General features: G+C 37.8%; 6 protein-coding genes, 1 long non-coding RNA gene and 4 pseudogenes across 16 annotated transcripts; all 11 read right to left on the bottom strand.

The window, feature by feature from the left end:
* Positions 1-2783: 2783 nt before the first annotated feature.
* Positions 2784-3722, bottom strand: LOC138420153 (olfactory receptor 52A1-like). Its single transcript, XM_069553305.1, has one exon. It carries the CDS (start codon positions 3720-3722, stop codon positions 2784-2786), a length of 939 nt encoding a protein of 312 aa, XP_069409406.1.
* A 15863-nt stretch (positions 3723-19585) lies between these two features.
* LOC138420478 (olfactory receptor 52A1) lies at positions 19586-20536 on the bottom strand. The gene has a single exon (XM_069553709.1). It carries the CDS (start codon positions 20534-20536, stop codon positions 19586-19588), a length of 951 nt encoding a protein of 316 aa, XP_069409810.1.
* A 23569-nt stretch (positions 20537-44105) lies between these two features.
* Positions 44106-45056, bottom strand: LOC138420472 (olfactory receptor 52A1-like). The gene has a single exon (XM_069553704.1). It carries the CDS (start codon positions 45054-45056, stop codon positions 44106-44108), a length of 951 nt encoding a protein of 316 aa, XP_069409805.1.
* A 2894-nt stretch (positions 45057-47950) lies between these two features.
* On the bottom strand, positions 47951-58441 carry LOC138420152 (olfactory receptor 52A1-like; annotated as a pseudogene).
* A 5141-nt stretch (positions 58442-63582) lies between these two features.
* On the bottom strand, positions 63583-109547 carry LOC138420309 (olfactory receptor 52A5-like). Of its 10 annotated transcripts, none has more exons than XM_069553435.1 (8): positions 102601-102687; positions 92506-92747; positions 91735-91780; positions 73869-73949; positions 73147-73290; positions 70164-70280; positions 69267-69369; positions 63583-66765 (listed from the first exon to the last, which is right to left on the bottom strand). In XM_069553435.1, the coding sequence occupies exon 8, from the start codon at positions 66700-66702 to the stop codon at positions 65746-65748; it is 957 nt and encodes a 318-aa protein (XP_069409536.1). In that variant the 5' UTR covers positions 66703-66765; positions 69267-69369; positions 70164-70280; positions 73147-73290; positions 73869-73949; positions 91735-91780; positions 92506-92747; positions 102601-102687; the 3' UTR covers positions 63583-65745. The 10 variants fall into 10 exon arrangements, 7 of the variants coding, with proteins under 7 accessions (XP_069409536.1, XP_069409537.1, XP_069409538.1 ...); XM_069553436.1 differs by having other exon boundaries at positions 63583-66756; XM_069553437.1 differs by lacking the exon at positions 102601-102687 and adding an exon at positions 93931-95567.
* On the bottom strand, positions 74203-92627 carry LOC138421013 (olfactory receptor 52A1-like; annotated as a pseudogene).
* LOC138420310 (olfactory receptor 52A1-like) lies at positions 97802-102686 on the bottom strand (annotated as a pseudogene).
* LOC138421012 (olfactory receptor 51I2-like) lies at positions 105949-108541 on the bottom strand (annotated as a pseudogene).
* Positions 109548-109906: 359 nt separating the features above from the next.
* On the bottom strand, positions 109907-113730 carry LOC138420308 (olfactory receptor 52Z1P-like). The gene has a single exon (XM_069553432.1). It carries the CDS (start codon positions 112762-112764, stop codon positions 111805-111807), a length of 960 nt encoding a protein of 319 aa, XP_069409533.1. The 5' UTR covers positions 112765-113730; the 3' UTR covers positions 109907-111804.
* Positions 113731-124355: 10625 nt separating this feature from the next.
* On the bottom strand, positions 124356-126441 carry LOC138420305 (olfactory receptor 51V1). The gene has a single exon (XM_069553429.1). The coding sequence runs from the start codon at positions 125324-125326 to the stop codon at positions 124382-124384; it is 945 nt and encodes a 314-aa protein (XP_069409530.1). The 5' UTR covers positions 125327-126441; the 3' UTR covers positions 124356-124381.
* Positions 126442-128070: 1629 nt separating this feature from the next.
* On the bottom strand, positions 128071-131061 carry LOC138420307 (uncharacterized). The gene is made up of 2 exons (XR_011249215.1): positions 130981-131061; positions 128071-129320 (listed from the first exon to the last, which is right to left on the bottom strand). It is a non-coding gene; the product is annotated as an uncharacterized lncRNA (long non-coding RNA).
* Between the last annotated feature and the right edge of the window lie 2097 nt (positions 131062-133158).

Here is a 133158-nt window from a genome sequence, read left to right as displayed (position 1 = left end):
ATTTATGTACAACCCAAAGAAACCTTGAGAACATTATTCCAAGTGTTCTCTTAGTTCATTATTCTTTCTTTCTTATCTTTAACTATCTTACTAAGAACTGTACATTAATTGATAGGTAGACATCTTTCTTATCTTCATTTCTTATCTTATCTCATTCATTATTCTTTCTTTCTAAGAAGAAAGCCAGACGTACAAAGCCAAATATTGTTTCATTCCACTTATATGAGATGTCCAAGTTAGTGAAAGCACAGACACAGAAAGTCAGTGAATGGTTGCCCTGTAATGGGGCAGGAGAATGAGAAGTACCTGCTAAGGGGAGTGAAATATATTTATTAGGATGGTGAAAATGTTCTGGAATTTGATAGTAGTGTTGATTGTGCAATTTCTTTTAACATATCAAAAACCAGAGACTTGTACTCTTTAAAGGGTGAGTTACATGGTATGTGAATTGCATCTCAATGAATTAAAAAAAATTTTGAGTCAGTATGTTATAGAAAGAACATACTAGAAAAATTACTAGATGCATATTTTTAAATTTAGGATATACCAAATAAATGTGATGACATGAATTGATCATCAAAAAGGCAGCTAAGCTCAAATGTAATTGTTAAATATTCATTCAGGGGAGAAAGGTTATATGGGAATTCTGACTTTTTACCTATTTTTTTGGTAAAACTTAAACTGTTCTAAAAATAAAGTGTAGAATCAAAGATAATTTAAGAGTAGGAATAATTATTCTACAACTATGAAAATATTATCTTATTAAATTATTTGTGTTTGATACACCTCTTCCACATGTTTTTTAGTGCATGCCTGCTTAGTCATTCAGTCACGTCCAACTCTTTGCAACCCCTTGGACTATAGACTGCCTAGCTCATCTGTCTATGGAATTTTCCAGGAAATAATACCGGAGTGGGTCGATATTTCCTACTCCAGGGAATCTCCCTGACTTGAGATTGAACCTGCATCTCTTGTGTCTCCTGCACTGGCGGGGGAATTCTTTACCATTGTGCCACCTGAAAAGACTTTGTCTTCTTTAGGAAATCATGTAGATTATCCTATTGTGAAAGTAAATTCTCATTATGAAAGTTGCAGTGAATTTTTGTGCATTCATTTTCTAAATCCTCAGCAATATGTATTTGTTCATATTTAAAATGTTTCATATGTGTGTAGGTCAGGAGTATACATATAAATTACACATGAGATCTATATGAAAAAAGAAGTTACATACAGAGCAAATGTTGTGATACATGCTATGAGAGCTATTGGAAAGGAGAGAGACAGAAAGGAAAATGGTCTAAATTCCTTAAAGGAAATGTCTAAGTTCTAAAAGCAGGAGAGTACTCAGCACATAGAAAAACTACACATATTGATATACATAATCAGGAATAAGACACAGATTCATCAAGTAATTTCTGTTGAAAAATCCACAGCATTTGTATGAAAAATGCCAGCAAATAAACAATGAAAAAGATATTATTTTCTTCTTCATAGGCTCTTATGTAAGGTTGAAAAAAAGGAATAAGATGATCCCTTGGAGGAGGAAATGGCTACCCAATCCTACATGCTTGCCTGGAGAATTCCATGGACAGAGGGAGCTAGTAGACCACAATTTAGGGGGTTGCAGAGTCAGACACAACTGAACACGCTCACACACACAATAGAGAGAAGGTAATTTATTTGAGAATTTATTTTAGAAATAATCACTGAGATCTGTACATTTTATAGAACTGAGGACAACAGCAAAAGCACATGATGTTTCTGCCTTGGTTGAGTGAGTAAGTAATGGTAACCATTTCTAAATTGAGAATATTTTTCAAAAGTACTTGATAAAAATACAATTTATCCTGATGTGCAATATTTTTCAAGAATAGTACAATAAACTCCCTTATAAAATTTACCCAAGGTCACAAATGATTTTTCACTTTGCCCCATTTTGCTTCATCACTCAACAAATGACTAGATAGATGGATTGATAGGTAGATAATTAGATAGATTGTTTTTCTGAAGTGTTTTTTTTTAGAGACATATTATTCCTTTACACCTAACTATTTTGTTATATATTTCCCTAGGAAAAAGGTTATCTATTGCATAGCTATAGTAGTATTGCTAATATCGGGACATTTAGTACTAAAGACATATTACAGCCTAAGTAGTAGTCCATATTCCAAATTTGAAAATGGTTCAAAGACTTCTATATCTTTATTTTCTTGCCCTAAATCCAATTCAGATACATAGTGCATTTAATATTCATGTCCTTTTAGACTTCTTTAACCTATAGCAATTTCTCTGACTTGATACATTTTCTCTTTTGTTTTGTTTCATTTTTGAGAATTCATTAACTTAATATTTTAAAACTTTGTGTTGAAGTCTAATGTATGCATAGAAATATGTTGCACAGCTTAAATAATTTTTCACAAAGTAGGCACAAATATGTAACAACCCAGTTGAAGAAGAGAATACATTACTTGCACCTAGAAGCCCCTTTCTGAATTGTTCATTATATCACCATTTCTGCAAGTAAAGAGAAAGATGTATGCTCACAATTTCCCTCTTTTATGATTCTTACTCTCATTACAGAGGTAGAGTCCATAATCCTATTAACAGAGAATTGACATGGGCTATAGGATCCTAAAACCAGCTAACATGCTGGCAGATTAAAAACAACAAATATAGCAAACAGAAAACCCAAGAAAGTCAACTAGCATGTTGTTTTATTATATTGTGAAATACCGTTACCATTCACTAAAAGTAAAACAGCAAAGTACTATTTATGGCAAATTTTACAAACAGAACATTTTTACCATTTGGATACGGATCTGCTTTGTCTTTGCACCATAGACAAGTGGATTGAGAAATGGAGGGACCAGCAAGTAAATGCTAGAAATGAGAATATGGATAAAAGTGGGGATGTGAGAACCAAACCTATGTGCAAAGAAAGAGAAGAAGGCAAGGATGTAGAACTGGAGGAAGACACAGATGTGAGCGATACAAGTGTTGAATGCTTTCAACCTAGCCTCCTTCTGGGGCAAACGAAAAACTGTGATAAATATCTGTATATAGGACAATGTAATGAAAGAGAGATCAAACACAGCAATGTTGAAAGCCACAAATAAACCATAGATTTTGTTGACCCGGATATTTCCTGTAGCCAGTTTCACAATGGCCATATGCTCACAGTAGGAGTGGGAGATGACTGTTTTGTAGTAAAATTGCAATCGGAATTTTATCAGTACTAGGCAAGGGGCTACAAGAAGGGCAGCCCTGAGTGTTACTGCACTTGCTATTTGAGAAATGAGGTGGGGAGTGAAGATGGCAGCATGTCTGAGTGGATAACAGATGGCTACATAGCGGTCCAGGGCCATGGCCAGCAAGATGCCTGACTCTATGCCCTGAAATGTGTGAATGAGCCACATTTGAAGCAAGCAGGAGTCAAAATATATCTCTGGTATGTGAAACCAGAAGATTCCAAGCATCTTGGGCACAACACTGGTAAGAAGTGCCATATCAGTTACTGCTAGCATGCCTAGGAAAATGTACATGGGCTCATGGAGGCTGGGTTCTGATTTGATGATGATCAGAAGCAAAGAATTTCCGATTATAGCAATGAGATACATAATACAGAATGGAATCCCAATCCAACACTGCACAGACTCTAGGCCTGGGATCCCTATTAGTGTCAACACAGAAGGCATGAAGACTGTGATGTTGGAAATGTACATAGTGTCCTAGGGTCTCCTGATGCAAACAAAAGAATATCTCAGTCAGTGCTGCTTCCTCTTTTAATTCCTATTTTCATCCAAAGTCACAATATTGAATGCATGATTTTTGCTAGAACACTAAGATCATGTCATCCGCCTCATTCAAATATAGGAGGTAAAAGAAAGATCCATAATGATACATAATTTTTTAAAGACAGACATCAGCAAGCCCTAAAAATGTGATTTGCCACTGCATTAGATAGAACCAGTCAAATTCCCAAGTAAGGGGATCAACTACTGACTCGTCCGTTATTTCACTTCAGACCTGTGGACAAAAATAATACACTGTTTATTTTGCTGGCAGTTACATTTTAGGCAGAGGGTGATAATTCGCTCCATATTCCACATTCCAATGTCTGCTTTAGTACTCTGTTATTCTCAGTTGTTTCTCAGTCTAAAACAGTCAGTTTGGACTGGCAAAAACTCAGACTTGACCATTATTAGTGCAGAATGCTATCCACAAAAGAGGATAGACCTAGATAAGCTTGTCACCTGAAACAAAAATATATTTGTTTATGTAGTGATCTATATTATATATCTCTATTGAAGACTAGATATCTTTCAGAAGAATGTGAAGGAAGAGTTTTAGAAAAGATCACTCAAATCCAAAGTTTCTTGCCCCCTTTTTACATTTCTAGTAAAACTGCATTAGATTTGCCTATATTTCCAACAGCTGAAATAGCTAAGTTTTTGTGTTTAAAAACGAATAAAATACATTACTGAATACACATACAAAATAAGTAGAGTGGAAGGACCTTTAGGAAACAAGAAACTCAGAGTAGCAACTGAATAGAGAGAAAAGAGGACTCATTCTTAATGGTCTAAGGATACAAGAACCTGGGTAAATGTAATAGAGTCTTCTCTTTTGAGTTTAAACCTTTCAGAGCTGTCATTAGCATGAGATTTGACTAATTTAAGCTCATTGATTTTTCATTAAAAATAGATAGTCTGAAACACTTGAGCCATTTTTTCTGAGCTCAGGTATACCTGTGGCGGATTCATGTTGATGTATGGCAAAACCAATACAATATTGTAAAGTAATTAGCCTCCAATTAAAATAAATAAATTTATATTTTAAAAATTCAATAGAAAATGAAGGGATGGAAGGAAATGCTCCTTAAAAGATGTCAAATATAGAACTACACACAGGAGACAGAAAGCTCACCTCAGGATTTCAGAAATGTTTAAGAAGAGAAATTTAGAACAAGTGAAAAAATGTAATCATTACTCAATTCACTGATAAATGATTTTTTTTAAAACTTTTTACCCGTTATATCAAATTTGCTAACCTGATCAAAGAATCAGACATGACTGAGTGACTGAACTGAACTGAACCGAACCTGATCAAAATCATTCCCTGTTAATCCCTGCATATTTTAAATCAAGAAATTATCAAACTGAACATTATAGAAATGTTTGTAAGTTTGTGAAAATAGGGTTAGGTTTGTTTCATTTTTTCATAGACTCTCCAATAAAGTTGCTTCATGTAAGTAAACTCATGATCAGTTAACCCTACACTGAATGTCAACAAATGGGGCAGTAATGCAGGAAGCAGCTGTGGTTCCTACTGCCAAACCACAAATGGAAGACTCAAGAGGTCATTCTAATGCTATAGCTTGTATCAGTTGACATATATTTATGATAGACTAGTCATTAAAATAAACAGTTGGATATCCATAGGTCTGCTCCCCAGTGACTAATCATATATCAATCCATGCATACTTGACTCTAACAATAGTCAAGTTGTTCTTTCTAAAACATTTTCAGAATGAGAATGGAAATCCACAGTATTTAACTTTCTGAAGTAGGAGCAATATTTAAGCATGATCTGATAATTACAGATAGTGGAATGGCAGGTGGGAAGTACCTAATTGAGTTCAGAGTTGACTGGATGAAGTGATTACTATTGAAAAAGCTGACAATGAAACATTACAGATGTAAACTTGGGAACAGTGAGACTTACTTGCTAATTGTTCAGTGCCCATTCTGCTTTTAGCAGATATCTGAAAAGTATTTTCAGTTCTTCATATTGACACCTCTCAACATTTATAGCACACTGACTCTGCTTATTCCTGTGTGATATGTGTTCTCAGTCCCTCTTCATTCTATTTGGACTCCCTGTAACAGCACAGTCAATGCCAGGAACGCGAATCCATTTGGTGCTGGGGCCGTCTGCGATGAGTAGCTATCTCTGGGACAGCCTTTCATGTTTTTTCTCTTGTCTCGGTAATAGTCATATTCCACCTTTTGTAAGTTTGTCTGAGATCATGTTTTTTGCATTCATTCTCTAATAAAACAAAAGGTAATATCTGTAATACTTGGAGGCATAGCATCAATTTATTCAGATTGAATTGAAGAAGAAAGCTGCTAAACATTAGTTTAACATTCTCTAATAAATGTGTTGAGAAAGAGGATTTATAAACATAAAATGAGGGGTTTATTAACCACCAGTTAAACCACAAGGGACCCACCAAATTACAGTTATGTCCTCTTGGGTTCATCCACACTTAATATCCCTGAAATTATTACTACAATTTACAGATATCTCCTTGCTCTTTTTTTCTCTTGCATAAAATTCTAAATAAGAGATATTTATATACACCAGTGTTCATTTAATAAGCTGAGTTATTTCTCTGCCTTCCTTATTTCTCAAAGGAAAAAGCAAACATAAAGTCTAGTACTATTATAGACATGTTTCTTTGCCAATAAATTCTACCTAAGTAAATTACCTGGAATACTTCCTTTCAATCAGACAATTTGGGAAGAAAAATCTGTATCCATAATGTTCCTTTATTATGCACTTATTTCCTGCAGTCTCACTCCTTTGATTTGTATTTTACTGAGACTATTTTTGTACATTCAGTAATTTTTTTTTTTTGGTGAATTTCTCAAAGTGACCAGTTTTAGTGGACATTTCTAAATCCTACCAGTTGGAGTTCTGAGTAACTGGTTCACACATGACTATATTTTTTCCACCCCTCCATTTATACCTTCCCTTCTGTTGTTCATCTCTTCCTTCAAAAGAAGTTGTTATGTGTGTCAGATATATGAAGGAATCATTTCATGTTCTGTTAATGAAGAAAAGTATTTCTTCAAATTTTTGGAAATGCAGAGAGATGAATTAGTATAACTTTTATCATGTGTGCAAGTAATAAATTCTTAGAAAGTCTTATACATATGATACCTTTCTCTTTGACGTATTTTACCCAGTTTCTAGACTTTATTATATGTAACTAACCTTTAGACATACTTGATGTAATTTGGATATGTTGGCAAATTTAGGACAAATCTTTTCTGTGGGCTGGAGGCAAGTACTGACAATGGATTTCAGGGTGAATGAGAGATAATGATGAAAAGTGAAAGATCTAATTCTCTTTGCAGAAATTCTTCTGTGAAGGAGAATGAAAACATTATACTGACTCATGTTGAATGGAACTGATTCAGAGATTTTACTGACATCTATACTTCTCTTCCTGATGGCTTCCCTGGTGGCTCAGAGGGTAAAGCATCTGCCTGCAAGGCGGAAAACCTCGGTTCAATCCCTGGGTCGGGAAGATCCCTTGGAGAAGGAAATGGCAACCCACTCCAGTACTATCACCTGAAGAATCCCGTGGACAGAGGAATCTGGTAGGCTACAGCCCACGGGGTTGCAAAGAGTCGGAAACAACTGAGCAATTTCACTTTCATACTTCTCTTCAGCCTATTTTTTATTTCCTAATTTACCATTTTGTGTCCCATATATTCTCTTTAATAACTATGCTTAAATTTTGGTAACTCCAAAAGTTCTTTCCTGGGTCCTGACATTCAAGCTATACAAATACAAGAGTTATTTTATCTACTCAAAAGAATTCTGTTATCTCCAATATGTCTTCTACTAGAACAATATTGCACACAATTTTTTTTTCATTTTCTTCACTCTGTTCCCATTAGAGAAGGCTAGCATATCTTACCCAGATTTCAGTTCATGCTGAATATTCTTTGAAAAACTGTTCCCAGTTAATTTTACTCCCAGAAGGATAACTGGTTTTTTTCTTTATTTTAATATTTGAAAATACATTCATGCCTGTCAATCCTTATGTTTGTTGGCTTTCACTTTCTTTCTTTGTTTCTTCTTTTTTCTTGTTTACTTTTTAAAAGAAATTCAATATTCTTTAATATAGAGTGCCATAAATTTTAACTTTTTTACAAAAATTGTAGGTATGTATTCATTATGAAGCATACATCAATCTTGCAAACTAGGCCCTCAGCAGAGTAAGACTTAAGACCTACTTTCTGTCTATTTCTTATTTTAAAAAAGGTAGTCATTGAGTGACTTGTATCTCCAAAATCTGCTAAAGTGCCAAAATCCATAAAATATGAAGTCATTATTAATCCCTATATTAAAAAATCAATTGAGTCTCAAAAACGATGCTGAGATAATTCAATGGAACATAGTCTTTTATATAAATAATGTTTAAACAACAGGGTAGTCATTTTAAAAAATTAATTTCTTTTTAACAAATAATAATAACTTGAAATTGATTATAAATCTAAATGTAAGATCTAAAATTATACAATTGCTAGGAGAAAATAGCATTTTTGTGATCACATTAGGCAAAGATTTCTTAGAAAGGACCAAAAAACATAAAACAAGAGTATAAACTGATTAATATTAGACTTCATGAAAATAAAAAATATTGGTTAACTTTCTATGAACAGTGAAAGTGAAAGTGAAGTCACTCGTCATGTCCAGTTCTTTGCAATGCTATGGACTGTAGCCTACCATGCTTCTCTGTCCATGAGATTTTCCAGGCAAGAGTACTGGAGAGGGTTGACATGCCCTTCACCAGGGGATCTTCCCAATCCAGGAATCAGACTCAGGTCTCCTGCATTGTGGGCAGATGTTTTACCCTCTGAGCCATCAGGGAAGCCCTAGCATGCTATAGAAAGAGTAAAATAAAACCAGAGACAGGGAGGCAATATTTGCAAAATACATGAATGTGAGTATATTAGTCACTCAGTTGTGTCTGACTCTTTGTGACCCCGTGGACTATAGCCCATCAGGCTCCTCTGTCCATGGAATTCTCCAGGCAAGAATACTGGAGCAGGGTGCCATTCCCTTCTCCAGGGGATATTCCCAACCCAGGGATTGAACCTGCATCTCCTGCATTACAGGCAGATTCTCTACCATATGAGCTACCAGGGAAGCAAAATACATAGATAGTCATTAAAAAAAAAAAAAATCCAGGATATGCTCAAACATTCGCAACAATTAAAAAGATAAATTTATTGAAAATGGCTTTATTTAATAACTCTTCAAATTTTTTCCCCTCATGAGATGGTATTGTAATACAGAAGAGAGCATAGTGTACAGTTACAATTATTATCACAATTGAAGAAGCTAGAGATAGAAAACTAACTAAAATTCACATAAACCCATAAACGCATCCTTACTATGTTGGTTACTACGAGTGAAATGACACAGAACATACAAGACATACAAGATGCACACAAGAGACATACACTCTGGCCAGAGGGACAAGAACTGGGCAAACTAATTGCCGTTTATTATTATAAAGCCCTCCTTAGGCAGAATTCCAGACTGTAAGAATAAGCCTTTTCAGCACAGTGCAGGTGCATACATGTTATCGTACAGCAAAGGGGAGTGAAATCTCTGTCTACTACAGAGTCTGCACAAAGCCCTCATCTTCTTATCTCAAGAAGGGAGTGCTCCCTTGTTTGCAAGGGACCATTAAACTCAAGGCTGTGTCCAGACTCTTTGGCAGAATGCCTTGTATGCAAGGACACTAAGCCTGAGAAGAGAGACCCGTTTGCAGGCACATCTCTGCTACCCTATTAACCCTTCATACTAGATGGCTGTGCTGTGCTCAGTCATGCCCAAACCTTTGTGACTCCATGGACTATGGCTCACCAAGCTCCTCTGTCCATGGTATTTCCCAAACAAGAATACTGGGGTGGATTGCCATTTCCTTCTCCAGGGGATCTTTACCACCCAGGGATCAAATCAGTTCTCCTGCATTGGCAGGTGGATTCTTTATCACTGGGCCACCAGGGAAGCCCAGATATATTAAAATATTAAGAAATATTTAGGAATATTCTAAAAGTATATCACAGAGATTTTTTAAATTACTTAACATAGGCACACAAAAATACACATATGGCATTTCAGCACATGAAAAGAACCACAGCATCTTTATCTTTTAGAGGATGCAAATTAAAATTATGATCAGATGTAGTTATCAACCATAATAGATGAAGATTTAAAGATTGATATTGCCAATCATTGGTGATAATTGGGAACATCCAGAACTCTGATACACAGCTGATGAGAACTTAAAATTGTATAGCCATTAGTGAGAGCAGTTTGAAATGTGTTTTAAAAGCTAATCTTGCACATAACAAATGCCCTAGCATTTCCATGCTCAGTATTTATACAAAAGAATGAAAATGTTAATGTATGTGAGAGATTTACTCAAATAATCATATCAGTATTGTTCTTAATGGTCTAAAATTTTAAATATGTAGTTTTGTTTGAAAATACATTAACATAAGACTTTTATTCCTTTTTTTTTTCCTAATTTTATTTATTTATTTTTTTACTTTACAATACTTTGTTGGTTTTGCCATACATCAACATGAATCCGCCACGGGTGTACACTAAGAATCGGCTGGAACTGCATAGCTTCTGCCTTTTTTGTTCAGGGAAAAGTCTTTTCCATTGCTTAGTCTTCACTAAGCCCAGGTGGCGGTGGTTGGTCACTGCACTAAGCGGGGCCGAGAGCTACCCCACGTCTGAAGTCAGGGACAGCGGCCCAGAGTGCCAGACTGCGACGCCACAGGAACGGCCAGGAGGAGCCACCCCATGTCCGAGGTCAGGGGCGGCCGGGAGAAGCCACCTCGAGCCCGAGACCAGGGGTGGTGACCCCAAGGAGCCACCCCGAGCCTGAGGCCAGGGGCAGCAGCTGGGAGGAGCCATCCATGCCCGAGGCCAAGGCCGGCGGCCGGGAGGAGCAACCCTAGGAGGGGTGGCTGAGCAGGCACAGGAGGGCCTAGAGGAGCTATCCCACATTGAAGGTCAGGAATGGCAGCGATAAGGAGATACCCTTCGTCCAAGGTAAGGAGCAGCAGTTGTGCTTTGCTGGAGCAGACATGAAGAGATATCCCAAGGCCAAGGTAAGAGAAACCCAAGTAAGATGGTAGGTGTTGCAAGAGGGCATCAGAGGGCAGACACGCTAAAACCATACTCACAAAAACCTAGTCAATCTAATCACACTAGGACCACAGCCTTGTCTAACTTAATGAAAGCAAGCCATGCCTGTGGGGCAACCCAAGACTGGTGGGTCATGGTGGAGAGGTCTGACAGAATGTGGTCCACTGGAGAAGGGAATGGCAAACCACTTCAGTATTCTTGCCTTGAGAACCCCATGAACAGTATGAAAAGACAGAATGATACGATACTGAAAGAGGAACTCCCCAGGTCAGTAGGTGCCCAATATGCTACTAGAGATCAGTGGAGAAATAACTCCAGAAAGAATGAAGGGATGGAGCCAAAGCAAAAACAATACCCATTTGTGGATGTGACTGGTGATAGAAGCAAGGTCCGACGCTGCAAAGAGCAATATTGCATAGGAACCTGGAATGTCAGGTCCATGAATCAAGGCAAATTCGAAGTGGTCAAACAAGAGATGGCAAGGGTGAACGTCGACATTATAGGAATCAGTGAACTAAAATGGACTGGAATGGGTGAATTTAACTCAGATGACCATTATATCTACTACTGCGGGCAGGAATCCCTCAGAAATGGAGTAGCCATCATGGTCAACAAAAGAGTCCAAAATTCAGTACTTGGATGCAATCTCAAAAATGACAGAATGATCTCTGTTTGTTTCCAAGGCAAACCATTCAATATCAGAGTTATCCAAGTTTATGCCCCAAGAAGTAACACAGAAGAAACTGAAGTTGAACGGTTCTATGAAGACCTACAAGACCTTTTAGAACTAACACCCAATAAAGATGTCCTTTTCATTATAGAGGACTGGAATGCAAAAGTAGGAAGTCAAGAAACACCTGGAGTAACAGGCAAATTTGGCCTTGGAATGAAGCAGGGCAAAGTCTAATAGAGTTTTGACACGAAAATGCACTGGTCGTAGCAAACACTCTCTTCCAGCAACACAAGAGAAGACTCTACACATGGACATCACCAGATGGTCAACACCAAAATCAGATGGATTATATTCTATGCAGCCAAAATGGAGAAGCTATATACAGTCAACAGAAACAAGACCAGGAGCTGACTGTGGCTCAATCATGAACTCCTTATTACCAAATTCAGACTCAAATTGAAGAAAAAAGGGAAAACCACTAGACCATTCAGGTATGGACTAAATCAAATCCCTTATAATTATACAGTGGAGGTGAGAAATAGATTTAAGGGTCTTGATCTGATAGATAGAGTGCCTGATGAGCTATGGAATGGGGTTTGTAACATTGTACAGGAGACAGGGATCAAGACCATCCCCATGGAAAAGAAATGCAAAAAAGCAAAATGGCTGTCTGGGGAGGCCTTACAAATAGCTGTGAAAAGAAGAGAAGCGAAAAGCAAAGGAGAAAAGGAAAGATATAAGCATCTGAATGCAGAGGTCACAAAGAATAGCAAGAAGAGATAAGAAAGCCTTCTTCAGTGATCAGTGCAAAGAAATAGAGGAAAACAACATAATGGGAAAGATGAGAGACCTCTTCAAGAAAATTAGAGATACCAAGGGAACATTTCATGCAAAGATGGGCTCGATAAAGGACAGAAATGGTATGGACCTAACAGAAGCAGAAGATATTAAGAAGAGGTGGGAAGAATACACTAAAGAACTGTACAAAAAAGATCTTCACGACCAGATAATCATGATGATGTGATCACTAATCTAGAGCCAGACATCTTGGAATGTGAAGTCAAGTGGGCCTTAGAAAGCATCACTATGAACAAAGCTAGTGGAGGTGATGGAATTCCAGTTGAGCTGTTTCAAATCCTGAAAGATGATGCTGTGAAAGTGCTGCACTCAATATGCCAGCAAGTTTGGAAAACTCAGCAGTGGCGACAGGACTGGAAAAGGTCAGTTTTCATTCCAATTCCAAAGAAAGGCAATGCCAAAGAATGCTCAAACTACCGCACAATTGCACTCATCTCAACTCACATGCTAGTAAAGTAATGCTCAAAATTCTCCAAGGCAAACTTCAGCAATACATGAACCGTGAACTCCCTGATGTTCAAGCTGGTTTTAGAAAAGGCAGAGGAACCAGAGATCAAATTGCCAACATCCGCCGGATCATGGAAAAAGTAAGAGAGTTCCAGAAAAACATCTATTTCTGCTTTGTTGACTATGCCAAAGCCTTTGACTGTGTGGATCCCAATAAACTGTGGAAAATTCTGAAAGAGATGGGAATACCAGACCACCTGACCTGCCTCTTGAGAAATCTGTATGCAGGTCAGGAAGCAATAGTTAGAACTGGACATGGAACAACAGACTGGTTCCAAATAGGAAAAGGAGTATGTCAAGGCTGTATATTGTCACCCTGCTTATTTAACTTCTATGCAGAGTACATCATGAGAAACGCTGGACTGGAAGAAACACAAGCTGGAATCAAGATTGCCGGGAGAAATATCAATCACCTCAGATATGCAGATGACACCACCCTTATGGCAGAAAGTGAAGAGGAACTAAAAAGCCTCTTGATGAAAGTGAAAGAGGAATGAACATTGGGGTACATGTGTCTCTTTCAATTCTGGTTTCCTCGGTGTGTATGAGTGAAAAAGTTGGCTTAAAGCTTAACTTTCAGAAAATGAAGATCATGGCATCCAGTCCCATCACTTCATGGGAAATAGATGGGGAAACAGTGGAAACAGTGTCAGACTTTATTTTGAGGTGCTCCAAAATCACTGCAGATGGTGACTGCAGCCATGAAATTAGAAGACGCTTACTCCTTGGAAGAAAAGTTATGACCAACCTAGATAGTATATTCAAAAGCAGAGACATTACTTTGCCGACTAAGGTCCATCTAGTCAAGGCTATGGTTTTTCCAGTAGTCAGGTATGGATGTGAGAGTTGGAGTGTGAAGAAGGCTGAGCACCGAAGAATTGAGGCTTTTGAACTGTGGTATTGGAGAAGACTCCTGAGAGTCCCTTGGACTGCAGGGAGATCCAACCAGTCCATTCTGAAGGAGATCAACCCTGGGATTTCTTTGGAAGGAATGATGCTAAAGCTGAAGCTCCAGTACTTTGGACACCTCATGCGAAGAGTTGACTCATTGGAAAAGACTCTGATGCTGGGAGAGATTGAGGGCAGGAGGAGAAGGGAACGACCGAGAATGAGATGGCTGGATGGCATCACGGACTCGATGGACATGAGTCTGAGTGAACTCCGGGAGATGGTGATGGACAGGGAGGCCTGGCGTGCTGCGATTCATGGGGTCGCAAAGAGTCGGACATGACTGAGCAACTGAACAGAACTGAAGTGAACAGAACAGTCTTCACTATTCTCTACTGTTTCATATTTAGTCTCTTTTGTTTCTGTAATATTTCTGCCCCAATAAGTATTTTAATTATTTCAGATTTGTATGAAAGCATAATTTTGACATAATGTTCTCTCTGTGCCAGGAGACTATTTCAAGAATATGTCTCTTTTCTCTGATGGCAGGGTTAGCAAAGTGCTGGCAGAGAGTATCAGACTTTCAACAGAGCTCTGCTCTTGAACTAACCTCCTTCTTGCCTTCTTTCTTTCTTCCCCTCACACCCCACCCTTTTTTCCCTCTTCTCCTCATTCTTATTCTCTTCTTTGCTTCTTTCTAAGAGTTAAAAGTAAACATAAATGTGGAGGGCATAGTATCACGTTTGACTTAAAGAATAAATTTGGACTTTTTCTAACAATGTCAATCTGATTTAAACAATGAGAAATTATTTTTTTAAAGTGGTACACATTTATCATTTTTACACAGAAAAGATATATTGCAGATCCAAAGATTTAGCAGAAATATGTTTAAATCACATTGCAATAAAATATTGTAAAATAATATATTTTAACTCTATTTAGAGTTAAGGTGAAATATATTAGATGCTAACATTTAAATATAATAATTGATACATAATTTCTTTTTAAAATTTAAGGAGTATTAGAGTGAAAATAGTTGAAGACTAGTTGAAGACTGCTCTAGAATCCCCACTCTTTTTTTTTAGTTAATTTATTTATTTTAATTGAAGAATAATTACTTTACAATATTGTGATGATTTTTGCCATACATCAACATGAATAGGCCACAGAATATTATTTTTAATAAGGAAGAGGTATCAATGTGTACTTGTTCAAATAAAAGTTGTTTTGTTGTTCAATGACCAAGTTGTGTCTGACTCTTTGCAAGCCCATGGACTGCAGCACGCCAGGCCTCCCTGTCCTTCACCATCTCCCAGAGTTTGCCCAAGTTCATATCCATTGAATTGGTGAGGCCATCCCACCATCTCATTCTCTGTTGCCCTTTTCTCCTTCTGCCTTCAGTCTTTCCCACCATCAGGGTCTTTTCCAATGAGTCAGCTGTTCGCATAAGGTGGCCCATGTATTGGAATTTCAGCTTCAGTTTCAGTCCTTCCAAAGAGTATTCAGTGTTGATTTACTTTAAAATTGACTGGTTTGATCTTCTTGCTTTCCAGGGAACTCTCAAGAGTCTTCTCCAGCACTACAGTTTAAAAGCACCAATTCTTTGACACTCTGCCTTTGTTGTCAGGCTCTCACATCCATACATGACTACTGGAAAACCATAGCCTTGACTATATGGACCTTTGTTGGCAAAGTGATGTCTTTGGTTTTTAATACACTGTCTAGTTTTGTCATAGCTTTCCTGCCAAGAAGCAATGGTCTTCTAATTTCATGACTGTAGTCACCATTTACAGTGATTGTAGAGCTAAAGGAAAGGAAATCTGTCATTGCTTCTACTTTTTCCCCTTCTATTTGCCACGAACTGATGGGACTGGATGCCACAATCTTAGCATTTTTTAAAATTAATTTATTTATTTTAATTGGAGGCTAATTCTTTACAATATTGTAGTGGTTTTTGCCATACATTGACATGAATAAGCCATGAGTGTACATGTGTCCCCCATCTTGAAACCCCTCCCACGTCCCTCCCCATCCCATCCCTCAGGGTCGTCCCAGTGCCCCAGTCCTGAGTACCCTGTCTCATGCATCAAATCTGGACTTGTGATCTATTTCACATATGGTCATAAACATGTTTCAGTGCTATTCTCTCAAACCATCCCACCCTCGCCTTCTCCCACAGAGTGCAAAAGTCTATTCTTTATATCTGTGTCTCTTTTGCTCTCTCGCATATAGGGCCATAGTTACTGTCTTTCTAAATTCCATATATATGCATTAATATACTGTACTGGTATTTTTCTCTCTGACTTACTTCACTCTGTATCATAGGCTCCAGTTTCATCCACCTCATTAGAACTGATTCAAATGTGTTCTTTTTAATAGCTGAGTAATATTCCATCATGTATATGTACCACAGCTTTTTTATCCATTCATCTGCTGATAGACATCTAGGTTGCTTCCATGTCCTAGCTATTGTAAACAGTGCTGTGATGAACATTGAGGTACATGGGACTCTTTCAATTCTGGTTTCCTTGGTGTGTATTCCCAGCAGTCGGATTGCTGGGTAGTATGGCCATTCAAAAGATCAGTCCTGGGTGCTTTTTGGAACGAATGATGCTAAAGCTGAAATTCCAATAATTTGGCCACCACATGCGAAGAGTTGACTCATTGGAAAAGATCATGATACTGGGAGGGATTGGGGGCAGGAGGAGAAGGGGATGACAGAGGATGAGATGGCTTGATGGCATCACCGACTTGATGGACGTGAGACTGAGTGAACTCCGGGAGTTGGTGATGGACAGGGAGGCCTGGCGTGCTGCAATTCATGGAGTCGCAGAGTCGGACACGACTCAGTGACTGAACTGAACTGAACTGATGGCACTTCTATTTCCAGTTTTTTAAGGAATCTCCACACTGTTCTCCATAGTGGCTGCACTAGTTTGCATTCCCACCAACAGTGTAAGAGGGTTCCCTTTTCTCCACACCCTCTCCAGCATTTACTGTTTGTAGATTTTTTGATGGCAGCCATTCTGATTGGCGTGAGATGGTACCACATTGTGGCTTTGATTTGCATTTCTCTAATAATGAGTGATGTTTAGCATCTTTTCATGTGTTTGTTAGCCATCCATATATCTTTTTTGGAGAAATGTCTGTTTAGTTATTTGGCCCATTTTTTGATTGCATTGTTTATTTTTCTGATATTGAGCTGCATAAGCTGCTTGTATATTTTTGAGATTAATTCTTTGTCAGTTGCTTCATTTGCTATTATTTTCTCCCATTCTGAAGGCTGTCTTTTCACCTTGCTTATAATTTCCTTCATTGTGCAAAAGCTTTTAAGTTTAATTAGTTCCCATTTGTTTATCTTTGCTTTTATTTCCATTGCTCAGGAAGTGGGTCATAGAGAAACCTGCTGTGATTTATATCAGAGTGTTTTGTCTATGTTTTCCTCTAGGAGTTTTATAGGTTCTGGTCTTACATTTAGATCTTTAATCCATTTTGAGTTTATTTTTGTGTATGGTGTTAGAAAGTGTTCTAGTTTTATTCTTTTACAAGTGGTTGACCAGTTTTCCCAGCAGCACTTGTTAAAGAAATCGCCTTTTCTCCATTGTATATTCTTGCCTCCTTTGTCAAACATAAGGTGTACATTGGTTCATGGTACAACCCCCACTCTTAATTGCCCCCCATTATACTGCCCATTCAGTAAACAGCAAAACATGCCCAAACTTATTAATAGAATAAAAAATTAATCAACAATGAAATTTCATCTTTTCATCCCTCAGATTTTAAAGATTTAACATCTGATAAAGTCCAGCAGTTGTGAAATCATGAGTAAATACTTTATACGAATGTATATTTTTGTAGGCAAATTTATTATTGGGAACTGTATATTCAAAAGGTTTATAATTACTTGTTTTAGATGGTATAAAGGAAATTATGAATGCTAAAGGAGTATATTGTAAGACATCTAAGAATCATTTTTTAATTCTCAAAGTTGTAAAATTTAGGGTTGAAAACAATATCACATGCCATTTTTTCTAATCATTTTTTGCTTAAATTTCCTCTTACTATCCAGAAAAACTCACCTCATTTTGTATTTAGCCATCATGATACTTACCTTCAGTATGCAACATTTTATTCTTGTACCTTATTTTAAAAACTTCACAGATTATAGAAATAGTAACTTAAAAACAATAATTTTTTCCAAATCTCACCAATTTAGTTGTAACAATTTTCAACATTTGATTTATAGTCTTCCAGGTTGCCTGGCACTAAAGGTTCTACCCATTTTAAATTGTAATTGATATTATCAAATTATCTACCCAAATGTACAATTTGCCTTATTGTTAACTGAAAACTGTTCTGGAATAGTCCCCCAAATTGCTAAAACCTCCTTTGCTATCATAAGGTAAAAACTTTAGGCCATAAATTTAAGGTTGATTTTAGTATCTATTTCATAGAGCAGAGAATATAAACTTAGATTTTTTTTTTCCTGTTGTCCCAGAGTTGTATTAAAACCTAAAGTTGAAGAAAAAAAGTCACTAAGTATTCCTAAGTTATGAATAGTTGACGTGGTTTATAAACTGTATTTGTCTCTATTGCTGCTACTGATTACCATCTCTACTGCCTACCATTTTCCCATTTCCTGCTCAAACAGCACTTGAGAGAGTGAGGGTATTCATGATTTGTCCTGGAGCTTCCTTATTCCCTGCTCTTGGGAGAGCAGACAGTTGCAATTTTCCACACCTGGACCCAAGGGAGTCAGATTCAAAAAATTACCATGAAGATTGTACATTTCTCAAAAAAAGTGAAAGACTGACACTCTTGTCCTTTAAATGTTTAATTTCCTACAAAATCTGGAGATTAATTTGTGCATGCTATTACCACTTCTCTCTCATTACCATGTCTCTGTTTCCCTCTTGTTCACTAGGAAATAAAAAGGATAAAAAGTTTACAAACTCATGAAAATTGATCACTGTGTCAAATTTACCTCTATGCTACTATTCTGTAGCATAGTATTTATAATGGCTTACGAATTTGATAACACTTGATGAGTTAATTAAAATGAATAATTTTACTGCTTATGAGTTTACTGCTTATGAGTTTTGTGCCTATAACTTTATGGATGACCCTGCAAATGTACTGAAATTTTTAGACTTTATTTTCTCATTAAAAACATAGAGATATAATTTCTGTTTGTTTTGTTTTTGATAAGAACAGTTAACATATACTTCCTCCATTTTTTAAAAGAAGACCCAGAGGACCAAGAAACAAAATCAAGAACTAGATATATTGAGTACTTGGATACTGCAGAACATTAAGCCTTAGGCATATCTAAATTCACTGAGAGATGCACAATTTGTGAATCTTTCCAGAGCTAGATGTTTACAAGTGTACACTCAAGCAGGTACTAAAAAAATTAAAGAGAAATGTAAAGGAGAAACAATCAGTATTTTCCTCCTTTATGCTTATCATTCTCATTACCCATCTAGGATCCACAATCCTATTGACTGCTGTCATGGGCTAATAGGCAATAGCCAACATGCTTGCAAATTGAAAAAAAAAAAATTAAATAGAAAACTTGAGCAAAACTTGTTATTGGAAAAAACATTTCCAATAACAATGAATCTGCTGTTTTATCATGTTGGGGGAAAAGTGTTACTACTCACAAAAAGGTAAACATAAAAGTTTTTCTCACAGCAAATTTTTCGAACAAAATATTTTTACCATATGGACACGGATCTGCTTGGTCTTTGCACCATAAACAAGTGGATTGAGAAGTGGAGGGACCAGCAGATAAGTGCTAGAAAAGAGGATGTGAATATAAGGAGGGATGTGGGAACCAAATCTATGTGCAAAGAAGGAGAAGAAACCAAGGGAGTAGAACTGGAGGAAGACACAGATGTGAGCGACACAAGTGTTGAATGCTTTCAACCTAGCCTCCTTCTGAGGCAAACGAAAAACTGTGATGAATATCTGTATGTAGGACAACGTGATTAACACAATGTCAAGCCCCGCAACAGTGAAGGCCACAAACAAACCATAAATTTTGTTGACCCTGATATTTTCTGCAGCCAGTTTCACGACAGCCATATGTTCACAGTAGGAATGAGAGATGACTGTTGTATGGTAAAATTGTAATCGAATCTTTATCAATATTAGGCATGGTGCTACAAGAATGGCAGCCCTGAGTGTTACCATAGCTGCTATTTGAGTGACTAACTGATGGGAGAAGATGGCAGCATGTCTGAGTGGATAACAGATGGCTACATAGCGGTCCAGGGCCATGGCCAGCAAGATGCCTGACTCTATGCCCTGAAATGTGTGGATGAGCCACATTTGAAGCAGGCAACAATCAAAATGTATTTCTGGTACATGAAACCAGAAGATTCCAAGCATCTTGGGCACAATGCTTGTGCTGAGAGCAATATCTGTGACTCCTAGCATGCCTAGAAAAATGTACATGGGCTGATGGAGACTGTGTTCTGATTTGATGATGATGAGAAGCAAGGAGTTTCCAATCATAGCCATGAGATACATGGCACAAAATGGAATCCCAATCCAGCACTGCACAGACTCTAGGCCTGGGATCCCTATTAGTGTGAACTCAGAAGGCATGAAGACTGTGGTGTTGTAAATGGACATAGTGTCCTTGGGTCTCATGATGCAAACAAAAGACATATCTCAGTCCATGCTGCTTCCTCTTCTACTTCTTATTTTCATCCAAAGTCATCATACTGAGTGTGTATGATTTCAGTAGATCTCTCAGATCATATCATCCACCTCATATAATATCATATAAAATATCATATCATCCATATCATATAAAAGGTAAAAGATCCACAGTGACACATCATGTTTTTAACAATGGCATGCATAAGTCCTGTACCATCATAAAAATTGTATTGGCACGGCAGTGCGACTGCATTAGAACCAACCAAATACCTGAGTTCCCAGACGGCACTAGTGGTAAAGAACCCACCTGCCAATGCAGGAGTCATAAGAGACACAGGTTCAATCCCTGGGTTGGGACAGTACCCTGGAGGAGGACAGGGCAACTCACTCCAGTATTCTTGCTTGGAAAATCCCACAGACAGAGGAGCCTGGCGGACTACAGTCCATGGGGTTGCAAAAAGTCAGACACGACTGAAGCGGCTTAGTACATACGCACAAGAACACACAAGGACTGCTTACGAAACTGCTGATATGTCTCTCATTTCACTTCAAAGCTGTGAAAACAAAAAAGTTGTTTATTTTGGTTGGCAATTATATTTTAATCAGAAGTTAATGGTTCTCTTCGCATTCCACATTTCATTTACTGCTTCAGCATTCTTATTATTCTCAGTGGTCTCTCAGTCAAAGCATTCGGTTTGGACATTGAGAGTCTGACAATATATTAGTGCAGGTTGCTCTCTAAGAAAGAGAATAAACATAGGAACACTTGTCACCTAAAAGCAAAATATATTTGTCTATGTATTGATGATATATATTATCTATCTCTGTGTAAAACTAGATCACCAAAACTTTCATCACCAAGTTCAGAAGAACTTGAAGGAAGAGTTTTAGAAAAGGTCATTCAAAGCTGTGTACATTTGGTAAGTCTGGACCAAAGTTTCTGGATACTGTTTTATGTTTCTAGTAAAACTGAACTGTTTGGCCTATATTTCTAATAGTTGAAATGCTTCATTTTCCTGCTTAAAATAAAATATATTCTGTAATACACATTACAAAATGTTTAGAGTCAAGAGAACTCAGGAAAGCAATGTTGGCAACAGTAGCAAAATATGTAGGTATGAGGACTCATTCTTAATGACTGATGGATATAGGAACATGGGTAATTGAAATAGAGGCTTCACTCTTGGGTTTTTGCCTTCTGTTTTTCTTTTCACAACTACTTGTAAGGCCTCCTCAGACAACCATTTTGCCTTTTTGAATTTCTTTTTCTTGGGGATGGGCTTGATCACTGCCTCCTGTACAATGTCACAAACCTCTGTCCATAGTTCTTCAGGAGCTCTGTCTATTAGATCTAATTCCTTGAATTGATTTGTCACTTCCACTGTATAATCGTAAGGGATTTGATTCAAATCATACCTGAATGGTCTAGTGTTTTTCCCTACCTTCTTCAATTTAAGTCTGAATTTGGCAATAAGGAGTTCATGATCTGAGCCACAGCCAGCTCCCAGTCTTGTTTTTTTCTAACTATATAAAACTTCTCCATCTTTGGCTGCAAAGAATATAATCAATCTGATTTCGGTATTGACCATCTGGTGATATCTATATGTAAAGTCTTCTCTTGTGTTGTTGGAAGCAGGTGTTTGCCATGACGAGTAGGTTCTCCTGGCAAAACTCTATTAGCCTATGCCCTGTTTCATTCAGTATTCCAAGGCCAAATCTGCCTGTTACTCCAGGTGTTTCTTGACTTCCTACTTTTGCATTACAGTCCCCTATAATGAAAAGGACACCTTTTTTGGGTGTTAGTTCTAGAAGGTCTTAAAAGTCTTCATAGAATTGGTCAACTTCAGCTTGTTCAGCATTACTGGTCTGAGCAAAACTTGGATTCTGTGATATTGAATGGTTTGCCTTTGAAAGGAACAGAGATCATTCTGTCATTTTTGAGGTGCATCCAAGTACTGCATTTCGGGTCTTTTGTTGACTATGATGGCTACTCCATTTCTTCTAAGGGATTCTTTCCCACAGTAGTAGATACAATTGTCATCTGAGTTAAATTCACCCATTCCAGTCCATCTTAGTTTGCTGATTCCTAAAATGTCAATGTTCACTCTTGCCATTTCCTCTTTGACAATTTCTAATTTGCCTTGATTCATGAACATAACATTCCAGGTTCCTTCACAATATTGCTCTAACAGCATCAGACTTTACTATCATCACCAGTCACATCCACAATTGGGTGTTGTTTTTGGTTTGGCTCCATCTCTTCATTCTTTCTGGAGTTATTTCTCCACGGATCTCCAGTAGAAGAGAGTTCATCTTTCAGTGTCCTATCTTTTTGCCTTTTTATACTGTTCATGGGGTTCTCAAGGCAAGAATACTAAAGTGGTTTGCTCTTCCCTTCTCCAGTGGACCACAGCTTGTCAGAACTCTCCACCATGACCCATCCATCTTGGTAGCTGTGAAAAGAAGAGAAGCGAAAAGCAAAGGAGAAAAGGAAAGATATACCCGTTTGAATGCATAGTTCCAAAGAATAGCAAGGATAGATTTAAAAAAGGCTTCCTAAGTGAACAATGCAAAGAAATAGAGGAAAACAATAGAATGGGAAAGACTAGAGATCTCTTCAAGAAAATTAGAGATACCAAGGGAACAATTCATGCGAAGATGGGCACAATAAAGGACAGAAATAGTATGGACCTAACAGAAGCAGAATATATTAAGAGGAGGTGAGAAGAATACACAATATAACTATACAAAAAAGATCTTCATGACCCAGATAATCACGATGGTTTGACCACTCACCTACAGCCAGACATCTGGAATGTGAAGTCAAGTGGGCCTTAGGAAGCATCACCATGAATAAAACTAGTGGAGATGATGGAATCCCAGTTGAGCTGTTTCGGATCCTGAAAGATGATTCTGTGAAAGTGCTGTACTCAATATGCCAGCAAATTTGGAAAACTCAGCAGTGGTCACAGGACTGGAAAAGGTCAGTTTTCATTCCAATCCCAAAAAAAGGCAATGCCAAAGAATGCTCAAACTACCGCACAATTGCACTCATCTCACATGCTAGTAAAGTAACACTCAAAATTCTCCAAGCCAGGCTTCAGCAATATGTGAACCATGAACTTCCTGATGTTCAAGCTGGTTTTTGGAAAGAGAGAGGAACCATAGATTAAATTGCCAACATTTGCTGGATCATCAAAAAAGCAAGAGAGTTCCAGAAAAACATCTATTTCTGCTATATTTACTATGCCAAAGCCTCTGACTGTGTGGATCACCAAACTGGAAAATTCTGGAAGAGGTGGGAATACCAGACCACCTGACCTGCCTCTTGAGAAATCTGTATGCAGGTCAGGAAGCAACAGTTAGAACTGGACATGGAACAACAGACTGGTTCCAAATTGGGAAAGGAGTATGTCAAGGCTGTATATTGTCACCCTGCTTATTTTAACTTATATGCAGGGTACCTCATGAGAAACCCTGGAATGATGAAGCACAAGCTGGAATCAAGATTTCTGGTAGAAATATAATAACCTCAGATATGTAGATGACTCCATCCTTACGGCAGAAAGTGAAGAAGAACTAAACAGCCTCATGTAGAAAGTGAAAAAGGAGAGTGAAAAAGTTGGCTTAAAACTCAACATTCTGAAAACTAAGATCATGGCATCCATCACTTCAAGGCAAATAGATGGGGAAACAGTGACAGACTTTATTTTGGGGGTCTCCAAATTTACTGCAGATGGTGACTGAAGCTATGAAATTAAAACACACTTGGCCCTTGGAAGAAAAGCTATGACCAACTTAGACAGCATATTAAAATGCAAAAACATTACTTTGCCAACAAATGTCCACCTAGTCAAGGGTATAGTTTTTCAAGGGTCATGTATGGATGTGAGAGCTGGACTGTGAAGATAGCTGAGTGCCAAAGAATTGATGCTTTTGAACTGTGGTGTTGGAGAAGACTCTTGAGAGTCCCTTGGACTGCAAGGAGATCCCACCAGTCCATCCTAAAGGAAATCAGTCCTGAATACTCACTGGAAGGACTGATGTTGAAGCTGAAACTCCAATACTTTGGCCACCTGATGTCAAGAACTGACTCATTTGAAAAGACCCTGATGCTGGGAAAGATTGAAGGTGGGAGAATAAGGGGACGACAGAAGATGAGATGGTTGGATGGCATCACCAACTCAATGGACGTGCGTTTGAGTAAACTGCAGGAGTTGGTGATGGACAGGGAAGCCTGGGCTGCTGCTATCCATGGGTTCGCAAACAGTTGGGCATGAATGACTGATTCTAGGGTTTAAACTTTTCAGAACTATCATTAGCTATCATTAGCATAAGATTTGACTAATTTAGTCTCATTAATTTTTCATAAAAAACAGAAAGTCTATGACACTTTAGTCATTTTTTCTGAGCTGAGGCATAAGAAATTATTTGAAAATGAAGTGGTGGAAGGATGTGTTCCCTAAAAGAATTCAAATATAGAACTAAACAGAGACCTGACCTTAGAATTTCAGAAATATTAAGATGAGAAATTTAGAGCAACTCAAAAAAAAGTAATCATTACTCAATTCATTGACTTTTTGTGAAAACTTTGGAGCTTATCCATTATATGGAGGCTGTTACCTGATCAAAAGCATTTCCTATTGCATATTTTGCATTTTGTACATTGCATATTTTGAAGCAAAAAAAATGCTCAAACCATAAATTAGAGAGATATTTGTAATTCTGTGAAAATAGGGATAGGTTTTTGTTTTTCTTTTTTTCATAGATTCTTTGATAAAGTTGCTTCATATGAGTAAACTGATGATCAGCTAACCCTACAATGAATGTCAACAAATAGGGCAGTAACACAGGAAGCAGCTGTGGTTCCTGTTGATAAACCACAAATGAAGGAATCAGTAAGTCATTTTAATTCTGTAGCTGTATCAGTTGACAATTATCTATGATAGGCTAGTCACTAAAAGAAACAGTTGGATATCCATAGGTTTGCTCCTCAATGACTAATTTTATGATCAATCCATACCTCACTGACAAGTAATAATCATTTTTCCTTTCTAAAACATAATAAGAATTAAGATAGAAATCCTTTAAAAACAACCACAGTTTCTGAACTTTTTAAGATGTAGGAACAATATTTGAGTTTGATCTGGTAAGTACAGACAGTGGAATGTGAGGTGGAAAATACATAATTGAGCACAGGGTTGATGGAATAGAGTGATTATTATTGAAAAATCTGGCAATGAAACATTATGGAGGTAAACTTGGGAATAGTGAAACTTACTTGCTAATTGTTGGGTGCTGGTTCTGCTCTCACTAGATTATCAGAAAAGTATTGTTGGTTCTTCATATTAACATCACTCAGCTCTTATAACACAGTGCCCCTTCTTGTTTGTGTTATGTGTTCTCAGTTCCTCTTCATTCTATTTGGACCCCGCTCTGTAACAACACTCATTCAACATCAGGAACACGAATCCATTTTGCACGGAGTCATCTGCAATGGGGAAACATCTCTGGGACAGCCTTTCATGCTTTCCTCTGGTCTCTATAACAGACATTCTCCATATTTTGTAAGTCTGCTTTAGATCATATATTTGTGTTCATTTTCTAATAAAAGCTAGGGCAAGATCTGTATTACTTGGGGGCATAACATCAATTTATTTAGTTTGAATTGAATAAGAAAGCTGCTACCCATCAGTTTATGTTCTATACTGAATGTGTAGAGAAGGAGGATTTATAAACATAAAATGAGGTGTTCATTAGCCATCAGTTAAACCACAAGGGACCCAGCAAATTATAGTTATGTCCTCTTGGGTTCATCCATACCTAATATCCCTGAAATTATTATTACACTTACAGACACATCCCTTCTCTTCTATTTTTCTCTTGCATAAAATGAATAAGAGATATTTATGTATACCAGTGTTCTTTTTGTATCTCAATTGTTTTTCTGGATCTCCTAATTTGCCAAAAAAATCTAAGCTGTACCTAAATATAGACATTTCTTTGCCAATGATTTCTACTTGAATAAATAACCTGTGACACTTTCTTTCAATGAAGCATTTTGAGAAGAAAAATCTGTATCCATATGCTATTTTACTATGCATTTCTCATTTCCTGCAGTCTCACTCCTTTGATTTGTATTTTACTGAGACCATTTTTGTATATTCAGTACTTTTTTTGTCTATATCTTAGAGTGATCAATAGTGGTTGACGTTTATAAATCCTACTAGAGAGAGTTCTGACTAAATTGTACACATAAATAAATTTTTTCCATCCCTCACTTTACAATTTTCCCTCTTTTCCTCCTTTCTTCCTTCATAAAGAAGGTATTACGTGTGTCAGATATATGAAGGTATCATTCCATGTGCTTTTAATTAAGAAAATATATCTTGAAATTTTGGGAAATAGAGACAAAATAGGATATTTTTTTTATCATGAGTGCAAATAAATTCTAAGAAAGTTTTAGACACATGATACCTTTCTCTTTGACATTTTACTCAGTTTTTAGACTTTCTTAAATGTAACTAAATTTTAGATATACTTGATGTAGCATAGACATCTTGGCAAATTTAGGAGAAATCTTTCCTGTGGGCTGGAGGAGGTTATTTCCAATGGATTTCAGGGTAATTAAGAGATATGATGAAAAGGAAAAGATCCTAAATTTTCTTTCCAGAAATTCTTCTGTGGAGGAGAATGAAAACATTATACTGATTCCTGTTGAATGGCATTGATTCAGAGGTCCTACTGATATCTGTACTTCTCTTCAGCCTATCTTTTATTTTCTGATATACCATTTCATTTATCACCTGTTCTCTCTCAGTTCAGTTCAGTTCAGTTCAGTTCGGTCACTCAATCATGTCTGACTCTTTGCGACTCCATGAATTGCAGCACGCCAGGCCTCCCTGTCCATCACCAACTCCCGGAGTTCACTCAGACTCATGTCCGTTGAGTCAGTGATGCCATCCAGCCATCTCATCCTCTGGCGTCCCCTTCTCCTCCTGCCCCCAATCCCTCCCAGCATCAGTCTTTTCCAATGAGTCAACTCTTCACATGAGGTGGCCAAAGTATTGGAGTTTCAGTTTTAGCATCAGTCCTTCCAAAGAACACCCAGGACTGATCTCCTTTAGAATGGACTGATTGGATCTCCTTGGAGTCAACTGAGTATAAATTTTGATGTTTCCCCAAGTGTTTACCTGAGTCCTTTTGCTCAAATTATACAAATATGATGGCAATTTTATCTACTTAAATCAGTTACCTTCAACATGTCATCTACTAGAAAAATACTCCAACATATTTTTTTTTTCATTTTCTTCACTCTGTTCCCATTTTAGAAGGCTGCTGCTGCTGCTGCTGCAACTGCTGCTAAATCGCTTGAGTTGTGTCCAACCCTGTGCAACCCCATAGATGGCAGCCCACCAAGCTCCCCCATCCCTGGGATTCTCCAGGCAAGAACACTGGAGTGGGTTGCCATTTCCTACTCTAATGTATGAAAGTGAAAAGTGAAAGTGAAGTTGCTCAGTCGTGTCCAACTCTTCGTGACCCTATGGACTGCAGCCTACCAGGCTCCTCCGTCCATGGGATTTTCCATGCAAGAGTACTGGAGTGGGGTGCCATCGCCTTCTCTGTTATAGAAGGCTAGAATATCCTATTCAGATTTCAGTTCATGTGAATATATTTGAAAAACTGTCCCCAGTTAATTTTGCTCCCAGAAGCATAAATTTACTTTTTCTTTATTTTAACATTTATAAACACCTTCATACCTAAATCAATCCTTATGCTTGTTGGGTTTTTCCTTCTTTCCTTTTCCCTTCTATTTTTCTTGTTCATTTTTTAAGAAAAGTTATTATTGTTTAACATAGAATGTCATCAATTTTAATTTGTTTACCATGATTACAGATATGTATTCATTATGAAGCAAACGTCAGTTTTGCAATCTAGGTCATTAGCAGAGTAAGACCTAAGAACTGTTTTCTGTCCATCTTTTATTTTAATAATATGAGTCACTGAATAACTTCTATCTCCAAAATCTGCTAAACTGCCAAAAAACATACAGAATATGAGGTCAGTATTAATTGCTACATAAAAAAAATCAATTGATTCTCAAAAACAATGTTGAGATAATTCAATGGAGAATAGGTCTTTTATACAAACAATATTTAAACAACAGGATACCCATTAAAAAAAATTAGCTTTGTTTTTAACAAATGATAATAAAATAACTTGAAATGGATTATAAAGCTAAACATAGGAACACTTTTGTTATGATATTAGGCAAAGATTTCCTAGAAAGGACGAAAAAGCATAATCCAAGAGCATAAAGAGATAAATTAGGGTCACTAAGAGTCGGACATGACTGAGCAACTTCACTTTCACTTTTCACTTCCATGCATTGGAGAAGGAAATGGCAACCCACTCCAGTGTTCTTGCCTGCAGAATCCGAGGGGAGGGGGAGCCTGGTAGGCTGCCGTCTATGGGGTCGAACAGAGTAAGACACGACTGACGTGACTAAGCAGCAGCAGACTTCATAAAAATCAAAAATATCTGTTAACATGCTATTCAGTTCAGTTCAGTTCAATTGCTCAGTCGTGTCTGACTCTCTGCGACCCCATGAATCGCAGCACGCCAGGCCTCCCTGTCCATCACCAACTCCCGGAGTTCACTAGAACTCACGTCCATCGAGTCCGTGATGCCATCCAGCCATCTCATCCTCAGTCGTCCCCTTCTCCTCCTGCCCCCAATCCCTCCCAGCATCAGAGTCTTTTCCAATGAGTCAACTCTTCGCATGAGGTGGCCAAAGTACTGGAGTTTCAGCTTAACCATCATTCCTTCCAAAGAAATCCCAGGGCTGATCTCCTTCAGAATGGACAGGTTGGATCTCCTGGCAGTCCAAGGGACTCTCAAGAGTCTTCTCCAACACCACAGTTCAAAAGCAAAAATTCTTCAGCGCTCAGCCTTCTTCACAGTCCAACTCTCGCATCCATACATGACCACAGGAGAAACCATAGCCTTGACTAGATGGACCTTAGTCGGCAAAGTAATGTCTCTGCTTTTGAATATGCCATCTAGGTTGGTCATAACTTTTCTTCCAAGGAGTAAGTGTCTTTTAATTTCATGGCTGCAGTCACCATCTGCAGTGATTTTGGAGCCCCACAAAATAAAGTCCGACACTGTTTCCACTCTTTCCCCATGAAGTGATGGGACCAGATGCCATGATCTTCGTTTTCTGAATGTTGAGCTCTAAGCAAAGTTTTTCACTCTCCTCTTTCACTTTCATCAAGAGGCTCCTTAGCTCCTCTTCACTTTCTGCCATAAGGGTGGTGTATCTGCATATTTGAGGTTATTGATATTAGATTAAGTTAAAACCAGCTACTGGGAGGAAATATTTGCAAAATACATAGCCAGAATTTTTTTTATTTAGGAAATGCACAAACATTCACAACACTAAAAAACTCATTAAAAATAATTCTTTTTAGTAACTCTTAAAGGTTTTGCCCTTCATGAGATGATAGCAGCAGCACAGAAGACAGTGGAGTGTAAAGTTATAATCATTATCAGATAGAAAACTAACTAAAATACATATAGACTCAGAAATATTAGTACATTAAGAAATATTGGGGAATATTTCTAAAAATATGTTACAGAGATTTTTAAGTTACTTCACATAAACACACAAAAAGTTATATATAGCACATGCTGCTGCTGCTGCTGCTGCTAAGTCACTTCAGTCATGTCCGACTCTGTGCAACCCCATAGACGGCAGCCCACCAGGCTCCCCCGTTCCTGGGATTCTTCAGGCAAGAACACTGGAGTGGGTTGCCATTTGCTTCTCCAGTGCATGAAGGTGAAAAGTGAAAGTGAAGTCGCTCTGTTGTATCCGACCCTTCATGACCCCATGGACTGCAGCCTACCAGGCTCCTCCATCCATGGGATTTTCCAGGCAAGAGTATTGGAGTGGGGTGCCATTGCTTTCTCCGGACATATGCACTACCATGAGTAAATTAGATAGCTAGAGGGAAGCTGCTATATAACCCAGGGAGCTCAGATCCACCTTTTCTTAGTTTTCCTGTAGCTTATTTTTGTTTCATATAATTATGGTGAGAAAAGATGCTTGATATGGTTGGTTTAAATCTTCATGAAATTATGGAGCCTTATTTTGCATCTCAAAGTATGTTCTATGCTTGAGAAAATTGCTCATGCACTTGAGGAGAGTGTGTTCTGTTACTTTTGGAGAGCATAATTTGCTCAAACTTAATAAATCCATCTGGTCTAAACTTTTATTTAAGGCCATTATTTCCTGTCTTTTTGATTCTCTGTCAGTGTGACATATCCATTGCTCTAAGTGATAAAGACCTCTACTATTATGTGGTGATATTGTTTTTTCTCTTTTGGTCTTTTAATAATTCCTTTATATATTTTGGTGCTCCCACATTAGGTATTATTAACCCATGTTATTATGATGAATTTTACCCTGTATATAATATCTATCTTTTGCTCTTGTTATCTTTTTTGGTTTGAAGTCTATTTTGTCTGATGTCAGCGTAATAAAAGCTGTTTTCTTTAGACTGCCATTTCTTTGGAATATCATCTTCCAACCCTTCACTTTAACCAACTTCTGTCTTTAGAGCTAAGTTTCCTGTCAAAAATATATAATTCTGTGCTATTTTTAGTCCATCCAACCAGGCTGCATCTCTTGATTGAATTCAATCCACTTTTATTTATCGTGAAAATTGACAAATGAGGACTTACTACTGCCGATTTATCATTTTTGTTTCCTGGTTGCTATAGATCTACATTTTTTTTCCTTGTTTTTCTCTCTGCCACTACAGATTCATGGTTTTCTTTAATGTTTCTCTGTTTCTTTTCTTTCTTTCTTTCTTTTCAATTTTGTGTCTCTTTTCTAGATTTGTAATTTGTTTAAACCATGAGATTTGTATAAAATGTCTCTTTGGTAAAATAGTATTATTTTCTGCAAAAGCATCTTATCTTCATTAGCCTGCATGATTTCCATCCTTTTCCTCTTCCAATTTTGTTTTTTTTTTTTTTGTTTCTGATCATGTATTCTACTGTGAATTTTTTATTAAAATGTAGTAGCAATTTTTAAATTTTTACTTTAACCTTTCTGGTTTCTCTTCTCATGATGTCACTAATTCTGTCATGCAGACCTCACCTTTATGACATCAACTAAACCTAATTAATTATCAAAGGTCCCGTCTCCAATGACCATCATATTGCGAGGTAAGGCTTCTATATATGACTTATGAGGAGACACAGTTTGGTCACAGAATGTGTCACTCGTAGTTTGAGAAGAGTTTTATTATGGTTGTATACTGTGGTGATTTTTTTTCAATGTGTCAGTTGTGAAAAATTTGTGTATATTGCTTCATCCCTGTCAGTATGTCTGAGTCTGGTGTTACTGCCCTTTACTGTAACTAGAGTCATTGGCTTCAGTATGATTGCTCTGGGAATTGAAAAATAAAATGGGTTAAATCATATTTAGCAGAAAACAGCAAGGCCTGGAAAACTCCAGTGTTTATTTGGTGTTTGATCACAGACTATCACATGTTAGACTAGGAATGGACTTTCCAATTAGCAAGGCTAGTCTATGCTTAAAATTGAGATAACTGGGCCTTTTTGTTTGAATCTAGAAGAGGTTTATAAAGCAGGAAGAATATGGAAGGAGGGGATCAGGCAACAGAGAGACATGACAGACTGTCGGCCATTATGAAAGGAGCAGCCGTAGTGTTGGAAGGATGGGGCCTCAGAAATTAGAAAGAAATTAGTCTCCTCCACCCCTTCATTCAAAGGATCAGGTGGACCTGTATGGAGAACATACAGATTCTTAATGGCCTTTTCATTATGCATGGCACATACCTAATTTTTTCACATTTATTCATAATTATTGTCCTCTTTACAAGTGATTAAATTCGAATTAAAGTCATTTGGGCTATTTGGGCCAAAAAAAAAAAAAAAGCTATTTGAAAAAAAAGCTATTTGAAAAAAAGCTATTTGAAAGCCATTTGGGCTTCCCAGGTGGCTTAGTGGTAAAGAACCCATCTGCAATACAAGAGGCACAAAAGACAAGGGTTTAATTCCTGGGTTACGAAGATCCCCTGGAGAAGGAAATGGTGGCACCTCCAGTATTCTTGCCTGGAGAAATTTCATGGACAGAGGAACCCGGCAGGTTACCATCCATGGAGTCACAAGGAATTGGACATGGCTGAGCACAGCACAGCATGGATCCTAATGCTATTAATAGTAGAATGTAATGTAAATATCAATGGTAATCTTTTAAAAAAGGCAAGAAGTGCATTTGTACTGTAATATATTACCCTCATAATTATCAGGAGACACTGTTTAAGGAATGATTTCACAAATTCTCTGAAAGTCCTGCTACTTCCTTAAATTCACAGAGTTGATATGGGATTGAGATGGACTATTAACTCGGACTTTGACTCTGAACAAAATAAATTCTCTCAGTATATAAGATTTTATTTATTCAGATAAAATATTTATTATTCAGGGGCAGCACTCAGATAATCAGGTAGAATGTGACTTACTTTGAGCTCTGTTCCTGTGTGTATTGACTACTCTCATTCTTCAGCATTGACTGATTCCATCTCATAGAGCCTGATCAAAAAAGTTTCTCTCAATATAACCAGGCATAAATTGATTGTAGTGTTTCTTATGCAGATAAGTCAGACTTGCTCCCCTCTGTGATTGTTGACAAGTAGCAAATTCGAAACCATAAAACATCACATGCATGAGTATCTGTGCTTTGTGACCCTATAGACTATAATCTACCAGGCTCCTCTGTCCATGGGATTCTCCAGGCAAGAATAATGGAGTGGGTTGCCATTTCTTTCCCCAAGGGATCTACCTTCCCAAGGGATCCCTGTGTCTCTTATGTTTCCTGAATTGGCAAGTGACTTCTTTGCCACTAGCACCACCTAGGAAGCCCCAAAATAATATATATATATAAAGGCAAAACTTTAACATATTTTTAGACATGTTATAAATTTTTATTATGTGCCAGACACAACGTATTTTTATGTTCAGTCCCTACAAATATCCAATGTGGTAGGGTGATATTGTCATCCATATGTTACAACCATTTTTGCTTACTCTCTACACAATATCCCAATATCCTTCTTCTTCTTAACAATATCATGGCACATTGTCCCAGGTTGTGAAAATCTCTAGGATGCTTAACAAAGGCACAATTCATGAACATGGGTCTCTTCTCTGATGGCAAGATTAGGAAAAAGATGGTAGAAAGTGTTGGGCTTTCAGCAAAGCTCTGCTCATAAACTAATATCCTGCTTGACTTATTTCTCTTTCCCTAACTTATAACCCTCATTTCTCTCTTCTTCTTGCATTCCTTATTTCTATCTAAGAATTAAAAGCGGACATAGAAAGAGAAAGAGAAAGATAAATATTGTATACTAATGCATATATAACTATAATGTAAACCACAATCACAGAAGACTAAACAATCTAATCACAGGGATCACAGCCTTGTCTAACTCAATGAAACTATGAGCTATGCTGTGTAGGGCCACCCAAGATGGATGGGTAATGGTGAAGAGTTCTGACAAAATGTGGTCTACTAGAGAAGGGAATGGCAAACAACTTCAGTATTCTTGCATTGAGAACCCCATGAACAGTATGAAAAGGCAAAAAGAGGAGACACTGAGAGAAGAATTCCACAGGTCAGTAGGTGCCCAATATGGTACTGGAGATCAGTGGAGAAATAACTCCAGAAAGAATGAGAGTTGGAGCCAAAGCAAAAACAACACCCAGTTGTGGATGTGACTGGTGATGGAAGTGAAGCCCAATGCTGTAAAGAACAATATTTCATATGAACCTGGAATGTTAGGTCCATGAATCAAGGAAAATTGGAAGTGGTCAAACGAGAGATGGCAAGAGTGAACGTCGACATTCTAGGAATGAGTGAACTAAAATGGACTGGAATGGGTGAATTTAAATCAGATGACCAATATATCTACTCCTGTGGGAAAGAATTCCTTAGAAGAAATAGAGTAGCCATCATAGTCAACAAAAGAGTCCAAGATGCAGTACTTGGATGCAGTCTCAGAAACGACAGAATGATCTCTGTTCATTTCCAAGGCAAAACATTCAATATCATGATAATCCAAGTCTATGCCCCAATAATTCTGAAGAAGTTGAAGTTGAACGGTTCTATGAAGACCTACAAGACCTTCTAGAACTAACACCCCAAAAGATGTCCTTTTTATTATAGGGGGCTGGAATGCAAAAGTAGGAAGTCAGGAAATACCAAGAGTAACAGGCAAATTTGGCCTTGGAGTACAGAATGAAGCAGGGTATAGGCTAATAGAGTTTTGCCAGGAGAACACACTGGTCATAGCAAACACCCTCTTCCAACAACACAAGAGAAAACTCTACACGTGGACATCACCAGATGATCAACACCAAAATCAGATTGATTATATTCTTTGCAGCCAAAGATGGAGAAACTATACAGTCAGCAAAAACAAGACCAAGAGCTGACTGTGGCTCAGATCATGAACTCCTTGTTACCAAATTCAGAACTAAATTGAAGAAATTAGGGAGAATCACTAAACAATTCAGGTATGACTTAAATCAAATCCCTTGTGATTATGTAATAGAAGTGAGAAATAGATTTAAGTGACTAGATCTGATAGAGTGTCTGATGAACTATGGATGGATATTCATGACATTGTATAGGAGATAGGGATCAAGAGTATCCCCAAGAAAAAGAAATCCAAAAAAGCAAAATGGCTGCCCAGGGACGCCTTACAAGTAGCTGTGAAAAGAAGAGAAGCAAAATGCAAAGGGGAAAAGGAAAGATATACCAATTTGAATGCACAGTTCCAAAGAACAGAAAAGAGAGATAAGAAAGCTTTCCTCAGTGATCAGTGCAAATAAATAGAGGAAAAAAGAGAATGGGAAAGACTGGAAATCTCCCCAAGAAAATAAGAGATACCAAGGGAATACTTCATGCAAAGATGGGCTCAATAAAGGACAGAAATGGTATGGACCTAACAGAAGCAGAAGATATTAAGAAGAGGTGGCATGAATAGGCAGAAGAACTTTACAAAATAAGATCTTCACGATCCAGATAATCATGCTGGTGTAATCACTTACCTAGAGCCAGACATCCTGGAATACAAAGTCAAGTGGAATTTAGGAAGCATCACTATGAACAAAGCCAGTGGAGGTAATGGAATTCCAGTTGAGCTGTTTCAAATCCTGAAAGATGATGCTGTGAAAGTGCTGCACTCAATATGCCAGCAAATTTGGAAAACTCAACAGTGGCCATGGGATGGGAAAAGGTCAGTTTTCATTCCAATCCCAAAGAAAGGCAATACCAAAGAAGGCTCAAACTACCATACAATTGCACTCATCTCACACGTAAAGTAATGCTCAAAATTCTCTAAGCCAAGCTTCAGCAATACGTGAACCATGAACTTCCAGATGTTCAAGCTGGTTTTAGAAAAAGCAGAGGAACCAGAGATCTAATTGCCAACATCCACTGAATCATCGAAAAAGCAAGAGAGTTTCAGAAAAATATCATTTATTTCTGCTTTATTGACTATGCCAAAGCCTTTGACTGTGTGGATCACAATAAACTGAGGAAAATTCTGAAAGAGATGGGAATACCAGACCACCTGACCTGCCTCCTGAGAAATCTGTGTGCAGGTCAGGAAGCAACAGTTAGAACTGGACATGGAATAACAGACTGGTTCCAAATAGGAAAAGGTGTATGTCAAGGCTGTATATTGTCACTCTGCTTATTTAACTTATACGCAGAATACATTATGAGAAACACTGGGCTGGAGGAAGCACAAGCTGGAATCAAGATTGGCGGGAAATCTCAATAACCTCAGATATGCAGATGACACCACCCTTATGGCAGAAACTGAAGAACTAAAAAGCCTCTTGATGAAAGTGAAAGAGAAGAGTGAAAAAGTTGGCTTAAAGCTCAACATTCAGAAAACAAAGGTCATGGCATCTGGTCCCAACACTTCATGGGAAATAGATGGAGAAACAGTGGAAACAGTGTCAGACTATATTTCTGGGCTCCAAAACCACTGCAGATGGTGATTACAGCCATGAAATTAAAAGACACTTACTCCTTGGAAGGAAAGTTATGACCAACTCAGATAGCATATTCAAAAGCAGAGACATTACTTTGCCGACTAAGGTCCGTCTAGTCAAGGCTATGGTTTTTCCAGTAGTCACGTATGGATGTGAGAGTTGGACTGTGAAGAAAGCTGAGCGCTGAAGAATTGATGCTTTTGAACTATGATGTTGGAGAAGACTATTGAGAGTCCCTTGGACTGCAAGGAGATCCAACCAGTCCATTCTAAAGGAGATCAACCCTGGGATTTCTTTGGGAGGACTGATGCTAAAGCTGAAACTCCAGTACTTTGGCCACCTCATGAGAAGAGTTGATTCATTGGAAAAGACCCTGATGCTGGGAGGGATTGGGGGCAGGAGGAAAAGGGGACAACAGAGGAAGAGATGGCTGGATGGCATCACCAACTCGATGGATGTGAGTTTTAGTGAACTCTGGGAGATGGTGATGGACAGGGAAGCCTGGCATGTTGCAATTCATGTGGTTTCAAAGAGTCAGACACGACTGAGTGACTGAACTGAACTGAACTGATGTAAAACAGATTCAATACAGTTCAGGTAAGTCACCTAGTCGTGTCTGACCCTTTTTGACTCCATGAACTGCAGCACAACGGACCTCCCTGTCCATCACCAACTCCTGGAGCTTGCTCAAACTCATGTGCATCAAGTCAGTGATGCCATCCAACCATCTCATCCTTTTTGGCCCCTCTCCTCCTGCCCTCAATCTTTGCCAGCATCAGGGTCTTTTCAAATGAGTCAGTTCTTCACATCAGGTGGCCAAAGAATTGGAGCTTTAGCTTCAGGATCAGTCCTTCCAATGAATATTCAGAACTGATTACCTTTAGGATAGCCAATGGGAATTTGCTATATGTCTCAGGGATTTCAAACAGGGGCTCTTTACCAACCTGGAGTGGGATGGGGAGGGAGATGGGAGGGAGCTTCAAGAGGAAGAGGACATATGTTGATAGAAAACAGCAAAATTCTGTAAAGCAATTATCTTTCAAATAAAAAATAAAAAAATTGTAAAGTGGTCATAAATCTTGAGGGCATATCAACATGTTTGACTTAAAGAATAAATTCAGACTTTTTCTGACAATGTCAATCTGGTTTCTACAATGAGAACTAAATGCTGTAAAATGGGTATGCATTTAGCATTTTTCCACTGCAGATCCAAAGATTTAGCAGAAATATATTTAAATCACATATGCAATAAAATATTACAAAATAATATATTTTATATCCATTTAGATGTGCAATGAAAAATATAAATGACAACATAAAATATAAATAATACAAAGCTGATTTCAAAAATTTTAGGGAGTATTAGAGCCAAAATGATTGAAGACTACTGCTTTATAACTCCCACTTTTAATTACCCCCTATTATATTGCCCAGTCAGAAGAAGGCAGTGTCACCCCACTCCAGTACTCTTACCTGGAAAATCCCATGGATGAAGGAGCCTGGTAAGCTGCAGTCCATGCTGAGTCGGACACGACTGAGCGACTTCACTTTCACTTTTCACTTTTCACTTTCATGCATTGGAGAAGGAAATGGCAACCCACTCCAGTGTTCTTGCCTGGAGAATCCCAGGGACGGGGGAGCCTGGTGGGCTGCCGTCTATGGGGTCGCACAGAGTCGGACACGACTGAAGTGACTTAGCATCATATTGCCCAGTCAGTACATAGCAAATGTGTCCAACCTTGTTAATAAGGGAATAAAATTTTAATCAACAATGATATCTCAACTTTTCATCTCTCAGACTGTTAAAGATTTAAAGTCTGATAAAATCAAGCAGTTGTGACACCTTGAGGAAATGGTTTATAAGTATGTATATTTGGGGAGAATGTATATTCAAGAGATTCATAATTACTTGGTTTGGATGAAACCAAAGGCAATTATGAATTGCTGATGAAGTATATATTATCTGGCATCAAAGAATCATTTCTTAATTTTCAAAGTAGTACAATTTAGGGTTGAAAACAATATTATGTCTGTTTTTCTAATCTCTTATTGCTTAAAGTTGCTCTTACTATCCCAGAAAATGTCACCTCATTTTCAATTTGGACATCATGATACTCATCTTTAGTTCAGTTCAGTTCAGTCGCTCAGTCGTGTCTGACTCTTTGTGACCCCATGAATTGCAGCATGCCAGGCCTCCCTGTCCATCACCAACTCCCAGAGTTCACTCAGACTCATGTCCGTCGAGTCAGTGATGCCATCCAGCCATCTCATCCTCGGTTGTCCCCTTCCCCTTCTGCCCCCAATCCCTCCCAGCATCAGAGTCTTTTCCAATGAGTCAACTCTTCGCATGAGGTGGCCCAAGTGCTGGAGTTTCAGCTTTAGCATCATTCCTTCCAAAGAAATCCCAGGGTTGATCTCCTTCAGAATGGACTGGTTGGATCTCCTTGCAGTCCAAGGGACTCCAAGAGTCTTCTCCAACAAGGTCTATGCATTTTTTTTTCTTGTACCCTATATTAAAACTATAAGAATTACAGAGACACTAACATAAAAATGGTCAGTTTTTCCACACCTCAGTCTTTTAGTTGTAACAAGTCTTAGCAGTTTGATTTGTAGTCTTCCAAGTTTCCTAGCAAAGGCAAACCACTTTATACTCTTGCCTTGAGAACCCCATGAATATTATGAAAAGTCAAAAAGATAAGACACTAAAAGATGAACTCTCCAGGTTGGTAGATGCCTAATATGCTACTAGAGAAGAGTGGGGAAATAACTCCAGAAAGAATGAAGAGACGGAGCCAAACCAAAACAGCACCCAGCTGTGGATGTGACTGGTGATGGAAGTAAGTCCGATGCTATAAAGAACAATATTACATAGGAACCTGGAACCTTAGATGCATGAATCAAGGTGAATTGAAAGTGGTGAAACAGGAAATGGCAAGAATAAACATCGACATTTTAAGAATCAGTGAACTAAATTGGACCTGATGGGTGAATTTAATTCAGAGGACCATTATATATACTACAGTGGGCAATAATCCCATAAAAGAAATGGAGTAACCCTCACAGTCAACAAAAGAGTCTGAATTCAGTTCGGTTAAGTCATGCAGTCATGTCTGACTCTTTGCGACCCCATGAATCGCAGCATGCCAGGCCTCCCTGTTCATCACCAACTCTCGGAGTCCACCCAAACCCATGTCCATTGAGTCGGTGATGCCATCCAGCCCTCTCATCCTCTGTCGTCCCCTTCTCCTCCTGCCTCCAGTCCTTCCTAGCATCAGGGTCTTTTCAAAAGAGTCAGTTCTTCGCATCAGGTGGCCAAAGGGTTGGAATTTCAGCTTCAACATCGGTCCTATCAATGAACACCCAGGACTGATTTCCTTTAAGATGGATTGGTTGGATCTCCTTGCAGTCCAAGGGACTCTCAAAAGTCTTCTCCAACACCACAGTTCAAAATCATCAATTCTTCTGCCTTGAGCTTTCTTTACAGTCCAACTCTCAAGTCCATACATGACCACTGGAAAAACCATAGCCTTGACTAGACGGACCTTTGTTGACAAAGTAATGTCTCTGCTTTCTAATATGCTGTCTAGGTTGGTCATAAATTTCCATCCAAGGAGTAAGTGTCTTTTAATGTCATGGCTGTAATCACCATCTGCAGTGATTTTGGAGCCCAAAAAAACAAAGTCTGACACTGTTTCCACTGTTTCCCCATCTATTTACCATGAAGTGATGGGACCAGATGCCATGATTTTCGTTTTCTGAATGTTGAGCTTTAAGCCAACTTTTTCACTCTTCTCTTTCACTTTCATCAGAGGCTGTTTAGTTCTTCTTCACTTTCTGCCATAAGGGTGGTGGCATCTACATATCTGAGGTTTTTGATATTTCTCCCAGCAATCTTGATTCCAGCTTGTGCTTCCTCCAGCCCAGCATTTCTCATGATGTACTCTGAATATAATTTAAACAAGCAGAGTGACAATATGCAACCTTGATGTACTCCTTTTCCTATTTGGAACCAGTCTGTTGTTCCATGTCCCATTCTAACTGTTGCATCCTGACCTGCATACAGGTTTCTCAAGAGACAGGTCAGGTGGTCTAGTATTCCTATCTCTTTCAGAATTTTCCACAGTTTATTGTGATCCACACAGTCAAAGGCTTTGGCATAGTCAATAAAGAAGAAATAGATGTTTTTCTGGAACTCTCTTACTCTTTAGATGATCCAGTGGATGTTGGCAATTTGATCTCTTGTTCCACTGCCTTTTCTAAAACCAGCTTGAACATCTGGAAGTTCATGGTTCACATAATGCTGAAGCCTGGCTTGGAGAATTTTGAGCATTCCTTTACTAGCATGGGAGATGAGTGCAATTGTGCAGTAGTTTTAACCTTCTTTGGCATTACCTTTCTCTGGGTTTGGAGTGAAAACTGACCTTTTCCAGTGCTGTGGCCACTAAATGTAATACTTGGGTGCAATCTCAACAATGGCAAAATGATCTCTGTTCATTTCCATTCAATATCACAGTAATCCAAGTCTATGCCCCAGCTAGAAATGTCAAAGAAGTTGAAGTTGAACAGTTATATGATGACCTACAAGACCTTCTAGAACTAACACCAAGAAAAGATATCCTTTTCATCATAGAGGACTGGCATGCAAAAGTAGGAGTCAAGATATACCTGGAATAACAGGCAAATTTGGCCTTGGAGTACAAAATGAAGTAGGGCAAAGGATAACATGGTTTTACCAAGAGAATGCACTGTTCATGGAAAACACTATCTTCCAGCAACACAAGGGATGACTTGACGTGGACATCACCAGATGGTCAATACTAAAATCAGATTGATTATATACTTTGCAGCCAAAGATGGAGAAGCCCTATACTTTCAGCAAAAACAAGACCAGGAGTTGACGTGGCTCACATCATGATGTGCTCTGCATGCCAGGCTGGAGGAAGCACAATCTGGAATCAAGATTGCTGGGAGAAATATCATCAGAAGTGCAGATAATACATACCACCCATATGGCAAAAAGCAAAAGGGAACTAAAGAGCCTCTTGGTGAAAGTAAAAGAAGAGAGTGAAAAAGCTGGCTTAAACTTCAAAAAACAAAGATCATGATATACGGTCCCATCACTTCATGACATGTCGAAACAATGGAAACTATGACAAACTTTATTTTCTTGGCCTCCAAATCACTGCAGATAGTGACTGCAGCTCTGAAATTAAAAGACACTGGCTCCTTGGAAGAAAAGCTAAGACATACCTAGACAGCATATTAAAAAGCAGAGACATTACTTTGCTGACAAAGGTCTGTCTAGTCAAAGCTATGGTTTTTCCAATAGTCATGTATGAATGTGAGAGTTGGATCATAAAGAAAGTTGAGTGCAGAAGAATTGATGCTTTTGGACTGTGGTGTTGGAGAAGACTCTTGAGAGTCCCTTGGACTGCAAGGAGATCCAACCAGTCCATCCTAAAGGAAAACAGTCCTGACTATTCATTGAAAGGACAAATGCTGAAGCTGAAACCAATACTTGTGGCCACCTGATGCAAAGAACTGACTCATTGGAAAAGACCCTGATTCTGGGAAAGACTGGGGACAGAAGAAGGGAATGACAGAGGACGAGATGGTTGGATGGCACCACCCATTCAATGGACATGAGTTGGAGCAAGCCCCGGGAGTTGATCAACAGGGAAGCCTGGCCTGATGACGTCCATGGGGTCACAAAGTCTGACATGACTGAGAGCTGAACTGAACTAAACTGAGGTTTCCTGGCACTGAAGATTGTACACATTTTAAATTTTAATTAGTGTTGTCAAATTGCTTGTCCTAATGTACACCTTTACTTATTGTTAACTGAAAACTGTTCTGGAATAGTTTCCCAAATTGCTAAAATCTCCTTTGCTATGATAGGATAAATACTTTAGGCTATAAATTAAAGGTTGAATTTTAGTATTCATTTCATAGAGAAGATAATATAGAATTAATTTTTTGTTTGTTTTGTTTTCTCAGAATTGTAGCTACAACCTAAAGCTGAAGAAAAATTCACTAAGTTACTAATAGTTGCCAGGCTCACTTAAGTTGTACTTGTCTCTGCTGCTGCTGCTGCTAAGTCACTTCAGTCGTGTCCGACTCTGTGTGACCCCATAGACGGCAGCCCACCAGGCTCCCCCATCCCTGGGATTCTCCAGGCAAGAACACTGGAGTGGGTTGCCATTTCCTTCTGCAATGCAGGAGAGTGAAAAGTGAAAGGGAAGTCACTCAGTCGTGTCCGACTTCGCGACCCCATGGACTGCAGCCCACCAGGCTCCTCCGTCCATGGGATTTTCCAGGCAAGAGTACTGGAGTAGGGTGCCATTGCCTTCTCCATGTCTACTGCTACTACTGACTATCATCTCTCCTGCTCACGATTTTCCCATTTCCTGCTCCAGTCTTAGCATTTGAGAGAGTGAGGACATTCATGATTTGTCCTGTAGCTTCCTTATTCCCTGATGTTGGGAGAGTAGATAGTGTGACTTTCCACACCTGGACCCAAGGGAGTCAGAACAATAAAATTCCCATGAGGATTGGATGTTTCTCACAATGTGAGAGACTGACACTCTGGTCCTCTAAGTATTTAATTTCCTATAAAATCTAGAGATTTATTTGTGCATTCTACAACCATTTCTCTCTCATTATCATGTGTCTCTTTTCCTCTCATTTGCTTAGAAATATAAGGCTACAAAGTTTACAAATGCAATATAATTAGTCGCTGCGTCAAATGTTCCATTATGCTGCTATTCTGTAGCATAGTATTTATAACAGCCTAAGATTTTAATAACATTAGATGAATTAATAAAAAGTAAATGATAAAAACAGCAGAAAAAGCACTGTTGTGGAAAATTAAGCACTTTACTGCTCATGATTTTTGTGCCTATAACTTCCTGAATGACCCTGAAAATATACTGAAATTTTTAGACTTTATTTTCTCATTACTAACATAAAGATAGAATTTCTCTTTTGCTTTATTTCTGATAAGAACAGTAACATACACTTCCTTCATTTTTTTTTTTTAAAGAAGATCCACATGACCAGGAAACAAAATCAAGAACTAAATTTACTGAGTATCTGAACACTGTAGAACATCATTGAGAGATCCATAATTTGTGAATCTTTCCAGAGTTGGACATTTACAAGAGAACACTCAAGCAGGTGCTAAAAAAAACTGAAAGAGAAATTTAAAAGAGAAACATTCACTATTTCCCTCTTTTATGTTTCTAATTCTCAATAGGATCCACAATCCTATAGACTGTTTTCATGCCCCAATAGCTAATAGCTAATAGCTAACATTCTGGCAAGTTGAAAAAAATTAAATAGAAAATCTGAGCATTTCTAATAAGAAGGACTTTTTGTTGTTTTATCATGTTGTGAAATACTGTTGCTATTCACAAAAAGGTAAACATAAAAGCTTTTCTCACAGCAAATTTTTTGAACAAAATATTTTTACCATATGGACACGGATCTGCTTGGTCTTTGCACCATAAACAAGTGGATTGAGAAATGGAGGGACCAGCAGATAAGTGCTAGAAAAGAGGATGTGAATATAAGGAGGGATGTGGGAACCAAATCTATGTGCAAAGAAGGAGAAGAAACCAAGGGAGTAGAACTGGAGGAAGACACAGATGTGAGCGACACAAGTGTTGAATGCTTTCAACCTAGCCTCCTTCTGAGGCAAACGAAAAACTGTGATGAATATTTGTATGTAGGACAACGTGATTAACACAATGTCAAGCCCCGCAACAGTGAAGGCCACAAACAAACCGCAGATTTTGTTAACCCTGATATTTTCTGCAGCCAGTTTCACAACAGCCATATGTTCACAGTAGGAATGAGAGATGACTGTTGTATGGTAAAATTGTAATCGAATCTTTATCAGTATTAGGCATGGTGTTACAAGAATGGCAGCCCTGAGTGTTACCATAGCTGCTATTTGAGTGACTAACTTGTGAGAGAAGATGGCAGCATGTCTGAGTGGATAACAGATGGCTACATAGTGGTCCAGGGCCATGGCTAGGAGGATGCCTGATTCTGTGCACTGAAATGTGTGGATGAGCCACATTTGAAGCAAGCAAGAATCAAAATATATCTCTGTTACATGAAACCAGAAGATTCCAAGCATCTTGGGCACAATGCTTGTGCTGAGAGCAATATCTGTGACTCCTAACATGCCTAGGAAAATATACATGGGCTGATGGAGGCTGCGTTCTGACATGATGATAATCAAAAGCAAGAAATTTCCAATCATAGCGATTAGATACATGGCACAAAATGGAACCCCAATCCAGCACTGCACAGATTCAAGGCCTGGGACTCCTATAAGGGTCAGCACAGAAGGCATGAAGATTGTAACGTTGGAAATGGACATAATCCTTGAGTCTCCTGATGCAAACCCAAGTTTCTAATTCAATTCTACTTTCTTTCCATCTTTCTGTTTTTGCCCAAAGTCATCATATTGAGTCTTTCTGATTTATGCAGAAATCTTGGATAATATCATCAGTCTCATTTACATGTAAAGGGTAAAACAAAGGTCAACAGAGAGACATCACTGTTTTAGGAAAGACATCCACAGACACAGTACCATAGTTCTTGTACCACAAAAAAAATTTATGTGCAGAGCTAGGCAATGCTTTAAAACATGAAAAATAACTGAACTGGGAAACAAACTGCTGTATTGACTATTATTTCATTCCAGACCTGTGGGCAAAGAAAATAGACTTGTTTATATTGTGTGAAAGTTACATTTGAATCAGAATTTAATGAATCTCTCCACATTACATAGTTCAGTTAACAGCTTTACTAGTCTCTTTTTCTCTATTGGCTGCTTGCTAAGTCACTTCAGCAGTGTCTGAATTTATGAGACCGCAAGGACTGTGTCTACCAGGATCCTCTATCCACGGGATTCTCCAGGCAAGTATGCTGGAGTGGTTTGCTATAACCTCCTCCAGGGGATCTTCCTGATTCAGGGATAGAACCTGTATCTCTTAAGTCCCCTGCATTGGCAGGCGGGTTAGCACCTCTTTTTCTTAGTTGTCTCTAAATCAGGCATGGTTGGCTTGGACCAGCAAATACACAATCTCTGCTCAGTGTATTAGAATGACAAATTTCCTATTAAAAATGATTGAGGTAGAAACTCTTGTCATTCAAAGCATATGTTTATCTACCAATCAATGCAATCTGTCTTTATGTAAGTTTGGTAGTCCTTTATGAGAACGTGAAGGAAGAGTTGAAGGAAAGGTCATTCAAATCCATGTGCACTTAGCAAATTTGAGCAAAAGTTGTTACATTTTACATTTCTAATAAAACTGTACTATTTTTGCCTATATTTCTAAAAGCTGAGTTACATAAAATTTATTGTGTGCTTAAAAATTAAAGATTTCAAATCAAAGATTAAAAAAAATTTATATGTAGTGTAAGATACCTAGAGGAGAGGGAATTTCTAGGACATAAGGGAAACAGCAGCAGCAATGTATAGCGGCAACAGGACTCATTCTTCATGGCTCAGGGGTGTAAGGACATGGGCAAAAGTGTAACTTGACTGAAATACAGACTGTTTCATGGGTTTAAAATATCCATAATGGCCATTAATATGAGAATCATCTAACTAAGGCTCATGTATTCTTCATGAAATAGATAATCTGGAATACTTGGGCTTCCCTGGTAGCTCAGTTGGTAAAAAATCAGCCTGCAAAGTAGAAGACCTGGATTCAATCCCTGGGTTGGGAAGAGTCCCTGGAGAAGGGAAAGTCTACCCACTCCAAAATTCTGGCCTGAGAATTTCATAGACTGTGTAGTTCATGGGTTCGTAAAGAGTCTGACATGACCGAGTGACTTTCACATAGCTGCCATTAGCATGAGAATTGCCTAATTGAGGGTCAGGAATTCTTCATGAAATAGACAGTCTGGAATACTTAATGGTTGTTGTGCAATGGGAGCATGAAAATGGGATTCATGGTCTTGTAAGGGGTCACAACAACCAACCAAATTGTACTTGCAGATGTGAATATTATAAACTATCAATAATACATCACTTAAAGTACATCTCTCTGTTTCAAAAATTTTATATAGCTATGCTTTGACTTCTAATAGGGGGTACAGTTCTCAGAGCTTTATGAGATGATGTTCCTGGTTTATAATCTTCAATTTGTTGTTCAGTCGCTAAGTTATCCCTGACTCTTTACAACGCCATAAACTGGAGCACATCAGGCTTTCCTGTCCTTCACTATCTCCCAGAGCTTGCTCAAACTCATGTCCATCAAGTCAGTGATACCATTCAACCATTTCACCCTCTGTAATCCTCTTCTCCTCCTGCCCTCTGTCTCCCATCATCGAGGTTTTTTCCCATGAGTCAGCTCTTCCCGTTAGGTGGCCAAAGTATTGAAACTTCAGCTTCAGCATCAGTTCTTTCGCTGAATATTCAGGGTTGATTTCCTTTAGGATGGACTGGTTTGATTTCCTTGCAGCCCAAGGGACTCTCAAGAGTCTTCTCCAACATCACAATTAAAAGGTATCAATTCTTTGGCCCTTAGCCTTCTTAATGGTCCAACTCTCACATCCATACATGACTACTGGAAAAACCATATCTTTGACTAGATGGACACTTGTTAGCAAAGTTATGTCTCTGCTTTTTAATAAGATGTCTAGGATTGTCATAACCTTTCTTCCAAGTAGGCAGTTGTCATTCAATTTCATAGGTGCAGTCACCATCAGCAATGATTTTGGAGCCCAAGAAAATAAGACCTGTTACTGCTTCCATTGTTTCCCCATCTATTTGCCATGAAGTGATGGGACCAGATGTCATCATCTTCGTTTTTTGAATGTTGAGTTTTAGGCTAATTTTTTCACTCTCTTCTTTCACCTTCAAGAGGCTCTTTAGGCCCTCTTCACATTCTGCCATTATGGTGGTATCATCTGCATATCTGAGGTTATTGATATTTCTCCCAACAATCTTGATTCTAGCTTGTGTTTCATACAGCTCAATATTTTGCATAATGTACAATGCATATAAGTTAAAGAAACAAGGTGACAATACACAGAGTTGATGTACTCATTTTCCAATTTTGAGCCAGTCCATTGCTTCATATCTGGCTCTAAATGTTGCTTCTTGGCCACGGTACAGATTTCTCAGGAGGCAGGTAAGGTGGTCTGGTATTCTCATCTCTTGAAGAATATTCCACAGGTTGTTGTGATCCATACAGTCAAAGGCTTTAGCAGAATCAATGAAGCAGAGTGGATGCTTTTCTGGAATTATCTTTCTTTTTTCTATGATCCAACAGATATTGGCAATTTGATCTCTGGTTCCTCTGCCTTTTCTAAATCCAGCTGGTACATATGAAAGTTTTCACTTAACGTACTGTTCAAGCCTAGCTGAAGGATTTTGAGCGTTACCTCGCTATTCTGTGAAATGAGCACAGCTGTTCAATAATTTGAACATTCTTTGGCATTTTCTTTCTTTGCGATTGAATGAAAATTGACTTTTTCCAGTCTTGTGGCTCTTTTGGACAACTCAAGAAACAAAAATGTTCTCAAGTTTTCCAAAATTGGGAGCATATTGAGGGCAGCACTTTAATAACATCATCTTTTAGGATTTTAAATAGCTCAGCTGGAATTTCATCATCTCTACTAGCTTTGTTTGTAGTAATGCTTCCTAAGGCCCACTTGACTTCACACTGCAGGATTCTAGCTCTAGGTGAATAACCTCACCATTGTGGTTATTTGGGTCATTAAGAACTTTTTTTATATTGTTTTTCTGTGTATTCTTGCCATGTCTTCTTAATCTCTTCTGCTTCTGTTAGGTCATTGCCATTTCTATCCTTTATTGTCCCCATCTTTGCATAAAGTGTTCACTTAGTATCTCTAATTCTCTTGATGATATCTTTACTCTTTCCCATTCTATTGTTTTCCTCTTTCTTTCCATTGTTCACTTAAGAATGCTTTCTTTTCTCTCCTTGCTGTTCTGTGGAATGCTACATTCAGTTAGTTATATCTTTCTTTTTGCCCTCTGCTTTCCATTTCTCTTCTTTTCTCAGCTATTTGTAAGGCCCCCTCAGACAACCATTTTGGCTTCTTGCATTTATTTTTCTTGGGATGGTTTTGGTCAATGCCTCCTGTACAATGTTGTGAACCTCTGTCCATAGTTCTTCAGGCACTCTGTCTATGAGATCTAATCCCTTGAATCTATTTGTCACTTTCACTGTATAATTATAAGGGATTTGATTTGGGTCATACCTGAATGGTAACCCACTCCAGTATTCTTGCCTGGAGAATCCCATGGATGGAGGAGCTTGGTGGGTTACACTCCATGGGTCGCAAAGAGTCAGACATGACTGAGCAACTTCTCTTTCACTTGAATGGCCTAGTGGTTTTCCCTTACTTTCTCTGAACCTAGATCTCCTAGGGGATTTTTTTTTTTTACCATCTGAGTCACCAGGGAAGACTTTAAGAGGTGGAGAGTGAAGAGAGGCAGGTTGTACAGGAGTGGTAAAGTATTAGTCACTCTGTTATATGACTCTTTGTTAACCTATGGACTATAGCTTGTCAGGCATCTCTATCCAAGTAATTTTCCAGGCAAGAACAACTGAAGTGGGTAACCATTCCCTTCCCTACAGGATCTTCCCAACTCAGGGATCAAACCTGGGTCTTCTACATGGCAGGCAGAATTTTCTCCATCTGAGCCACCAGGGAAGCCCAATGTTCAACTGGGCACAAATAAAATTTTCCACTTCTTAGATTACTTTTTTCATTGACACAACTTTATGAGTCCTGATAATACTCTTCTAGGGCAGAGTTTCCTAAAGAGAAGAAAAAGGGTGAAATCACTCAGTCATGTCTGACTCTTTGTGACCACATAGACTGTAGCCTACCAGGTTCCTCTGTCATGGGATTTTCCAGGCAAGAGTAATGGGAGTGGGTTGCATTTCCTTTTCCAAGGGATCTTCCAAACCCAAGGATTGAACCTGAGTCTCCTGCATCACAGGCAGAGCCTTTACCCTCTGATCCACCAGGGAAGCCCCGGGTTTGCTAACCTTGGTGCAGCTGACATGTAGTTCAGATCAATTTTTTGTTTTGGAGTAATTTTCAGCATTGTAGAATATTTAGCAACATTCCTCTTTCCTAAACATTGGATGTCTGGAGAAGGAAATGGCAACCCACTCCAGTGTTCTTGCCTGGAGAATCCCAGGGATGGGGGAGCCTCATGGGCTGCCGTCTATGGGGTCTCACAGAGTCAGACACGACTGAAGCAACTTAGCAACAGCAGCAGCAGCAATCATTGGATGTCAGTAGCTCTTTCTTGTTTTGGCAATGAAAAGTATATTCAGGTATCACCAAATATCTCCTGGATGTGAAAGGAATAGCACATCACCTCAGTTGCTAAACATTGTTGTATAGTTTTATACAGCAGGAATAAAAAACAATAACAGTTTTTAATGTATAAGAATTGATAGTTTTATGACTTAATCCAAATGTGCAGAATAAATTGCTTATAAAAGGGAATCATTTTTCAACAAAAATTAACCAGATAAAAGAGATGGAGAAGGGCACTCCAAGATAGTTTGTACAAAAATCACAGAAGCCTGTGAGATATGGTGAGGCTGTATATCAATAAACATTTATCACATATAAATCAGTTCATAAGCAGAAATGATGGTTAATATAAAGGATTGAATATTGCATGTGAAGTTAGTATTTTAAACCATTTGATTTTTCCTCTTGGGGTTGAAGAATAGGTTTCTGTGGAAGGTAAAAAAATATCATCTGCTGGGAAGTTAATTAATGGCTTGAAAAACATGGCAGCTAAGTGTAAAGGGATCTAGTCACAAACATACTTGTGACAGTGCATAATTATATCATAAAGTAATGTGATACAGCAAAAGAATAATAAGAATGGAAAATATGCAAAACTCATTGTCTTATGTAGCAGAAATTAGAGGAAATGAGGTTAAAAGTGTGTGGTTTGAGATTTACAGCAATGAATGACAAAAGACAAGCTGAAAGACACTCTGTGTTTTTAGAAAGGGAGTAAAGATATCTTAAACTCTTGAAATTCAAAAGCCTGGGTAAATATACCTTGGTCATCTTATAGCATAAAACCTGAATTATTAGTATTCCTTACAACTCCAATTTTAAATCAACCCAAATCCCAGGATCTAAAAGATTTAAAGAATCCAGGACTCTAATCCCATACTCTCTACAATCTCAGGAATATTTTCTCTTGAAAGTCTCCACTGATCTCATTCATCCACTAATTTCTGTCTCAAGTACTCCAGTGAATACAGAGGACTCTTTTTTTGTTTTCTGAAATAGCATATCATGTTTTAGGAAAGCTCCAGATGACAAATAGCTATTCTTTAAAATGAACGTTAAATTGCCTTTTTAAAAAAATTTTAGTCTCAAATATATACATACTCCAATGATACACATTAGCCATGGGTCGTGGCTGTCAATTGTCAAGGATCTGAAGCCACTCAACGGAATTTAAATCCTGGATGGTCCTACTTAGCTTTGCCTGCACTGTACTCAATTATGAAATTTTACATTGTCTCATTTTCTTTATTATAAAGAAATATCATGGATAGAAACAAATTATGATGTGATTTATTACATGATATAATCCATCTAAATATTTGGAAGGAATCATAAGATGTATTGATCTGTCAATAAATGCCAGCTCTTAATCAATGCACATTTATCTTTTTTTCACTAATATTAAATGAGTGCTTTATGTGAAAGAGATATTAAATTGAGATATTAAATGAGTCCTTCATTTGAAAGAAGCATTTCTACAGAATTACTTGATGGGTATCTTTTTTCCTGCATCTTTTCCAGTCTGAGCATGTGTAACTTCCTAATCTTTTAACAAACAGGCTTTCCATTCATCTATCAACACAGATATTCTCCAAAAATCTTTCTTTTTTCAAACTTGCTTTACAACTTGTCACCAAGTGTAGCGTTAACTGATTCAAAAATGCTATGAAAAGCATGAGACACATCTGCCTAGTGATTGAACACTCAACTACTATAAGACTGTATTGCTTTTTTTTTTTTTCATCCTGGAATTACATAGGATCACATGGCATACACATTCTTTTTGAAACCAACCCTCCAGTTTCCCATAATCAGTGCAGAATCTCTATCCCATTGACTTACCAGGGGTCATCTGTGATAATACACAGAGAAGCCATAAAGGAGAAAATGTTCTGACGCTTCAGATAGTGAAGGGTGAATGTTTTATACTATAGGATGCACCTGGGGACAGGTTTTCACAAATCTCTAGTGCGTGTTAAATTTCACTGGGGACAAGGATGCAAAAGAAAGCACACTATCATTCAGAACATACAAGATTTTTTCTCTGATATTTGGTTTAGCATCTAAAAATAATTCTCAACCTTTGGTTTCATTTTAGGACTGGGAACCAAAATAAGCCTCTTTTAAAAAATTCCTAAGAGAAGACAGTGCTGAAGACCAGACAAAACAAATCAGTGATACTTATTTACAAAAATAATGGGACAATAATGGTAAATAAAAACAGCTTGAGATATTCAGACTAGTCAGCATAGACATACTGACAGAGAAATAAAATAATGTGTTTTTAATCTAATTCTATATTTCTTGTTTAAGGTTACTGACTTATTTAGGGTCCTAACAGGTGCTGACTTTGGAACATTCACCTCAGAGCCTCAGTTACAATTTCTGAGCTTCTTCCATGCAAGAGCTGATTACACAAATCTTTCTAGTATCCAAATTATCTCTCTCCAAGTTGTTCCAGTCATATTTAGAATTATTATGAAAGGATTGTATATATTTTCACAAATTGATATCAACTTCCCAAACTGAAACTGTTATTTATGACAGGTATTTATTAGATTGAAAGAAGACTTTGTGCCTTCCAATAGGATTTTAAGCTTTAATATTATGAAAGGAATTATCTTGGATTCATTGAAGAGTACAAGAGAGAGGCTAACAACCCTGGATCACCTGGCTAACAACCCTGGATTTCCTGATGACTTTACTTGAAGTCACACTGGTTTTGTCCTGTGTCATTGGGTCAGGCCCCATTCAGTAGACTTGTTCTTTTTGAATTAAGACTCTCTGACCACATCCTCATATTAAACTGCCATAAACTTATCATCCTCCTAGAGAAAGAAATGGTATAGGATCGAGGGCAGTTATACGAAGGAACCCAGCTCAACCAGGGTCAGGGTGTGTGTACATCTTTGTGTCTGGACACTCAGTGATTCATATCAGCAGATTGAAATCAGCCGTAGCTGAGGATTTGTACCAGAAAAAAATAAAACACAAAACCAGTGCACATCATTAAATAAAAAGAAATAAATTTAAATGAAATCTGGGAAATATAAATGTAAAGGGTCTAGACATGCTTATACTTTTTGTGGAATTTTCTGAATAAAGATGGACATCCTTACCATGCAGAGAGAAGGGAACTATGGATAAGTTGGCCAGATATCTGCTTCCTGGTGCAAGAGTAGACTCAGGTACCTCATGCAATAGAATATCATTCAAGTATGAAAGTAAATGAAATTCTTATTTATGCTACAACTCAAATGAATCTTGAGAACATTATTCTAAGTCAAAGAAACCAGACTCAAAGGCCAAATATTGTTTCATTTCATTTACATAAGATGTCCAGAGATGACAAATCACAGACACAGAACATCAACTAATGTGTGCCATGAAATGGGGTTGGAGAATGGGGAGTGGCTGCTAAGGGGGATGGACTATCTTTATTAAATGTACTGGAATTTGATAGTAGTGATGATTGCACAGGTTTTGGGATATGTCAAAAACCAGAGATTAATACTCTCTAAAGAGTGTGCTATATGGTATGAAAATTATATCTCAATAAATAAAAAAAAACTTACTTACCATGGTATATACAGACCATACAAGAAATAAAATATTAGATATATGCTTTTAAATTTAGGATATATCAAATAAATGTGGTGACACGATTTTGTGACCGACAACTCAGCTTAACTCAGGTGTAATTGTTAAATATTCATTCTGCGGAGAAAGTTTATATGGGAATTCTGGCTTTTTATTCAATTTTCTATAAACCTTAAACTCTATAAAAAGTAAAGGAAATTAATTGAAACTAATTTAATAGTAGAAAAAAATTATCATTCCACAAATAGGAAAACATTAAATGATTAAGTTATTTCAGTTTGGAACAACTCTTCCTTCATATGTCTTCAGTAGGAAACCATTTAAATTATTCTATTGTGAGAATAAATGTTCATTATGAAAAGTTTGGTAGAATTTTTGTGCGTTTATTTTTTAAATCCTTCATGCAATATACATTTATTCATATTTAAAATTTAATATGTATGTGTAAGTCAGGAGTATACAAATAGATTGCACATGTGACCTATATGGAAAAAGAAGTTACACACAGAAGAAATGAAGAGGTGCTGTGATGCATGCTATGAGCATTATTGGGAGATGTAGAGAAAAAAAATTAGGAAAATGGCTAAATTTCTTAGAGGAAACATTTAACTAAATTCTAAATGTAGGATAGAAGTCAGCTGGGCAAAAAATACATGTTTGCATACAAAATATCAGGAATAAGATACAGATGCATCAAGTACTTTATGTTGAAAATATAACAGTGTTTAAATGAAAACTGCCAGCAAATGAAAGATGAAAAACCTAGTATTTTATTTTTCACAAGATCATATGTAAGACTGAAAAAAAAAGAATAGATAGTGACTAATGGGAGAGAAGATAAATTATTTGAGGATACTTTACAGATAAATACTAAGATCAAATGATTGGTTAGGTGTACAATGTGGAATTGCAGCCAACATCAAAGGTAAATGATGTTTCTGGATTGGTTAACTGAGTGAATAATGGCAGCCATTTCTAAATTGAGATATTTAAAGAACAGTTCTTGATACAAACACATCTTACATTGATGTACAGAATTTGTCGAGTATTGTAAGAAGCTTCCTTATACAATTTACCCAGATTTATATATTTTTTTACATTTTGCTCAATTTTGCTTTACCACTGAACAATTCTATATATATATGGATAGATATATGATAGTTAGATAATTTTTATGAAGTGTTTATGAGGAAGGAAAGTTATGACCAACCTAGATAGCATATTCAAAAACAGAGACATTACTTTGCCAACAAAGGTCCATCTAGTCAAGGCTATGGTTTTTCCAGTAGTCATGTATGGATGTGAGAGTTGGACTGTGAAGAAAGCTGAGTGCTGAAGAATTGATGCATTTGAACTGTGGTATTGGAGAAGACACTTGAGAGTCCCTTGGACTGCAAGGAGATCCAACCAGTCCATTCTGAAGATCAGCCCTGGGTGTTCTTTGGAAGGACTGATGCTAAAGCTGAAACTCCAGTACTTTGGCCACCTCATGTGAGGAGGTGACTCATTGGAAAAGAGACTCTGATGCTGGGAGGGGTTGAGGGCAGGAGGAGAAGGGCACGACACAGGATGAGATGGCTGGATGGCATCACAGACTCGATGGACGTGAGTTCTAGTGAACTCTGGGAGTTGGTGATGGACAGGGAGGCCTACCGTGCTGCAATTCATGGGGTCGCAAAGAGTTGGACACAAGTGAGCAACTGAACTGAACTGAACTGATGAGTAAATTCGAGACATAGTGTTCCTTTGCTCCTAAATAATTAAGTATGCTTCCTTAGGGAAAGGATAGTCTACTGACTAACTGTAGTATTATAGACAGTATCAGGACACAGCACTGAAGTAATATTACAACCTAAGTATTAGCCCATATCCAAGGTTAAAAATAGTCCAAAGACCTATATGTACATTTTTCTTGCCCAAAATTCAATTCAGAATTATATAATGCATTTTATATTCATGTCTCCTTAGACTTCTTCAATCATAGCAATTCCTCAGACTTTTTGCCTTTGTCCTTTGTTTTGTTTCATTTTTGAGGATTCACTTACTTTGTATTTTAAACTTGATATTAAAGTCTAGTATAAGTACAGAAATTATACTTTGTACAGCTTAAGTGATTTTTTGCAAAGGAGACATAAATGCATAACAACCCAACTGAGGTTTAAAACATTATTTGCACCAAGAAGCTCCTTCCTGAATTGGTCATTACATCACCATTTCTGCAACGAAAGGAAAGGACCTATGTTCACTATTTACTCTTTTATGTTTCTTAATTTCTTTACCCAGATACAGTACATGAATCTATGTCACATAGCTGCCATGTCAGATTATGAAAAGTGACTTATGACAGCAAATTAAAAACAATAAAAATTAAATAGAAAACTAAATAATTTCAATCACATAGATTTTTGTAGTTTTATTTTGTTTTGAAATTTTGTTACCACGCAAAAAGAAAAAAGCTCGGTTGCCTTATTCATAGTAAATTTTATGAACAGAATATTTTTACCATATGCATAAGAATGTGCTTAGTCTTTGCACCATAGACAAGTAGATTGAGAAATGGAGGGAACACCAAGTAAATGCTAGAAATGAGGATGTGAATGTAAGGTGAGATGTGAGAACCAAACCTATGTCAAAAAAGGAGAAGAAGGCAGGGAGGTAGAGTTGGAGGAAGACACCAATATGAGTGATGCAAGTATTGAATACTTTCAACCTTGCCTCCTTCTGGGTCAAAAGAAAAAGCTGTGATAAATATACACAGGACAATGTAATGAATGTAAAGCCAAACCCTGCACAGTGAAGTTCAGTTCTTTCGCTCAGGCATGTCCAACTCTTCACAACCCCATAAACTGCAGCATGCCAGGCTTCCCTGTCCATCACCAGCTCCTGGAGTTTACCCAAACTCACATCCATTGAGTCGGAGATGCCATCCAACAATCTCATCCTCTGTCATCCCCTTCTCCTCCTGCCTTCAATCTTTCCCAACATCACGGTCTTTTCAAATGTGTCAGCTCTTCACATCAGGTGGCCACAGTATTGGAGTTTCAGCTTTAACATCGGTCCTTCAAACGAACACTCAGGACTGATTTCCTTTAGGATGGACTGGTTGGATCTCATAGCCATCAAAGGGACTCTCAAGAGTCTTCTCCAACACCACAGATCAAAATCATCAATTCTTTGGTGCTGAGGTTTCTTTAGAGTCCAACTCTCACATCCATACATGATCACAGGAAAAACCATAGCCTTGACTAGATGGACCTTTATTGGTAAAGTAATGTCTCTGCTTTTGAATATGCTGTCTAGGTTGGTAATAACTTTCCCTCCAAGGAGTAAGTGTCTTTTAATTTCATGGCTGAAATCACCACCCGCAATGATTTTGGAGGCCAAAAAAATAAAGTTTGACACTGTTTCCACTGTTTCCCCATCTATTTGCCATAAAGTGATGGGACCAGTTGCCATGATCTTCATTTTCTGAATGTTGAGCTTTAAGCCAACTTTTTTCACTCTCCTCTTTCACTTTCATCAAGAGGCTGTTTAGTTCTTCTTCACTTTCTGCCATAAGGGTGATGTCATCTGCATATCTGAGGTTTTTGATATTTCTCCCAGCAATCTTGATTCCAGCTTGTGCTTCCTCCAACCCAGCATTTCTCATGAGGTACTCTGCATATAAGTTAAATACACAGGGTGACAATATACTGCCTTGACGTAATCCTTTTCCTATTTGGAACCAGTCTGTTGTTCCATGTCCAGTTCTAACTGTTGCTTCTTGACCTGCATACAGGTTTCTCAAGAGGCAGGTCAAGTGGTCTGGTATTCCTATCTCTTTCAGAATTTTCCACAGTTTATTGTGATCCACACAATCAAAGGCTTTGGCATGGTCAATGAAGCAGAAATAGATGTTTATCTGGAACTTTCTCGCAACAGTGAAAGCCACAAACAAACCATAGATTCTGTTGACCCAGACATCTCCTGCAATCAGTTTCACAATGGACATATGCTCACATTAGGTGTGGTAGATGACTCTTGTATAATAAAATTGTAACTAGAACTTTATCAGTATTAGGCACCAGAATCTTTTCAGGTGGCGCTAGTGGCAAAGAACCTGCCTGCCAATATAGGAGATGTAAGAGAAGCAGGCTCAATCCCTTGGTTGGGAAGATCCCCTGGAGGAGGAAATGGCAACCCACTTCAGTACTCTTGCCTGGAGAATCCCATGGACAGAGGAGCCTAGCAGGCTACAGTCCATAGCGTCTCAGAGATGGACAGAATTGAAGCGACTTAGCATACATGCAGACATAAGAATGGTAGCCCTGAGTGGTACCACAGCCTTGATTTGGGGTAACTAAAGGATGGGTGAAGATGGCAATATGTCTCAGTGGATGGCGATTTAGTGGTCCAGGGCCATGGCAAGCAGGGTGTCCACCTCTATGCACTGTAATGTGTGAATAAGCCACTTTTGAGGCAATCAGGAATCAAAATAAATCTGTTACATGAAACCAGAAGATTCCAAGCATCTTGGGCACAATGCTGGTACGAAGGGCAATATCTGTGACTCCTAGCATGCCTAGGAAAATGTTTATGGCCTCATGGAATCTGTGTTCTGATTTGATAATGATAAACAGCAGGAAATTTCTAATCATAGGAATGAGATACATGACACAGAATGGACTCCCAATCAAACACTGCACAGACTCTAGGCCTGGGATCCCTATTAGGGTCAACACAGAAGACATGAAGACTGTAATGTTGGAAATGGACGTAGTGCCCTTGGGTCTTCTGATCCAAACAAATGTTTCTCAGTTAAAGCTACTACTTCCCTTTCTACCTTTTCTTTTCACCCAAAGTCAACATATTGAGTCCTTCTGATTTTATAGAAATCTGAGATCATATCATCCATCTCATTTACATATCTAAAGTATGAAAGAAAGATCCAAAGATATATATCACTCTTTTTTTAAATATAAATGTATTTATTTTAATTGGAGGTTAATTACTTTACAATATTGTATTGGTTTTGCCATACATCAACATGAATGCACCACAGGTATACACATGTTCCCCGTCCTGAACCCCACTCCCTCCTCCCTGTACCATCCCTCTGGGTCATCTCAGACTCAGCAATCCCACTGCTGGGCATACACACTGAGGAAACCAGAATTAAAAGAGACACATGTACCCCAATGTTCATTGCAACACTCTTTATAATAGCCAGGATATGGAATCAACCTAGATGTCCATCAACAGATGAATGGATAAGAAAGCTGTGGTACATATACACAATGGAGTATTACTCAGCGATTAAAAAGAATACATTTGAATCAGTTCTAATGAGGTGGATGAAACTGGAGCCAATTATACAGAGTGAAGTAAGCCAGAAAGAAAAACATCACTCTTTTTATGAAAGATATCCCATAAGTAGAAATCCACAGTTCTTGTACCACAGTAAAATCTTTTATGCAATATTTTAAAACCAGCAAAATAACTAAGGTAGAAAATAAACTTCTGACTTGACTATTTTAATTTCATACCTTTGGACCAAAAATAGACATTAATTTTTCTTGAAAATTTTACTTTAATCAAAGTTTGATGAATGTATCCACATTCTACTTAATTGCTTTGCTACTGTTTTTTGTCAGTTGTCTCTAAATCAGAAAGAGTTGGTTTGGACCAGCAAATACTCAGATCCTGACGAATATATGAGAGGGAAAAGTTTCCTATGAAAGAGAATAGGCCACGGGACTGGGAAAGGTATGTTTTCATTCTAATCCCAAAGAAAGACAATGCCAAAGAATGCTCAAACTACCGCACAATTGCTCTCATCCCACATGCTAGTAAAGTAATGCTCAAAATTCTCCAAGCCAGGCTTCAGAAATATGTGAACCGTGAACTCCCTGATGTTCAAGCTGGTTTTAGAAAAGGCAGAGGAACCAGAGATCAAATTGCCAACATCCGCTGGATCATGGAAAAAACAAGAGAGTTCCAGAAAAACATCTGTTTCTGCTTTATTGACTATGCCAAAGCCTTTAACTGTGTGGATCCCAATAAACTGTGGAAAATTCTGAAAGAGATGGGAATACCAGACCACCTGACCTGCCTCTTGAGAAATCTGTATGCAGGTCAGGAAGCAACAGTTAGAACTGGACATGGAACAACAGACTGGTTCCAAATAGGAAAAGGAGTACATCAAGGCTGTATATTGTCACCCTGCTTATTTAACTTCTATGCAGAGTACATCATGAGAAACGCTGGACTGGAAGAAACACAAGCTGGAATCAAGATTTCCGGGAGAAATATCAATCACCTCAGATATGCAGATGACACCACCCTTATGGCAGAAAGTGAAGAGGAACTAAAAAGCCTCTTGATGAAAGTGAAAGAGGAGAGTGAAAAAGTTGGCTTAAAGCTCAACATTCAGAAAACGAAGATCATGGCATCTGGTCCCATCACTCCATGGAAAATAGATGGGGAAACAGTGGAAACAGTGTCAGACTTTATTTTGGGGGGCTCCAAAATAACTGCAGATGGTGACTGCAGCCATGAAATTAAAAGACACTTACTCCTTGGAAGGAAAGTTATGACCAACCTAGACAGCACATTAAAAAGCAGAGACATTACTTTGCCGACTAAAGTCTGTCTAGTCAAGGCTGTGGTTTTTCCAGTAGTCATGTATGGATGTGAGGGTTGGACTGTGAAGAAAGCTGAGCACCGAAGAGTTGATGCTTTTGAACTGTGGTGTTGGAGAAGACTCTTGAGAGTCCCTTTGACTGCCAGGAGATCCAACCAGTCCTTTCTGAAGAAGATCAGTCCTGGGATTTCTTTGGAAGGAATGATGCTAAAGCGGAAACTCCAGTACTTTGGCCACCTCATGCGAAGAGCTGACTCATTGGAAAAGACTCTGATGCTGGGAGGGATTGGGGGCAGGAGGAGAAGGGGAGGACAGAGGATGAGACGGCCGGATGGCATCACTGACTCGATGAACTTGAATCTGAGTGAACTCCGGGAGTTGGTGATGGACAGGGAGGCCTGGCGTGCTGCGATTCATGGGGTCGCAAAGAGTCGGACACAACTGAGCGACTGAACTGAACTGATACATATATATATCCTTCTATCAAACTATACTATTTGTCCCTATGTAAGACAGAATATTCTTCAGGAGAATGTGAACGAAGAGTTTAAGAAAAGGTCATTGAAATCCATAAAGATTTATTGAATTTGGGCTAAAGTTCATTGCTGCAGTTTACATTTCTAGTTAACCTATATTTTTGCCTATAATTCTAAAAGTTTAAATCTTAATGTTTTTCCCTTACATTAGATCTAAAAATTCTTTAATAACTTTAATGTATATTACAGATACCTAGAGGGCGCAATCTCCAAGGAAGCAAGAGAAGCATCAGGAGTCATGTATAGCAGTAAGAAGACTCATTCTTAAAGACTCAAGGATAGGAACATGCGTAAATATGTAACTTAACTGGAATAGAGTCTTGTTTTGTGGGTTTTAACAGTTCAAAGTTACCAATACTATAAGATCTGGATAATTTAGGCTTATCAGTTCTTAATGAAATAGATAATCTGGAATACTTGCATCATTCTTGTGAACCCACAGATAAAGAATTAATAGAAAATGAAGAAATGCAGGGATATGTTCCTTAAAAGGAGTTAAACATAGAATAGAAATAGAAGACTGAGGATTGACATTGGGACATTAGAGATAATTGAGCACACACTACTGAGAAACTGAGGAATTTTGGATCTTTTCTCAATTCACTGAGAACTAATTTTTATGAAAACCTGGGTTATGAATTGTATTTTTTTTCTGATCAAAAGCATTACTTGTTAAATGTCATATAATTTAAATCAAATAATCCTCAAAACTATACATTGGAGAATTGTTTATAATTCTGAGAAAATAAAGTTAGCTTATTTCTTTCTTTCATAGACTCTCCAATAAAGTTGCTTTATGTCAGTAATCTCATGAAAAGCTAACCCTACAATGAATAGTCAATAAATCGGGCAGTAGTGCAGGAAGCAGTTGTGGTTCATGCTGCTAAAATGCAAGTAAAAGAATAAAAGGGTAATTTTAATGTAGGATTTGAACATGATCTGACAAGTACAGAGAGAGGAATAGCAGTTGGGAAGTATGTACGTGAATACAAGGATGATGGGATGGGGTGATTATTATTGAAAAAAATGGTAATGAAAAACTATGAAGATAAATTTGGGAGTAAAGAGACTTACTCACCAACTGTTGGGAGTTGGTTCTGCTCTAACTAGATACATGAAGACTACTGTCATTTTCATATCACTATCACCCATGGCTTGGAACTCCTCAGCTTGTCTTATTCCTTTGCATCATGTGTCCTGAAATAGCTCTTCCTTTTACCTGTACCTTTGTTAACTGCATATAGTCAACATCAGGAACTTTAATTATATGGTGCTGGACCATCTGCCATGGGTGCCCGTCTCTGAGATAACCTTTTATGCTTTTCTTTTTTATCTGCAATACAGAAGTCCCTCATCTTTTGCAGGTCTGTCTGAGATAATGTTTGTTTTTTGTTTGTTTGTTTGTTTTCATTTATTCTCCAGTAAAACTCACAATAAGGTCTGTGTTATTCTGGGGTATAGCATCAATTTATTCAGCTTGAATTGAAACAAAAAGCTGCTAGCTACTATTTAAAGGTTTTCTAATGGAATTGTGAAGAAGGAGGAGTTATAAACACAAAATGAGGCATTTATTACCCACTAGCTAATGACACGGGGTTTTAATCATGCCTCTTTGGGTTATCTGCACCTCTGTTCAGTTCAGTCACTCAGTCGTGTCCGACTCTTTGCAACCCCGTGAATTGCAGCATGCCAGGCCTCCCTATCCATCACAAACTCCCAGAGTTCACTCAAACTCATGTCCATCGAGTCCGTGATGCCATCCAGCCATCTCATCCTCTGTCCTCCCCTTCTTCTCCTGCCCCCAATCTCTCCCAGCATCAGAGTCTTTTCCACTGAGTCAACTCTTCGCATGAGGTGGCCAAAATATTGGAGTTTCAGCTTCAGCATCAGTCCTTCCAAAGAACACCCAGGACTGATCTCCTTTAGAATGGACTGGTTGGATCTCCCTGCAGTCCAAGGGACTCTCAAGAGTCTTCTCCAACACCACAGTTCAAAAGCATCAATTCTTTGGTGTTCCGCTTTCTTCACAGTTTAACTTTCACATCCATACATGACACTGGAGAAACCATAGCCTTGACTAGATGGACCTTTGTTGGCAAAGTAATGTCTCTGTTTTTGAATATGCTGTCTAGGTTGGTCATAACTTTCCTTCCAAGGAGTAAGTGTCTTTTAATTTCATGGCTGCAATCACCATCTGCAGTGATTTTGGAGCCCCCCAAAATAAAGTTTGACACTGTTTCCACTGTTTCCCCATCTATTTCCCATGAAGTGATGGGACCAGATGCAGTATCTCTGAAATCATTGCTACAACTTTCAGATAATTCTTTGCCATTCTCCACCCCCATACTACACACAGGCTAAGTACAGAGATTTATTTTTAATAGGCTGAGTTTTTTTTAATTAATTCATTTATTTTAATTGGAGGCTAATTACTTTACAATATGGTGGGTTTTGTCATACATTAACATGAATCAGCCATGGGTATATACATGTGTCCCACTGTCCTGAAGCCCCCTCCCACCTCCCTCCTCACCCCATCCCTCCCAGAGCACCATAGGCTGAATTTATTTTCTGTTGTTCTCATTGACAAATAAGTATAAAGTCTATTTAAATGTAAACATGTTCTATGCTAATGAATACTATTTAAATAGAATTCCTTCTATGTGACCTTTCCTTTTAATGAGGCAATTCTGATATGAATTTTATGTTCCATTCACTATTGAAAGTGGCATATTGAACTCTCCTACTATTTTTGTGTGGCTGTGTATATCTCCCTTTAGTTATATTAATGCTTGCTTCACATATTTTGGGTCTCTAGTATTTATAATGTATTTTCATAGTGAATTCTCCCTTTTAATATTACATGATGTCTTTGCTTTAAGTGACATTTTTTTTTCCAATGCTCTGCAGCTTACAAGATCTTAATTCTCTGTATGCATGCTTAGTTGCTCAGTCTTGTCTGACTCTTTGCTACCCCATGGAATATAGCCCATGGACTAGAGACTAACCCCATGGACTTTAGATTACAGGCTCTTCTGTCCTTGGAATTTTCCGAGCAAGAATCCTGGAGCTGGGTTGCCATTTCCTCCTCTGGGGATCTTCCCAATCCAGGGATCAAACCCACATGTCCTGCGTCTCCTGCATTGGCTGGGGATTCTTTACCACTGAGCCACCTGGGAAGTGCTTAGTTCCCTGACCAGGGACCAAATCCCTGACCCAAGGCAGTGAAAGTGCTAAGTCCTATCCACTGGACCTACAGGGAACTCATGCTGACAATTTTAGCTAAAAGCTTATTTTGTCTGATAAAAGCATCCCCATACCTGCCTTTTGTTTGTCATTGTCATGAAATTTCTTCTGTGCATTTACTTTCAGCCTCTATCTGTTCATAATTTTTAAATCTATTGACTCTCTTGTAGATAGTATATAGTTAGATTTAGTTTTTATTTAGTCATATATCTTTTACATATATCTGATTATCCATTAACAAGTTTTGTATTCCTTCTCTCACTGTTTTTTTTTTTTTTCACATTTTGGTTCATGATTTATATTTACAGAGCTTTTTAAAGCCAAATACTTTATGGGTCAAATTTATTTTTGCATTATTCAACAAGATGTCATTCCAAAATTTCTTCTACCTCCATGCTTTATTGTAGTAAAGTGTTTCCTTGGTTTATTTCTTTCTTGAACTGTGCATCAGTCCAAAATTAGAAATGAGATGTCCCTCCCTGTGTATGTGGTTCTTCTTAAAAACTCTCATGAGTCCTCAGTGTTAAAGATTGATTGAAGAAAATTTAAACATGATCTCTACCGGTGCAGCATCCTGAGGGAACATGAAGGTGCATGGGCAGAGGAATAGCAAAGAGTAAAGAAAGATCTGAAGTCTTTTTTTGGAAGTCAGTTTCTCCCATGACAGGTTTGATTTTAGCTCATATTTTAAGATGACATATTAAGTCATTCAGCGCATCATCATTGTTTACATTGATAATATTGGATTAAACTATAATGCTGATTTTCTGTAAGATAATATTATATGTTATCTTAAAGCCTTCAGGTTAACTGATCTTGAATACAATTGCTAAAAATAGGGAAATGTTAAATTGTTCATTATACAATGCCACTTTTATTGAAGTTTTAGGAAGTCTCAAGTATTATCCTTGTTCATACTAGTGTAAATAAGACACAATTACTGTCCTCTACATACTTGCAGTAGATGATTTTTAAGCATTGGAATTTATTTGTCTCTATTTTTAATTCTACAACTTAAACCTTCAAATTTGGGTAAAACTCAAATTTGGGTTAAAGTATTAAAATGCCTCTTGAAGGATGTGTTCTATTTAAGTCCTATGATCATTTTGTTTCCTAAAAACATTTTATCTGTGAATAGATCTAATTTATTTTTATAAATCTTTTTTGTGCTATCTTTCTCATACCACTAATTCCATGTTTACAGAATTTAGTTTACATCCTATAGGTTTTGTGTTGTTGTCATTGGTATTATTGATTTTATATTATTTTTATATCAGTATTTCAGAAAAAAAAGTAGACAAAAATAGATGTCATTAAAATTTTCAGAATATAGATTCACAAGGAGATAGCAGAAAATGACTCATGGCTAGAATTACAGCTAAGAGTTGGATTAACAGTTTGAAGATACAAATGTTTGACATAATCCTTAGAAGTTATCTGGGATCAACTGCTGTTTTCTACAATTTACTTATCTGTGCAGGTCTAAGTGTTAGTCAAGAGAAAACTCTAGGTTGTAAAGGACAGGGCAAAAATAATAATGGAAACAATTGGAAATCACAATATAAGAGTTTCTTAGAGAAGTAAACCAAAGTTCTTAAGTATTGGATGATTCATTAAGTGTCTCCTTTCATTATGAGTATCAGAGATTTAAAATATTTTTTCAGATGTAGAAATGTGTAGAAGACCTAGCTTTTAGCATATTGATGTTGCTACTTTGAACTAACCTAAATTTTCTTTACAAAGATCCCCTAATGATTAAAACGTTTGGAGCATACAAATACTGTTAGCACATGGTCACGGATTTGTTTGGTCTTCACTCCATAGACAATTGGGTTGAGAAAAGGTGGGACTAACAGGTAAAGGTTAGATAAAAGGATATGAACGTATGGTGGAATACGAGAACCAACTCTGTGTGTGAAGAAAGAGAAGAAGCCAAGGAGGTAAAACTGCAGGAAGACACAAATATGAGCGATGCATGTGTTAAAGGCTTTCAATCTTGCCTCCTTCTGGGGCAGTTGAAAGATGGTGACAAAGATCTGAATGTAGGACAAGGTGATAAAGATTATGTCAAATCCTAAGATAGTGAAGGCAACAAATAGACCATAGATCTTGTTGATCCGTGTATCTTCAATAGCCAGCTTCACAATGGCCATGTGCTCACAGTAAGAGTGGGAGACGACTGTGGTTCGGTAGAATTTGAGACGATATTTGATTAGTACCAGGCATGGTGCGCCAAGTATGGCAGCCCTGAGTGTCACCCCAACCCCAATGTGAGTCAAGAGTTTTTGGGAGAAGATGCTGGCATGTCTCAAGGGATTACAGATGGCCACATAGCGATCTAGGGCCATCGCCAGTAGGACACCGGATTCAATTCCCTGGAATGAGTGAAGAAGCCACATTTGTAGAAGACAGGCTTCAAAAGAAATCTCTATCAAATGAAACCAGAAGATGCCTAACATTTTGGGGAGAATACAAGTGCTAAGTGCAATGTCTGTGGCCCCCAACATAGCAAGAAAAATGTACATAGGACTATGGAGGCTGTTTTCATATTTGATTATCACCAAAATTAGAGTATTCCCAATTACTGCCATAAGGTACATGACACAGAATGGAATCCCGATCCAGCATTGCACTGACTCCAGGCCAGGAATCCCGATGAGTGTTAATACAGAGGGCATGAAGACTGAGCCATTGGGTCCCAGCATGGCGATTGGGTCAGTAGAATCAAGTAGGGATATTGCTGTTTCATCTCCTATTCCCTGTTGAGTCTCAAAAAATAAAAATAAGGATAAATTATTTAAGTAAAACGTACTTTAGTTTGATTGGGAGGATACCATTTTATCGGTCCCAATGGCTCCTCTCTAATTTTCCATCTCTTTTCACAATGTCTTTCAATGATCAATTATGAGATTCTATGTTTCTGCATGGCTTTACCATTTTCAACGAGAAAAGTTAAGTGCACTGGATAACTTCTTTCTAGTCCTTAACTATTGGGACAAATAAATTCCCTTTAGCTTGTGTTTGCTAATCACCCTTGGTGCTTGCTGTCTTTATGACCCACCAATTTAAATTGAGGGAACAATTCATTTAATTCAGAGTAAATAATTTCAAGAACTAAACTGTACCTAGATTAGACCTGAAGGATCTATACCAGCGGTAAATCATTCTGCTTGATTATAATCAGAAAACAAGTTTAATGAGAATATTTTTCATTTTGAAACTCACTGTTTTTTCTAGGTTAGTCTCTTCATGATTGGATCCCTCTACAATAGACTCAGATTGCTTTAAATCTAGTTTTTCAAATTTTCAGTATTTTCCCAAAGACAAGCTCTACATCTTTACCTTCCGTTTCTTAAACTCTGATAAGAAAAATCCATTGTTTTTATTTTATTTTTGATTTTTAAAAAACTTTTTATTTTGTATTGGGATATAGCCAATTAACAAACAATGTTGTGACAGTCTCAGGTGGACAGTGAAGGGACTCAGCCATACATATACATGTATCCATTCTCCCCCAAACTCCCCTCCCATCCAGGCTGCCACATAACGTTGAACAGAATTCCATCCACAAAACATTGAACAGAGTTCCATGTGCTATACAGCCATGTGCTATACAGTAAGTCCTTGTTGGTTATCAATTATAAAATAATAGTCTGTACGCAATGTTCCCAAACTCCCTAACTCTCTCTTCCCTCTTCCTTTTCCCCAGCAACCCTAATCTCATTCTCAAAGTCTATGAGCCTGTTTCTGTTTTGTACATAAATTCATTTGTATAATTTCTTTTTAGATAATGGGTGTTACCCTTTATCCTTAGCTTGAAGGATAGCTTGAAGGAAAATCTCATGTTCTTGTCCTCTCCATCATCCTTCAATTTACCCTTTATCCTTAGCTTAAAGATCTCCCTTTTAGAACTTTTCTCACTATGCCCTGTTGTGTGCACATCACTTGAATTCAATTTCAAGTATTAACCTAATACCTCCTATGCTTCCCTTTCATTATCAGTAAACATTAAGCCTGAATATTTAGTTTTTCTTAACTATTTGCAGTAACATACAACTCTCTATGAAATTTAATATTTCCTTTACTTAAAGCCTTGGGCATCTTATAGCCAACTAAAATTACAATTTCTATACAGGTAAACTTTTTTCTTTCATATAGCTGTTTTTCATAGGGGCAGATTCCTCTCTTAGTCTCTGCCCTTTGGTGATTACTTCTCCCATAACACTGTATGCTTCCAGGGCCTCCTGTGAGTGGCTTTGCCTTATCATTTTCCAAAGTCTTCAGGGTTTTTTTTTGCCTGCTAATGAAAGTTGCTCAGTTGTATCCGACTCTTTGTGATCCCATGGACCATACAGCCCATGGAATTTTCCAGGCCAGAATACTGGAGTAGATAGCCATTCCCTTCTCCTGGGGATCTTCCCAACCCAGGGATCAAACCCAGGTCTCCATCAATTGCAGGAGGATTATTTACCAGCTGAGCCACAAGGAAAGCCCAAGAATACTGGAGTGGGTAGTCTATCCCTTCTCCAACAGATCTTCCCACCAATTCCCTAATATTTCTTCCTGAATGGCATATAATATATGTTCATATGTGTGTGTCTTTAACCCCAGTAAAAGTAAAATATGATTTTGCTAATTATAAATATTTCCTTTGATTAATTGTACAGCTTATTTTTGGAACCATTAAGACAACATATAAAGCATAAAGACAAGGAGAAATCCTAAAACAACAGATTTGGAACAAGAAAAATTTCGTGTTCTTGTCCTTTCTGTTATCCTTCAAGTTTTCTCCCTGATAGATTATCTCTGAGACAAAAAATGATATCTATGACCTATCTCAGGTCAATTGCAAGAGCACTTATTGCTTTCTTTTTTTTTTTTTCTTAAAATTTATTCATCTAATGTCAAGGTTTTCCTTTTGGAGACCTACACTCAGGATCTCTCCATTGGGCAAATACACAATATACCAGAATAGATGCTTTGCAAATTAGAACGTAACACTACTACAAACATTTGAGAAGTTTATTACCTAGTGATTTTATTCAATACATGTTAATTAAATGTCCACTATGATCCAAGTAGTATTTGCAGAAAATGGGAAACAAATATCAACTTATTTATTGTAGGCATATTACTGTGCAGAGTGCTTGGAATTCAAAAAGTGATGTCCAAAAAGTGATGACCATTTATTGAATATGTTTTGTATTGTTCTGTTTTTAAGGTTTTTAACTTTTAAATTGCTTTATTTTCCTTGGATTAAGATACTCACATCATTTTGTTGTTAAGTCGCCAAGTCACGTCCAAATATTGGAGTGGGTTGCCATTTCCTTCTCCAGGGGATCTTCTTGACCAAGGGATCAAACCCACATCTCCTGCATGAGCAGGTGGATTCTTTATCACTGAGCCACCAGAGAAGCCATTGATAGCATTACCTTATTTTTTAGTGAAAACCGAGACTTTTTACTATTAAAAATAATACTTTGATCTAAATTCTATGGACTATTGACACAGAAAAAATTAAAAGGTAGTTTGTGTCCTCCAAGATTTTACAGATCTAATTTAGTAGATATTCTGATATAGACATCAGAGTGTAACTAAATCATGATGGGATGGGTTTTTAAAGAAAATACACTAAATATTTCAATCAGTTTGTTCTTCCTCAGAATTTGAAAGAAAATATATCCTATTTTAACTTCTTAACTCACCACAAAACACACACAATATAGTATATGTTTATCAGATGCTACATGTCTGACATAGAGCTCCACTTGCAATATCATTCCTCCACATACACTCCAACAATCTCTGTGATTTTTCTCAAAAAAAATTTTGTGCTATTCTCTTTATCTGGAATGTTAATTTGAGAGATTTAACTTGGTAATATAAGGAATATTTGTTCAATAGAATCTGAATACCATGGAAGTCAAAGCTCTACAGAAGTAAATATTGTGAATAATTAGAGAAAGTTGAGCAACAAGAGAAGACTGCAGTAAACAAGCAAGCAGATATATAAAATAGACAAGAGTGTCTTCTGTCTGAAAGAGTATATCTCTTATGAAGAAAGTACTAAAATAGTTTCCTTTACAGGCGATAGTTTTGCATTTCTAATGTGAAATGAAATTCATATTATATACATTAGACAAAAAATTTAAACATGAAAACATACCTTCTGTCCTTTTGCCTTCCTTCTTCCCTTCTATGCATTGTTTATATAAAGTATGCATTGACAAAACTGCCCCCATCTGCAGACATAACCTTCTCCGCTATAAAGAACAATACTCTCCTGGAACCAGTAAGACAACTCCTTAAAACTCTTTGATCTTCTAAGGGCTCAGAATAACCCACCACTTTGTACTTGCAAATCTGGATCATGTAAACTGTCAAAAATACATCTTTTAAAGTACAGTTGTCTGTCTCAAAAATTTTATATAACTGCTTTCAGTTCTAATAGTGGGAACAGTTCTGAGAGCTTTTTAAGATGCTATTCCTGAGTTATAACCCTCAATTTGGCTCAAATAACATTTTCTATTTCTTGTTGTTATTCAGTCTCTCATCCATGTCTGACTCTTTGTATATTATTTCATATATAATATATTTCATGGACTTCAATACTCCAGGCTTCCCTGTCCTTCACTGTCTCCTGGAGTTTGCTCAAACTCATGTCCATTGAGTAAGTGAAGCCATCCAATCATCTCACCCTCTGTCATCCCATTCTCCTCCTGCCTTCAATCTTTCCCAGCATCAGGGTATTTTCCAATGGACCAGTTCTTCACATGAGGAGGCCAAAGTATTGGAACTTCAGCTTCAGCATCAGTCCTTCCAATGAATATTCAGGATTGATTTCCTTAGGATGGACTGGTTTGATCTCCTTGCAGTCCAAGGGACTCTCAAGAGTCTTCAACACCACAGTTTGAAAGCTTCACTTCTTCGGCTCTCAGTCTTCCTTATAGTCCAACTCTCACATACATATGTGACTACTGGAAAAACTATAGCTTTAACTATACAGATCTTTGTCAGCAAAGCAATGTCTTTGTTTTTTACTATGCTGTAGCCCTTTCTATTTCTTAGATTAGTTTTTTTCATTGACACTAACTTCATGAGTCCTAATATCCTTCTATAGCAAGAAGAATATTCTTCTATTCTTCCTTGATTATTAAATATTGTTTTTTTTACTGCTGCTGCTGCTGCTAAGTCGGTTCAGTCATGTCTGACTCTGTGCGACCCCATAGACAGCAGCCCACGAGGCTCCGCCGTCCCTGGGATTCTCCAGGCAAGAACACTGGAATGGGTTGCCATTTCCTTCTCCAATGCATGAAAGTGAAAAGTGAAAGGGAAGTCGCTCAGTCATGTCTGACTTTGCGAACCCATGGACTGCAGCCTACCAGGCTCCTCCGTCCATGGGACTTTCCAGGCAAGAGTACTGGAGTGGGTTGCCATTGCCTTCTCCTGTTTTCTTACAGGGCAGGAAAAAAAAAAAAAAAACTAACGACAGTCTTAAATGATTAAGAATTAACAGTTATGTGCCTTTAATCTAATTGGGAGAATAAATTGCCTAGGAAGTGGAATCATTTTTCAGTGGAATCATAATCAGATAAAAGAGATGTGGGGGGCACTCAAAGAGAAAATAGTTTGTACAAAAACCACAGAAAATTGTGAGCTATGGCAGGGCTGTATATAAATAAACGTGTTTCATATGTGTTTCATAAGCAGAAATGATGGATAATAAAAAGCAAAGAATACAAAAGGTGAAGTTAATGTTTTAAGCCAAATGATTTAACATTTTAGGTTTTAACGTCATCTTTTTTGGAAGGTAAAAAAATTCATCTTCTAGCAGCTGGATGAATGGCTTACAAGACATGGCAGCTCAGTGTGATGAGACTTGGATGGGACACTAAGTCAGAAAGATATTTGTGATAGTCCATACATTATATTAAGAGGAGATGTGGTCTAACAAAAGAATAAAAAGAATTCAAAATCTGTTGGTCTCATTGTCTTTATGTAACAGAAATTGGAAGGGATGAGGCTAAGAGTGTTCTTGGGTTGAGAATTATAGCAATGAATGACAAAAGACAAGCTGAAGGAACTTTGTGTGTATAGATGTGCTTGTTTAGAAAGAGAAGAAAGATATCTTAAATACTGAAATTCATTTTTATAGCATAAAACTTGAATTATTAGTGTTACATACATGTCCAATTTTGATTCAAGCTGAATTTCAGGATCTAAAAGCTTTAAGAAATTCAGGGCTCTAAATCCATACTCCCTACAATGTCAGGAATTTTTCCTCAATGAACTCTCTGCCATTCACCCACTGAGCTCTATCTCAAGTCCTCCAATGAGAGAAGACTCTCTTTGTTTTCTCAGATCGCTTGCCACATTTCAGGTCAGCTCTGAATGTCAAACAGATCTTCTATATGACATCCTTAAATGGGCTCCTTCTAAATTCCTTATTAAATTCCCAAGTCTGCAATCCAATGATGCACATTAGCTATGAGTCATGGCAGTGAATTGCACAGGATCTGAAGTCAGTCAACAGAGTTTAAATCCGACACAGACAGTTATGAAACTTTACATGGTCTCGATTTCATTACTAAAGACATATGCGTGGATAGAAACATATTACAGTGTGATTGTATTATATGACATAATCCATCTAAATATTTGGAAGGAAACATAAGATGTATTCATCTGTCAATAAATGTCAGTTTTTAATAGATGAACTTTTACCTTTTTCTCACAAATCACTTGAGATATTAAAAGGGCATTTTATCTGAAAGAGGATTTCTACTGAATTACTTGAAGGGTATCTTTTCTTCCTGCATTTTTTCTAGTCTAAACATGTATAATTTCCTGATCTCTTAACAAATAAGCTTTCCATTCATCTATCAGCACAGATATTATTCTCTAAAGGTCCTTCATTTTGTCAACCTCACTTTATAATTTGCCACCAAGCATGGCTTAATTGATTTTGAAATGCTGTGAAAAGCATAGGACACATCTTCTAGAGTTTGATCACTTAATTACTGTAAGATTATATATTTTTTATCCTGGAATTATATGATCAAGTTGTGTGTGTATGTATATATATATATAATGAAAGCAAGCCTCCAGTTTCCCACACTCAGTGCAGAATTTCAAACCCAAAGACTTACCAGGAATCCTCTGTGGTGATACAGGTCAAAACCATAAAGCAGAAAATGAACTGATGTTTCAGATAGTGAAGGATGAAGGCTTTGTACTATAGCATGCACCTGGGGGATTGGTTTTTACCAGTCCCTGGTGAGCTTTCAGGGTCACTGGAGACAGGAATGAAAAAGGCACACTGTTCAGAACATACAAGATTTATTCTCTAATGGTTTTACATCTAAAAAAAATTCTCAAACTTTGGTTTCACCTTGGGGCTGGGAAATAAAATGAGCCTCCTTTTAAAAATTCCGAAGAGAAGACAGTGCCCCAAAACCACACACACAGAAAATCAATGATGCTTATTAAAAAATAATGAAATAATAGAGGTAGACAATAACGTCTTGAGATATTCAGATTGATCAGCGTGGACATGCTGGCAGAGAAGTGATAATATGTGTTTTTGTAGTTTAATTCTAGTCGGGGTACCAGTATTTCTTATTTAGGCACATGGTTGGGGCTGACTGGGAATGTTCACCCCAAAGCCTCAGTTACCAGTCAGTTTCTAATCTTCTTCTGGGCAAAATTTGTTGACACAAATCTATTCTGATCCCAAACCATCTTTCTCCAAATTGTCCCAGTTATGTTCAGAGTGGTCATGAAAAAATAGTATACATTTTCAAAAATTTTAGTGTTCTTCTAAAATTGATATCAATTTCCCAACCTGAAACTTACTTACTTACTTACTTACTTGGTTTAATCAAGGTTTATGATTCACTATAGGGATTTTAAACTTTAGCATCAAGAGGAGGAAGGAAAATATTTCAATTTTCTGAAAAGTATAAGAGACAAGTTATCAACCCTGGATTACCTAAAGGCCTTAATTTAAATCACACTGGTTTTGCCCTATGTCATTTGGTCAGGCCCTATTTAAAAGCTCTATTCCTTTTTTATTTTTTTTTAATTGCCATTATCATTTATTATCAGCCCAGTGTTATGTCCTTGGTTTTATGATGCAAACAAAAAATTCAGAGCAAATAAAAGATTAACATGATGTTTTGGTAATGCTTAGACCAAACAAGTGATTATTTTAAATTTAATTTTTTTCATATATTTTTTTAATTTTTATTTTTACTTTATTTTACTTTACAATACTGTATTGGTTTTGGCATACATTGACATGAATCTGCCAGGGGTGTACATGAGCTCCCAAACATGAACCCCTCTCCCACCTCCCACCCCACATAATCCCTCCGGATTATCCCCCTGCACCAGCCCCAAGCATCCTTCATCTTGCATCAAACATAGACTGGCGATTCGTTTCTTACATGATAGTATACATGTTTTAATGCCATTCTCCCAAATCATCCCACCCTCTCCCTCTCACCAAAGAAGACATACGGATGGCTAACAAACACATGAAAAGATGCTCAACGTCACTCATTATTAGAGAAATGCAAATCAAGACCACAATGAGGTACCACTTCACACCAGTCAGAATGGCTGCAATCCAAAAGTCTGCAAGCAATAAATGCTGGAGAGGGTGTGGAGAAAAGGGAACCCTCTATTCCTTTTGAATTAAGAGACTCACTGACCACATGCTCTTATTAAACAGCCATTAAAAAAAACCATCATCTTAGAAAAAGCAATAGTATAGGATTGAAGGCAGATATACAGATAAGCCAGCTCAGCCTGGATCAGGGTATGTGCATGTCTTCACACCTGGGCACTCAGTGATTCACATCAGCAGATTGAAATCAACCATAGCTGAGTATCTGCACCGGAGAAATAAAACCCAAAACCAGTGCATATAATCAAGTAAAAAGAAATAAGTTTAAGTGAAATGTGAAAAATAAAAACAAGCCTGGACATCCCTTGTGGAATTTTCTGAGTGAAAATAGATGTCATTAGCAGGCAGAGAGAGAGGGATCATAGGGAAGCTTATCTGGAGAGAGATCTGTTTCCTCGGTGCCAGAGTAGACTCAGGTATCTCAAGCATTAGAATATCATTCAAATATGAAGATAAATGAAACTCTTATTTATGCTACAATCCAAATGAACCTTGAGAACATTATTCTAAGCGAAAGCAGCCAGAAATAAAATATCAAATATTGTTTCATTTCACTTATATGAGATGTCCAGAGAAGTGAAATCACAGACACAGAGAGTCAATTAATGTGTGCCATGAAATGGGGGCAGGAGAATGGGGAGTGGCTGCTAGAGGGGGATGGAATATCTTTATTGGGATGATGAAAATGTTCAGGAATTTGATAATAGTGATGAATGTCCGATTTTTTGGACATATCAAAAACCAAAGTCGTATACTCTTAAAAGATTGTGCTACATGGTATGTAAATTATATCTTAATAAATTTAAAAAATGATTCATTATAATAAACAGAAACCATACTAAAACTATTACTAGATATATGCTTTTAAATTTAGAATACATAAAATAAATGTGGTGATGTGATTTAATGATCAAGATGGCAGCTAAGCTCAAATATAGTTGTTAAATATTTATCCTGGGGAGAAAGCTTATATTGGAATTTGACATTCTACTCAACTTTTTGGTAAACACCTTAAACTGTTCAAAAAATAAATTAAAAATAATTAAAAAGCAGGAACTATCATTTTATAGCTGTGAAAATAAGTTTTTTGAGTTTGGAACACCTCTTCCTCTACATTCCCTCATTAGGAAATCATGTAAATTATTGTCATTATTATTATTACTGTTCTGAGAATAAATTCTTATTATGAGAATTTGGTAGAATTTTTATGCATTTATTTTCTGAATACTCCATTCATTATATATTTATTCATAATTAAAATGTGTCATGTATGTGTAGGTCATGAATATACAAATAAATTAGAGTGATCTATAGTATACACAGCATGAGTGCTACTAGGAGGGATAGAGAAAAAAAGGAAAATGGCTAAACTCTTTAAAGGAAATGCCTAACTAGAATCTAAAAGCAGGAAAGCAGTCAAGCAGGGGGGAAAAAAATACACATTTGCATACGTAATATTAGGAATAAGATATAGAATCAACAAATTTTGTACTTTTTGTTGAAAATACAATAGTGTTTATATGAAAATGCCAGGTGACTCAGCAGTAAAGAATCCTTTTACAATGCAGGAGACACACAGGAAACATATATTCAGCTCCCGGGTCAGGATTCCCATGGAGAAGGAAATGGCAACCCACTCCAGTATTCTTGCCTGGGATATCTCATGGACAGAGGAGCTTGATGGGCTAGAGTCCATGGTGTCTCAAAGAGTTGGACATGACTTAGTGACTAAGCAACAAAAACCTCAAGCAAATGGAAGATGAGAAAGAAACCATTTTATTTTTCATAAGATTGAGAGAGGGAAAGTGAAGTGTTTGTTGCTCAGTCCTTCTGTGACTCCATGGACGATAGCCCACCAAAGCTGCTTTGTCCATGGAATTTTCCAGGCATGAATACTGGAGTAGGTTGCCCTTTCCTTCTGCAGACAAATAGTCTAACTGTCCAAAATCCTATTCAGGATCAACACAGTGCATTTAATATTCATATCTCTTTAGACTTCTTTAACCTACAGGAATTCCTCAGATTTTCTTTTATCTTTTGTTTTCATTTCTAAGGATTTATTTTCTTACTATATTAAAGCTTTATGTTGAAGTCTAACACATGTATACAAATCATTTGTTTGCAAGCTTAAATAATTTTCAACAATATAAGCATAAATATGTAACAATCCATTTGAGTAATATAACACTATTCGCACCTACAAACCCCTTCCTGAATTTTTCATTACATCATAATTTCTGCAAGAAAAGGAAAAGACACACATTCACTATTGTATTGTTTTATGTTTCTTATTATCATTAACCAAGTAAAGCCCACAATTCTTCTGGCAGATAATTGTCATGGGCAAATAGAATCTGGAAACCAGCTTACATGCTGGCAAATTAAAAATAACAACAGTGAAAAATAACAATTAGAAAATTCTGGAATCACAAATAACATGGATTTTTGTTGTTTTGTTTTGAAATATTGTTCAGTTCAGTGCAGTCACTCAGTCGTGTCCGACTCTTTGTGACCCCATGATTCGCAGCACGCCAGGACTCCCTGTCCATCACCAACTCCCGGAGTTCACTCAGACTCACGTCCATCGAGTCAGTGATGCCATCCAGCCATCTCATCCTCGGTCGTCCCCTTCTCCTCCTGCCCCCAATCCCTCCCAGCATCAAAGTCTTTTCCAATGAATCAACTCTTCGCATGAGGTGGCCAAAGTACTGGAGTTTCAGCTTTAGCTTCATTCCTTCCAAAGAAATCCCAGGGCTGATCTCCTTCAGAATGGACTGGTTGGATTTCCTTGCAGTCCAAGGGACTCTCAAGAGTCTTCTCCAACACCACAGTTCAAAAGCATCAATTCTTTGGCGCTCAGCCTTCTTCACAGTCCAACTCTCACATCCATATATGACCACAGGAAAAACCATAGCCTTGACTAGACGGACCATAGTCGGCAAGGTAATGTCTCTGCTTTTGAATATGCTATCTAGGTTGGTCATAACTTTTCTTCCAAGGAGTAAGCATCTTTTAATTTCATGGCTGCAATCACCATCTGCAGTGATTTTGGAGCCCCCAAAAAATAAAGTCTGACACTGTTTCCACTGTTTCCCCATCTATTTTCCATGGAGTGATGGGACTGGATGCCATCATCTTCGTTTTCTGAATGTTGAGCTTTAAGCCAACTTTTTCACTCTCCTCTTTCACTTTCATCAAGAGGCTTTTTAGTTCCTCTTCACTTTCTGCCATAAGGGTGGTGTCATCTGCATATCTGAGGTTCTTAATATTTCTCCCGGCAATCTTGATTCCAGTTTTTGTCTCTTCCAGTCCAGCGTTTCTCATGATGTCCTCTGCATAGAAGTTAAGTAAGCAGGGTGACTATTGTTCCATATCCAGTTCTAACTGTTGCTTCCTGACCTGCATACAGATTTCTCAAGAGGCAGGTCAGGTGGTCTGGTATTCCCATCTCTTTCAGAATTTTCCACAGTTTATTGGGATCCACACAGTCAAAGGCTTTGGCATAGTCAATAAAGCAGAAATAGATGTTTTTCTGGAACTCTCTTACTTTCTCCATGATCCAGTGGATGTTGGCAATTTGATCTCTGCTTCCTCTGCCTTTTCTAAAACCAGCTTGAACATCAGGAAGTTCACGGTTCACATATTGCTGAAGCCTGGCCTGGAGAATTTTGAGCATTACTTTACTAGCGTGTGAGATGAGGAAAAGCCTGAAAGTATTATTTATGGTGAATTTTATAAACAGAACATTTTTTACCCTATGGATACAGATCTGCTTGGTCTTTGCACCATAGACAAGTGGATCGAGAAATGAAGGTCCCAACAGATAAGTGCTAGGAAAGAGGATGTGAATATAAGGTGGGATGTGAGAACCAAATCTATGTGCAAAGAATGAGAAGAAACCAAGGGGGTAGAACTGGAGAAAGACACAGATGTGAGCGATGCAAGTATTGAATGCTTTCAACCTGACCTCCTTTTGGGGATATCAAAAAACTGTGATAAATATCTGCATATAGGACAATGTAATTAATGTAAGTTCAAACACTGCAATGTTGAAAGCTGCAAACATACCATAGATTTTGTTGACCATGATGTTTTCTGAAGCCAGTTTCACAATGGCCATATGCTCACAGTAGGAGTGGGAGATGACTGCTCTATAATAAAACTGAAACTGGAACTTTATCAGTACTAAGGATGGGGTTACAAGAATGGCAGTCCTGAGTGTTACTTCAGCTGCTATTTGGGTGACTAGAAGGGGGCTAAAATGGCAGCATGTCTGAGTGGATAGCAGATGACTGCACAGTGGTCCAGGGCCATGGCCAGCAAGATGCCTGATGCTATACCCTGAAATGCGTGAAGAGCCACATTTGAAGCAGGCAAGAATCAAAATATATTTCTGGTACATGAAACCAGAAGATTCCAAACATCTTGGGCACAGTACTAGTAAGAAGCACAATATCTGTGACTCCTAGCATGCCTGGAAAAATGTACTTGGGCTCATGGAGCCTGGGATCTCATTTGATGATGATCAGAAGCAAGGCATTTCTGATCGTAGCAGTGAGATACAGGACACGGAATGGAATCCCAATCTGATACTGCACAGACTCTAGACCTGGGATCCCTATTGGTGTCAACACAGAAGGCATGAAGACTATGGTGCTGGAAATAGGCAGTGTCCCTGGGTCTCCTGACACAAAGAAACATTTCTCTGTCAGTGCTACTCCCTCTTCTACTTCCTATTTTCCTCCAAAGTCATTGTACTGAGTGTGTATGATTTTGGTAGAGCTCAGAACACATCATCCACCTCACTCATATATAGAAGGTAAAAGAAAGATCCATAAAGACACATCATTTTTTTTTAAGGAAAGGCATCCACAGGACCTAAAAATATGATGTGCAACTGTGTTAAATAGAACCAGCTAAATTCCAAAGTAAGGGAATCAACTGCTGACTTTGTTATTTCATTTCAGAACTGTGGACCAAAAAAGTATACTTGTTTATTTTACTTGGCAATTCTGTTTTTGTCAGAGGTTGGTGATTCTCTCCATATTTCACATTCCAGTTACTGCTTCAGTATTCTGTTATTCTCAGTTGTCTCTGAGTCAAAAACAGTTGGTCTGGACTAGTAAGAGTTCGATCATTACATTAGTGCAGAATGCTCTCTAAGAAAGAGAGTAAACATACAAACATTTTGTTACTTAAAAGCAAACTACTTTTGTCTATGTATGGATCTATGTTGTCTGCCTGTGTGTCAGATGAGATGTCTTTTCAGGAGAATGTGAGGAAGAGTTTTAGGGAAGGTCATTCAAATACAAGTACATTCGCAGAATCTGGATCAAGATTTCTCGCTATGTTTTTACTTTGAAGCATGTATAATATCATAAAAGAAACGAATCTCCAGTCCAGGTTCGATGCAGGATACAGGATGCTTGGGGCTTGTGCACTGGGATGACCCAGAGGGATGGTACGGGGAAGGAGGTGGGAGGGGGGTTCAGGATTGGGAACACATGTACACCCATGGTGGGTTCATGTTGATGTATGGCAAAACCAATACACTATTGTAAAGTAAATAATAATAATAAATATAATTCAATTTAAAAAACTGTGGTAAGTTTTGGCTATGTTTATTAATAGTGGAAATACTTAAATTTCTGTTGGTAAAATAAATAAAATAAATTCTATAATACACATAACAAGGTAATTAGAGTGGAGGGACCTTCAGGAAGCAAGAGAAGAGCAGACAAATGTAGAGGTAAGGAGGGACTCATTCTTTATAACTAAAGGATATAGGAATATCTGTTGTATGTGTGCTAGTCGTTCAGTCATGTCCGACTCTTTGGGACCGCATGGACTGTAGCCCACCAAGCTCCTCTGTCCATGGGATTCTCCAGGCAAGAATACTAGAGTGGTTTGCCATTCCCTTCTCCAGGGGATCTTCCTGATCCAGGGATTGAACCCAGGTCTCTCATATTAGAGGCAGATTCTTGATGTCCCAGTCACCAGGGAAGCCAAGGAACATCGGTAAATGGGTAAATTAATCAGAATATAGACTTTGTTCTTGCATTTAAACTTTCCAGAGCTATCATTACCATGAGACATGATTAATTTAGGCTCATTAATTCTTAATGAGAAATAGGTAATCTGGAACATGGGTCATTTTTGTGGACTCAGGCATAAGAAGTTGATAGAAAATGAAGGCTTGGAGGGACATGTTCCTTAAAAGAAATCAAATATAGAACTAAAAATGGAAGACAGAGAGCTGATCAGGGGATTATAGAAATGTTTAAGAAGATAAATTTAAAGTAAGCAAAGAAATTTAATCATACTCAATTCACTGATAATTGAATTTTTTCTGAAAGCTTTTGATCTTATGTGTTATATGAAAGTTATCTGATCAAAATCATTACCCATTAACCATTATATATTTTGAATCAAAAAAATTCTCAAACCGTATATTAGAGAAATATTAGTAAAAGCTGTTAAAATAAGGTTAGGTTATTTCATTCTTTCATAGACTTTTGAGTGAAATTGTTTTATGTCAGTAAACTCATGAACAGCTAACACTATACTGTCAACAAATAGGGCAGCAATGCAGGAAGCAGCTGTGGTTCATGGTGCTTAACCTCAAGTGAAAGAAACAAGTCACCCAGAATCACTTTAATGCAGGAAGTCTGCATCAGTTGCCGTGTATTTTAGGATAAATTGGTCACTAAACTAACTGTAGGTTAGCACCCCAATGACTCATTTTATGGTCAATTCATACATCATTGACTCTAACAGTAGTAAACTTTTTCTGTCTCAAAGATAATCAGGGATAGAATAAGAATCCTTTAAGAACTATCAGGGTGTCTGACTTTTTCAAGAGGAAGGAGCAATATTTGAGCATGGTCTGACAAGTACAGATAGTGGGATGGCAGGTGGGAAGTACATAAGTGAGTACAGGGTTGATAGGATAGAGTGATTATAGGTGGTAATGAAAAGTTACTGAGGTAAACTTGGGAATAGTGAGGCTTATTTGTCAAAAGTTGGAAACTGGTTCTGCTCTTACCAGATATCTGAAGAGTACTGTCAATTCTTCATATCAACCTCACTCAACTCTTATCAAACACCAACTCTTCTTAATATTTTGTATTATATATTCTGCAATGCTTTCTATCTGGACCATCTGTAACAGCACCTGGCCAGTGTCAAAATCCCACATCCATTTGGTGCTGGAACCATCTGCAATGGGTGGACATCTCAGGGATAGCCTTTCATGCTTTTCTCTTATCTCTGTAATACAGACTTTCTTCATCTTTTATATGTTTGTCTGAGATCATGTTTTTGTGTTCATTCTCCAATAAAACCAAGATCTGTATTATTTGGAGGCATAGCATCAATTTATTCAATTTAAATTGAAGAAGAAAGCTGCTAGCTATCAATTTTAATACCGTTAATGAATGTGTGGAGAAAGACAATTTATAGCCCTTAAGTGAGGGATTTGTTAGCCAGCAGTCAAACCACAGGAGACCAGCAGGTTTTAGTTATGTCATCTTGGGTTCATCCACACCTATTATCCCTGAAATCATTACCACAACTTGCAGACACCTCCTTACTCTTCTCTTTCCTAAAAGGCTAAATAAGAGACATTTATATACACCAGTTTCCTTTGTATAAGTTGAGTTCCTTTTCTACTGTTTTCATCAACAAAAAAATGTCTAAAGTCTAATTAAATATAGACATGATCCTTTGCCAAAGAATTCAGTTTTAAAATGTTTTTAATTAAATGTAATCAAATAAATGTTTTTAATTTCTCTTAAATAAATATTTTAAATATTTGACTCTTCCCTTTCAATGAAGGAATTCTGGAAAGAAAAAATCTGAACCTATAATGTTCTTTTATTACATGCATGCATGCATGCTAATAGTCGTATACTACTTTTTGAGATATTATGGACTATAGCCCACCAGTCTTCTCTGTACATGAAGTTCTACAGGCAAGAATACGGGAGTGGGTTGCCATGCCCTCCTCCAGGAGATCTTACCGAAGCAAGGAATAAGCCCCCATCTCCTGCATTGCAGACGGATACTTTACTGCTGAACCAACAGGGAAGCCCAATCAATCTCTCTCTGTCTCTAAATCCATCAATAAATCTATCTATCTATCTACATCCTATTGGTTCTGCTACTCTGGAGAATCTTCACTAATCCAGTGGTTTAAAAAAACTCAATTGGAAATTAAAAGTTATGGTAAGGTTCTGATAAATGGCTGTAACTCTTATTTTATGAATTGATGTGCTCAGTTGCTAAGTCATGTCCGACCATTTGCGACCCCAAGAACCATAGCCCACTAGTGTTAGACTCTGTCCATGGGATTTATCTGGCAAGAATACTGGAATGGGTTCCTAACTCCCAGAATAATAGAATATTGGATCAGAGAATGGTAATATTTTCATTTGTGTGCAAGGATGACACACATAATGCCAAATATATACTTTATTTGTAATGGGCACAATTTTTAATTTGAAAAGTCTTAAAGAGTATATTAATAAAGGTAACAGCCTTTGTCATAAGTCATATTAACAAAGTTATAAGATATAAGGTTCATATGAAAAGTGTTTTGTATCATATAATTGTTATATAATAATTCTTGTTACTGGAAAAAATAACTGGAAAGTAAAAAACAGTAATTAGTAATAGAGAATAAAAACATATTACATTAAGATACATTCCTGTGTACGATAAAATAAAACACAAAATTCTGTACTGAAAATTACAAACATTGTTGAGAGACAGTAGACAAGAACTAAAGCAACAGAGTGCTATGTCACCTATATATTAGAATATTGTTAAGATGTCAGTTCCTTTAAATTTAACCTGTAAGAATCCTAACACATATTTTGCCAATAATTCAGAAACTGATTCTATATTTTATAAGGAAACTCAAGGTGACAGATCCAAAGTAATCTTTTAAAAAGTATAAATTTTGAGTATTACAATATCTTCAATTAGTACTCAATATAAAACCATAATAAGACATTTGAAAAAAAAAAGACATTTGGGGATCATCATGGATATAAGGTTAGATTACTGGTTCAAAATGGAACTCTTGGAAGAAAACCCACTCTTATACGATCAGTTGATATTCTACAAAGTTGATAAGAAAAGGCAAACATAAACTAAGCAGTAGAAAATGAATGTCTTCTTCTGCAGTGGTGGGAATAGTATTGTTATGGATTTATCTAAACCTTTATCATTTGTCATTATATGACCATTTATCATTTATCTAAACCTTTATCACTTATCATTTTTAATGACTAAAGGATATAGGAGCATGGATAAATGTGTTGCTTGATTGGAACAGAGCCTTTTTCTTCTTTATTCACAGCTAACATTACCATAAAATCTGGCTAATTTAGCCTCATCAATTCTTAATGAAATAGATAATCTGGAATACTTGAATCATTTTTTGTGAACCCAGACATAAGAAATTAACAGTGAAGGGGTAAGAGAGTGAAGGGGTGAATATGTTCCTTAAAAGGAGTTAAACATAGAATTAGAAATGGAAGGCAGAGGGCTGACATTGGGACACCAGAGGTAACTCAACAGAGGCTACAGAGAAACTAAGGAAATTTTCATTATTTCTCAATTCACTGAGAACTAACTTCGAGAACCTGGGTTCATGCCTTATGTTAATGTTCTTTTCTAATTGAAAGCATTAGTTGTTAAATATTATGTAATTAGAATCAGGAAATTCTCAAAACAATACATTAGAGACGTGTTCGTAATTCTGTAAATATAAATTTAGGTAATCTCTCAGAGATTCTCCTCTAAAGTTTCTGTAAATCAGTAATCTCATGATACAATAACATGTATAAAATCATGTAAGAAATGATCACCAGTCTAGGTTCGATGCAGGATACAGGAGGCTTGGGGCTGGTGCACTGGGATGACCCAGAGAGATGGTATGGGGAGGGAGAAGGGAGGGGGGTTCAGGATTGGGAACTCATGTACACCTGTGATGGATTCATGTTGATGTATGGCTAAACCAATACAGTATTGTAAAGTAAAATAAAAAAATAATAATAATCCTATATTGAATGTCAACAGATAGGGTGGTAATGGAGGAAGGAGTTGTGATTCATGATGCTAAATCTCAAGTAAAAGAATGAAGAGATAATTTTAATGTAGAATCCCTGTATCTGTTTTCATATTTAGAATAGACTAGTCATTAAAGTAAGCTATTGAATACCCATAGGTTTTCTCCCCAATGACTAATTTTATGATCAAGCTTTACATCACTGACTCCAATAGTGGTCAAGTTTTCTTTCTTAGATAATCACACAAAAAGGATAATAAGAATTAGAATAGGAGTCCTTTGAGAACAAACACTATGTCTTACTTTTTTGAGAGGAAGGAGCAACATTTGAGCATGATCAGACAAGTAGAGAGAAGGTATCAGGTGGGAAGTACAAGACTGAGTAAAGGTTGAGGAGACGGGGTGATTATTATTTTAGAAGCTGGTAATGAAAAGTTATGGAGATAAACTTGAGAATAGTGAGACTCACTTGACAATTGTTGAGAGCTGGTTCTGCTCTTACCAGATGCCTGAAGCGTACAGTCAGCTTCATATCACCATCACCTATGGTTTAGAATTCTTAGTTCTTCTTATTCTTTTCCATTATGAGTCCTGAAATGCCCCTTGTTTCTATCTGCACCTTCTGTAACAGCACTCAGTCAGTGTCAGGAACTCTAAATCATATGGTGCTGGGCCATCTGCCGTGGATGGATATCAGTGAGATAAATCTTTCATGCCTTTCTGTTGTCTGTACATTACAGACATTCTTCATCTTTTATAAGTCTATGTGAGATCATGCTTTTGTGTTCGTTCTCTAAAAAAACTCAAAATAAGATCTGTATTATTCTGGAGCATACCCTCAATGTATTCAGCTTAAATAGAAGAAAATTGCCAGCCACCAATTTGAAGTTTCCTAATGGATTTGTGGAGGAGTTATGAACACAAAATGGGGGATTTATTAGATACTAGCTAAACCACAAAAATAATACCAGGAGCTGACTGTGGCTCAGATCATGAACTCCTTATTACCAAATTCAGACTTAAATTGAAGGAAGTAGGGAAAACCGCTAGACCATTCAGGTATGACCTAAGTCAAATCCCTTATGATTATACAGTGGAAGTGAGAAATAGATTTAAGGGCCTAGATCTGATAGATAGAGTGCCTGATGAACTATGGAATGAGGTTCATGACATTGTACAGGAGACAGGGATCAAGACCATCCCCATGGAAAAGAAATGCAAAAAAGCAAAATGGCTGTCTGGGGAGGCCTTAGAAATAGCTGTGAAAAGAAGAGAGGTGAAAAGCAAAGGAGAAAAGGAAAGATATAAGCATCTGAATGCAGAGTTCCAAAGACAGCAAGAAGTGATAAAAAAAAAAAAAAAGCCTTCCTCAGTGATCAATGCAAAGAAATAGAGGAAAAGAACAGAATGGGAAAGACTAGAGATCTCTTCAAGAAAATTAGAGATACCAAGGGAATATTTCATGCAAGATGGGTTCGATAAAGGACAGAAATGGTATGGACCTAACAGAAGCAGAAGATATTAAGAAGAGGTGGCAAGAATACACAGAAGAACTGAACAAAAAAGATCTTCACGACCTGGATAATCACGATGGTGTGATCACTTATCTAGAGCCAGACATCCTGGAATGTGAAGTCAAGTGGGCCTTAGAAAGAATCACTATGAACAAAGCTAGCAGAGGTGATGGAATTCCAGTGGAGCTATTTCAAATCCTGAAAGATGATATTGTGAAAGTGCTGCACTCAATATGCCAGCAAATTTGGAAAACTCAGCAGTGGCCACAGAACTGGAAAAGGTCTCTTTGTGGAAGACAGGCTTCAAAATTTCTGTCAACTGAAACCAGAAGATGCCTAACATTGGGGAAAATACAAGTGCTAAGTGCATGTCTGTGGCTCCCAACATGGCTAAATATATATATATATAGATAGATAGATAGATATAGATATAGATACAGATGTATGGAGTCTGTTTTTATACTTATCACTGTAATTAGGAAATTCCCAATCACAGCCACAAGGTACATAACACAGAATGAATCCCGATCTAACACTGCACTGACTCCAGGCCAGGAATCCCGATGAGTGTTAGTACAGAGGGCATTCAGACTGAGCCACTGGATATGAAATATGACCATAATGATTTGATTAGTAGATTTAAGAAGTGGTATGGTACTTGGCAGCAGTAGCAGCAGCATGGTGTGTCATCTTCTAATTCCTATCAAAAAGTGGTGAATTAAAGAGAAGAAATTTATTTATTTTAGCTGAACATACTTTAGATTGGGGTTATACTTCCCTTGTAGCTCAGTCTTTAAAGAGTCTGCCTACAATGTGGGAGACCTGGGTTCGATCCCTGGTTCAGGAAGATCCCCTGGATAAGGAAATGGCAACTCACTCCAGTTTTCTTGCCTGGAGAATCACGTGGACAGAGGATCCTGGCAAGCTATAATCCATGGGATCTCAAGAGTCGGACACGACTTAGTGACTAAACCACAACCACCACAATTTTTCTTTATTATTGAAATATGCATAAAAGATAATATTTAGTAACTTTAATGTGCACACTACGTTGATTTAATAGATTCACAGATTGCAATATGATTTCCACTGTAGTTTTAGGTAGCATCTCTACCGTACTAAGAAGCATTTTATTTTCATGGTGGTAATAATCAACATCTAAATACTTAGCATGTTTGATGTTTATAGTACAGTCATGTTGTCTACAAAACTATAGAATGCCTTAGGTCTCCAGGTCTTATTTATCTGCTAGTTGCACATTTGCATCCTTAAACAGTGTCTCCTCTGTTTTCTCACCACTCAGTCTCAGGTAACTGCCATTTTATTCTGAGTTCATCTTTTTAAAGGCTTCACACATAAACCTTTTAATGAAGTATTTATCTTCCTTTGTCAGATTTATCTCACTTAGCATAATATCTTTAAGTCCATTACTATGGACAAGATTTTCCTCTTTATTATGGCTGAATAAACTAATTATTCAGGAAATGCAAATCAAAATCATGAGATATCACTTCACACCTTCTAAAAGAGCTTCCATCAATAAAAGAGCTTCCAACAACAGATAACATGTGTCAGTAAAGATGGAGAGAATAGGGAAGCTTTGCACAGTTTTGGTGAGTATGCAAATTTGTTCAGCCTATGGAAAACAATTTGGAAGTTCCTAAAAAATTCAGAAAAAGATCTATTGTATGATCCAATAATTCCACATTTGTGTGTGTGTCTAAAGGCAGTAAAAACATGATATTGAAGAGACACATGCACACCAAGCACATCCATGTTTACTGAAGCAATATTTACAATAGTCAAGATATGGAAATAATCTTAGTACCTGTCAATAAATAAATGATAAAGAAGATATATATATATATATCTGACGAAATCTATATCTTATTGTTTCTATTTTGACTACTCTTTTCTAATTTTCTATCTCTTTTGAATGCTTACAATTCAAAAGTAGTATATAATATTTAGCTAAACACAACATGAATATATTATATATATATATATTTATTTATATATATGTGTAATATGTTGCTCAGTGGTAAATGTGTCTGCCAATGCAGGAGATGTATGTCCGATCCCTGGATTGGGAAGATCCCCTAGAGGAAATAGCAGTCCACTCCAGTATTCTTGCCTGAAAAATCCCATGGTCAGAGGAGACTAGTGGGCTACAGTCGATAGAGTTAAAAAAGAACCGGACACTATTTAGTGACTAAACAACAAATATATATATAAACATAATTAAGAAGATATTAAATGTTTTAAATTATTTTATGTTTTTTACCTTACCTAATTGATATTTTTCTAGGTCTGAGTCTCATTCACAGCAAAATTGGTAATTCAGATCAGATAAAATTTTGTGTTGTAGGCCAAATTTCTATGTTGTAGAAATTTTAGCAGCATTCTTAAATCCTACCCATTAAATGACAGTTGCCTTGTCTTGTCATGATGAACAAAAATGTCTTCAGATATTGCCTCGTATCCCCTAGATATGGTAGATGAGGTACATCACTCCTGATAGCTAACTGTTATTCTAGAGTCTAAACACTGGGAAGGATATTTCAAAAAGAAAGAATTAGTACGAAATTACATAAATGAAACATGGTTGAAGCTGTGAATCAATTAATAGCCTTCACAGAAAACTTGAGTAATAAGCAGAAATGATGACTGTAGACGGTATTGAAACAGAGAGAATATCAAACGTAAAGTCACTATTGTAAGCATACTTTCAAAATTTCGTATGGCAAGTGAGCTCTTTTGCCTTTTAAAAGTTCAGTTTGATAGCATCTTGATGAATGGCTTAAAGGGATGAAAGCTAAGCACATGGAGATAAGATAAGAAGATAGCTTGGTAGTAGATGAGTGGTGTCACAATACCAGAGGGGTAACAGAGAAGCAGACTACGTGAGGCCTAATTACCTGACATGGGGAAATGGAGAGAAATGGGCATAAAAGTGTTTTGGATTTAAGAATTACAGCGTTAATGTTCAAAAGACAAGGTAAACTGCATACGTCTATATGTTTAGAAGAGGGAAGAAAGATACTTTCCTTTCTTAAAATCATAGGCCATGGAAACAACATTATCTCATATGCAGAATAAACCTTGAAACATTAGTGTTACAGCTCTAATTCTACTCAGCTAGATTACAATAAAAGTTTTCAGGAATTTAGGGGATTTAAACCCAAACTACAAACACCTCACAAATATTCTCCCTCTATGAATTCTCTGACATTCCCCCACTGGGCTCAAGTCCTCCACTGATAGAGAACTGTGTTTTCTAAGATAGCTTGCCACATGGCAGGAACTCCAAATATCACATAGATTGTCTTCACATTGAGTACCAAAATGTCTCCTTCTTAATTTTTCATAAAAATCCAGAATCTATCTTCCAAAAATACCATCAACCATGGATCATGATGAGTTATTGAACAGGATCTGAAATTAGTCAAGAGAGTTTAAATCCTGGATGCCACTACTTACTTTGCATGCTCTACAGCCAGTTATAAAACTTAACTTCAAATTGTCTCCATTTTTTTTATTGCTAAAACAACGCTCACAGATAGAAATACATTCTAATGTGATTACAAGGAATTAATGGCTCAGTTCATGTAAATAATTTTTAAAATATATAAAATGTATTTTTGTGTCACTAAATGCCAGATGTTAATCCATAGAAGTTCATCCTCTCCTTCCCATAACTTTAGATACCTGATGAGCATGTCACATGAATGACTTCAAGAGCCTCATTCCCCGTGAATCTTTCCTGGCCTAAATGGGTATTATTTGCTAACCTGTTAACAAATAAGCTTTTCATCCATTTATCTGCCCAGAATACTCTCTAGAGGTCCTCCCAGTTGTCAACCTTATTAAAATGTAACACCCATTATGTTATTAACTGATTTAGAAATATTCTGGAAATCAGGAGACTAAGTCATCCTAGTGTTTGAATGCTCAACTAACTATAAGATTCTACAGATATTTTAAAATCATTTTATTGGATCACATGGTATTTGTGTTCTCCATTTCCCCACACTCAGTGCAGAGATTCAAGTCTAAAGACTTACCAGATGTCACCTGTGGTCAAACTACCGCACAGTTGCACTCATCTCACATGCTAGTAAAGTAATGCTCAAATTCTCCAAGCCAGGCTTCAGCAACACGTGAACAGCGAACTTCCAGATGTTCAAGCTGGTTTTAGAAAAGGCAGAGGAACCAGAGATCAAATTGCCAACATCCGCTGGATCATGGAAAAAGCCAGAGAGTTCCAGAAAAATATCTATTTCTGCTTTATTGACTATGCCAAAGCCTTTGACTGTGTAGATCCCAATAAACTGTGGAAAATTCTGAGACAGATGGGAATACCAGACCACCTGACCTGCCTCTTGAGAAATCTGTATGCAGGTCAGGAAGCAACAGTTAGAACTTGACATGGAACAATAGACTGGTTCCAAATAGGAGAAGGAGTACATCAAGGCTGTATATTGCCGCCCTGTTTATTTAACTTCTATGCAGAGTACATCATGAGGAATGCTGGACTGGAAGAAGCACAAATTGGAATCAAGATTGCCGAGAGAAATATCAATAACCTCATATATGCAGATGACACCACCCTTATGGCAGAAAGTGAAGAGGAACTAAAAAGTCTCTTGATGAAAGTAAAAGAGGAGAGTGAAAAAGTTGGCTTTAAGCTCAACATTCAGAAAACTAAGATCATAGCATCTGGTCCCATCACTCCATGGAAAATAGATGGGGAAACAGTGGAAACAGTGTCAGACTTTATTTTGGGGGGCTCCAAAATCACTGCAGATGGTGATTGCAGCCATGAAATTAAAAGACGCTTACTCCTTGGAAGGAAAGTTATGACCAACGTAGATAACATATTCAAAAGCAGAGATATTACTTTGCCGACTAAGGTCCGTCTAGTCAAGGCTGTGATTTTTCCAGTGGTCATGTATGGATGTGAGAGTTGGAGTGTGAAGAAGGCTGAGCGCCGAAGAATTGATGCTTTTGAACTGTGGTGTTGGAGAAGACTCTTGAGAGTCCCTTGGACTGCAAGGAGATCCAACCAGTCCATTCTAAAGGAGATCAGCCCTGGGGTTTCTTTGGAGGGAATGATTCTAAAGCTGAAACTCCAGTACTTGGGCCACCTCATGCAAAGAGTTGAGTCATTGGAAAAGACTGATTCTGGGAGGGATTGGGGACAGGAGAAGGGGCCGACAGAGGATGAGATGGCTGGGTGGCGTCACTGACTCGATGCACGTGAGTCTGAGTGAACTCTGGGAGTTGGTGATGGACAGGGAGGCCTGGTGTGCTGCAATTCATGGGGTCACAAAGGGTTGGACATGACTGAGTGACTGAACTGAACTGAACTGAACTGAACACCCATAGAAGTAATGGAGTAGGAAACTTTTTGCTGTTTCAGCTAGTGAAGATGAATATTTCATAGTATATGGTGTACCTGGACAATTCGTTTTCACAAATTCCTGGTGAGTTTTTAGGTTCACCTGTGAAAAGGGTGAAAAAAAGAAAAGCATCTTATGGTTCAGAATATACAAGATTCATTATCAGTGTTTGTGTCTCTAAAAAAAGAAATTCTTAAACTTTGCTTTCACTTTGGAACTGGGAACCAAAACGATCTTCCTTTTAAAAATTTCTAAAAGAAGACAGTGCCTCAAGAGAGGACAAAACAATGGTACTTATTTATAAAAATAATAAACCAATATAGGAACATAGAAACATCTTGAGATGTACAGAATACTCAGTATAGATCTGCTGAATGAGAAAAAAGGAATATTTCTGCAATTTAATTCCAATCTGAGAAGCACTCATTTTTAAATTTTAGGCCCATGAAAAGGGCTAACTTGGGAAATTTCACCTCTGAACCCTCAATCATCTGTTACTTTCTGAGAATCTTCCATGTGAATTTGTTGAAACGAGTCGTTCCTGTATCCAAACCAGCCCTCATCCAATTGCCTCAGTTATGTTCAGAATTATCATGAAATGTTGATATACATTTTCAAGGATTTTAATATCATTCACAATATCAATAGTAACTTCCCGTTGGGATCTATGTTCATGGCAGGTATTTATTTAGTTGAGTTAAGGCACAAAAGAGTGTACCTTATATAAAGGATTTTAAGATTTAGTAGCTAGAAAATAAAGAGGAAAATGTCCTCTTCTCCATTTCATACAAGGAATAGTCTCACAAGACTGTATTATTTGCATTTACCTGAGGGACAGTGTGATTTTTCTTGAAGTCACCCTTGTTTTGTTCTGTGTAATTGGGTCTGGCCCTGTTTCATAGTCCTGTTCTGTTTCCACTGACAGACGCTTTGATCCCATCTTATCCATAGTCCGTCCTTGAAATAGTGTAGCACTGAGGACATTTACATGTGAGGCTAGCTCATCCTGCATTAGGAGAGCTGGTTGTGTGCCTCTTTTCCCAGCTGAGCCCGCAGTGATTCAGGTCAGCTGATTGATATCAGCGAACAGAAAAAAAAAAAAACATTGTGAATCACAGTGTCAAACACCCACCAAAGTTAACAGAATTGCCCTTAGAAATAACTAAATTCAAAGGCTTTAACACTTTAACAAGAATTTAAAATTTTAATTTTTACTTAAATATTTTAAACTAAGATTTTGCTTCTCATTACTTATTTTGGTGGAAATATTTCCCTTTGTCCTTTGTATTTTTACAAAAGTGTGTTAGAGCTGTAAAGATTTAGACATGAGGCCTTTTAAGTATTAAATTTGTTTTTATGTGAAAATAAGTGATCTGAATCTTTGTGGTTTTCCCTCTTACCACAGCACTACATAGGGATATGCATTGAAAAAGCAGTTGGTCTCAGGGGTTGAACAAATAGACAAAGCAATTAATAAATGACAAATGTTACACGGGAATCTGACTTTAATAGAAAAGGATTATTACACCAAAAACAATGTGAAGGTAGGAAAAATAGCAGTGGGAAGCACAGTGCATCAATGAGAAAGGAGGCGTGCAGAGGATGGGTAATGTGTGCAGTAAATTGTCACGTTAATATTAACAAGTCAGTCTGTCAAGTCTTTCCTTAAAAGTTTCCTCCTCCTACAGGTAAAGGCCCTAAAATAATCCAGGAATTCTAATACTATCAGAAGATAAAGTAAAAGTTAACAGCAACTGTTTAAGAACAATGCAAGCCCTGACTTAAACATTATTGTATATTACCCTCTAACACCTCAGGAGACACTATCTCAGGAATGATTCCACAGAAGATCATAGTTTTATGACTTAAGTTTTCAGAGTTAATGGAGTTAAGATGAACTATCAGATCAGGCATTTAGATCTGAATCTCATAGTTTTTATGACTCTGTCAGAGTTAATTCATCCACATACAAATTTTTACTATCATGGGCAGTCATCATATATTCAGGTAGAACTTGATCTGTACTGTGACCTCCTGTCATGCGAACTGGCTACTCTCCTTCTTAACAACTGGCTGAGTTCATCTCAAATAGTCTTGTCAAAGTCCATCTAGGCTCTTATTGTGAGAAATTGTTTGATTATAATGTTTCTGTATACAGATGAATGATAGTTGTTCGCCTCTGGATTTAGCTGAAAACAGCAAATTTGAAACCATAAAATATCAAGCATCAAAAGTCAAATGATTTCACTTACTCTGATGTAGAAACTGTTCTGGAACAGTTGTATTATGGTTCTTTGCCGGGAGCCAGCGTGAGGAATTCCACCCGTGACAAGGTCATGTGGCAGAGCTCTGATGGCAAGGCTAATCAGCCCTCGGGCTTTCCCCCTGGAATTTCCTGAGCATCCACCCCCCCAAAAAAATAAGAATCTGCCTGCTTTTCTACTCTTCTAATATTCTCTGGAAAAAGTCAAATCAGGGCTTTAGTCTTCTGCATTTGAAAGGGATGTTTCAGTTAAAACCCCTCTGATAGCTCTCTAGATTGCCTAACAGGTTCCCCAGGACCTCTTACAGCTTGTGAATTGCTTACAGCCCCCCAACCGCGAGAGGCACAGAGCTTAAAGCATCTTACGATACAGAGCCTTTTCTAAAGAGTTAAAAATCATATCGGTGACGGGTTTTCACTGTTGACTCAATGATTGCCGCCAGGTCTCCATATTCTTTATCTTTTAGGCACCTGGGAGGATGTTAATCAATGTAAACAGGATATGGAAAAAGATATATAGTAGTTTTGATGTTAGCAACACTAGACTTTTGAGTTAATTACTTCTCTTGGTTATATACCACTGCACTCCTCTTGTGTCCTTGCTATGTAAGGATGTAGCTTTATTTAGTGTTTTCTGAGAGTGGCACCAGATTTTGGGAAGATCAACACAAATAAGTCTTCTGGTTAACAAACCCTTATCAGAAAATAGGCTGTAAAATGTTGATTGGCCCTTTTGGCCAGAAGATGATGTAAATTACCTAAGACTTGTGTATACAACTAGGTATGCAGAGAGAAAAGCCTGGTTTTGATAAGAGTCTGGGCTGCTAACGCTGCATAACTTTGTGTTACCCATTGATCTCTATGTATAATCAAAAAGTATAAAAGGCCCTCTGAACAATAGAGGACGGGACAGTCGCTGGACTGGTTTCCCCCATGTCTCCTCTCTAATTTCTGGCTGAATTCCCATCCGGGGCAGGGAGGCTCACCATGTCTATTTACTTGTCCCGGCTTTTAAGAGCCACACGAGGTGGAGCCCAAGGCGGGGCACCCCCCAATATTCAAGAGGACGCCAGTGGTCTAACATAGATGGTGCAAGCTCCTTGTCTGGAACTTTATTGGCTTCCCATGTAAACCAAGTTATTCAGCCTTCTTTCTCCACTTAATTTTCCTACTACACTATTTCTTCCTAATCTAATCTTATATTAATAAATAAATAAGTTTTCCTTGCCAACACCATCCCCGCTTTGAACTCCCTGGATCCACCAGGGCTGGACCCCAGCAGTTCTTTACTGTGATAGGATGGAAATTTTAAGCCTGATATTAGTGCCTATTGCATATGCAAGAGAGTGTAGAATTAGTGCCTTCTTGATGTCTCCTTATATTTTGCTTTTTGGAGAATTTAAGGTCCAGCTAGTCAAGGCTATGGTTTCTCCTGTGGTCACGTATGGATGTGAGAGTTGGACTGTGAAGAAGGCTGAGCACCGAAGAATTGATGCTTTTGAACTGTGGTGTTGGAGAAGACTCTTGAGAGTCCTTTGGACTGCAAGGAGATCCAACCAGTCCATCCTAAAGGAGATCAGCCCTGGGATTTCTTTGGAAGGAATGATGCTAAAGCTGAAACTCCAGTACTTTGGCCACCTCATGCAAAGAGTTGACTCATTGGAAAAGACTCTGATGCTGGGAGGGATTGGGGGCAGGAGGAGAAGGGCATGACAGAGGATGAGATGGCTGGATGGCATCATGGACTCGATGGACGTGAGTCTGAGTGAACTCCAGGAGATGGTGATGAACAGGGAGGACTGGCGTGCTGCAATTCACGGGGTCGCAAAGTGTCGAATACGATTGAGCAACTGAACTGAACTGAACTGAGCTGAATATACTCTTTGGGAAATTTTAGAAATTATACATAGAAATGGAGATGGAAAACCAAATGTTATCTGAATTTTTATTGACGTATAACTCACATATAACACTATGGTGTACTATTTAGTGATTTGGTATTTAAATGCATTATGAAATGACCTCCATGATAAATCTAGTAGTCATCTGTCCCCATATAAAATTATTAAAGTGCTATTGATTATATTTCTTACACTGTCTATTACATCCCATGAATTTATTCATTTATAACTGGAGGTTTCTATTTCATAATTCCCTTTATCTATTTCATCCAGCCCCTTAATCCACCTCCTCTGGCAACCACCAGTTTCTTCTCTGTATCTATGAGTGAATCTGTTATTGTTTTGTTCTGTTTGTACATTTCTGATGCTTTTTTGATTCCACATATGAATGAAATTATACAGCAGATATCTTTCTATCTTACTGTATTTCATCTATCATGATGTTCTCTGGGACCAGCCATGTTGTCACAGTTAGCAAGACTGCCTTTGTTTTTTGTCTATATCTTTATACTATTTAAGTGTAATGATATAGCTTAGTATGAAAGCAAAACGGACCTGCTCACTAAATCCCAAATGAGGCTGATTTTCCCATCAAACCAGGATGATATGAATGTCAAGACAACTTTGTATTCCCACATTGGAATACATACTACACCAACAGGGTCAACACAAAATATCTGAAGCCTATAGATGGTTCTCTATCAAGAAGAAGAGGGAGGAGACATGCCAAATATTATTATTCCCAAAGTGAACATTTAGCTGCTGCTGCTGCTGCTAAGTCGCTTCAGTCATGTCCGACTCTGTGTGACCCCATAGACGGAAGCCCACCAAGCTCCCCCATCCCTGGGATTCTCCAGGCAAGAACACTGCAGTGGGTTGCCATTTCCTTCTTCAATGCATGAAAGTAAAAAGTGAAAGTGAAGTCGCTCAATTGTGTCCGACTCTTAGCCACCCCATGGACTGCAGCCTACCAGACTCCTCCGCCCATGGGATTTTCCAGGTAAAAGTACTGGAGTGGGTTGCCATTGCCTTCTCCAGAACATTTAGCTAAGGAACTGCAAATAGCCAGAAGGATCAATGTATTTTGCTACCTTACCTGAAAGCCACCACCAAGTGACAGAAGAGTCAATTATTGCCACTGATGGCTGAAAAATCACCATCATCAGATCTCTTCCTCTATCTGAAGTCAATCCTACTAGAAAATACCAGGGCCTACTAGAAATTTTGTTTCTTGTGGAGTCCTGAGTAACAAAGCCCGTAAAAATATTAATATCAATTACAAATTCATGAAATTGAAGCACAGTGTAAATTTACCATTATGCCACTCTTCTCTAGCATAAAACATATGGTAGGTGTTGGATAATCCAGTGAATTAAAACATAATTACAGGGCTAAAAAAAATGATTGATATGTAAAGTAGAACCCCTGAGTTTTCATGTTTTTTATCACTCCTTAGTAACTCTGAAAATTCATTGAAATTTTAAACATCATTATCTCATCATATCCATAAAATTTATTTGTTTGGTTTTTTTTTTTTTTTTTTGGTAAAGAACATGTTAAGATACACTTTCTCTGATTTTTTATGACCAACATCTTCAAGCAACAAGAGTAGACAACTTGTTTTCACTGAGTACCTAGACACTACAGAACACTAATACTTGGGTGCATTTAAATTCTGTGAGAAATGCATAACTTTTGAATTATCTGGAGAATTCTTAGAGGAGGAACCAGAGTCTAAAAGGTAAAAAAAAAAAAAAGAAAAAAGAAAAAAGAAAGGAAAAGGAAGTGAAATATTGTTCATTATTTTGCACTTTCTATACTTTTCATTCTCACTACCCTGATAGGATCCATAATCTTATTCATTGATAGTTTTCACGGGCTATGAGGATGTGAGAACTAGCTGTCACCCTGGCAGATTTCACAAGACAACTTTTGAGAAAACTTAAGCATCTCAAATTACATGCTTTTGCTTTATTTTATTTGAAGTAACATAGACGGGAAAACAATGGAAACAGTGTCAGACTTTATTTTGGGGGGCTCCAAAATCACTGCAGATGGTGATTGAAGCCATCAAATAAAAAGACGCTTACTCCTTGGAAGGAAAGTTATGACCAACCTAGATAGCGCATTAAAAAGCAGAGGCGTTACTTTGCCAACAAAGGTCCATCTAGGCAAGGTTATGATTTTTTCAGTAGTCATGTATGGATGTGAGAGTTGGACTGTGAAGAAGGCTGAGCACCGAAGAATTGATGCTTTTGAACTGTGGTGATGGAGAAGCCTCTTGAGAGTCCCTTGGACTGCAAGGAGATCCAGCCAGTCCATTTGGAAGGACTGATGCTAAAGCTGAAACTCCAATACTTTGGCCACCTCATGCGAACAGCTGACTCATTGCAAAAGACTCTGACGCTGGGAGGGATTAGGGGCAGGAGGAGAAGGGTGCCGAGGTCCAGCCCCGGTGGATCCAGGGTAATTCGAAGTGTGAATGGCGTAGGCGAGGAAAAACTTATTTATTTAGAAATATAAGATTAGATTAGGAAGAAATAGTGTAGTAGGAAAATTAAGTGGAGAAAGAAGGCTGAATAACTTGGTTTACATGGAAAACCAATAAAACTTTGAGACAAGAAGTTTGCACCATCTACGTTAGGCCACCGGTGTCCGTTTGAATATTGGAGGGTGCCCCGCCTTGGGCTCCTTCTCTTACAGATCTTAGAAGCCAGGGCAAGTAAGTAGACATGACGAGCCTCCATGTCCCAGATGGGAATGCAGCCAGAAATTAGAGTAAAGAGAAGACACGGGGGAAACCAGTCAAGTGACTGGCCTGGGCTCTATTGTCTAGAAAGGCCTTTTATACCTTTTTTGATTGTACATGGAGATCAATGGGTAATATAAAGTTATGCAGCATCAGCAGCCCTGTCTCTTATCAAAACCAGGCTTTTTCTCTGCATACTTAATTGTATACACAAGTCTTAGGTGATTTATATCATCTTCTAGCCAGAGGGCCAATTAACATTTTACAGCCTTTTTTCTGATAAGGATTTGTCAACCAGAAGACTTATTTGTGTTGATCTTCCCAAAGTCTGGTGCTACTCTCAGAAAGCACTAAATAAAGTTACATTCTTACATAGCAAAGATACAACAATTTATAACAATGAAAAGGAGTACAGTGATTTATAACAAAGAAAAGTAATTAACTCAAAAGTCTAGTGTTGCTAACATCAAAACTACTATATTCCTATTTCTATATCCCAATTTCATTGATTAATATCCTTCAGGTGCCTAAAAGATAAAGAATATGGAGGCCTGGCAGCAGTCATTGAGTCAACAGTGAAAACCTGTCACCAATATAATGTTTAGCTTTTTAGAAAAGACTCTGTGTCTCTAAGATGCTCTAAGATTCGTGCCTCTCATGGTTGGGCTGTAAACAATTCACAAGTTGTAAAAAGTCTCCAACTGTTAGGCAAGTTAGAGAGCCATCAGAGGAGTTTTAAGCCGAGACATTCTTTTGCAGGAGACTGAAGCCCTAAGTTAACTTTTTTCCAGAGAATGTCAGAAAAGTGGAAAAGCACAGTACAATAAGGCAGGCAGAGTCTGGTTTTTTGGGGGTAGATGTTCAGGAAAACCAAGGGGGAACCCCCGAAGCCGGATCACGCCTTTGCGTTTTGTCGGGCTTACTTCCTCATGACCTTTGTCACAGGCAGGATTCCTCACACAGGCTCCCAGCAGAAGGGGATGACAGAGGATGAGATGGCTGGATGGGGTCACCGACTCGATGGACATGAGTTTGAGTGAACTCCTGGAGTTAGTGATGGAAAGGGAGGCCTGGCGTGCTGCAATTCATGGGGTCGCAGAGTCGGACATGACTGAGTGACTGAACTGAACCGAACTGAACTGATGGTACAAAGAAGAAACAATGAAACTATAAATATGGTGGATTTTAAGAAGAGAACATTTTTACCACATGAATGCGAATCTGCTTGGTTTTTGCACCATAGACAAGAGGATTGAGAAACGGAGGGACCAGCAAGTAAATGCTAGAAAAGAGGATATGGATGTAAGGGGGGATGTGAGAACCAAACCTATGTGCAAAGAAAGAGAAGAAGGCAAGGAGGTAGAACTGGAGGAAGACACAGATGTGAGCGATGCAAGTATTGAATGCTTTCAAACTAGCCTCCTTCTGGGGCAAATGAAAAACTGTGATAAATATCTGTACATAGGACAATGTGATGCATATGAGGTCAAACCCTGCAACAGTGAAAGCCACAAACAAACCATAGATTTTGTTGACCCTGACATCTTCTGCAGCCAGAATTTTACAATGGCCATATGCTCACAGTAGCAGTGGGAGATAACTTTTGTATGATAAAAGTGCAACCAGCATTTTATCAGTACTAGGCCAGGGGTCATAAAAACGGTAGCCCTGAGTGTTACCATAGCTGCTATTTGGGTAACTACCTGGGGGGTGAAGATGGCAGCATGTCTCAGTGGATAACAGATGGCCACATAGCGGTCCAGGGCCATGGCCAGGAGGAAGCCTGACTCAAAGCCTTCAAATGTGTGAATGAGCTACATTTGAAGCAGGCAAGAGTCAAAATATATCTCTGGTATATGAAACCAGAAGATTCCAAGCATTTTGGGCACAATGCTGGTGCTAAGAGCAATATCTGTGACTCCTAGCATGCCTAGGAAAATGTACATGGGTTCATGGAGGCTGGGCTCCGATTTGATGATGATCAGAAGCAAGGCATTTCTGATCACAGCAGTGAGGTAGATGTCACAGAATGGAATCCCAATCCAGCACTGCACAGACTCTAGGCCTGGGATCCCTATTAGCATGAACACAGAAGGCATGAAGACTGTGATGTTGGAAATGGACACAGTGTCTTTGATTTCCAGATGCAAACAAATTAGTCTGTGCTATTGTACTATCTCGGAGAAGGTGATGGCACCCCACTCCAGGACTCTTGCCTGGCAAATCCCATGGACGGAGGAGCCTGGTAGGCTGCAGTCCATGGGGTCGCAAAGAGTTGGACACAACTGAGCGACTTCCCTTTCACGTTTCAATTTCATGCATTGGAGAAGGAAATGGCAACCCACTCCAGTGTTCTTGCTTGGAGAATCCCAGGGACAGGGGAGCCTGGTGGGCTGCCGTATATGGGGTCACACAGAGTCGGACACGACTGAAGTGACTTAGCAGCAGCAGCATTGTACTATCTATTTTTATGCCAGATCTTCATATTTTCTGATTTTAGCTGAACTCTGAGATCATATCATCCATCTCCTTCATAATATTGATGGGAAAATACAGATTCACAAGCCACATCACTGTTTAAGAAGTCCATCCACAAACACTGTACCACAATAAGATGTTATGTTCATAGCCAGCCAACCTCAGTAACACCAACCAAATCACATAGGTAATAGAATAAATTGCTGACTTGTTTTTCTCTTTCCAGACCTATGGACAAAGAAAAAATAATAGACTTGTTTATTTTGCTTGTAGATTGCATTTTAATCAGTTTGATGAATAGTGTACTTTCTAGATACTACTCAATCACTTTATTATTCTCAATTGTCTTTAAGTCAGGAACAGTTTGCATGAGCAGATTCTCAGACTCTGATTAGTATTTTATTTTAAATGGCTCCTTATGAAAGAAAAATAGAGATAAAAACAGTTGACATCAATGAGCATAATGTCCTTAGTTATTTAAGTTATCTCTTCTGTATAAGACTGGATGATTTTTCAAAAGAATGTAAAGAGTTAGAAAAGATCATTCAAATTCACATATTTGTGGCAATCCTGGTCAAAGTTCTTTGCCACTTTCTACATTTCTCATAAAGCTGTGTTATATTTTGCTTATATTTCTTCAGCTGAAATCATTAAAATTAGTTGTGTGCTCAAAATAGTTGAAGTTCTATAATACACATTAGTGCAGAAGGAGGAATCTCTGGGACTCAAGAAAATCAGCAGCAGAAATGATAGGGACAGGAGGACTCATTCTTGACTACAAGATATGGGGAAATGAGTAAATGTGTAACGTAGCCAAACTGAGGCTAATTTCTTGGGTTTACACTGGTCAGAGCTCCCATAAGCATGAGATTTGTCCACTTTAGGTTCATTAACTCTTAATACAGTATAGATAACTTGGAAGAGGAGTCATTTTTTTGAGTTCAAGCAAAGCATATTCATTAGAAAATAAAGGATGAAAGAACAGGTTTTTTTTAAAGAGTCAAATGTAAAGCTAGTTACTTTATGTCAGCAAGCTCATAAGGTATCATCTAACCTTATACTTAGCATCAATAAACATACCAGCAAATGCTAGGACAGCTGTGATTTATGTTGCTAAACATCAAGTGAAAGAATGAAGTCAGTCGGGCCATTTTATGGCAGAAACCGTGTATTTGCTGACAAATAGCTGGAATAGACTTAATGAATTAACTACTTTGATTTTGGCATGTTTGATCCCCAGTGCTTAGTTCAGTGACTCTCCAACCCATAGATGGCTGACTCTTTTCTAATAAGGGTAACGTTTTTCCCCAGAAGTGATCAGAATGAGAATAGGATTCCTTTAAGTATAAACATAGTATCTGACTTCTTCAAAGGTAAGGAATTGTCATGTGAGCATCACATGATAGTATAGACAGTGGGATGACAGGCAGGTATACGTAAGTGAGTACAGGACTGATGGGATGGAGTGATTATTGTGGAAAAGCTGATAATGGAATATTACAGAAGTTAATTTAGGAATAGGAGGACTTACTTGTCAATAGCTATTGGGAGCCGTTGCTGCTCTTGACTGATCCACAATTTCTCATTGCTCGACTCTTTCTTCCACCTGAGATTGCAGTCTCATGCCCTCGTGTTCTGTTCTGCAGTGCCTCTTTGGATCTGTCCCCTCTATATCAGCACACAGACAATGTTATGCATTCTAATCCTTTTGGTGCTGGGGCCATATGCAACATGTGAAAAACTCTGGAATATTTCTTCATATTTTATTTTCATTCTGGATACAGACACTCTTCTTCTCCATTTCTGCCTGAGATGATGTTTGTGTGCTCATTGCCCAACAAAACTCTGAGCAAAGTCTGAGTTATTCTTGGGTACAGCATAAATTTATTGGTTCAAATTGGGGAGGAAAATTGCTAGCCACCAATTTTAATACCCCCTAATGAATGTTTGGAGAAAGCAGAGTTGGGAATTTAGAATCAGGTATTTATTAGCCACTAGAGTAACCACAAGGGACCTAACAGATTTCAATTAATTCCTCTTGGGTTCATTCACATGTAATATTCCCTGAAACCATTTCTATAACTTGCAGATAACATACCTTCTCGCTCTCCTCTTTTCTCTCACAGGCTAAATACAAAAAAAATTTATATATACAAGTTTTCTTTCAATTAGTTAACTTTCTTTCTGATGTTCTCATTTGCAAATTAACCTCATGTCCACTTAAATGTAGACATGTTGATACTCTTATAGATTAGACACCAAAGGTTTTATAAAATATTAATGATATTTCCTGTGCTGTAATGTATTTCCTTGTGCTTTTTCATTTTATATCTGGTACTTGGTGCCCCTTCATCTCCTTCACTTATTCTGCCCTCATCCATTTTATACTCCCTCCAGTTCTATCCTGGATCCTTTTCAGCCTCAAACTGTGCAAACATGCTTGCAATCCTATCTACTTGAGATAATTTATTTATCACCTTCATTATGCCAACTCATATAACAATTTCTCCAGATGAGATGTTCTCACTCAGTCCAGGTACATAGGGCCAAAATTGCATGCTGAAATTTTAGTTCATGCTATGATAAACTGTTCCTGGGCATGTCATTTAACTCCAAGATAGGTTTAAAAAAAGTTATTTCCAACTTCACTGTAACATTTGCAAGTATCTTCATGCCTAGGTCTATGCCTATCTAGATTTTGGGGGTGGTTAAGGGGTGGTTAGGCTACCGGATATTTTTTAAAGGATCATAAATACTAATTTGTTTACCAAAAGTACAGATATGCATCCATTATGAAGCATACACCAATCTAGCAGTCTTGGTCTTCAGCAGAGTAAAACCTATAGACTTGTTTTCTGGTCAGATAGACTGGTGTTAAGCAGAGACTCATTTTATAATGATCCTCTTAAAGAATCATTTAGATATGATCATTATATGACCATAATTAGAGGAAACAGAGGTCAATAAATGGTGTTCTTATGAATATCAAAGGAGAAAAATGGTCTATATAATTTCCTGATATTCTCCATATTCCATTATTTAAATTGGACTTGAATTTAATGATATTTAATTATTTTATGATATTCCTCATTATATGATTGGTTAAAGAATGTGTTTTTGAGTTGTCTAGTTTTTAATCTGGATTCTGCCACTTAATATTTCTATGATATGAGGCATGCTATTTGTTGTCTACATTTCCATTTTTGTAGCTGCACCATGTAAGAAAAACTAGCAATGGCTTCATATTTTTTTCTATAGATTAAATTATCTTAATCTATGTAAATCACATAGTATAGTATACTGTATAGAGATTTTTTCAAATTTATGACTTCTAGAAGGAAATGGCAACCCACTCCAGTGTTCTTGCCTGGCAAATCCCAGGGACGGGGGTGCCTGGTGGGCTGCCGTCTATGGAGTTGCACAGAGTCAGATACGACTGAAGCAACTTAGCAGCAGCAGCAACAGCATTGTGATATTACTGAACCTAAAAATCAGAATATATAGGCATTGTGAATTTTGGCTGTGTGATTCACAGACTTTTATCAGATTTGGTGGGAAAGTAATGACTACAATAAAGTTTAAGTACTTTTTGAGCAAATTCTACCAGAAACTATGCTTACTGCTTTATATGAATCATTTAATCTTTAAGCCAAAGCTAAACTGTTTTATATTGTGTTTACAAATGAAAAAAAGCTAAATTCAAACAGGTCAAGTCACTAGCAACATTCCATAGATATTAATAGTGCAAAAATTAGATTTTGGACTTAAGTCTGATTCAACTGTTTAACACAAAATTGCAGACGGTTTTGGCAAGAACAATTTTTCATTGTGTGGCTTTGAAAAATTTACGTAAATTCTCTTAGATTCTTAATTTGTATAATGAGATTAGTAATAGTATCTAATTTATGGGATTATCATGGGGATTACCAGTATTTACTACTGTGAAATGTCATTTCAACTACATTGAAAATTTAAGAAAAATTTATTAAAAATATCCTATTCCATTTTTATGATTTCACTGAATTGAGTACTTCTAAAGACAGATATTTGAAAAATGGGAAAAAAATACATTGAGTATACAAAAGCAGAAAATATGCATATATAAATGATGCCACATGTCACCTTTTACACTTAACTTTTGTTATAAGACAGTAGCCTCTCTTAACTGACTGGTTATCATTCAAGACTGAATGATTTATGTGGGTATTCACTGTAGTTTGTGGAAAGTCAAAATCATCTAGGGGGAAAAATGTAAAAGCTGAGTCATACAGGCCCTGCCTGAGGGGGCTGCATCAGCTTGTTTCTTCTCTATGTACCTTCCTGTTGATAAGGAGCAGGTCTACTACTAAATTGGAGAAGGAAATGGCAACCCACTCCAGTATTCTGGCCTGGAAAACTCCATGGACTGGGGAGCCTGGCAGACTGCAGCCCATGGGATGGGGAAGAGTCAGAGGTGGCTGAGGACACACACCCTACTATTAAATAATTCAGGTGAACAAATCCGCTATCTCTGCCATGCTTCAGGAGTAAGCAAGCATGTGTGCCCTTGCTCCTCAAGAGCAGAGTCCAGGCTTCCCACAGCCATCCTGTTAGTCCCACCAGCCCTCCAGCCAGCCAAAGGGACTTGTCTTTCTCCTGGTGTCAGACTTCAGGGCTGCAGTTGGCAGTGCCCAATATATGACTCAAACCACTCACACCCCAGGGAGGGCTTCTACCCATGTAATTCCCCTCCTCCATGTCCCCTTACAGTGGCACAGGTCATGACCTGATCTCATGTGTCCTCTCTAATTACCCACTTCCATGCTTCCATGCAATTTTTCTTAAAGCCTCAGTAGCTACAAGAGTCTTTCTACCAGTCTGCAGTTAATTTTCAGCAAGAATTGCTCCACATGTAGATATATTTTTTATTTCTTTGTGGGAGAGAGATGAATTTTGTTTTCTCCCACTCCACCATCTTGATAGGAATTCTCCACTAGTATATTTTTAAAAATTATTACAAAAATTGCAAACATACAGAGTAAACAGACTATTATAATAAACTTTCATCTACCCATCAACCAGCTTCAACAAGTTTTCATTGTTATATTAACAATATACCATTCTCATATTTTCCATAATTTCACCCACTGTGCAACCCAATTATTATTGTTATTATCTTTTTATCATTATTGTCGAGAGGTTTGCAGGTAATTTTGACATATACTGAAATGCACAAGGCTTAGTTTAGCTATACTATTTTGACAAATGGGTACATATGTGTAACTTATATAGAACATAACATAGAACATGTATGTCTTCCCAGAGATTTCATCATATGTTTCCCCAGTCATTTTCTCACCTCTGCATCCATCAGAAGTAACCACTGTTCTGATTTTCTTTACATTAAGTTAGTTATACTTATTCTAAAGTTTTATATAAATGAAATGATACAATTAATTCTCTTGTGTCTTGATTCTTTTCACTCACAAAACATGTCACTAAATTACATGTACCAGGAAACAAACAAACAAAATTTATAGTATTTATCTACCCATTTCCAGGGAGAAACACAAATGAATAAAATATTCAAGGATTCAACAGTAAAATGATGTCCTCACAGGGAAAAAAAAAAGACATACCCACGTCCCATACTTCCTTCTGTAAGTATACTTCAGAGTAATGGTATTCTCTATTATCAGGAGAAATGGGTTGAGCTATTTCTCTTCATCTACTAAAGTTTATAGTTCACTCACAAGAAATCATAAACTATATAATTTTCCCATTTGAAAGTCTAATATCCAGGCAATAGCTCTGATCCAAGTTCCTGTGTTTTCAGAGTATCCTCTGAGATACCACACCCCTCTCTTTAGACAGTGTTGAACAACGCTCCTGAGAATTTCCTTGGTTTTGATGCTATAAACAATGCGGTTGGCCACAGGTGGGAGGAAAAGGTAGGCATTGGCCATGACGGTCTGGAGGAATAGAGGTAAATGGTGCCCAAAGCGATGTATCAGGGAAAGAAGGTTATGGGCACATAGTTCACAAGCACAGCTGAGGTGTGTGACACACAGGCGTTCAGAGCCCTCCACCGTCCTGCCCCAGGAGCAATACCCAGTGCTGTGTGAAGAATCAGTGTGTAAGAAATCATTATCAGCAATGAGTCTAGCCCAAACGTGAAGGAAATGACAAAGAGACCCAAGATGCTCTTGGGGTGGGTGTCTCCACAGGGCAACTCGATCAGATCTGAGTGGAGGTAGTAAGAGTGTGTGAGGGTATTGTGGCTGCAGAAGAGCAGACGTTTCAGGAGAAGAAGCAGTGGGAACATGATCACCACACTGTGACAGGCAATGGTGATACCCATCTTGCTGATGCGGAGAATTGTCAGAATGATGGTATATCGCAGCGGGCTGTATATGGCCACAAAGTGGTCTACAGACATGGCCAGTAGGGCACCTGATTCCATGAGGGTAAAAGAATGCATGGAAAACATCTATAGCAGACAACTTATATTGTTAATGCCAAAGAGGAAAATGCCCAATACAGTGGGCAGGGTGGAAACAGAGACACCAAGTTCCACAAAGGCCAACATGGTCAGAAAGAAGTACATGGGTTGGTGCAAAGCAGGATCAAACAGGACGATGTGAAGAATGATGCTATTTCCTAGGAAAATGATAGTGTACATCAGGCAGAATGGTATAGATATCCAGATGTGCTCTGCTTCAAGCCCTGGGATCCAACAAGAGTGAATGTTGCAGGTGTGAACTCAATGGAACTATTGTAAATGTCTTGATGGGACTTCATCCAAGGAGGAAGCACATGAACACTGGAAAATAAGTTGTTAGTTATTATACATTAAATCCTGAGCTCCTGACAGTCATACTGAGGGTATTTTCTTACAAAAGAAATGGAAAGCTTATTTCTAAAACAAGAGAATATACAAACCACAGTATATGGAAGATAAATCTGAGTAGATGTGTGGAAGAGTGGTCCTACATGAACTACAAGCTAAACACTTCTTTGTATAATAGAAATCTGTACATTAATAGAAATATCAAGCAAGATTATTTATGGCAGTGAAAGGCAATGATAATAAGCATAGAGATGACAGCTTCATGTGGAAATTGATAACTGAAGGATCTGTTAGGTTTCTGTAGCTTGAGCAAGATTGAATTAGTAGCAAAATTAATGCAAGAAAATAATAAGGATAATTCATAGTTCTTTTAATAGACTTATGGCCTTGGGAAAGTCACTTAAGTTATCTTAGATTCAACATTGTGATATAAACACAGTAATAATAATAATACAACATAATATATGCTGTTTACTATTATATTTGGATTATATTTGGAACATAGTAAATGGTTCAGATGATAAAGAATCTGCCTGTGATGCAGGAGACCTGGGTTTGATACAGGGGTCGACAAGATCCCGTGGAGAAGGGAATGGTAATCCAACCCAATATTCTTGCCTGGAGAATTCCATGGACAATCCATGGGATCGCAAAGAGTTGTACACAACTGAGTGACTAACACTTTCACTTTTCAAATATTCACACATGAAATAAAAACAACTTAATATATTAGAAAAGAGGGACGGTTTCTTCCAGTTCTTAATATTTTCCAATGTCTTTTTTTAAACTTACCAGTTCATTCTTTCTCCACTTGCTATCCATGGACAATGGGGAGCGCTTCTCTTTTTTTTGCAGAAGGGTCAGTGTCTCTTGTTGAAATCTGGAATCCAAGTTGAGAATATCACCAAAGCCATCAGCCATCAAGCTGAGTGTGATGTTGGTACTAGGGCTCAGGACCAGGGTTCTTTATCTAGGAACAAGTTTATACACACTAAAATTCTACTCACTTGTAACAAAGCCTTGTGTATTAAGATAGGGGTCAAAGATAGATTTCAGGATTGGCTCAAGGATGGGTGTGGTGAGTGAGGAAGTCTTCCTCTCCTGTTGAGCTAGCACTTTTTGTAAAGTATAACCACTCGAGTGACGGTAAATGTTTACCAATCAGTTCTCTGAATAAAAATGCCTTGACCTGTACCCATTGCCAACTTCTTTGAATACTCCCATGCTGAGCAGTTTCAAGCAACCAACATGATGCCACTGAATGCAGAGACGATATGTGATGTGTCTGTAACCAGCTTCCTCAAACTGGTACAAACCAGAACCAGCACAACATTGGGCTTAACTACAGCTGGTCCTACATATCAGGTACTTACTCAGGTGGAACTGAGAGCAGGCACATCAATCCATGCATCCCTCTCCTGCTGTTTCCTTCCCACTGGGCTGTGGATATAGTTGCTGCTGCTGCTGCTAAGTCACTTCAGACGTGTCTGACTCTGTGTGACCCCATGGACTGCAGCCCATGAGGCTCCTCTGTCCATGGGATTTTTCCAGGCAAGAGTACTGGAGTGGGCTGCCATTGCCTTCTCCATGGGTATACTTGCTACCTCTCCTTATATGTGCTTAATTGATTGGCAGGGGAAGCAAGATGAGTCAGGACTCTTCCAGGAGCAATTAGCCAAGCATGACTATTCTCAGAAACATCAGACATGTATTTCAATATGTATTTAATTGGGCTTACATTACATTGAATTTATAGGTCATTTCAAAGAGAATTATTAACCTAATAATGAACAATATACAATGAGCACAGGCCCCTTCAAAAATTCCAAGACAACAGTTCAGAGATGAATTTCAGAGAGAAGCACAGACAACAATATCCTAATTCCTTTCTAGCATCTACAAACACCTAAACCCTCAAGCTGAAAGTTTCTTTAACAGTGAAATATTGATTCAAGTGTTTTTTTTAAATTCTTGTTATATTTTATACATTCTAGATGTGAAATTGGCATTTTTCTTATTTCTCTACTGCTGTAATCAAGTATAAAGAAACTTTGTGTTTTAAGATTTATGCCACTTAAACAAATATTTTGTCATCATGCTGGAATCTGTTTATTCTCTTCCTGCCCTTCATTCCTTGAAGAGCTTTCCACTGAACCAGAAGTGTCTTTGTTGCAACTCTTGTCAAGATTTTATTTAATGTCATTTTCTGTGAAGTCATTTTTCTATACATTATTGGCAGTTGGGCTAGATTCAGTTTGGTGAATTAGGTTTTTAGTGTCTATATTCATAACAGTTATTATCATGCTCCAAATTAAAAAATTAAATGCTAAATTCCTTATATGATGTATTTATTTAATTATCAAACCAGTAAGACAGATACTAAAATATCATCCCTAAAATATACTCCCTTGCTGAAATTAAAATGAATATAATATATGTCAAATCATAATTCAGGACTTCAAAGGTCAAGGAAACATCTTTTCACTTCTTATGTTGACTACTATATATAGGTATGTTATAGAAAAAGAGGAAAATAACTGGAAAATTTGCAAATATTCAAAAGAATGCCTCAAAGCTTTTATTTATTTATTTAAGTGTAAAATTGAAAAAAGTGTGAAAGTGGTAGTTGGTTAGTCATCTCTGACTCTTTTGATCCCATGGACTGTAGCCCACCAGTCTCCTCTGTCCATGGGCTTTTCCAGGCAAGAATACTGGAGTGAGTAGCCATTCCCTTCTCCAGGGGATCTTCCCTATCCAGGGAAGGAACCCAGGTCTCCTGCATTGCAGGCAGATTCTTTACTGTCTGAGCCACAAGGGAAGCCCCAAGTAATGTCAAATTTCACATTCTCATGACAGGATATTAGGTCTTGAAAAATCAGAGACTATGAAAATGTTAAATAAAAAAGGATAGGTGAAATCTAGACACAAGCGTCTGCCTCCAATGCAGGAAACCTGAGTTCGATCCCTGGGTCGGAAAGATACCCTGGAGAAGGAAATGGTAACCCACTCCAGTATTCTTGCCTGGAGAATCCCTTGGACAGAGAAGCCTGGTAGGCTACAGTCCACAGGGTTGCAAAGAGTCAGACACAATTGAGCGACTTCACTCACTCACTCAGACACAATTTATAGATAATTATATTTGGTGTGTTTAAAGCCTTTTTATACAAGATTCTGGGTAAATATTCTGATCTTTAATTGCCTTTTTTTTTTTTTTATCCTGGGTATAAGTCTTTCCAATCTTCTAGTCCCTCCATGAAATCTTCCTTGATGATTTGGGCCTAAAATCCCCAATATGTAGAAAAATTGACTCAAAATATACCATGTACTTATTTTTTATACTAGACTTTATAAGATATTAGTGAATTAGAAAATATCTGATTTCAGAACTCATGTTTTAACTTAAGAAACAGGTACAGACAAAAATAACTATAATATGGTGGCTTCATGCTACTCATCCAAGTATTTGCTGACTTCAGCAGGAATGTTTTGTATTTCAGCTGAATTTACTTTATCAGAATTTCAGCAGAATGTTTATAAAAAATGTACAGCCTTTCACCACTCCTACTCCCCCGATCTATACAGGAAAAACCTGTCTGGGTTGAGTCCTAAAATATATTTCTCTGGTTCACTGTTCTTTATGTGTCCTTAAGAATAAGTTAAAAGACATGATAATAGAATGTTTAGCTAGGAGAATTGAAAATGACATTAATTTAAAATATTCTTTTCTAAACTCTTTAAGAACTTTAGGAAAAATGCACTGGCATTGGCATTTTGGGGCAGATCCTAACAGTTTTTGGTGTGCTTTAATGTTTTTTGTGAATTTCATTTATTCCCATTCCTCACTGAAACAGACTTTTAGGCAGTGAGTGTTTTATTCAGAAATACCCAATATTTAGCCTTTTTTTTTTAACAACATATGCTGATGGGGGAGAAAAATAAAATTACTCGGTCCTGAATCTGTTTGGTCTTTATCCCATAGATAATGGGGTTGAACATTGGAGGCACCACCTCGTAGAGGTTTGCTACTAAGATATGGATGTGATGAGGAATGGTTTTACCCCCAAACCGATGGGCAAAAAATGAAAAGAATGCTGGAGCATAGAACATAAGTATGACACAGATGTGGGAACCACATGTGCTAAGAGCCTTAAATCTCGCAGTCCAGGAAGGGATCTGAAACACTGTGCGAAGGATCGTTGTGTAGGACATAATGATGAGCATTATATCCAGTCCTGTAGACAGCAGGGCCACAGTCAAGCCATAAATGATGTTGATATTGATATTGTCACAGGCCAATCTGGCAATGCCCATGTGCTCACAATAGGAATGGGGAATGATGTTTCTCCCACAGTATCTAAGTCGATGTACCAGAAAGATGAATGGAAAACATACAATAAAGCTCCTGACCACAGCTGCTATGCCAATCTTCCCAATGGCTGAGGAGGTTAAGATCGCAGTGTATCTCAGTGGATAACAGATGGCCACATAGCGGTCAAATGCCATGGCCAGGAGAATGGCAGATTCTGCCACAAAGATGAAATGTATGAAGAACATCTGGGATACACAGCTACCAAAGGATATGTTCATGGAGTGGAACCAGAAGATGGCCAGCATCTTGGGAGCTGTGGATGTGGCGAGCAGGACATCTGCTAAAGCCAGCATGGAAAGGAAGAGATACATGGGCTCATGGAGACACTGCTCAGTCACAATCAGGAAGATCAAGAAGAGGTTACCTACAATAGCAACAATGTACATAAAACAGACAGGGATGGAGATCCAGGTGTGCACATCTTCTAGTCCTGGGATTCCAATCAGGATGTACCACATATCCTGAGGACTGGTGTAATTGTAAGAGGAAGGAGCCATCTGTGACTGCTTATTCCAGACCCAGGACCTTCAGGGAAAGACCATAGGGCTGAGCTCAGGTTCAGGTGCACCACCTTAGTCCCTGTGATGTCTGATCAGATTTCTTTTCTGATTTGTTACTATGAAAGGACAGTAAGATAGATTAACTAGCCTAAAATTGCACTCTTGATTCCCTCCGTGGAATAATTGAATCTTGTATCTTGAAAAGGATATCAGTTAATATTTAGTAAAAGTGTAATATGCATCATAATACTTTACATATATTAACTTATTAAGTTTTCACCTTAACCTGTTGAAAATACTTTTATGATAATCCATAACATGGCTACTGTTATCCCTATAAGATGGAAAAAAAAAATTTTCCAAAGCTTTTAGACTCTTGCTGTAGGTCCCACTGGACTTAAACTCAGCCAAAGTGAATTTGAAAGCTTTGAACTAAACCACCATCTAACACAATCTATCAAAATAAAACTAGTTACAAAAACATGTTATCAAAATGTTCGCTGATCATGTCCCTGAGAAAAATAGACAGATGTTAAATTGAAGAATACAGTTTATGGAAGAGGGAAGGAACTAGAGTTTGACAAAATAGGTTTCAAGGTATATGCCCTCTTCAACATTAATGAACCACCAGCTTGATGCTAAGCCCTATGCCAGGCATTGAGGATACAGAAGTGAATCAGATTGATCCTGATCCTTCAATACACTTCTTGAAATTGTAGGATGCACATTGAAAACTTAAACTATGTACAATGCCAGACTGACTTGGCTTCTTAGATGAATTTTCCTAGCATTTGGTAAAGGAAAAAATATATATTCTGTCTCACTTCTATCACTGATTGAAAATTAGACTATATATTTTGTATTTCTAAATATCACAACAGCAAATCACAATGATTTCACATTATAAAGCAAGGGTCCACAGTCCTTCAGAAAAAGTGAAGGGTGTTATTTGTTGATCAAAATTTTCCTTAGTCCCAAAAGAAAGTGGATAGAAGCAAGGAAGATGCAAAGTCAAAAGGCAGCCTGGGAGATACAGTGTGTGTGTGTGTGTGTGTGTGTGTGTGTGTGTGTGTGTGTGTGTACACATAAACCTATAGCTTCAAGTGTAGTTATAGACACATGTATAGAACAAGTGGATTACATTCTTCCCTAGTCCCTATTCTCAAATCAAAGTTAGTTAAATTTCTTATTTTCTGAGAAGGCATGTGAGCTTTAGAAACAAATACCTCTTCACCCCTTGATTCTACTGCAGTTCAGTATATTAATCATTGAACAATATACTTTACTATGTTTATTTTTATTAGGTGTTCCATATCCTGACCTATTGCTTTATACTATTGGAATGTTCCAATTTAAACTACTGGACTTCCCTGGAGGCTCAGATGGTAAAGAATCCACCTGCAATGTTGGAGACCTTGGTTCAATCCCTGGGTTGGAAAGATCCCCTGGAGCAGGGAATGGCTACTCACTCCAGTATTCTTGCCTGGAGAGTCCCATGGACAGAGGAGCCTAGCTGGCTACAATCCGTGGGGTCACAAAGAGTTGGATATGACTGAGCAACTTTGTGACTGACTGATTAGAATGCTCAGACCCCTGTTTCTTGAGTTACAGTTTAGAATATAAAATACTCGAATAGTCATCCCATTAGGCCTTTTCTTAACTGATACGTGATTTTTTAAAAATTCTGGAATAAATTTGAGATTCTTATGTCTATGGATCTACTTTTTAATTACATAAACCAATTATTCAATTATTCAACCATTTAACATATAGCCAAAATTAACTGCTCAAAATTTCTTTTAAGATAGATTTTTATATTTCAGAGAGTGAGAGTAAAGGTTAATTTTGCAGTGTGTCTGGCACATATCTATGCCAGAGCCCTGCACATGAGTAAAGTATAGTTATACGGTGGGGGTTTAGAGTTGGGCTTCATCAGAACGTTAGAGATGAGGGAGAGAAGAGACATGTGATTGAAGGAAACACAGAAATGAAGATGGGAAGGAAGGAAAACAATTTTCCTACCTTTCTTCTAACTGCCCTGGTTATCTTTGGGGTCATCCATGATCTGCTTTAATTGTAGTCTTACAACTTACAGTTATTAATTTGTAGGTCTGGGGATCAGGGTATTACTTTGCAATATTACTGATAGCATAATCTGACTGGGCCTGAACATGTGCACACAGGCAGCATGTGGTCAATAGAAACAGTATAGTTCTAGGGCCACATAGAATGGTGAAGTCATATTCAAACTACATGACTAGTAAACAAGTTACTTAATTTGAAGTTTAGTAAGATATCTACAAATAAACATCAATTAAAATATGAGTGAATCACAGACACAGAAAATTTATGATTACCTAAGGGGAATGAAGGGCAGGGGTTGGGAGAGGGGGAATGGGGAGAGATAAATTAGTAGTTTGGGAATAACATATACAGAATACTATATATAAAATAGATAAACCAAAAAGACCTACTATGTAGGACAGGGAACTATACTCAACATCTTGCAATAACCTCTGATGGAAAAGAATATGAAATATATATGTATATGTATATAAAACTGAATCACTTCACAGTCCACTTGAAAATAATACAGCATTGTAAATCAACTATACTTCGATTTTAAAAATATGAATAAATTCCATAGTTAGTATTTTATGGTGGTTGATATATAACTCAGATATATTTTTATCCTCAAAACATGAAACTAGGGCACATGCAAAATTATCATCATTAAGACCAAGACAAGTGTTACTTTGAAGAAGCTTAATTTTCTAGACTTCAGTCTTATGATCCACTAAACAGCTACTGAACTGGTTTAAGGTACCCAGAAAGACCAAGACTTATTTTCTTATACTAGACATATGGTCTCAATTGGTAATTTTCACTCCAAATCTGGCATTTTACTTTTGTAAGGTGAAGGTGATTCAGCATAGTCATGAACACTTGAGCTTAGAAATGGAGTCTTATTCTTGTTCCATCGCTGATGCAACATCTTTGTTACATACAGAAGGCAGTTATACTCTCTCTTTCAGTTTATTAATCTGCCTAGTCCAGAACCTGACATATATTTCATATTCACTAAATTCTGTGGAAAAATCCATGCATATATTTACATGCATGTGCATATACATGTTATACTTAATTACTAAGCTTGTTTAACTAGTGAACCTTGTTTTTAACTTTTGGAACATAAGCTTAATCTTCTAAACACAACATTCAAATCTTCATATCAAAGAAAAACGACATCAACAGATTTTAAAAGAAAAAAAATATATTTCTGCTCTTCGCAGAGTGCCCATTAAAAAAATAAAACAAACACAAAGAAACTTCAATTGCAGATCACATACAATTAATGTCTAATATTTCATAGGTCAGAGTTGAAAGAAATGCAAGATATTTAAGTTCTGGAAAGAAGGAGCTGTTTCTGCGGTTTGCTGGCTTTTTTTTCCTGCTATCTTTTTCTACATGTTTTCACTAAACATTACTCAGTTTACTTACCTATACTTTCTAAGCTCCTGAAGATATTTAACTAGTTGAGTTGCCCCAAACCTAAATAGGAAATCTGGAACAGTCTATTTATATCTCCTTCTAAGCATCTCTCAAACCCAAGATCATCACCCCCAGGGAACTGAATTTAACTCCTCTCACAGAGATAATTTGGAGCTGGCTCTAGTACATAACCCTCAGGGAGAAGCACTCTTATTTTCTCTTGCTTTACAATGCGTGTGGCTTTTGTTCTGGTGAGAACTCTTGGATAACCTAGTTAAAACATACTGCTAAATATCCAAGTTTCCTTTATGTATCAGAGACTCAGACCACAGCAATGATATCTTGTCTCCATGGAGGCATCTGAAAATTTGAGTTGTCAATGCCACATATTGAAGAACCATACACTGTCGAGAAGGCATTTAAAATTGGATTTTGTCATCTTATTTACCTTGAAAATTGAAGGCTCTTTGGCTTCCCCCCTCTTTCATTGGTCACATGGTAGGATTTGTCAGCATCACAGAGAATCTGCCAGCATCACAGTTCCAGAAATACTATTCAGCTACTGCAGAGATCCCTTTCATCCTTTGAGGGATCCAGATGGAGGAAAGCAGAGGTGAAAACAAATTCCTTGATAGATGGAACTCAAAACTGACTCCATGCAGATGAAAGATATTTGTGGAGGAAGATGTTTTCTCATTACCTTCTTCAAGTGGATCTTTCCAAATGCCATTATATGCTGATATTTAGCAAGGAGTTCCGGGAAAAATTTTTTACCTATATAAGTGTAAATTTCCTATAGATATGATGCCTGACCATTAGCTGACTTTGATTGGACAATCAGTGCTAAGCTAGTACCTGAATCATCCAATAAGTTACCTAGACATTTTGTACTCACTGGCTAAGAAAGGCTATATCTTATTCAGTCATTCAGTTCAGTCACTCAGTCGTGTCCAACTCTTTGAGACCCAATGGACTGCAGCAAGACAGGCTTCCCTGTCCATCACCAACTCCCAGAGCTTACTCAAACCCGTCCTTTGAGTCGGAGATGCCATCCAACAATCTCATCCTTTGTCATCCCTTTCTGCTCCCGCCTCCAATCTTTCCCAGCATCAGGGTCTTTTCCAATGAGTCAGTTCTTTGCATTAGGCAGCAAAATATTGGAGTTTTAGCTTCAGGATTTGTCCTTCCAATGAAAATTCAGGACTGATTTCCTTTAGGATTGACTAGTTTGCACACCTTGCAGTCCAAGGGTCTCTTAAGAGTCTTCTCCAACACCACAGTTCAAAAGCATCAGTTCTTCGGTGCTCAGCTTTCTTTATAGTCCAACTCTCACACCCATACATGACTATTGGAAAAACCATAGCTTTGACTAGATGGACCTTTGTAGGCAAAGTAATGTCTCTGCTTTTTAGTATGCTGCCTGGGTTGGTAATAAATTTTCTTCCAAGGTGCAAGCGTCTTTTAATTTCATGATTGCAGTCACCATCTGCAGTGATTTTGGAGCCCCCAAAAATAAAATCTTTCACTGTTTGCATTGTTTCCCCATCTATTTGCCATGGAATGGTGGGACCAGATGCCATGATCTTAGTTTTCTGAATGTTTAGCTTTAAGCCAGCTTTTTCACTGTCTTTTTTCACTTTCATCAAGAGGCTCTTTAGTTCTTCACTTTCTGCCATAAGGGTGGTGTCATCTGCATATGTGAGATTATTAATATTTTTTCCGGCAATCTTGATTCCAGTTTGTGCTTCAAAATAATATTTTATTACACAAGTGTAAATGCTGTTTGAAAGGACAGACACTCAATGTTCCCAGTATTTCAAATAATTTCCATAAAAAGATTTTGAAACCATAAATGATAGTTAATGGAATAGTTTCTCCTTGAGGGTCTGGACGAATAAAAAGAACAGTACTTATCTGCCCACTTGCCCTTGGAAAACCAATTAAGGGAACCAAAGCATGTTAAAGGAAAAGAGATTGAGGAAGAACAATGAGGAATTAGGTGACCATAAGAACTGGCCTCTGCATCTGAGTATCTGGTAGTGATCAGAAGAACAAAGAATATAATCCAGAGGAGGAGGCTATAGGCTCTATTGATGATTTATTTTAATATTTCCAAATTTTGGAAATATATAGCTCTAGTTGTCCCATTTACTTGAAAAGTTATGCATTTTTTGACCAAAAGCTTTTGTTAAATAATGATTTCAGAGATATATAATCTCAAAATAGCAGTGAGCCTTTACTAGTTTAAAATCCAGCTCTACTAATATCCTACAGAGATGAATTAATCATTATTCATGACCTTCAGTGTGTTCAATCTCTCATAGATATCTACGGGGCTTCCCTGGCGGTTCAGAGGTAAAGAATTCGCCTGCAATGCAGGAGAGGTGAAGAAGCAGATTTGATCCCTGGGTCAGGAAGATCCTCTGAAGAAGGAAATGGCAATGCAGTCCAGTATTCTTGCCTAGGAAATCCCATGGACAGAGGAGCCTGGTGGGCTCATGTCCATGGAGTCACAAAGAGCCGGACACGATGAGCAACTGAGCACTCACACACAGATACCTATAGTCTGTTACCTGAACTCTTGGGCCGTGTGTTTTAGGAAAATAATTTTCCAGAGTTTAGAAAGGTTGCAAGATCATATTCTTGATGTTATATAATCATATAACTGGGATCTTGATGATTTCATCCTAATTCAATAGATTGACATTACTTCAAAGAGCCTATGAATATTTAGCTATGCAGGATAAATAAAGATGATAAATATCCTTACATTAGTTCATGTCAGATTTTGCCATCACTTTAGATCAAGCCATGCAGCCAGAAGCTTCAGGTATCAAAATTCTGTGGATTTCAAGAGACAGATAAGGAATCATGGTTTTGTAACTAAGGTAGTGATAGAAATTCGTTGGGCTTAAGCTTTCTATATGTTGATATTGAACTGATGGGAATTTTAGCTCTAAATCTGTTTTAGCATTTAAGATGATCAAAACTGACTCTGGGGAACTGTTTGATAGGCAAATAGAGTCCTGAATGCTAGTTCTTCAGTTAGAAAGTGAGAGAATTCTCATTAAACTTTCAATTTCCTATAGGACCTAAAAAGGGAACGGTTAGAAAGGAACCCCAGATAGTCCTTACTTGGGACAGCTAATTTGGACATAACTGGATACCTTCCTTCATTTCATTCTTAAGACAATGCTGCTGGGAGTTTGTATTAGACAAAAAAGCATAACTATTTCCTTTTCATTAGTAAAATGTATCGTTTTTCAGTGATTGGGAGCAGTAATTCAGAAGTCTTGAATTTTTCTCGAAGTCATTTGTTCTGACACAGTGAAGAATACGTTTAGTGATAGCAACTATTCTGTCCACTTGTTCTTTGTAAATCACTTTCCTGAGGATCTTTATCTGGGAAGAATCACTAATGTAGTATCTCTTAGATTTGCTACTATAAGGAACTTAAGGTTATTAGGTAACCTGTTCTGAGGAAAAATATACAAGGACTATCTGTAAGGCTTAAGGAGGTTTGTGCTTTTTCGAATATATTGTAAAATTTAGGCTTTACATAGACAAACGAGCATAGGGGCCAGTGCAACTGCTTATATTAAAAAGGACAAATTTCAATCCTTTATTTTGTCTTTTTTTAATTTAATATGTTTTATTAGATTTGTTTAATTAAAAGAGTGATGCATGCTCATTATAACAAATCAAAAAGCAAATGTTAGTCATCTTTTTTTCCTCCTTCTGATGATTTCCAATGTGATCAGGATGGAGACATTTTACCCCTTTGTCTGTGCTTAGAGACATGAAAACTTTATCTGAGCACGTTATCCCAGTTGGGAGATACTACATGTCTTATTTAGCATCTTATTTTTTCACAGAAAAAATCATAGGTTTCAATTAAGAAATCATTTAGGGATTTAAGAATCCGTAAATCAAGAATATTGATCTATATCCTTGTTTGTAACAGCTACATAATAATAAGCAGATGGATGTATGGATAATTTATTGTCAAACATAAATTATTCACTATTTATCTTTCCTTGAACGCAGGTTTTCCTGACACTGCTCCTAGATGTTAACTGTGTCCTGTCCCAAGCAACACAGGGCTCTGAGACACTCAGGCTTGCATTTCCAAGTGGCCTCACATCCAGAATGGTGAGGTTCACTCTGGCGACATCCACCTCTGTATGAGAGTTTTCTTTCCCTTTTTTCCCTTTTGCTTAAGCAAAGGAAGCTATTAGAGGAGAGTCTGAGCCTTTGATCCTCCATAACTGCTCACTTATAGGCAAAATGAGGGCTTCCCTGGTGGCTCAGCTGGTAAAGAATCTGCCTGCAATGCAGAACTGGGTTCAACCCCTGGGCTGGGAGATCCTCTGGAAAGGGAATAGCTACCCACTCCAGTATTCTAGCCTGGAGACTTCCATGGACTACATACTCCATGGGGTCACAAGGAGTCAGACACGACTGAGTGAGTTTCACTTCACTTGTCTTTCCTTGAGTACTCAGATCTGAATGAGGGAAAGTTATCAGGGGAGAAAGATGCAATGAAATACATTGGTGGCTGTTTTTCAGTAACAAGATAAGATAGACGGACATGGTAATAGATGGAGAATGAAGATCACAGCTAAAGAAAAATGCATTTATTAAGTAATGCACATATAAAACATATTTGATTAATAGTTTTTCAAAGTTATAGTAGTGTGTTCATATAGTATGGGGAATAACTGGTATGCTATTTGGTAGAAATAAATACATAAAACTTAAAGATTGAACAAAACATGACTTGATATGACATATGAAGATGTAAAAAACACCAGAAACAAACTAATCTGACATAATGAGGTTTATTGACCTACTGCAAAGAGGAAGACAGCATACCAGAAGAACCAAAGGACATTTCCCAAAGAAATTAATAAGGTCATTCTAGGATTCTGGGCAAAGTTGAGACATAGCTAAAATTTAAATAAATCCATTTTTTCACAGTTTTATTGAGGTATAATTGCTATACAAAAACTGCACATATTTAGTGTTTGAAGTTTTACAACATGGTGTTTTATGCCTGAGAAGGTAAGTCTCATATTGTGTTCTTATAACAAAACGAACAAATAAACACACAAAAGATACAAAGAAACTTTTGGAGGTGACAGACATGTCTATTACCTTGACTGTGGTGATAGTATCATTGGTGTCTGATATATATCCAAACTCATCAAATAAAGCCATAGGCAAAAGCAAGCACTCATACAGATTCTGATTCGGTAGGAAGACTAGAGCCCAAGATTCCACATTTCTTACGAGCTCCCAGATGGTGCTGAGGCTACAGGATTAGAAACCACACTTTTGGTAGAAAAGTTTTAAGATATAAATTCCCACTGCAAAAGAGCTCTTGGCTGAGTTGATATTATTTTTAAAGTTTTAATCAGAAACATTCTAGAAAATGATGCATTTTAATTTTCCTCCTCTGGAAGTCTCTATTTATCACTCTATCAGATTTTTCCTTTTTCAAGTAATGGTCACAAAGATCCCAAGGAACAGAAACATAGCCTCCTGTAGAAAATCCTTTGTATATTTAACAATAAGATCACTTTAGAAAAATCAGGAGGTATAGTGTACAGTGAGTATCTGATTATGAATTTATTATAGCAGATTACTTTTTACTAAAATCACATTTTGAATCCATGGCCATGTTCTGTCATTTGTAAGAATCACTAATCTCTCCCATTCTGGACCTTAACTTTTTGATATGAGAGCTAAATGAATACCTGCTGAGCCGAGACTTTCTAATTTCCTATACCCTACTTCTGTCTCCACACCCCAGCTCTTTTAGCTTTCTCATGATTTGTTATGATTTCATTTTAGGGAGCAGTGCAATGACATGGCAGTCTACCTATAGCAAAAGGAAAAAAGAAGAGAACCTATTTTGTTTAAACTCACTGTTTTAGAAGTATTTCTTACCCAAGCTGGATTATATCTTTTAGGCTTTATGATAAAGTCATGTCAACTCCTAAAAGGTCATTGTTTCTCATTGGCTCTTCAGGCTACCAGACTGATAGCAGCCCCAGGGAGGGACTGCTGAATTCATAGATAAAAGGTTTTTTAGTCCTTGGAAGCTAGGTTTCTAGATTCTATGGAATAATAGCTCTGATCCCTCCTATGAGATTATAGAATTACTGAACTAATTGTCCTATTTGTCCCTGCACAGATATCTAAGTGACTCTTGTGTTCCTTCTTTTGAAAACATAACTAAATTATTTAGAAGAGAACCTGTGTTAATTTACATTTGAACTCAAAATCAGTGGTAAGCAGTTTCACATTCACCTCTTTAGATCTTTAAAGATTCAAAACAAAATTGGCTTCTAGCCCAATGACAATGGCAGTGAAGTCTGCATATAAAATGTAACAAGTAAGTCTGCATATAAAAATAACAAGTGTTATATAAAATATAACAATTTAAATTAGATATGGTACAAGTAAAATCCAAAGTCATATTTTGTTATATGCCCTCTTTACATTCTAGATCTACACTGTTTAATGCAGTAGCCACTGCATTGTCCAATGTAATGGCCTTTTAACATTTAAATATATATAAAACACAATCAAATGGGGCTTCCCCAATGGCTCAGCAGGTAAAGAACCACCTGCAGTCCAGGAGACACAAGAAACATGAGTTCAAGCCCTGGGTCAAGAAGATCTCCTGGAGAAGGGACTAGCAACCCATTCCAGTATTCTTGCCTGGAGAATTCCATGGACTGAGGAGCCTGGTGGGCTACAGTCCTAAGGGCTGAACAATCAGACACAACTAAGTGGTTAAGCACATTAACCACAATAAAACAGAGTTGAATATGTAGTTGCCCAGTTGTACTACTTACATTTCAAGTGTTCAGTAGCCATATGCAGCTAGTAGTCTGTGTTTGTATTTATTACTCTATTTTAGAGAACATCTTTATCATTGTAGAAAAATTATTGTTGCTGTTCAGTCACTAAGTCATGTCTGACTCTGCACTGCCCCATAAACTGTAGCATGCCAGACTTCCCTGTCCTTCACCATCTCCCAGAGTTGGCCCAAGTTCATGCCCATTGTGTCAGTGATGTTATCCAACCATTTCATCCTCTGTTGCCCTCTTCTCCTGCCTTCAATCTTTCCCAGCATCAGGGTCTTTTCCAACGAGTCAACAGTTCGAAGCAGGTGGTCAAATTATTGGAACTTCAGCTTCAGCATCTGTCCTTCCAAAGAGTATTCAGAGTTGATTTCCTTTTAGATTGACTGGTTTCATACCCTTGCATTCCAAGAGTCTATCAAGAGTCTTCTCCAGCACCACAGTTTGGAAGCATCAATTCTTTGGTACTCTGCCTTCTTTATGGTCCAGCTCTCACATCCATGCATGGCTACCAGAAAGACCATAGCCTTGACTATGCAGACCTTTGTTGGCAAAGTGATGTCCTTGCTTTTTAACGCACCGTCTACATTTTCTTACAGCTTTCCTACCAAGAAGCAACTGTCTTCTAGTTTCATGGTTGCCATCACCATCTGCAGTAATTTTAGGGCCCAAGAAGAGAAAATCTGTCACTACTTCCATCTCCTCCCCCTCTATTCACTATGAAAAATGCTAGTGGACAATTCTGGCCCGGACAATCATCACAAAATTTCTGTCAGTTGGGTACTTTCCCCATTTTAAAGATTAAGTAACTGAATCTCAGATAATCAAAAATGCTTCAAGTTACCCACTTTTGAAACTAAAAGACCAAGTATTTGAATCTTACTTTGTTTCCGTGCAAAAAAGTGCTCAAAAAGCCATTCTGGGTATGTTAAATAGGTTTATACATTTTTTAATATGGTCACAATTATGGCATTACCTATGTCTGTCTTGTTTACACAAATTTAGAAGGAATCCATGGAATGCGTCAGATAGAATCTCCCACCTCCATCCCTAAAAACAGCTGACTTCCAAGACATAGGCTAGGATGGAACTTGTTTGAGGTGATTCTCTACATTTAAAGTGTGTTTTAAAATCAAGTATCATGGGTTCAGGGCTAAAGTCTTAATTAAAACAAAGTGTATTTTTGTATTGATGTTTGCTTGTTTATTTTTACTGGTGTTATTTTGTTTTTTGAACACTGTAATATCTCAACATATTTTTAGAGAAAAGAGTCTGAGCATTCTTCTACGAATCTGTTGGATCTTGACACTGTAGATGATAGGGTTCATCAAAGGTGGAAAAAGGATGTAGATGTTGCCCATAAGGACATGGACCATTGGGGAGAGATGCTTGCCAAATCGGTGCACCATTGTAAGGCTAATGATAGGAATGTAGAACACGAGGACAGCGCAAATGTGGGAGATGCACGTCTGAAATGACTTATGCCGTTCCTCCCGAGAGGCAATTGCCAGAACTGACTTAAGAATCAGGACATAGGAGAAGAGGATAAGTACAGCATCCAACAATAGTGTGCAAATAACCAGCATCAGGGCATAGTAGCTATTGAATCGAATGTCTGAGCAGGCTAGGCGGAGAAGGTCTTGGTGCAGGCAGAATGAGTGAGAGAGGATGTGGGGATGGCAGTAGTGGAAGTATTTCAAACAGATGATAGGGGGTGTAATAAAGAAGAAACTCCTACCTAAGATGGTGAGTCCGATTTTGATAATTCTGGAATTAGTCAGGATGGAGGAATAACGCAGTGGATTGCAAATTGCAATGTACCGGTCAAAGGCCATAGTTAGGAGAACAGAGGATTCCATGAAGGACAGACCATGGATGAAATAGGCCTGGGTAATGCAGGAATCCAGGCTGATCTCTCGAATCAGCCCCAACAGGATCCCTAGCACTGTGTTCACTGTGGACAGTCCCATGCACAAATCAGTGATAGCCAGCATGGCCAGGAAGTAGAACATGGGTTGATGCAGGCTAGGTTCAGTCCAGATTACATACAGCACCAGGCAGTTACCCAAAAGAACAACAGCATAAATGGTGGAGAAGGGAACAGAGATCCAGGGATACAGCTGCTCCAGACCTGAAAATCCCATGAGAAGGAAGGAGGAGGAATTAGTGTTGGGGCTCACTAAAGCTATCATTCTGGATCTGAGATAATTTTTCGAGGCAGCAAGAAAGAACTTTTCAAAGAGAATGCTCTGATTTCAGATGAGGTAGAATTTCTAAGTAAACAAAATTATGCTTAAAGTTAACTAACTTTATATAATGTAGTCAGGCAACTCTGTCCTTTAGAGGCATATTATCTGTTGGCTGGAAGAGAAGGGTGTTCTCCTGATGTCATTTAAGTGTCATTATTCATCCCCTGGCAGAGATACCTTAGAAGACACCTGTAATGATGAACAGACTGGAGCAGGAAACTAATTTTTGGAAAGGATATGTTTTCTGGGACATTTTCCCAGGGGTGCTGGTGAGATGGTATCCCTATAAAATTGAGAAAGATTCTCGAAAGAATTCTTAGTTTTCTCCTTCCAACTCATAAAGCATTTAGAATGAAGAGTGCTATAAATTCGTCACTCTGCACCCATATTTCTCCATTTGTGCTGTTTCCAAGCGTATTTTCCTCCAAATAGTACTGAGTGGAAATGTTTCTGTTTTCTCCCACTCTAAATGACATAGCCAGAAATTAGTTTTTCAACCTTAGTGATAAGCCAAGAGGAATATTTATGCGTGAAACCTGTGGCAAGTGATTTCCCATGGGAGATTTTACCCTCTGGGGTGTTCAGCCCATGTGTGCTCCTGTGACTTGGAGACTCAGGTTGAAGACACTTTGCCTCTGACATCAACCCAGAGTTCTCCACCCACTGTTCATTCATGTCATCAGTTGGCTAAGTATTCATTTAATAGGCACTTATTGAAAGGATGAGCAATTATTTTCTCTTCCTTAGAAACTGTCGTTCTAAAGATCAGAAGGCCAATGTCGAATAACTAAATCTAAAGGCCTCTTTGCAGCAGAATTGATTGCCTTGTTTTTCACATTATTATCCTGATTTGAATTCTGGCCCTGGAAGTCATTGCAAAGATTTAATGGCTCGTATCATGTAGGCAGGTGCTTAAAACTTTATATTGACTTTCATATTTGATTAGGAAACATGTTCATTATTCCAACATGTTAAAGTAGCTTCAGATTCTGGCTTCCATTTATAGCCTATCCTTTATCTTTATCATACCAGTCTCATCAGGCAACTTCTTTTAGGAGCCTATCCATTTTTATTTCTTGCCCTGAGCTTCCCCCACAGCTCAATGGGTAAAGAATCCACCTGCAGTTCAGGAAACACAGGAGATGTGGGTTCAGTCCTTGGACTGGGAAGATCCACTGGAAAAGGAAATGGCAACCCACTCCAGTATTCTTGCCCAAAAAATCCCATAGACATGGGAGCCTGGTGGGCTACAGTCCAAAAGGTTGTAAAGAGTTGTGCAAGACTGAGCGACTAGGCATAAGCACAAGCAAGCCCCTCTCAACATTAGATAACTTAGTTCACTATTTTTAGTATATTTTCTTTATTGAGTGCCTGGACTTTCTTTGAACATATTTATTTTTCACAACCACCACTGCTTTTTTTTTCACAAGATGTTTCTCTTGATGTTCTCTCTGCCAAAATGTGTCTCTCCAGCTTCTCCCCAACCTCTTTATTCTCTTTTTCAAACAATCTTCCATTTTTTCATCTGAAACATCACTTTTCAGGAAGCCCCTTAACTTGGACAGATATTCTCCAATTACTTATTATTTTGGTAACATACATTCATCTTTGTATAACTCATTCAATTTATAATTTAATATTCATTAGATGACTTATTTCACTAAGGTTTCCATTACACAGTAAACTGTAAGTTTCCTGAAAGTGAAGAGAGTGTCAATTTTTACTCACTATAGTAGCTTGAAATTTACAAGGCTAAGTTTTTACTCCTTCTGTGATTTTAGACTCATCGATATAATTGTCTCCTTGATATCTCCACTTCGGTATTTAATCTAAAAGTTATAATTATGGCAATTAAGTACTTCATCCTCCCCCTAAATAATTATCTCCCTATTTCCTCCGAATATCACAGAATGACTCCACCAACTACACAACTGCTTACAAAAATTCTAGAACCATTCTTGCTATTCCTCCCCTCTCCATCAAATCCTTTATCAGTCTCTATCATTTCTACCCTAAAACATACCCTGAACCTGCTCGCTTTCCACCAGTAGACCTGTATATTCCCAGTATCTTGGTTCATAACATCTTTTCTGTGGTTATTGTAATAATTTGCTAGCCAGCTTAATTGTTTTTGCTCTTGTCTCTAAAAAAGCAGAGGAGCCAGACTGCTTTTCTACAAAACTCTACTAGATAGCATAAGCCTTTGTTTAAAAAAAACATTCTGGTGGATTCTTATGCTCTTAAAATAAAATGCAAGTTATTTATCATGGATCTACTTCTACATCAAGGACCATTGTTGGCTTCACTCCCTAATCTCTAGGCATCTTTCTCTTCCTCAAAGCAAATTAAGAGTATTCCTGTCTCAGTATCTTTGACCTTGATCTTTTATCTGCTTAGAATTATTTAATTCAAGTTTTTTGTGCAAAATCTCCTTTAATCATTCAGGCTTCAGTTCAATGTTGCTTCTTTAGGGTGATTTTTATGACCCTGCCATTATTGGTTCCATTTTCTCAAAGAAGTCACTCTCATCGCAATATCCTGCTTGATATTTATAATATTTGCTATATGCTGATTGTCCCTTAGATCTACTGGAAGTTCTAGAAGACCAGGAGTTATGTTTGTCTGTTTGTTTGTTTGTTTTCTCCTGATCACTGATATATAAAATGAGATTTAGAATAGAGTGAACATTTATCAAAGAAATATTTTATTAATGAATTTTATCTGTGAAATAAGAGCTTCACACCTTACAAAAGGATTAAAAACAAGACAAGTTTGTAAATAGTTGCCATGAGACCTAAGCACTCATATCTTAAGGTACTTATATCTGATCCCTGTTGGCCACACATTTTCAATCTTGGGTCATCATATATAAGATTTATATGATATATAAAACAGATTCCATCCTAGAAATTCTTGCTGATCTTGGTCATAAAATACAAATTTTGAGTATGATTCCTATCGTGCCTAGCGTGATCCAGACATATAGGGTTTACCCTGGGATTGATGCCAAAAGATGCAACTATTCTGTGAATGTAGGCCTGCACTGAAAGAACATACTCTCTGTCAAGCTTCTTCAGACAAGCCATGAATGTTAATGGTACTGCCAAAGAGAATATTAACATGACAGCAACAGAAGAGTAATAAATGTTGGAAATTTTTTAAAATTCTGTTTGAGATGTAGGATGGGAGCCAGGAAAGTACAGTGTTAATGAGAATGATAAATGAAGATTCCGTGGGGAAAGTATTCAGAGATGTTAGATGCCTCATCTGTACCAAGAGGAATAGAAGAGACCCATTATTTCCCCAAACATCATGCTGTGTTATGTGACCACCACAAAGTCAGGGTGAAGAATACTTCTTTCTGAATTTTGGGCAACCAGAATAATGTCTGACATAAAATACACTGGAGAGGACAAGCATAGGTGAGTTTCCATCCAATGTAACGATAGGATCATGGACTTCCTCTGTGCTCTTTGTCTGGAATGCTGATTTGGAAGCATATCTGGGACTGATTAAACAGAAAACTATTTTTAGGGCAGTCTTTTCTTATATTCTACAGTTTAAACAGACTTATGTGTTCAGACACCTATGGTACTTTTTTTCTGTCCTTTGGAAATAATTCCCTATGTGATTACTTCATGACTTTTTTTGGAATAGGTAATGACCAACAATCCTTGCTTAACCTAAAGGCATAAGAAGTGTTAGTCGCTCAGTTGTATCTGACTTTTTGCAACCCTGTGGACTGTAGTTGTATCTGACTTTTTGCAACCCTGTGGACTGTAGCCTGCCAGGCTTCTCTGTTGATGAGATTTTTCCCGGCGGAATATTTGAGTGGATTGCCATTTTTCACCCCAGGGGATCTTCCCAACCCAGAGATGGAGCCTAGGTCTCTTGCACCTCCTGCATCGGCAGATGGATTCTTTACCACTTGCGCCACCTGGAAAGCCAAAGGCACAGAGGGAGAGTGTTAAGTCTAAAAGTCAGTATCTTTATAATTACATTGAATGAACAACTCTGTATTCCAGGACAATCCAGACTTTTGCTTGTACTTCAGCGTAATTGTTTAATGACACCCACACTGGACCTGCCTCGAAAAATTCATGATAATGTCACTCTTAAATAGATGATTCTCATGATCCCAGCAGGGGGCAGAAGCAGGCTGTGAAAGTTTCCCTTTCTTCAAAGATGCATAATTTGCTTGGTAGGTCAGTCCTGTCAAACTCTTTGCGACCCCCATGGACTGTAGCCCCCCAGGCTCCTCTGTCTATGGGGATTCTCCAGGCAAGAATATTGTACTGGATGGCCATGCTCCACTCCAGGGGATCTTCCCACCTCTTTTCCAGGGATCGAATCCAGGTCTCTCACTTTGCAGGTGGATTCTTTGCCATCTGAGCCACCAGGGAAGCCCCAAAGATGAATAAAATGAATAAGGCAGATTTGTTCCAAATTGAGTAAATATAGGTCAGAACAAGTATTTAAGAGTTTTAGAATGACTGAAAAGATAAGAACCCTTTATAAGCTTAGTCTAGAGAACTAGATGTTCAGGGGTTGTAAATATATTTGCATAAGAGACAGCTTATTTGCCACAAATCTAGAATAGTCTTAAAATCACAGTTTACGTGAATGACTATAACTATTCATTTCTTGAATGTTCTCCTTTATTATATACTATCTTTATGTATGTTTACATATCTGTACCTATGTATGTTTACATACCTATATGTATATTTACACGTATTTATGGTAGCTCAGCTGGTAAAGAATCCACCTGTAATTCAGGAGACTCAGTTCCATTCTTGGGTCAGGAAGATCTCCTGAAGAAGGACATGGCAACCCACTCCAGTATTCCTGCCTGGAGAATTGCCATGGACAGAGGTGCCTGGTGGGCCACAGTCCACGGGGACAAAGAGTCGGACATGACTGAGTGACTAAGCACAGCATATTATTTTACTTACTACGTATTGTATAAGATCTATAAATAATATTCTTAAAATGAATGAGTATTGAAAAATGACTATCCATTACTTAGAAAGCATGATAAAAAATTATGTTGCAGGGTGCATCTAACTGTGGTCATCTGGGTGTTTAAGAAGTTCTCATCAGGATTTGTATGATCTGATTGGACTTAGCATAAATGAGCATCCATGCTCTTGTTAGCTGTCCTTGAAACTACTCAGCAACAGCAAAATATAAGAGGGCATTTGATGATCTATGCATCAGCCAACTGATAGACATTTTTATATTATTGGATATCTTTGTCTCTTTTTTGTGCCCTGTGTTATTTCAACTGGACAGTTCTCAGACTGCTTCCTACCATTACATTTTCATCTCTGATTTGACCCCCTGAAATCTTTGACTTAAAAATAAGAGACTTTTCTTTAACTTGTTGTTTCTTTCAACTTTAAAAGTTGAAAGTAATTCAACTTCCTTCTAGACATAGATGCTGCTAGCATGGTTGCCTTGTTGTTAATATCCATTAAAAAAAAAAAAAAAACAACCCAAATTCCCTACTCTTCAATATTGCCACCCCAGCCTGAGATGTTTTGCATTTAAGAAGAGATGTTAAATGAGTCAACTTACTCTTTGTAAATTCTCACCTGACATTAACTTGTGTTAAAAGTCAAAGTATGGAATTGTGTTGAGACTTTTTTCTTCATTTTCCTGCAAAACTTAAAAATGACATCTTTATGTACCAAACTGACAGTACGTTTTTCACAAGGTGAGAGCTAATAAGTAGTAATGTTTTTTTCAACCCTGGCTGTATGATTTCAAAATAATGTACTAAGCTGTTAAACTATCTTGCTATACTTGTCAGTTGGCAGTGCAAACATCTTGTGAGTAATGGCTGAATTGTATCCTCTTGCCTGTGAATTTTTAACTTTAAGAATATGCTCTACTGTGTTCACCAAAATTTATAATCTATTCTATTCTATCCCAGGCAGTTTTGCTTCAGTTGTCTTTCCTGTTTACCTGAAATTCTCAGAATACACAAAGACATTATTCATCAGTGATTTGGCCTATGCTATCTTCCTTTTCTTTTCTGACTTTTGTCTTGTCTTCTGGACAATTGTCTATACTGCTTATCTTTACCACCCCTTTCATAGCAAGGGCTTCATCCTCAGATCTCGTAAAAGCCTTGTATACTCATTTACAGTCACTTGTTAGATGCATTACTTTCAGAACCTCCCCAGCTAGATTCAGAATAGGGAAAGGAGTATATCAAGACTGTGTATTGTCACCTTGCTTATTTAACTTCTATGCCAAATACATTATGCAAAATGTCAGGCTGGATAAAGCACAAGCTGGAATCAAGATTGCTGGGAGAAATATCAATAAACTCAGATAAGAGGAGCTAAAGAGCCTCTTGATGAAAGTGAAAGGGGAGAGTGAAAGAGCTGGCTTAAAAATGAACATTCAAATAACTAAGACCATCTGGTCTTATCTGGTCCCATCACTTGATGGCAAATATACAGGGAAACAATGGAAACAGGGCTCCAAAGTTACTGAAGATGGTGACTGTAGCTATGAAATTCAAAGATGCTTCCTCCTTGAAAGAAAAGCTATGACAAATCTAGACAGCATATTGAAAAACAGAGACATTACTTTACCAACAAATGTCCATCTAGCCAAAGCTATGGTTTTTCCAGTAGTCATGTATGGATGTGAGAGTTGGACAATGAAGAAAGGCGACTGCTGAAGAATTGATGCTTTTGAACTGTGATGTTGGAGAAGACTCTTGAGAGTCCCTTGGACTGCAAGATCAAACCAGTCAAACCTGAAGGATATCAGTCCTGAATATTCATTGGAAGGACTGATGCTGAAGCTGAAGCTTCAATACTTTGGCCACCTAATGTGAAGAATTGACTCATTGGAAAAGCCCCTGATGCTGGGAAACACTGAAGGCAAGAGAAGGGGATGACAGAGGATGAGATGATTGAATGGCATCGCCAACTCAATGGACATGAATTTGAGCAAGCTCCAAGAGTTTGTGATGGACAGGGAAGGCTGGCATGCTGCAGTCCGTGGGGTCACAAAGAATCGTACACAACTGAGCCACTGGACTGAACTGAGCAGAGATTCCGAATTAAAATGCCAGGGGAAACAAAGATTACAAAAAATTCATAAATCGTCTCCAGAATCAAGTATCCGGATAAGTGGTTATTGAAGGAGAGGATTAAACTGGCATATGTTGCTTCTGGTAACCCTATGTTAATGACTACAAAGGCGGAGAAACCATCAGAGACTGGGTAAAGAGGGCAGACCTCTAGTCACTTCCGTGATATAGATGCTAAAGCATCCTGGGGAGAATGGAATTCTGTTTAGTGGAATCCCATGAAAGGATTGCAAGACAGCAGTGACTATCAAGTCACAAGTCCCTTTTTACATTCTCATCAATCCAATATTTATCACATTATAATACAAGCAAAGTGAGAGCAAAACTACCTCCCCTTGCAGTCCATGGGATCGCAAAGAATCATGCACAGCTGAGCCACTGAACTGAACTGAGCTGAGATTCAGAATTAGGATGCAAGAAGGAACAAGGATTACTCATAAAATTCATATGTCATTTCTAGAATCCAGGACAGAAGGATCCTTCAGGTAGATCTTTATAAGATGACAGAGAAAACTAGGATACAAAGAGGTCAGGGGAGGGGAGCAATGGGGACAGTAAAATGCCTAAAGAAAATTTTAAACAGTGGCATCTTTAGGCAGAAGAACCTAATGGATTTCAGTGAGGTTCTGGACAATTAGAGAGAGAGAAGACATTTACAAGA

This window comes from Ovis canadensis, chromosome 15 (assembly GCF_042477335.2).
Source record: "Ovis canadensis isolate MfBH-ARS-UI-01 breed Bighorn chromosome 15, ARS-UI_OviCan_v2, whole genome shotgun sequence".
Taxonomy (NCBI): domain Eukaryota; kingdom Metazoa; phylum Chordata; class Mammalia; order Artiodactyla; family Bovidae; genus Ovis; species Ovis canadensis.
Note: the sequence above shows the minus strand (reverse complement) of the source record. Positions and strands in the feature narration are given on the sequence as shown.

Excerpts from the sequence above, each read along its gene's own strand:
- LOC138420153 (XM_069553305.1), bottom strand. The coding sequence starts at position 3,722 with ATGTACATTTCCAACATCACAGTCTTCATGCCTTCTGTGTTGACACTA.
- LOC138420478 (XM_069553709.1), bottom strand. The coding sequence starts at position 20,536 with ATGTCCATTTACAACACCACAGTCTTCATGCCTTCTGAGTTCACACTA.
- LOC138420472 (XM_069553704.1), bottom strand. The coding sequence starts at position 45,056 with ATGTCCATTTCCAACGTTACAATCTTCATGCCTTCTGTGCTGACCCTT.
- LOC138420309 (XM_069553433.1), bottom strand. The coding sequence starts at position 108,819 with ATGGCTGATGGCTTTGGTGATATTCTCAACTTGGATTCCAGATTTCAA. Across the intron at positions 66,766-108,690 it reads AGTGGAGAAAGAATGAACTG|ACTCAACAGGGAATAGGAGA; the intron begins GTAAGTTTAAAA and ends TTATTTTTTGAG.
- LOC138420308 (XM_069553432.1), bottom strand. The coding sequence starts at position 112,764 with ATGGCTCCTTCCTCTTACAATTACACCAGTCCTCAGGATATGTGGTAC.
- LOC138420305 (XM_069553429.1), bottom strand. The coding sequence starts at position 125,326 with ATGATAGCTTTAGTGAGCCCCAACACTAATTCCTCCTCCTTCCTTCTC.